Source organism: Lutra lutra, chromosome 2 (genome assembly GCF_902655055.1).
Source record: "Lutra lutra chromosome 2, mLutLut1.2, whole genome shotgun sequence".
NCBI lineage: Eukaryota > Metazoa > Chordata > Mammalia > Carnivora > Mustelidae > Lutra > Lutra lutra.
Window position 1 is genome coordinate 61,150,941 of NC_062279.1, and position 144,179 is coordinate 61,295,119.

At 38.3% G+C, this 144,179-nt stretch overlaps 1 protein-coding gene, 1 long non-coding RNA gene and 1 pseudogene across 2 annotated transcripts; 1 reads left to right on the top strand and 2 right to left on the bottom strand.

Moving 5' to 3' along the window:
- Window positions 1-19,748: 19,748 nt before the first annotated feature.
- On the bottom strand, window positions 19,749-23,236 carry LOC125092998 (homeobox protein Hox-D11-like; annotated as a pseudogene).
- On the top strand, window positions 23,140-117,387 carry HHIP (hedgehog interacting protein). Its single transcript, XM_047717553.1, has 13 exons — window positions 23,140-23,993; window positions 29,733-29,925; window positions 36,013-36,169; window positions 36,852-37,053; window positions 81,677-81,828; window positions 82,197-82,370; window positions 83,047-83,190; window positions 86,651-86,772; window positions 89,092-89,215; window positions 90,186-90,316; window positions 93,674-93,755; window positions 109,680-109,828; window positions 112,984-117,387. The coding sequence occupies exons 1-13, from the start codon at window positions 23,715-23,717 to the stop codon at window positions 113,175-113,177; spliced, it is 2,103 nt and encodes a 700-aa protein (XP_047573509.1). The 5' UTR covers window positions 23,140-23,714; the 3' UTR covers window positions 113,178-117,387.
- A 17,870-nt stretch (window positions 117,388-135,257) lies between these two features.
- Window positions 135,258-143,837, bottom strand: LOC125092999 (uncharacterized). Its single transcript, XR_007125127.1, has 4 exons — window positions 141,501-143,837; window positions 141,284-141,382; window positions 138,621-138,839; window positions 135,258-135,904 (listed from the first exon to the last, which is right to left on the bottom strand). It is a non-coding gene; the product is annotated as an uncharacterized LOC125092999 (long non-coding RNA).
- Window positions 143,838-144,179: the final 342 nt, after the last annotated feature.

Below are 144,179 nucleotides of genomic sequence, written 5' to 3' on the forward strand. Positions count from 1 at the left end.
TATAAGTATGGGTTTTTTCTGGGCTCTCTATCCTAGTTTATCAACCTAAATGTCTATTTTTTGTACCAATAGCATTCCATTTTGATTATAACAGTTTGTAATATAACATGATGTCTATAATTATGATACCCCCAGTTTTGTTTTTGTTCTTCAAGATAGCTTTGTCTATCCAAGTTCTTTGGTGTTTCCATACAAATTTGGGGATTATTTGTTCTGGTTCTGTGAAATTGCTGTTGGTATTTTGATAGGGAATGCATTAAATCTGTAGACTGCTTTGGGTAATACAAACATTTTAAGAATATTTGTTCTTCCAATCCATGAGCATGCAATGTCTTTCCATTTCTGTGTCATCTTCAATTTTCATCAATGTTTTATAGTTTTCAGAGTGCAGGTGTTTCACCTCTTTGGTTAAGTTTATGCTCAAGTATTTTATTATTTTTGGTATAATTGTAAATATAATCGTTTTCTTAATTTCTCTTTCTGCTACTTCATTATTAGTGTATAGAAATGCAATGGATTTCTGTATACAGATTTTGTATCCTGTGACTTTACTGAATTCATTTATGAGTTCTAATAGTTTTTTGGTGGAGCCTTTAGGGTTTTCTATATAGAGAATAACGTCATCTGCAAATAATGCAAGTTTTATTTCTTCCTTACCAATTTGGATGCCTTTTATTTCTTTTTGTTGTCTGATTGCTGTGGCTAGGACTTCCAATACCGTGTTGAATAAAAGTGATGAGAGTGGATATCCTTGTCTTATTCCTGAACTTATGAGAAAAGTTCTCAGTTTTATTCCCATTGAGTATGATGTTCGCTGTGGGTTCTTCATATAAGCTTTCAATATGTTGAGGTATGTTCCTTCCTTTTTTTTAAATTTTTTTATTTTTTTATTTTTTTATAAGTATATAATGTATTATTAGCCCCAGGGGCACAGGTCTGTGAATCGCCAGGTTTACACACTCACAATAGCACATACCCTCTCCAATGTCTTTAACCCCACCACCCCCCCTCCCCTGGGCAACCCTCAGTTTGTTTTGTGAGATTAAGAGTCTCTTATGGCTTGTCACCCTCCTGATCCCATCTCGTTTCATTTATTCTTTTCCTATCCCCCAAACCCCCCACATTGCATCTCTACTTCCTCATATCAAGGAGATCATATGATAGTTGTCTTTCTCTGATTGACTTATTTTGCTAAGCATAATACCCTCTAGTTCCATCCACATTGTTGCAAATGGCAAGATTTCATTTCTTTTGATGGCTACATAGTATTCCATTATATATATGTGTGTGTGTGTGTGTGTGTGTGTGTATATATATATATATATTCCACATTTTCTTTATCCATTCATCTGTTGATGGACATCTAGGTTCTTCCCATAGTTTGGCTATTGTGGACATTGCTGCTATAAACATTCAGGTGCATGTGTCCCTTCGGATCACTACGTTTGTATCTTTAGGGTAAGAGGTATGTTCCTTCTAAACCTACTTTGTTGGGGGTTTTATCATGAATAGATGTTGTACTTTGTCAAATGCTTTTTCTGCGTCTATTGAAATGATCATATTATTTTTATCCTTTCTCTTATTGATGTGATGTATCACATTGATTGATTACTGAATATTGAACCATCCTTTCATCGCAAGAATAAACCCCACTTTGATCATAGTGTATGACTTTTTTAATGTATGGTTGGATTCAGTTTGTTAATATTTTGTTGAGGATTTTTGCATCTATATCCATCAGAGGAATTGGCTTGTAGTTTTTCTGGTGTCTTCATCTGGTTTTGATATCAAGGTAATGCTGGATTCATAGAATGAATTTGGATGTTTGTTGGGAGTTTTCTGATTACTGATTCCATTTCACTGCTGGTAATTGGTCTGTTCAAATTTTCTATTTCTTCCTTCTTCAGTTTTGGTAGTTTATATGTTTCAGCATCATTTTTTTGAGAGGGAGAGACAGAGGGGGAGTGGGCAGGGGGAAGGGGAAAGAGAGAATCTTAAACAGGCTCCATGCCCAGTGCAGAGCCTGATGCAGAGCTCAGTCTCTCAACTCTGAGATCATGAACTGAGCTGAATCAATAGTCCCATGTTTAACTGACTGAGCCATACAGGCACCCCTGTTTCAGCATTTTAAAATATTGTAGAAATTTATAATTAAATGAGTGGTACAATAATCATTTTATTGAGAATATCTACAATGTTAAGAATTCACTTTTATTTGTTACATTATGAAATTGCTTCCAAAAGATGTACAGACTTATTTTGCAGTTTAGAGGTTATCTCTACTTCATACATTTTATGAAAATTGTTTGAAAATGTTTTGTTTTGTTTTGTTTTGTTTTTGTCAAACTGTGGTCAAAGCTATTCTGTCCAAGGAAGTCCCATCTCCAAGAACTGCATTTAAGAGAGAAAGTGTGTGCTTGTCATTGGTGCATTGGCGTGGGGGGTCGGGGAACAGGGGTGAGGAAGGGAGGGACAGAGAGAGAGGGAGAGAGAGAATCTTAAGCAGTCTTCATGCCCAGGATGGAGCCCAAAGCAGGGTTCCATTTCACAACCCTGAGATCATGACCTGAGCCAAAATCAAGAGTCAGAACTGGATGCTTAGCTGACTGAGCCACTCAGACTCACCCTCCTAGAATTGCTTTTAATTATACCTAATTAGGGTGGTGCACCAATTACTTGCAAAAACTTCTTACTTGCTGTTAACCAAATCTTGATTTTTAGTCCATGTTTTAATGTTATTTTCAGTTCATTTAAATTTCAGAAATTAATGTGGACAATAAAATAAAAGCAACCAGCTTTCCTTTCTCTTAGAACTGTTTGTAATTGATTTGACCCTGGCCACAATTATTCTACAACCAGTATCCATCAATTGCCTACAAGGTGCCAAACACATTGTCGGTATTAAGTAAATAATGGTAGATCTAAGAAGAATATTATCTCTAGTCTGCCTATAATCTAACAGGAATAACTGCTACTCAACCAATAATAACCAAAAAACAAACAAACAAAGCAGATTCTATGAAAAAGTGCAAAATACTATGGACTCCCATTAAGGGAGAGTTAATATTGACTAGGGTTTTAAAAAGTTCCCCTGGAGGAAATTATATTTAAGCTGAGATCTAATGGTAGGTGTCTCCCAATATTTGTTTTTTTTTTCCTTATTCAACTGAAATAGGGCATTACTTGGATACGTAGAGATTCAGAATAAAGATCCCTTACTTTCTTTGCAGCTAAATGAGTCAAACGACTAATTTCTGGCAAAGGAAATATGAATAGAAACAAGGTATGGAACTTTTGTTTTCTACCCTAAGAGGGAAAGTGTATGATCTTACTTCTCTTTTGCTCACATTCTTCTGTCTAGAATATGACAATGGGGGCATGGCATTCTGGAGAATGTAAGTGAAATTCAATGGGGTTAGGGAAACAATAAGAAAAGAGTATGGGCCTCTGATGATATTCAGAGTATAGCAGCCATAACAACTTAGAAATAAACTTTAGTTTTATTTAAACCACTGTTATTTTTGTTCTCTGTTATACACAGTGGGACATAATATTTTAATACTGTCTTGAAGGAACAGGCTAAGTAAACTAGAAGAAGAAGACTGCATTCTAGACAAATGGATAATTATGCAGAACCCATTCAAGAAACTAAACTTATGTTCAATATGTCTGATGTAGAAATAAAAAGGGGTAGATTTATCAAGATGAAGCTGTGAAAGTGCTGTAGCAGATTGTTGTCGAAATGACCACCAATTTATTCATTCCTCCAGGTATTCACCTAAGCCTGACCATGTGATTTGCCTTGGCTAACTGGACAGCATCAAAGGATATTAGGAAAACCTTGAAAAGTGCTTAGGCATGAAGTTTTTTCTCTCGTTGCTCTTTTGAACTGAGACCACAACCTGTGAACAAGCCTGGGCTAACCTGCTAGAAGATGAGAGATCATGTGGAGCAGGAATGTATGGCCCATTAGATGAACCAACCTGTAATGGCCAGACATATAAATGAGGCTGTATCTAACCTGCAGCAAAGCTGCAGGATGACCTCAGAGATCTGCCAAAATAGCCCAGATGAGAAATGCCTAGTTGATCTACAGAATTATGAGCAAAATTATTGTTTTTAGCTGCTATGTCTAGGGGTGGTTTATTACCCAACAAAAGCTAACTGATACAAGTAGAGCACAGAATATATGGTCTCTTAAGAGTATTATTCACTTTTCCCATATTCATTAAGTGCTATGTATCAGGCAGCATGCTAAGTAGGTATTGGAGATGCACCAGTGTACAAGACACAGGGTCTCTGCCTTCATGGAGCTTACATTCTTATAGACCATACTAAGGAATTGGATTTGTCATAAGGAAATTAAAAAAAAAACTATTAAAAGTCTCTAAAGCAAAGTTTAATTAATTCAATTTGCATTTTTAAAAGATTGTTCTAGTTACAGTGTGGAGAACGGATTGGAAAGGGTAAGTATATACACTGAAAGATGAGTTAGGAGGTTGACACAATAGTCCAGGTGAGGGATACTTGTGACTTAGACTGAGATGATACCAGTAGACATAAAGAAGATAGGTCAGTTAATTAAGATCTAGAAAGGACAGTATTTGGTAACTGATTAAAACTATGGAGTGAGGAGAGAGATGATCTGGGATAACTCACAGTTTTCTAACTTGAGCAAATCATCAGTAAATAATAGTGCATATACTGGAGTAAAAACATGAAAAGTAGGGGAGGCCTATGTAACAAAGATTGTGAATTTGGATTTGAAATGCTTATGAAATATTAAAGTAGAGACATTAAAAAGGCAGATATGTAATTCTGGAGCTACATGAAATACCTAATCTACATGTATGAATTTGGAATTATTTGGCACAGTGATGGAATTAACCCATGAGAGTAAATGAGATTGCTTAGAGAGTGGACAGTGAAAAGGAGAGGAATAGAAGACTTTGGACAGAATGTGGAGGAATGAGAATATTTAATGGTTTAATAGAGAAGGAGAATATAGCTAAAAACACTGAGAAGTAATAGCCAGAATAGGAACCTGGAATGTGTCTTCATGTGAAAAAAAAAAGGGGGGGGGAAGGGAAAGAATATTTTAAGGAAAAAAAGGTCAACTCTATTGAGTGTGGTTGAGTGGCTAAATAAACTGAAAGCTGAAATATCTTACTTGGATATAGTAACTGGGAGGCCATGAATGAAATTAGCAAAAATCACTAAAGAGGTGGACTGATGTTGGCAACTGAAATGGAATGGAGTGAAAAGCTAGTAGAAAATAAGGTAAAAGAGACAGTGTACACAACTCTGTCAAGAAGTCAGGCTGTGAAGGGGTGCCTGGGTGACTCAGTTGGTTAGACCTCCAACTCTTGATTTCAGCTCAGATCATGATCGAGGTCATGGGATCGAGCCCTACAACTGGCTCTGTCCTCAGCATGGAATCTGCTTGGGATTATCTCTCTCCCTCTCCCCCTGCCCCTCCCTTTGCTCACACTCTCTCTAAATAAATGAATACATAAAATCTTTAAAAAACAAAAGGCCGCCAGCCTGTGAAGAGAAGAAAGATGATAACGTGGCTGCATAGGGAAACATGGGTTTCAAGCAATGGCTTAAATATTTACATATTTAAATATTGATCAGAAGAAGCCAATAAGATGAAGAAGTTGAAACTGTATATTAAAATAGGGGTGAGATTCAGGTGAAGGATATGACTTTTTTTTTTAATTATTGTTATTAACATATAATGTATTATAAGCCCCAGGGGTACAGGTCTGTGAATCATCAGGCTTACACATTTCACAGCACTCCCCATAGCACCTACCCTCCTCCATAACCCAACCACAGAAGTCTGTCCAGGGAGAGTGGGGGAAAAGGAAGAGACAGCGGCAGATGCAGGAAGATTTGTAAATTTCATGGCAGGAAGTCAAGGGAAATCCCATATGATGGTCTCTCTTTTTATGGGCATAATACAGGAGGTAACTTTTATGCTGATAATGACAGGGTAGGGTGAGTGGTTTTTGGAGATTTGAGGAGACTGAAGGAAGTTTGGAATAGTTAAAGAAAATGGGAAAGCAAACCGAGTTGGGAGACCTGGTAGAATTGCTGAGCACTGCTGTGAACTGAGTTGAATTTGTGAGCATGTATATATAGTAGTGCCATTTGAGTTTAGACTCAGGGGAGAGAGATTATTGGGATCACCTAGAGTTAAAGGCTTTTCAGGTGAATGTGGCCAACAGACAGCGTCAGGGGAGTCATTAGCAAGACAGTCGTTGAACTACTCCTACAGGAGCAAGGATTTTAATCTAAGGAGGATAATGAGAGGTAAAAATAGGAGGAAACTATTTCTCTTCATCAAGAGAAAGAAGAGAGAGCAATGGGCTCGAGCAATAAATGAGGTAGAACAAGCAGGGCAGAAGTAGTTAAGCAGAAAGGCTTGAAGACAGGAGGACAAGCAGACATTAGGGTGACCCCCAGGGTGTCCACGTCCCACTGCTCACACTTTTGTGTGATTCTCTTCTCTTGAGAGTAAGCAGGCCCTATGCCTTGTTTCTAACCAATAGAATATGGCAAACGTAAGAAGATGTACATGATTACATGTACATGATTACATTACACAAGAAGAGGACACCCTCTCTTCTTTGTTAGCTTTGAAGAAGCAAGCTGCCGTGTTGTGAGCTGAACCATGTACCCATGCCAAGGGCCATGCGATAACTGAAAATGTCCTCTGGCCAGCAGTTGACAAGAAATTAAGGCTTTCGGTCCAATGGCCTGTAAGAAACTGAAATCTGACAACAACCGCATGAACTTGAAAACAAGTCCTTCCCCAGTCTTGCCTCAGCTGAGTCTCTATATCAGCACTGGGAGGCCCTAAAGCTGAGCCTGTACTCCTAACACATAAAAACTATGAGATACTAAACATCTTTTTTTAAGCTGCCAAGGTTGCAATGATATTGTTACAAAGCATATATAATTAATAGAGAGGATGTAGTGAAATGGAGAAATATCAAACCAGAGGTGATGACAAAGCACAGACTGTTATCTCCAGGGGAGGTAGAGGAGATGAAGTGACTGAAAAGGGTCAGTGGAAATAAGGAGAATTAGAGAGAGAAGTTGTGTAATTTGTTTCACAATAACCAAGAACTTACATATGCTACAAGCTTCAGACTTTAAAAACCCATGATGAAAGCAAGTCCCGAGAACTCTTGGCAGTGCACGTACAGAAAGATGTTCTCACATTAATAATGAGAAGATAAGCCCCATACTGGAACCTCTGTGTTTGGTATAAAATCATCATCACAGGGGCCAGCTCTTTTGGAAGCACCATAGTGAACTGACTGAATATGGTCTTTGGACATGTCCATTTGTACCATAGCTCTGTGATTTACCAGCTACATGGCATGGGAAATCTTCCTCAGCTCACTGGGTTTTTGTTTCTTTTATGTAAAATGTATCTCAGTGTAGAGATGCTACAATGATTAAATGAGGTGATAGATGCAAAACACACTCTGCACCTGGCATAAGTACTGCTCAAGGACAGCTCTTCCATTCAAGAAACTTTCATTTCACAAGAGCAATTGATCAAACAGATTCAAAGACTAGACAACAATGTCATATAGGTGGTTAAATAGAGAAAGCTCTTAGAAGAACCAGTATCTGTAATAACCACTCATCTGTATAAATAGAATAGCACAAAAGAAATGGAAAATTCCATTATATCCCACCAGAGGTGAGGAAAGAGGAAAATCCTAGGTTTTAAAGAAATGAGATAAGCCTGGATTAAAAATGTACAGAATGCAACACTGAACTTCAGAAATAGGATTTAAGTTTTTCCTAAAGAGACACTAAATTAATATCTGTACTTTACAAGATCAACACACCTTTATTTTTTTTATTTATTTATTTTTTCAACACACCTTTAAACGTTTCTTTACCTGTGAACAAAGACTTCATTTTAGGACTATTTCCATGTGTAGTGCTAGCCTTTGGGTTTCACAAGCAGAGCCACTCACTTTTTCAGGATGAAAATAAAATTATTCTTCCTCAGGTACATATAAATCATGTTAAGCTATTCTTTAAAATCAATAAAAATGTACATTTGGTAATTAAAATAGGATTATTTTTCATTGGAAAATAAGGGCTAGCTCAGTATGTTTTAAACTCATGCTCCCAAGAATAAACCCACAATTCTCCATTCCTTTACCAAAAAAGGAAAAAAAAAATCATCCATTTTAAAGGATATGAAATCCTGACATTTGGGTTAATTTACACTTAAAATATCCAAACATATTTCAAAAACTAGTTGATATTTGAGAGTATATAGTTCAGATATTTTAAATAGAAAAATCACATTTTATGTAAGATAAACAAACCAAAACACCAAAAGATTGAATCTTGTGGAACCTATGGTCTTATGAAATACAAATAGATTTTAAAGTTAGAAAGCTTTCTTTCTTATCCAACATTTATTCTAAATTTGTGCATGTAAAAATATCTGTAATGTCTACAAAATGCCCAGGTGTTTATAATTATTAAGAAATGAAAATTTTGCAGAACTTTATGCCCTTGGCCAGGACATAAAATTTAGACATATTTCCAACAAGGAACTGAAGAATTTCTTTGATGAGTAAGCCACTCATTTTGAAAATAAAAGGATATGTGCAACTCATGAATTTTAGAATAAGGCCAAATTTGTGGTCTCAAACCACCCCACACAAATAATTTTTTAACTATATCACATTCTATCAAATTTTGATATATTCTTGCCTTAGATGTAATGATTTCTTTGGCCCTAAAATTTAAATGCTAACTTTTCATTTTAGTCAGAACATTCTTTTACAGATGTATCTGTCCCCATCCAGACCAATAACCACAAGACAACTGCAAATCCACATTTTAAACTACACAATAAAAGTTTCTGTAACATAAATTTTCTCCAGGACAATTATTTGTAAGATAAATAATGCTTTAAATGGTTTTTTTGAAAATGTTTAAATGATCATATATTTAAGTTTGATTTAATTAGATTCATATTGGACCTATATTTCATATTTCCAAAGAAATGTTTTGCCAGATTGTCAAACTGACAAAATTGTACACAGCTTGATATCTTTGAAGATTAGTTCTTCATCTTGATTGAGTTAGCCAGTTTTGAATAAGTAAGTCTGAGTATTTTTATATTACTCTTCAATTAAACATATCTAGAAATAGAGCATGTTTTCATTCAATCATTAGCAAACATTCATTTGCATATGTTGTTTTGGTGGCTTAGTTGCCAAACATTTAGCTAAATGATAAATACATACTCATTGAGGAATTAAATTTTGCTACAGGGTGGTCTTGATATGAATCAAAGCCAGAAAATTAATGCTTAGTTTCCAAAATACCTAATACACACAAAAATAATTAATTCTATAGCTGTGTGGGCTTTCAATTCTGTGAATTTATAATGTCTTCCATATTTTATTAATTGTCTACATAGTTAAGGTATTATATATTTTCTCACATCATTTACGTAGGGCTAAGATACAAATGAGTTAATTTCCTTGATGTAATCATTAATTACTGAATCATCTCAGTTGTAATCATTCTGTTTATGAGGTAATTTCATGATGTAGACTATTTTCCATTATTTTATAATTAAGTACCATTTCTGAACACCCTCTGGTCCCATTAGCTCACCCTTCCAATTCCATAGAAGTAAAACGTATTAGCAAATTGTACCACTGCGGCTGATTCAGGTATTATAAGAAACTGACATTTACTAAAGAAAAACCCTAGCATATACCTGTAAAAATAACAGTTTAAAGTCACTGCTGTTAAATAAAGCTACTTTTTAAAAATAAGTTTGAATCGATAACACTTGATTCCAAGGGACACAACTGCTAGCCATCATGAGAAATCTACACAAAAAAAAACCCTCCTGTTTCTACACAAGAACTCCCTCAGGCTCCCAGGGATCTCCACTCTAATTTAGTCCTTCTCTCTGAGACCTACTCCAGTCAATGAGCAGAGAGCAAATCAGTGAATGGAGGCTTTTCAAAGGCACATCAGCAAAGTCACCAGAGACTCAGAAGCACATTTTAGATGTGGAGCTGGCTACATGGAAGAGGTTAGGTGATAATGGCAGATCACGGTCCCTGTAGCTGTGGCTAAGTGCAGTGAATGCTGCAGATGGCATCCATCTGATCCAGACACGATTCCATCATTCCATCAGTGACTCAGGCATGATTAAGGACCAATTGTACATTTTTAGTAAAGGTCAACTATTTGTAAAGAAACTCATGGAAATATCATCTGCCAATTAGTGTTCCTGCTCTTATGGAATTTACATAGAGCAATAAAATTTTATTCGGTTGAATTGAATAAGGAAATATAATATGTAATGTATAAGCAGGAAGGCCTAATTAATATGTGGTTTTTGAAAGTTGTTTTACAATGAATTATATATAACAAAATAACTACAATGAATTATGAATAAATTAAATAAATGGAATATAAGTGGAACAGGGACCAGAGGTAAAGGCTTTTGTATATCTTACTACAGATTTTAGATTCTATTCTGAATTCACTAAAAATCTACTGAAGACTTTTATCCAGGGGGGCGCCTGGGTGGCTCAGTTGGTTAAACTCAGGTCATGATCCTGGAGTCCTCCGTTCAAGTCCCACATCGGGCTCCCTGCTCAGCAGGGAGTCTGCTTCTCCCTCTGACCCTCTCCCTTCTCATGCTCTCTCTCTCAAGTAAATAAATAAAATCTTTAAAAAAAATTTTTATCCAGGGAATCATATGAAATTATTTGCAATGTACAAAAATCCATTTAGTGGCAATGGATATAATGAGGTCAAGTTAGGGAAAGAAATTATAGGTGTGGAAACCTTAAGAAATTGTTGCAATAAATCTGGTAAGAAATGATAGGCTCTTGGGGCACCTGGGTGGCTCAGTGGGTTAAAGCCTCTGCCTTCAGCTCAAGTCATGATCTCAGGGTCCTGGGATTGAGCCCCGCATAGGGCTCTCTGCTCAGCGGGGAGCCTGCTTCCTCTCTCTTTCTGCCTGCCTCTCTGCCTACTTGTGATCTCTGTCTGCCAAACAAATAAAAATAAAATCTTTTAAAAGAAATGATAGGATCTTGATAAATAATGGACCTAGGCAATACTCATCAATAGCTATTAAAACCACTAGATGAAAGGTTATAGGTTTTTTTTTTTTAATGGCTGGATTAGTATAACACACTAAGCCACCAGAAATTTGTATATTATATGCCCCCTGAGATGATGAAATAGGAACCATCTATAGAGCATTCTCACAAAAATTCTAATCAAGCTTCTAGATCTAAATATGAGTTTATAGAAAATACAGTGATAGAGAAGGAGCTTTAAAGAAACCATGAGGATACAATCAGAAAAATCCGCAATGTGGGAAATTCTATAGGATAATGACCTGATTCATTCAGCAAACAAATGGAAAGTAAAAACAAAAAGTTGGAAGAACCTCTAAACTAAATGAGACTCAATTAAGAAAAATCAACCAAATGCAATGTGTGGTTCTTGCTTAGTTCCAGATTTGAGCCAATCTACTGTAAAAACAAGAAATTATGAGATAACCAAGAAAATATAAACATTTACTGGATATATAAATATATTATTAAGGAATTGCAATTATTTTATGATTATAAAGTTGTGCCCATGTTTTAAAACTATTTTCCTCTTACAAATGAATACTGAAGTTTTTACTGATGAATGATATGACACCTGGAACTTTTTTCAAAATAATCCAGTGAAAGGACAAAATAAGAAGGGAATAGAGATAAAACAAGATTAGACAAATGTCGGTAATTGTTGAAACTGAGTGATAGGTACATTTTACTATGTTTAAATTTTCCTATAATAAAAATTAAGAATAAGAGAAATAAAAGAAGGAGAAGGTGAGAGGATAGAAATAAGTGAATACTTTGGAGATGTTACAGGCAGGACATGACAGCCAATTATATCTGAAAGGGGGAGGCTTCTAAATTTCTGGCTTGGTGATTAGAAGTATGGAAGTACCGTTCATCAAGGCAGAAGGTATAAGTGAGGAGCAGATTTAGAAGGGACATTGACAAGTTTGTTTTGGGGTATGCTAAGTTTGAAATACCAGGAGATATCAAAGTACGAGTGTTCAATAGGAACACTAAGCGGAGAAGAAGGTCAAGAATATAAGTCTAGGGTATAAAAACATGTAAAGAGATGTAGAAAGGAAGTGAAGACTAAGGATTAGTATCCAGATAAATAGGAGAAAAATCAGTTGAGACTAGAGTTACTAAAATAAGGAAAGTCCAGCTTCAGGGAAAGGAATTGGTCAGTAGTGTCAATTAAAGAATTAAATGTAAGTTCCAGAAATTAATTCTTAGCTTTAGTAACTAAATAGCAATCCATGCAGATTCAAGATTACAAACTGAGCATAGGAATTAATTTCCCCTCGTTCTTCAGATCCCATTAAAATCAGAATATATCAGTTTAAAAGGGAAGGGGTAAACAGAGCAGGGAGAAGGACATGAGGGAGTTTATCAATGGAGGATCTATTTCAACAGAGTTCTGTGAGGTGGAAAGTGAGAGAGGTGAAGCAGGCTAGGAAAAGACACAGCCCAGAATAAATACAAAGAGTTTGCAGCCAAGGACAGAGGCATTCTGCCTGTCAGAGCTTAGGAGGGGTTATTGACTCAGGGACACCAGGGTGATGAGCAGCAGAGTACAACAGAGGGCTAAAAACAGGAGCATGTATTGAAAGTCTGCTTCTATTTCCCCATCCTTATATTCAGAATACAGAGCAGCCAGGTGTTACCCTCTAGGCCAAAAAAATAAAAGTAGAAGAAGGTTTTTTTGGGGGGGTATTTTCTAAATAAATTTAATACACTGTTTAGCATAAACAAAATAAGTAACTGTTACTGTTGGAGCATGAGGGAAAAACATTCTGAGAGTCAGGTTTCCCCAGGGTAATAGCAAAGCCAGGAAGAAGGTCTGACATGGGTCTGAAAACAAAAGGATGTGAAGAAGGGGAAATGTAGTTAGGATCATTACCTAAATGAAGAATGAAAATGGAAAAAGACTAAAATAAACTCTTGCCAACTACTTCATGAAGGTATAGATTATACGAAGCTATTGGTCTAAGGAGGCAGGAAGACATGAACATAGGCTGGCAATAAGAAACTGAAATGAATACCCCCACTGGCTTGGTTACTATTGTTTCCTGAATCCTTAAAGAAATCGAATTCATCATCAAAAACTTAGTCACCAAAAAAAAAAAAAAAAAAAAAAAAAAAAGATACTGTAGGATGCCTGCTTTGGCCAAGATAGAGTAACAGGGAGCAGATTTACCACACCATCTGAAACAACTAAACAGTTAATATTATAATGTTATAACCATGAAAACTAAAACACTGGACAAGATATTCAGGCACTGTATATCAGCTAAGTAAGTAGAGAATGTTGACCCCGAGAGAGGGAGATCAAGCAAGGTAAGCCCAAGACTGTCCCAGCATACAGTCCAGACAGATTTTCCAGGCTGCGGTGCAGGGAGGGGAATCCAAACAGAACCAGGCAGTAACCTTGAGTTGACAGAAGAGACACATGGAGTCTAGAGAGGCTGAGCAGTGGAGTTCAAAAAGCCAAGTCCCAGAGAGGAGACAGCTGCACAGAAAGAGAGCTATGGAGATCCACGGAGAACACCCCTCAAGTTTTCAGTTGAGTTTTTAGTAGCATATGACTATGGACAACTTGCCTAAGAAAGGGACAGAACCACTTGAAAGGAGCAAATACACAGAAATCAGACACATCCAAGAATAGTTCATGTTCCAAACAGCCACAGAGGAAAACCTCATAATGAAAGGAAAATCAGGAAGAGCATTTACAATGATATCACTTCAGTAGTGGAGAAAATTAGCCTTAGATTAAAGATAATTCTGATTTTACATTACAATGTTTAAAAGCAAGTTTAAAAAAAAAATCAAACGATTGTCAAGTCATTTAACTGCACTTCACAGCAAAGCTCAGGAATATTTATAGGAATATTAAGCATCTAACAAGTTAAAAATCACAATGTTTGGAATTAAATAAAAAATTATCAGGCATGCAAAGAAGTTGGGTAATATAAACTGTAATAAAGACAAAAATCAGTAAATAAACACAGTCCCAGAACTGGCATAGATGATAGAATTGTCAAACAAGGACATCAAAACAGTTACTGTGACTATATTTCATATGTTCAAGAATGTAGAGGAAGGACTGAGTAGGTAAAATAAAAACTTGAAAGATTTTTAAAAGGCCCAAACTGAACTTTTGGAGATGAAAAATATAATGCTTGAAATAAAAAAATACCTGAGATAGGATAAACAGCAATTTAGACATTGTAGAATTAAAGACTCGCAAACTTAAATATATAGCATCTATCTAAAATAAGGTACAGAGAGAATAAAGACTATAAAATAAAATAAAGAGAGCTTCAGTAACCTGTAGAACACAACTGGCCTAATAGACATGTATTTAAGATCCTCGAAGGGGGGTGGATATTGGAAGACATAATGGACAAAATTTTTTCCAAATTTGATGAGAACTATAGATCCATAAATCCAAGAATCTCAACAAATTCCAAACACAAGAACCATGAAGAAAACCTCACCAAGGTATGTTAAAATTAAAGGACTTAAATCCACTAAAAAGGGGGAAATGTGACAAGGAACCAGAGGGGGAAAAAAGACAAAACAACACTAACAACAATAAAAACAAAAATGAAATAAGAACGAGAACAAGTTCTTATTGGAAAAATATAATTAAGGTAATAGAGCAACATCTTTAAAGTATTGGCAGTGGGAGGTGGAACTGTCAACCTAAAATTCTATACCCAGCAAAAATATCTCTCAAAAACCAAGGCACAAGAAAGACTTTTGCAGACATCCCAAAAATAAAAATAAAATCACAATCAGGCCCTTATTACAAAAACTGTTAACACATGTTGTTTAGGCAGAAGGAAAATCATAGCAGATACAAATCTGGATCTATGCTAAGGAATGAAGAACATCGGAAATGGTATGTGTATGGAAATAAAAAACTTTTATTCTTATTTTCAAATCTCCCTAATAAAATAGGCATCTGTCTAACAAAAATACTAATATATACCATGAATGATAACATATATAGAGATTCTGTACTAAGGCTGAGGAGAGGAAATTAATGTATACTGTTAAGGTTCTTATATTATACATAAAGTGGTATAATATTAACTTGAGATAAACTATGTAAACTAAAGATATTCCAAACACTATAGTAAACACATACAAAAAATAAAAAGTTATAGCTACTCAGCCATTAACAGAGAGTAGAATAAAAATAATCTAAAAAAGGAGAAAAAGAATAACAAGCAAATAAAGAAAAGACAGAACAAATAAAAGAACAAATAGTAAGGTAAAGGACTTTAAACCAAAATGGATCAGTACTTACACCAAATGTAAAGGGCCTGAATACTTCAGTTAAAAGTCATAGCTTGTCATATTGGCAAAAATAAACAAAACCCAACTAACTATATGCTACCTACAATAAATGCACTTTAAATATAAAGACAGAAATAAATTAAAAATAGCATGGACAAAAATCTGTTAACACTAATCAAAAGGAAAAAAGAGTGTTTATATTAGTAACAAAATAGATATTAGAGCAAAGATCATTCCTAAGGGTGAAGAAGAACATTTCATAATGACAAAATAGACAATTTATCAGGAAGACATAACCATCTTTAATGTTTACATAGCCAATTAACAGAACTTGAAAACACATGAAACAAAGACTGATAGGACTGTAAAAAGAAACAGAAAAGTCCTTACCATAGTCAAAGATGTCATTATTTCTGTCTCTCAATAACTGACAGAACAAGTAGAAAGAAAACTAGTGAAGAGATGAAGACTGAACAACACTACCTACCAAATCAACCTGATCAACGCTTATGGAACACCCCACGCAAAATATACATTGTTTCAATTTCACATGGAATGTTTACCCAAATGGACCATTTCCTACCTATAAAAAGTATCAGAGTTTTTTTTTAAAGAAGGAGTTCATTTACCTTATACTGTCTGGCTACAATGTAATTGAATTAGAATCAATGAGAGAAAGGCCTCAAAAATATCCTCAAGTATTTGAAAACTAAATAAAACACTTCAAATAAACGTCTGAATCAAATAAGTCAAAGGAAAAATTAGAAAGTATTTTGAATTGATTGAAACTGAAAATATAGCATTTCAAAATTTGTAGAATGTGGCTAAAGCAGTACAAAAGGGAAAATGTATAGTGCTAAGTGCCTACATTAGAGAAAAAGAAAGGTCCCAAATTAATGACCTCAGCTTCCATCTTAAGCAACTAGCAAAATCAGAGCAAATGAAACCCAAAGTAAGCAAAACAGAGTAAACAATAAAGATCAAAGGGGAAGTCAGCTAAATAAAAAACAAAAAACAAAAGAGAAAATCAATGAACCCCAAATCTGGTTCTTTGAGAAAACCAATAAAATTGATAAACTTTGAGCCACATGGATCAAGAAGCAAGGCAGAAGACACAAATTATCAATGTCAGAAATGAGAGAGATGACATTACTACAGATTCTATAGAATAAAAGGGTAACAATGCAATGCAGTTGACCCTTGAACAACATGGGTTGAAACTGTGCAGGTCCACTTATATGCAGATTTTCTTCAATAAAAGCAGTACAGTGTTATCTGTTCTCTTGTTCATGATCTTCTCCATAACATTTTCTTTTCTCTAGTATAGCATTTAATACATATAACATACAAAATATGTGCTAATTGAATGTTTATGTTTTAGGTCAGGTTTCCAGTCAATAATAGGCTGTATCAGTAGCTAAGTTTGGGGGGAGTGAGAAGTGACACACTGCTATTCGACTGCATGTGAGGACAGGAAGCAAAAGGATAGCAGAAGGGACTTGTTCCTTCTTTTTATCTTGCTGTTCTTGTCTGCATCACCCTAGCAATGACTCCTTACCTTGTGTTATGCATTAAATAGTGCCCCCCAAAAGAAATTAAAGTCCAATTGGGGAGGGTATGTGCTATGGTGAGTGCTGTGAAGTGTGTAAACCTGGAGATTCACGGACCTATGTCCCTGGGGCAAATAATACAGTATACTTTTATGAAAAAATTTTAAAATTAAAAAAAAAAAATTAAAGTCCTAATCCTCGGTATCTATGAATGTGACCTTATTTGAAAATGAAGTCTTTGCAGATGATCAAGATGAGGTGGACCTTAATCCAAGAATTGGTGTCTTTATATAAAGGGGAAATATGGACACATAGACAGATATGGACATAGGGGTATGATATGAAGACATAAAGGGAAGTCCATCTACAAACCAAGGAAAGGAACTCCTGAGACTACCAGAACTAGGAGACAAACAGAAAAGATCCTCCCTCATACCCCTCAGAAGGAACCAACCCTGCTGACACTTTGATTTCAGACTCATAGCCTCCGGAGCTTGTGAGGGAGTACATTTCTGTTGTTTTAAACCGCCTTGTTTATGGTACTTTGTAATGGCAGCCTTAGAAAACAAATACATCCTATCAGTGGCACGTGGTTCCGGTCTCCAGCTTTCTTCTAGCATTCCCATAATCAACTTCATTTCCTCATGCTGGAGAGTACCCACCCTAAGCTAGGCTGCACCCCTCTCTGAGGTGCCTCGAGGCTCTCAGTCAGCTTCTAGTTTTGATAACACCAATTCCTCTTCTGTTCCTCAGTCCCAACGGATGGGAGCAGCTCCCTGCCATTACTGCTTTCCTTGTGTTCCCTTTTTGCTTTTTTCAGTTTCCTGACACCCATTTAACCAATGCTTTATATTTAATTCACTCTGTGGATATAGGAAATAACTGGTAGTTTCTTTACTTTTGGCAAGAACCCCCAGTGATAATCATTCATTCAGAGTGAAAGCCAAAATCTGAAACAGAGCTTACAAAATCCTATGCAATCTGTGCCCTGCCCCTGGCTACTTCTCTGCCAGCGTTTCTCTTCATTTCCTCTGTCACCCACTCTGTTCCAGCCACACTGGTCTCTTTGCTAATCCTAAGACATACCAAGCATGCTTGCTTCATGGCCTCTGACTTGCTGTTCCCTATGCTTATAGACAACTGCATGCATGCGGCTTACTACTTCAAGTCTCTGCCCATACCTCTGGAGACATCTTTGCTCACAATGTATACAAAAGTATTATTTCTCACAACTCCTGCCTTCTCTTGCCCCATGATCCTTTCCTTCATAGCAGGCATCACCTCCTGGCATACTTTGTATCCGTTTGTTATTTACAGCCTCCTCCAGAAGCATGCAAGCTCCATGAGAGGATCATTGTTCACTACTGTGTCCCCAGTGCCCAGAGCAGGGTCTGGCACATAAGTGCCAACTTTTGAAAGGAAGACTGAATAACTGTAGCAAAACCCTTACCAGCAGCCCTACCCTTGAACTATAAAGAGTCTTCATTTTAAAGATGTGTGATTCTTCTTTGGCTTTGTTGGCTGCCTTTCCTCAGTGGAGCCACACTTTGTAGCAACATCTCCAGAAATTCTTTCACCATGGGCACCTTAAGTTGTGTGTTCCCTTCTGTTTAACAATTGAAATTTTTTTATAATGCAAATATTTTCTCCATTTTAAACTTTAAAAGTATTAAGTCAAGCCAGACTGGGCTGTCAGCAGAATTTATGGACAGACTGGTCATTGCGTGATGAGGCTGGTGTAGGGTACATTATGCGTAGAATGGTGAATTGTGCATATTTATATATGCATGTATATATTGCTATGGATATAAAATATGTTTGTATGTATTTATATCTATATATAGTTATGTGGATACACATTTTTATGTATCAGAAATTAGCACAACTTAAACTTAGTAAATGTTGAAATTAAAACTATTTTGGGTATCGGAGTCAGTTTTATATATGAATTTCTGGTCTTTAAGAGTCTTTGCTGGGAGAGCCAAACAAGAAGGAAATGTAATTCCTGCCCTCGTAGAGCTTAAAACCTCATGGATATTTAACTCCGATGAATGAAAGACAGTTACCAACAATGCACAAATGAAAACAAAAACATCACACCTAAGTGCTGGTTAGGTAAGATGCAATGGCCATTATCATGTCCATTCAAACTACAATAAGCCCTAGAAGTTGAGTAAAAACCAAGGATTTAAAGAGAGAGACAAAGATCAATGAGGATTAGGTATTTGCAAAAGGACAGGACAAATACATGAATATAACTTCATTAGTTACCTAGTTTATAAACTACACTATTATTTAACCTCTCTCCTTATTTACCTCTTTATTCTGTGCCTTCCCTTAAATGTCTCATATTCTAGTCTGAATTCAAATGCTTCTCTACTTTAAACGTTATGGAGTTACACCATAAACTCGTTCCAACTGAGCTCAAGTCTCAACTAAAATGTCATTTTCACAGACAGACTTTTTCCAGTCACTTAATCTGAAATAAGTGTGCCTTGTTATTCTCTGTCTTGGCATGTGTTTCACAGTCCTTAGCACAATTTATAAAATTATAAGTTATTCTGTGACCTTATCATTTGTCCTCCTTGCTAGATAATAAACTACCTAGAAGCAGATGTATTATTTGTCATTACTGTATACATACTGCTCACCACAGTGCCTAGCACTTAATATATATTTGTTGAAATATAACAATATATATTTCTGTGATGAGACCAGAAATTCATATATAAAACTGACTCCGATACCCAAAATAGTTTTAATTTCAACATTTACTAAGTTTAAGTTGTGCTAATTTCTGATACATAAAAATGTGTATCCACATAACTATATATAGATATAAATACATACAAACATATTTTATATCCATAGCAATATATACATGCATATATAAATATGCACAAACATAATTCACATCCATAGTAATATTTTGAGCTTTATCTATGAAATTAATTTCAATTTGGTTCAAAAATTTCATCTTTTACAACAAACCTAATCTGTTCATGAGAATCTTCATTCCATCTGAGGTAAGGAATCCTAGGTAGAACTGGGATATGGTATGGGGATGGTCAGAATTGCCCCTCACCCATACAGGGTGCATTGGTACAACTTAGGAAAGGAGCCACATCGTCTGAGTAGACACAACCACGGACCCAAAAACCTGGCTTGGTGATTGGAGCCTGGCAGGACTTCAGCTCTGGATTGGCTGTCCCAGCCAGGTGCCCTGGTACAAGGCACAACCTGCTTGTAGGTGGCCATCCTGGAGGGGGCTGCTCAGTGGTGATGCAAGCAGAAAGGGATGATCAGGCCACCCTTGTACACCTTTACTCTTTGCTCAAAAACACTGATTAAATTTGTCTGGCTGAGTTTGGTCAGATAGGGGGTCTCTTCTTCTTGGAACCACTTCTCTGAAGAGAGAGATCTCCTTGAGGGAAGATCATTTCCATGTTCAAGTGTGTACATGATGTGCCACGATCAAGTGGACTCTCAAGGCTTAATCTTAAATAAATCAATGCTGATTCTTGAGTCCTAAAAATTATGCTGTCAAGCTGGCTCTAGGTGAGCTGTGCAATTTCCCTCTGGAAAAAAAAAAAGAAGAAGAAGAAGAAGTTAGTTCCCTTTTATAGCACTGCTTAGTGACTTTTTGGAAATTATATCAGTGGCACTGAGAATAAACTCTGCTATTTCATCAGTGATCTGATTTATTGACTGTCATGACTAACAACATACGGGATCAATTCTAGCTCCCATGTATCAAGAAAGAACATGTTTATCTTATTTCAGTAATCTTTTATAAATCTATTTCTTAAAACATAGGGTCACAGATTTTTAGAGCCACATTATTTTTTAAAACTAAAATTAACTTTTCAATGTCCTTGTCTCGGAGTACAAACCATAAGGAAGGAAGGCCTGTTCCAAAACTACTAAGATGAATTCATCATTTGGAGTGGGAGCTCAAACCACCGAAATATAATTTTTTTTTAATGATTTTTATTTTGGAAATTGAACATAAAACTGGTTATTTGTGAATAAAGGATTGGATAGTGGAAAACAGCGTAGATGGGATCCCTGAGTCCTGGTTGTAGGGCTACCTAATTACTTGAGATTGTGCAAGTGACTTAATCTGGATGGAATCTGTCTTCTCCTGTTTATTAAATGAGAGTTTAAAGTCTTAAGTCCTTATAGCTCTATAATTTTTTTTAAGATTTTATTTATTTATTTGACAAAGAGATCACAAGTAGACAGAGAAGCAGGCAGAGAGAGAGAGAGGGAAGCAGGCTCCCTGCTGAGCAGAGAGCCCAATGCGGGACTCGATCCCAGGACCCTGAGATCATGACCTGAGCCCAAGGCAGCGGCTTAACCCACTGAGCCACCCAGGCGCCCCTCTATGATTTATTTTATATTAAAAGTCCTCAATGCAGGAAGAACGTCAGATAAAGCAGTCTGTGGGATCAGAAGTAGCATCTGCGATCACACACATTAAAAAGTCATGCGTATACAAGAGCCCCTGAGAGAAATGGTAAGCATGCCATCCCCGACCTACACTGAGCTCAGTACTGGACCAAATATCGCAGCAGATTTTTTTCAGTTATTCTAATCGGTCACCTCTTTGGGGAAAATCCTCACTCCACTAGTAAATTAGGGTCCAGAAATCGAAAGGGGCAAGGAGAAGCCTTATCTAGCCACTGCGGCCACTTTAATAACAGTAATTCGTTTAATCCGCTGTCCACCTCCACCAACTTTCACGTTAGCTTGGAGAAGTTTATGTCCGAGAAGTGAAGCAAATCCAAATATGGGGAACATTCTTCCATTGCCAAAATGGGAAATCTGCCTTATCTCCTCTTCAAAATCCTAACAGAAAATCTGCTCCCCTGTTAAAGATACTCAAACGGGCAGAAAGCACGTTCTGTGTGCAGTCCCTTACAGGCTCCTTCTCACCCCAACTTGCGGGGATCCCGCAAATGTCAAGTCACCACTCTTAACGTACAGATCTTTTTAGAAACATTTTTACACAGACTTTGTCTACCTGGGGGAAAGGTTAATATCTAGGTACACGGGATACAGTGGGCATCCCGCTTCTGCACGCCCGAAACCCTGCTACTAATTCTTCCTCCAGAACTAACGCCTCTGTAGCCTCTGTATTTACCACCCCACCCCCCCCGGGGAAATCTCCCCAGGATCCTCCCCCACCCCCCTTGAAAATGAACGCTGATTTCTCGGCCAGTTTCCTTCACCTGGCGGGGAGGAACCTGCGCTCCTGAGTCCCGGGGAGGTGCGGGCCGGGCCCAGATGATTTCCAGGGCACAGGTGGGTCCCTAGAAAGGGGAGTCCGGGGCCCGCCCGCCAGGCTGGGGGACCCGACACCCCACCTCACGCACGCACACGCGCTTGTGCCACTTCGGAAGCGCGCAGCACCTTCAGCAAGGACGGGTACTTCTCCAATAGTCTTCAAACCGTCTTAACCTACTCAGCGGCTCTCAGCGTTTGAGTTGTCCCCCCGCCTCTAAATCAGACCCCAGGGAAGAGCTTTACCGACTCGAGTTTCACGTTGGAAATCACCGGGGAGCAGGGGAATCCGTGCGGCGGGGAGACGGGAAAGGGACCGAAAAACTACCTACCGCCAACTCCAGCCCACTCCGTGCATCCTCCCCCGCCCGGGGCGAGGGGCGGGCCGAGGGTTGGGGCGGGGGGGCCTGGAAGAGGCCCCTCCCTTCTCACCCCCCGCGGCCCACTTTTACTCACTTGCTCTTCGAGCCTGGGCTTGGCCTCCTTTACCCAGGGGTAGTGCGGAGGGGCTGAGGGGAGGAGAGAGGAGCCAGCGAGCGATCTCAGTCTCTCCCGGCCCGCGGGCCAAAGGACCAGGGCCATGGATGCCCCCAGCCGGGCACCTCGGCGAGGCGGGCGCGCTCGGTCCCGCGCCCTCGAGGCTGGCTCCGAGGGCTCCACCGGGCCCTCCCCCTCCGTCCGCCGCCTCGGGCTGCGGCCCCTCCCCGCCGCAGCCGCGAGGCCGTCGGGCCGGGGAGACGCGCTCTCGCTGGGGCCGCCCCCTCCCCTCCCCACCCCCCCGCCCCCGGCCCGGCTCGGGCGGGGGCGCGCAAGGAGCGGTGACGTCAAGGGGCGCGCGGTGGCAGCACCTCCCCGCGCGCTAGTTAAAAAGAAGAAGAAAAGAGGGAGCGAAACATGAGAGGCTGTGTGAGAAGCTGCAGGCGCCGGCAGAGGAGACCTCAGCATCATCTCGAGCCCAGCGCTGGCCCTGCCCGCGCCTGCCCCGCCGCTGCCGCCGCCGCCGTTTCTGTTCCTGCTACTGTCTCACCTAAACAACTCCCGTTACACGGACAAGTGAACCTCTGTGGCCGTCTTCTCTTCCTCTTCTTCTTCCTTCTTTTCCAACTCCTTCTCCTCCCACTTCCCAGCCGCAGCAGGAAGCCCCTAACCCAACTGACACTCGCGCAACTGCAAACGGTGTCATCCGGACAACTTTATCTCGCTCCTCGGACTCCCCTAAGGCATTGGACCCATCGCCTTATCTTTTTATTTTTTGCAAAGTTGCATCGCTCCACATATTTTCGCCCCCGCCACCACTCTCTGCCTCTCGAGTGTCCCCCGCAGCCTCCTCCTGGAGCTGCGCCCTAGTGCCCCTGCTGGGCAGTGGCGTTTCCCCCCCCCCACCCCCCATCCTCCTGCGCCGAGCCCCTGCCGCTCCGGGCAGACGATGCTGAAGATGCTCTCCTTTAAGCTGCTGCTTCTGGCCGTGGCTCTGGGCTTCTTTGAAGGAGATGCTAAGTTTGGGGACAGAAGTGAAGGGAGCGGAGCGAGGAGGAGAAGGTGCCTAAATGGGAACCCCCCGAAGCGCCTGAAAAGGAGAGATAGGCGGATGATGTCCCAGTTGGAGCTGCTGAGTGGGGGAGAGATGCTGTGCGGTGGCTTCTACCCTCGTCTGTCCTGCTGCCTGCGGAGTGACAGCCCAGGGTTGGGGCGCCTGGATAACAAGGTAAGCACGCACCCGCCTCACAGATGCGAGACTGACGTCCTGGCTAGGTGGGGGTTCCCCGCGGCTCCAGAAATGCTGGTGGCTGTGAGGAGGGCGAAACTTGTTCGGAGAGTTCTTTCCGGTAACTTTTCTGAAGTGCTAGTGTGATTTGGTCGTGCGTTTCTCTGGGGTGTGCAGATAGCTCTCCCGCCCCCAAGAGTCCGCGGTCGGGATGCTGTGCAAAACTGCCGGTCTCAGAAAAGAGAAGCTTCTGTGGTACCCGCATTCTGGGCTGGGTAAATATTTTAAAAGAATCGCGATTAGCAGTGTGTTTTGGATCGAATCGGGCATTGGTTGCGGTGAAACTGTAAATTAAGGTGGCTGTGGTTTCCGGTTTATTTTTCTAGGGTAACAAGATTTGTGCAGTTTTCTCCACGTGCTCGGTCAGGGAGAGGATTGAATCGTAAAGGATGTTGAAGCATGGTTGGTTTATGAGCCCCAGCCCCGTCAGAGGGGGTTGTCTTGCATTACAATAGTTAAGCTGCGAAAAGGAACTCCTGGTACTCCCGTTGAGAACCCGAAAGACTGGCGAAAGATTTTGCTGGGGCATATTTGTCTCCGAAAACTGAGACTATTCTCTCCACCTCGGTTTGTAATGTTTTGAAACATTGTAAATTCGGGCTTTGCATGGCAGTGAGTTGTCTAGGAACATCTTCTCTAGAAATTGGTTTTAGGAGTAATGGCATTTACACTTTCCTTGTGTTCTTAAGTCTAAACAAATATGGAAGAATGTTGGTTGAGTGTAAAGGCAAGCTTATTTTTGAGTTTGCAACATCTTTCTTGTCATGGGATGCAGCAACGTGTGCTCTCTACTGTACTGCAAGGCAGGCGGGGGGTCACGTCATTAACAATCCCTGCACGTGAAATAAACAATCAGGTGTCTTTGCTCCCCCTCCCTTTCTCCATTTTAGGTTTAATTAAGAATTCCTCTGTTACAACACTGCAGTTGTCAAGGTCTGAGAGACTCTTGGAAAACTTGTGCTTCAGTCTTGCTGGCCCAGGCATTAAAAAAAAAAAAAAAAAAATACCCAGGCTGAATCTAATTTTTATGCTCAGTTCACGGTAGATTTCACTCTATTCTCATGTAAACAGCTCCTACGAATCAACATATGTGTCTGGGTGGTATCTCTCACTTTGTTTTGTAACAAAAAGCCATATTGCATCATTTAATTTGCTCAAGTCATGCAAATAGGAAAAAATCAATAGGACAAAAAGGGGTCGACTTATCCTCCTCCCCACTAAACTGTTGCCCACACACAGAGTCCTGTTGCTTATGGCAAAAGAATAACAACAACACCATTGTGTTTGTTAGTTGGTTCACTAATGGGTGAAACTAGAGAACATCATTCTCTTTCAGTCCCCAGCTCTGTCCAAATGTTCATGCCTTTTGAGGGAGCATTTGTCCAACTCCCTCTATTCCCAGATGAGTGAGAACTGTCTTGCTGCAGGTTTTCAGCTGCAACTCTCTCTTTATTCTTACCATATGCAGCAGTAGTCTGAGATTCAGGGAACAGATATTCCAGCATTTTATTCAAAACAATGTCATTAAGCTCCTGTATGGTAATTGAATTAAATTAAAAAAAAAAAAAAAAGCTACATTCACATTATCTGCAGGGTTTTACCAGGAGACCAGAAGAACCAGGAAATTCATAGAAGGGCTTAGAAATATTTGCCATTAAGTCTCCCTGTGTGTAATGTGCACTATGAATATCCCAGTGATCTGCAGACCCCTGCAATACTGAACTCATCCAGGAGCATGAGAAATGAAAATTTTGTTAACTAAATAGAGTGGGGAGTTGGAGGAGTGGGGGGAGGAACTGAGGGGAGTCATAACCCTTAAGAGGTGTTATATAAATTTTTTTTAAGAAATCATTCTTTAGGAAGAAATCTGCCATGTTAGCTATCCACATTCCTTTCCGTTTTACGTGCTTCCAATCTCCAACAAACCCCTACTCATTTGGAAAATGTGTCTGAATTAAATTTGGTACACTAGACTTTGCTGGTTCCATTACAAGGGCTTTATAAACCAACAATACTCAAATTGTTCAAAACAGAGTAGTGATATAGCTGTGCATGTGCATTCTTGACCTATGTTAGTTCTCAAGTTTTAATAGTTTTTAAAACATGTTATTTTATAATAAACTTCAGTGTTTCCCTGTTTTCCCCTAAGCCTTTCTGGCTTATAATATATGTTAGGGTCTTATTTCATAATGTGTGTACAGGAGAGATGATGGCTATTTGAACGGACCCATTTTTGTTTATGAAAAAAAAAAAAATCCCAAGAAGGATTTGTGCAACTTTTCAAGAAACTACAAGCATAGCTTCCTCCTACAGGAAGAAACTTCATAGATAGTAGCAAACAAGGTAGGAATATTAAGCATGCTCATCTGTGCAATTAAATCAAATTTACAAACTAACACATTTTCTTTAATGTAATGAACTAAGATTGAGTTCAGTCCTTTGGCCATGGTATTATGCTTTTGTATTCTAATTTTTTAGTACAGTTTAGTAATCTCGTATATTGTAACGAGATTATTAACTACCATTATAAATAAATACTGCCAAAATTTAGGAAGTTACATTGTCTTGGCAATATTTTTTTGCAGCTCCTAAATACAACATGCTAAAAGGATCTAATTCCCATTAGCCAGATTGAATCCGCAGCCAACTGAAATACCCCCATTTCTAAAACTTAACTTGTAGCCACAGAGGCTTAGACGCTCTCTCTACCTTGGGTGGTTTCACAGCCAAAGCTGTCAAGGAATGGGTGAAAAGTAATTGTTTTCAAGTGTGCCCTTTTACAATCATTTGTTTGCTCTGGCTCTTTCAGGGACAAAGGCTATTGTTGAACACATCCAACTAAACAAATAACTCATCCTGGGGTCCCTTTAACAGCTGCCTTAGTACAATGATCTATTTACATATTAGCCTAAAATTGAAACTGAACTCTTTAATGACATAATCCAGCACTATAGTCCAGAGACGCATGTGTTCTAGCCAACAGCTGAACAACCTTGTAGGCATATGATTTTTAGAAATAACTTTTTGTGTACCAAGTGATCTTGAGGCGACATCTTAATATACTGTCATGTATTTTCTCCTTTTGTCTGCTCATCGAACCCATGTGGGTGCCTTTTTATCCTCTTTGTTCAGTTACTTGATAAATAAAGAGAAATACAGAAGGTCTCTGTCACCCATTTTACCATTTGTTGATAAGCTATAGTTGTAGGCCACGCTCCACTGTGTGTATTCCAGTATTTATCTTACCTTTCTTCTATGGATTTTCCTTTCTTGTGGCTCAAGATTAAAGGATGACCTGCCAGATGTTATAAATTAGTCAGCAACAGCCACAATCATTACTAGGCATGCTGTAATAATGTTTCGAAGTTTTACATGACTTTCAAAGTATATTTAGTTTAAACCACTATAATTTGATGGTTTCATAGATGGCTTTTAAAAATCGAAACAGGAAATTAGCTTAAATTTCTTCTTAAGATTGATGACCTTGTCAGACATAAAGTTAAGGACCTATATGGACACAAGCACATAGGCAAAAAAAAAGAAGAAAAACTACCGTACACACACCAGGACTCATCTGTCTAAAACAGTGTTGCAGCTTGGACTGAGTCCGTTTAATTGACTTCAGTAAGACTATTGGTTCATTGAAACCAAAGCCAGAATGATGGCTCTATCTATCTTCAAATAGGTATTTACACTGCAGACCTCACACAGAGCAAAATGTTACCATCCTGCTGGGCCGGAACAGCATGAAACTTTACAGAGAATAACATTATACTCGATTTCAGATAATTTATTGAATCCTATTTCTGAAACTTTTGATGAGAGATCTTGTGGCCAGAACACATTCCAAAAATTGTAAAAGACAAAATTCTTCAGGCACTAAAATCAAGCTCTTCCTGGACAGCAGCTGGGAGGGTGTATGAGGATCATTTTGTTTCAGCTATAAAAAAATGGAAGCATGCATATTCTCCATAAAACTAAAGATAATTATATTCCAGTTTTTCAGCCAGCAAAAAAGGTGACTTCAGCATCCTGAAGTTGTTTTGTTCTTAGTGCCCTGCTGTACGATAAGCAAACAGAACAAAGTTGAACAGTATTAATATTGAATAGATCTGGTGAGGTCTGCCAGAATATGGACAATAAAAGACATTTAAAACATTCTTGGAATGCAAATTCTAAGTGTCTGGCGTATGTTTCCTTTCAGAAAACTTTAACCATTTAAGCAATTGTCATTTAAATAAATTGATAAAAATCAAAATGTAAATATAATTGTGATTAATAATAACTTTTCTGAATGTTGTAGATAGTTACAACACATTGCAAAATATAGTTTTTTTGAAATAGGGTAACTTCTATGGAACTTTTAATTACTGCATGCTAAAGTTTTATCATGCTTGTATTCAGTGATACTTTTTAGTCACTTTGTTCTCTCAGGTCCAAATTTCGTGATCATCTAGAATATCTTTATCATAAAAAACAGAAGCCATGCCATTTACTCAAATTAGAACTTCCTTGTGAATGAAGTATTTGCTTTAAACAATGACCTGAAGTTTCAGATGTTAATTTCAGTTCATAGTTCTAAAGAAATAATTAGGCATAAATGTAGTTATATAAACAGAAAAGGTATGAAATTTATTCCCATTATGAAAAATCAATACTTAATTTAGACAGCACTACATTTCAAGTCTCAAATATTGTGCTGGTATTGTCTTCCATGTCTATTGGAGGAGCTCCTGAAGTCGTTTTTTTTTTAAGTTAGTACTAGACACCAAGACCAACTTCATTGACAAATTACTAACCTCAGTGAATCAGTAACTCCTGAATTAGTCTTACTGAAATAAAAGATGTAATACTGTATAAATAAAGATAAAAGTCTGAAATAAAAGATATAATACTGTATAAATAAAGTATTCCTTTTTTTTTTTTACTAAAACTCACTAAATCCTATGCAAAAGCACTTTTATTAAACCCCTGTGTTTATTCATGCATATAACATACCTGAGGAGCTAGTTAGAAAGTTTTTCCTGGCTAAGATAAAATGAATAATAAAAATTGGTCTTAAACCAGTTCAGCTTCAGATATTTTTTTTATACAACATGAAAAGAAGGTATTTCCCCCACTGTAGGAAACTTTCCGTATGCAATCTGTAGATTGAAAACTATCTGAAATTAGAGAAATGTAATTCCAGTAATATCCCTGAGAATATCATATTAGGAATATCAGGAGTGAACTACATTTTTACCTGAGACACAAATAACCATGTCTTTGAAAATTCTGCTTTACATACAGTTGGATAAAGGTATTTAGAGGATTTAGAGGATAAAGGTATTTAGAGTAAATATCAGTCACTGTACACTTTGACACAGAGTAAAATGATAAAGGGTTAAAGGGTCTCAGTACTATTGTCATTTAGTTTTTCATACCTGAAAGATAAACAGACTTTGACCTGCAAGGGTAAGAAGCACTTTTATGCATCCTTACCCTCTGCTCCCCCATCTCAGGCCAAGAGACTCCACTTATATCCTTATTAAAAGCATTCTGTATTTGTGACATAGTAATTCTTTTCAGACAACCGCTGTGGCTAAGTTACATGAGTCTACTTATAGGATTACAAAAAACATAACTAAACCTAACTTCACGTGACTAAAGAGAAGTTTGTTTCTGATTTATGGCTTTCAGATATTTTCTGTTACCAACAACACAGAATGTGGGAAGTTACTGGAGGAAATCAAATGTGCACTTTGCTCTCCACATTCCCAGAGCCTGTTCCACTCACCTGAAAGAGAAGCCTTGGAAAGAGACCTTGCACTTCCCCTGCTCTGCAAAGACTATTGCAAAGAATTCTTTTATACTTGCCGAGGCCATATTCCAGGTAAAAAAAAAAAAAAAAAAAAAAAAGGACAAATTAAATAAATTACTGCAGAATATCCTTATAAGATACCTGTTCTTAAATGCTCACTTCTGAGGTGGTAAAATTTATCTCACCTACCCAAAAACCTATTTTTACCTCACAGTTAACCTTGACAAATTTGTAAACTTTCAGAATTGCTGCTAAAAAGCTTACTGTCATTCCGGTCTACAAACAGTATGTTGGTTTTGTTGAGATGTTTTACATTTGCTAAATCGATAATACAGTTGGTGGTCTTTATAGGCATTGGATTATCCGTACAGATTTCTTGATGTCTTTTTCATCCGCCAGCATCAATATCAAGACAGCTTCCTTTTCTACCTAGCTGATACCAAAGTGCAGATTGCTCACAGACTCTTAAGGTCTTACTTCCTTAGATAAAGAATTATTAGAAATCCAAAGTAACACCTTATACAGCACCTTCACATATAATGCGAATTTGCTCCTCAAAAACTCTGTGCTGCAGGAAAGAAAAGTGGAGTCATCCCCATTTGACCAATGAGGATGACTGAGCCTCAAGAGAGGTTAAATGCCTTAACCGAAGTTGTGTGGCGAGGAAGTGATAGGACAGATATAGAAGTTCATAGGCTGACAGTGTCACAAATATATCTGCTTACTACCTTATTTTGGACCTAAAAAACAAATAGATTCTTGGACCTTGGTTACTTTTACCATCCAAAGTTTGTAAACTTTGGCTGTTGTTGCTTCAGTCGGAAGAATCAACATAGAGATACAAAAGAATTTAACGAGACAGATTCTGTTTAGTTAGGCAGAGTCACACACAAACAAATCTACTGAAGCTAACAGTTTATAAAACTAAAGGGCATTGAAGGAAAAGACAAGTTTTAAGAACTGTAGGATGCGCTTAGAGACCTTTTTTAACTGCTATGCATATTTTACATTTTTCTCTGACCCAGAAAAGTGTACATTCTTTATTATTATTTTTTTTAATAGAGCTCTCTTACTAACCTAAGAAAACATTTTGACTAGGATTGCTTGCTTCCTTTGGTGTACCATACATGTATCTAAACCCATTCGTGAGAAAATATTATTATTGTCTTTGTAAACTACCACCATGTCTGAAAGGCTTTTCTTGAACCAGCTGTTTCTGCCCCTTTATCACATTCCCCAAGGCAGAGTAGAACAGGTCACGGTTGCCTAGATGTCCCGCAAAGAAGCGATAACAGATTAGGTACCATGAAGGTTTGCTGCAAATCTCAAGTCTTGAAGGTTCGCCTTTACCAATATAAATTGAAAAGTAATATGGGCACTTACCATTTTCGTCCACCTTTATCTACCTGAGATAAATACAACAGTGCTGGATTTAAGGACTCACCCCTAAGGTCTCTACAGATGTGAGTTATTTTAGCTTCCAAAACAAACAACAGAGAGCAACATCCAGCAAAAGAGAGAGAGTGCCACAAATAGCTCAGGAGCTAGACCTGCAAGCACCTCGCTCCCCAGATCAACATATGTGGTGACGAATGACAAATTTATGTTTCTACAAAGTTTGTGTATATGTAAAACTGCCGAAGAGCATCAAGATGTCAAGTGCTTTTGGGGGCCACCCAGGCTGCCTTGAAAGACAACCAGATGAAAGCTCCACTCCAGTGGTGGGTAGAGAAGCAAGGGTGCTTTCCAGGGACAGGCTCCAGGCTCCAGCAGCAGGCAGAGGGGGACTTCCCCTGCATCTGTCAGAAGCTAATAATCATTCTAAAGACTGGTCCCAAAAGTGAGTTGTAATAACACACTCTTTGTGTTAATTTATGTTAACCAATTTGTTTCCAGACTTATCCAGGGCACAGAGCTGACCATTTTCTAAAGTATGATAGATAAGAAGGGACTCTCCCCACTCAGCCCTTGCCCCAACGCAGAAGACTCTTTACGGTTCCGGAACACTTATTTTTCAGAAATTGCCCTCAAAACAAATTTTTAACATTTTCACCTTCTTAAGTCTACAGAATGACATGGTTTACTATCCTCTAGAGTTCATAACTGCAGGAAAGAGATACTTTGTGATTCTTTCTTATAAGAAGTCAATATATTTGACTTTCCTCATTAATAGCTTCATCTTCCTGCACATGAAAAACTTGAAAATCCACCACTAGGGCACTTGCCGAAAGGGGTTGAGAGAGGGGGAAAGAAAAAATCTCAAAGGCATCTTCATTTTCCCCCCATTGCCCAGTAGGTCAAGAAATAAACAGAAATGCTCTATCCCTTTGCTTCACCTTCATGAGTTTAAGAAAGCACCAGTCACCTTGGAATCCAAGAACATCCAGAAGATAACTGTGCTTTAGAAACTGTAATTCAGAAATATTCATGGTCTGCCTCTATTCAAAACATGAAAAAAGTTAAAAGACGGTAGTGGAGATACACTAGTGTTTTATTAATCATAATATTCTCCAGTTGTGAATTGACTTAAGGAAGTAAATTCTTAAAACTCATAAAAGAGCAAAATTGCATTTGAAAATAAAAGAAAAACAAACACCCACACAGGCACACAGGCGCTGCCTGCTCAGACCATATGGAGCAAGGCAATGCTTTGCTGTTCCCGCAGCAAACATAGCACACTCTGAGGAAAGGGTGGAAACGCACATTCAGTGGCCTTGCTTCCTCCTTTATACTTGTTACCACGAGTATCATGATATACTTTTTCTCACTCTCAGGCCGTCCTCTCTTCAGCTGTAGGTTATTTAGTGCGAAATGTCTGTATACAATTAGTTCAATTGGTTTAATCCTGTTGCTAATGAGGCCAAGGTCAAGGGTTTGATTCCACTGAGTCTCTGTAGTCCATAGCCAGTCCTGACCCCAGTCAGATACCTTACACATGTGGCTTATTAGTCCCCGGGAGAACAAACCAGACGGAATGGATGGATACATCAAAATCCACTACCTCTATTAGAAAATGCTGTCAAGGGCAGGCCTCACTGACAGTGGGTTTTCTTGTGTTTTTGTTTTTTTCCTTATCACGGTGAACAGCATACATAATGAAGAAAAGTAACTTTTCTCTAGCATACATGGCCAAGAGGAAAGCTAGAGCTTAGAACATTCCACAGAGAATATTTATTTACATCAGTATGTTGTGCATTGCTTTGTGGTATAGTAGGACTGGATTCATCATGATCCAGGAGAATAGTTACAGGTCCAGGGTATTTGATAAGTTATCAGGAATTTTAAAGATGCCGCTGGCTGGAAAAATCCACGTTATTTCCATCATCAGTAGACTTGATCATACTATGATGATCCAAAGTGAACTAAACACCCACCTTCGGTAAAATGCCTCTCGGGGTATTGTCCCAGATAGAAGGGTACCATTTGGTAAATTATATCTTCCCTGACAATAAACAAATGTAAACCTAGTGTCCTGAAACCAGGTTCCTTTTAGCTATTCACAGGAAAATATATCCTAGTCATCACTGTCCACAAAATCAGATCACTTAAGGTAAACTATTAACAAAAGTATAAGATGTTGCGATTCAAATATCATAATTAGGAGGAAAATGTCCATATTTTTATGTGTCTTTTGAGTTGGCTCCCTCCTTTACCCTTACTCAGTTTGCGTAGATTCTGTAGAAAGCTAGGAGTAATTCACTGTTAATTCCATTTTTGTTTTAATTTGGTAAGAGAACACCTTTGGAGCCATAGGGCTTATGAATCTATGCTCTTTAATCTTCAGGTGTTAACATTTGAAAATGATTTGTCACTTCCACGTTTGTCCCCAGCCAATAACCTTGTCGAATGGAATCAGCCATCAGCATTGTTTGTTAATTTTCTCTTAAGATGGTATTGCTTTGCAGACAGTAATCCTGGATGGAGATATTTCTTTTTTTTTTTTTTTAAAGATTTTATTTATTTATTTGACAGAGAGATCACAAGCAGGCAGAGAGGCAGGCAGAGAGAGGAGGAAGCAGGCTCCCTGCTGAGCAGAGAGCCCGATGCGGGGCTCGATCCCAGGACTCTGAGATCATGACCTGAGCCGAAGGCAGCGGCTTAACCCACTGAGCCACCCAGGCGCCCCGTGGATGGAGATATTTCTTAAAAAGCCAACTTGAAATTTCTTATCAATTTCACTTTGAAATTTTTATGTGATCTTGCAGGCAAAGATCATATTAAAGTGAAATTTCTCATTTACACATTCAGTTATAAATATATCCATACTATGACAGTATTCCTGCATGCATAATATTGGCATGGAGATCTTGATGCCTGATGGAGGCTGTGTGTGTGTGTGTGTGTGTGTGTGTGTGTGTGTGTGTGTGTGTGTGTCTCCAGAAAAAGATCGAGTCCAAAACTGCAAAAAGTTTGCTTTAGCAACGCCGTTTTCCTTCTCTTTTTACATCAAACAGTCTTGTTCAACACTACTGAGCAGTTTTCATCTATGTGCTTAGCCAGGAAAGAACGGAGGAGAAAAGTTATCTTTTGTAAACAGTGAATCACTGAAGAAGAGTAAATGCTGCCTTCTTCATTCCTCTCCCCAATTTCTAATCCCTGAATTTTTTTCAAAGAAGGATAACCTCCTTCCAGCTGCCTTGCCCCTCCCATGAAGCACCCCTCCCAGCTGCCGTGCCTCCTTTCAGTCTCACCCTTACCCCACCCCTACACACACACACATACACACACACACACACACACACACTCTCCCAAGGATATCTGCTCTCACTTGCCTGATTTCCAAGGAGAAGATGTTTCCTCACAGTCTAGTCCCGTACTGGTCTTGAAGAGTCTGTCTCAGAAATTTAGGGATGATACATTTTACCCAAAAGTTAGGTCAAAATGTACATCAGGACTCTCAGAATTCTCAGATTAGTTTTAAATTTGAGGGGGCCCAAGTCAAGCTCCTAGAAAATAGACTTTTAATCTTTCACGTTCCACGGATAAGTCTCACTTGGTTGTGCCCAGTTCTTTTTCTTAGAAATCCTTGCAAACCTGAATCCATTACACAGCTTCTAAACGTCAGCCAAGGGACAAGGTACCTTCATCACAAAGCTGTTATGTGTACAATAATCTAAATTGTTAGGTAGAAATCAAAGTGTTATGTGTAGTTAAAGATATGAGACCTGCAGCAGGAAGTTAGGACATCATATAAGGTTGACTCTGGTAACAACATCATATTCTGAAAGCAGAAGTAATCAGAATATGGAAGGAATCTTAGTAATGTGCCCCCCCAAAATACCTTATTTACTTAAATTGTGAAAATAATGTCAAAATTCTTTTTTTTGTCATAAAGTCCTCCTCCCCTTTAGTAAATATAGTTGTTTTATTTGATAAAAAAAAAAAATTCTCAATCGGTAAAAGAAGAGAAAACATCTTTCAGATCCCTTTAAGTAAGTCTGTTTTGCATTTCTGTTTTGACTTGTCATAGTTTTTTTCAGTTAGGGTGGCATACCAGCTTTCTGATTGAGAAGACTGAAGGGATAGTTTAAATATAGTTCTTATATTACAAGATAAGCATTATTTTCTGTAAGCGATGCGTAGGAAAAAGGCACATAAGTATTTGAAGATGGAGGCTCTGTTCTTAACACCGTCACAGTGATTTATTACGACATATAAGGACCTTGTGATATTCAGTAGATTTATTATTCAATCACATGTGAGTGACAGAGAAAAAGATTGTAAAATGACCCAAATAGGCACCTGATGGTCTATTTCTTTCTTGACTCTAGTGTGTTCTTCTTAGGATGTTATTTGTTATGGTAGGGGGGAAAAGTGCTGACCAGTGATGGGATAAACTTACAAGTACAACATATGGTAAATGAGGAAGCTTGCAAAGGGTCAGTGCAATAAGATTAACGCTGGATTTGGATTCTGTGTATTCCGTATGAGTCTTTTAAGATATCCCATGCCATATTATTTCACTTTAACAGAAATTCTTAAATTTTGGTTAAAAAAAAATGGAAATCCCAAGCCAAAAAGTGGTCCTTTCTTTTTATTATTTTCCTAGAATATTCATATACTTTCTAAAACATGTTTCCCATATTTTATCTTTCAAATAGGGCATTTTTACTGTCATGCTAACTATTTCTAATGAGTCTTTCTGCATTTTTTTTAAAGGTTTCCTTCAAACTACTGCTGAAGAGTTTTGTTTTTACTATGCAAGAAAAGATGGTGGGTTGTGCTTTCCAGATTTTCCAAGAAAACAAATCAGAGGACCAGCATCTAACTACTTGGACCAGATGGAAGAATATGACAAAGTGGAAGAGATCAGCAGGTTCATAAAGATAAATGCTCTTTAATCTTAAAAAACAAAAACAAAAACAAAAAACCAACTGACCAGTTTTGTGGCTTTGTTAGTGAATCAACTGTCTGTGTTTGATTCCAGCAGCTATCTCCTCCAGACGCTTTTTTTTTTTCTTTTTGGTAGTTTGCTTCTCTAACATCACATTTGCTTAAATGCCTTTAATGCTTAGACTACTAATCTTTTATTATGAGTTTGGCCTCTCTGTGATTCACGTGAATTTCATGATTATAGTTTTAAACTTGACCTTTATGGCTGTTGTTGGCATATGGAAATAGCGCAATTCTTATTAGCAAATCAGAGTTTTATAAATAGATCTCAAAACTTTCTCTCTGAGGGCCTTTCTGTAAGGCTTAATTATTGTGAGTAAACTAATTTTAATTAGAGTCACTGAAAGAGAAGATGATTAGCTCATGAAATTTTAAAATCTGTAAAATTATTATTTGGATTCTCTCTTTGACTTTTTTTGGTAGAAGGCTATTTGTTCCACTGAAAAGAACTTAAAAGAATCATATGGTGACTTTTGGGCTAACAGCACGTCATGATTCTCAAAACCATTGATTCCTAGAGGAAATAGATTTTGAAAAGGATGCAAGTACATCCTTTACCTCCTTCACCTCAAGAAAAGCTTACTGGTTTTCTTTAATTTGTTTAGAAAGCACAAACACAACTGCTTCTGTATTCAGGAGGTTGTGAGTGGGCTGCGCCAGCCTGTCGGCGCCCTGCATAGTGGGGATGGCTCGCACCGTCTCTTCATTCTGGAAAAAGAAGGTTACGTGAAGATACTTACCCCTGAAGGAGAAATTTTCAAGGAGCCTTATTTGGACATTCACAAACTTGTTCAAAGTGGAATAAAGGTTGGCTTTTTAAATTTTATTTCTCTTTGCTCTGGCTATGTTGATTTTATTTTAGTGTTCTCGCTCTCGCTGAAAGTATTTGTAATAAAAAGAATGTTTAAGGAGAACGTAAGGAGACAACCTAAGGGGACAGTAATTTACGACAACTGATTGGGGACAGTGACATGACATTTTTAATATTCTTTGGTGACTCTTAAGCAGTGCCATCAGGTTGATATCTTGACATGCTTTCCTTGTGTAAATTACAGATTGAAAATAATACCTAGTATTATAAAGTATGTGTTTAAATGTTGTTTACTAGGCATAATACTTAGAACTGTGTATCAGCACTTGCTGGTAGAAACAAAGAGGTCTTTCGGTTATTTTGGCAAGAGCAAAGCATTCGTTTACTGCATCTGTTTTTGCGTCTGTCATAAAAAATGCTACCTTTACTGTGTCTTCCTTGTACAATGTTTTTACAGGTAAGTCAAATGTTTTCATCGATAATTGGCCATTTTTATATTACATATGCATGTGCTGCCTTCTCTCACTTCTCCAGTTTGAATTCTCATGTTAGATAATGTCCTAGTATATACATAAAATTACTGTCAAGTTTGACAAGAGCATAATATGTTATATTATTAGCAGTACGGAGCTGTAAAGTAAACTGACATTTTAAAATTGAGGCACATTCAATAGCTCATGACTAATTTAGAATGAAACAAAGTAGCAGTGCGATTTGAGAAGAACTGGTTGTCTTTTGTATTTCTTACCTGGGAAGAAAAGTCAAAGGAGGATGTATATTCTTCTACTCATATAGAAATGAACTCCTCCTTGCTTTGTTGAGCTCTATTCAAAGACACGGACATCAAAACCAGAAGAAATAAGTCAGGAAAAAAATAGGTACATTTCCTGATGTAGATTCATTACCTGCCATCTAAAATAATTAGGATGATTCAGTTAGAATACAGAGATTATATATTCCATGTTGTTGGTAGCACCCAGATTCAGGTGTGTGTTGTGACTCTGTCACCAAGAAATCCTGTGTAAGAGAAGTACTTTATGGTACGTATGATCATTTATGGAAAAGGGCTTCAGTACCAACACACAGATCATTTGGAAAATCTGTTAAACTCAGTAGTCTCAACTTTCTCCCAATAAAAGTTTTCATTAGAATTCACAGCAAAATCACCAAAAGTCTCTTAAAATGAAGCATTAGTGTTTTGCACATAAGACTTTAATAAGTACATTTTGAAATGTGTTCTGATAATTCACCGCCAGTGGAGCAAAGAATTAAGATGCAGCAGCACGTATATGACTCACTAGCGGTGTATTTCTTTTCAAAGATTTTATTTATTTATTTGACAGACAGAGATCACAAGTAGGCAGAGAGGCAGGCAGAGAGAGAGGAGGAAGCAGGCTCCCTGCTGAGCAGAGAGCCCGACGCAGGGCTCCATCCCAGGACTCTGGGATCATGACGTGAGCCGAAGGCAGAGGCTTAACCCACTGAGCTACCCAGGTGCCGTGCAGTGTATTTTTCTTGCTATGAAAGTTATATGTACTCTTTATGAAAGAAAAAAATTGGGGAATGTATTTTAAAAATCATCACCTATAATCTCATCAGTTAAAGAATACCACTACTAACATTTTGATATACTTCCAGCTTTTATAATAAAATTAGATTAATTTATCCTGACTGCAAAGGTAATATAGGTCCATATTAATAAATGTGGAAACATACAAGAACATGTTTTCTTTTTGCTTTTCTCCCAAGCAGCTTTAAAATAAAATTGAAATCCAATCGTATACACATCTTTTTAGCTTTCTTTTTTTTTTTTTTAAAGATTTTATTTATTTATTTGAGAGAGAGACAGTGAGAGAGAGCATGAGCGAGGAGAAGGTCAGAGGGAGAAGCAGACTCCCCATGGAGCTGGGAGCCCGATGCGGGACTCGATCCCGGGATTCCGGGATCATGACCTGAGCCGAAGGCAGTCGTCCAACCAACTGAGCCACCCAGGCGTCCCAAGCTTTCTTTTTTTGACATAAGAGTATGTCATGAGTATGTTACCAGATTTGAAAACTTCTCTCAAAAACTTAGTTTTTGTCTCTTCTGGGTATTCCATTTCCTAATTATGAGACATTTAGAGTGACTCCGGTATTTTCTTTTTATCAGTGCAAGTAATGTGATTTATCATTCTCCTGTGTATTATTTAACTGATCATGCATGACTTCCTTAATGTCCCTTCACAGAAAGAGCATTACTGAGATGAAGGACATAAACCCCGATACTCATTGCCAATGGCTTTAGAATATATTTTCAAGTATTTGAAAGAATAACATACAGCTTTTAAATATTTGAATAAAAATATTGGTATTAAAAAGATAAGGCATGATAAAATACAGGTGTAAGAAATGGGCTCAGTTTCATTGTAAGAAGTGAAGAACTGATGTTCTCATTTCTACTTCAGTTTACCTGCCTAAGTAATGACAGCCTTTTCTTGGGGTTCCTTCAGAGTGTGTCTGTTTCATCTTACGCCCATTCATTGGGATAGTGAACGAAAGTTTATCTTCTCCGACCTGGAGATATTTCATCACGCAATAAAATTGTAGAAGCCAGATTATGACAGTACAATGATTCTGCAGTAGGTATGTTCTGCAAGCCTCTGGAAAATTCTGTAGAACCCTCATTGTCCCTTATTTCCTACGACAGTTCCAGGCCTTATAGGGCTTAAAATAAACTTCAAAAATCCTTGATTCTACTTTTGTAGAATACATAATAGAACATATTTTTTAAAGTGCAATATTTGAATTCTCTTGGAGTTTGGGACTAGTGATGTCAATAAGATAGGAACCTATCATGGCAGAGTCGAGTGTATACTGTATAGCCAGTAATGAGACCACAGCCTTGTTACCTCAGGTAGGTGATGCTACAACTGTCCTTTATCTTAGACTCTATGGAACTTCCCTCGCAAGTCATGAATTGGAAGTGTTAGAAGAGGCCGCTGTTGGTATGATGGGGCGGATGCCAACACGTTCATGAGTTGATCATACCATTGATCTTTGTGATATGCCCCTTAGAGACTTTTGAAGTAAAAAAATTTTCACACCTATTTCACAATAATTTTTTCAGGCTTCTTGATATATGAACAGTTAGTGCGTTCATGGTAGAATTCTGTGTTCGTCAACAATCATTTTATGTAAAAAATACAAATAGCAATTTCATAAATTATTATGTATATCACTTTCTATGCTTTCAGTTTTAAAATTCTAAGAGAAGGCATAAAGCTTTATTAACTGACTAAAGTATTGCTTGCAATACTCAGATCACAGAAATTAATAATGTATACTCAACCTAACCTTCAAATGTTTGAAATGAAAACAAGACAAACCACAGTGAAGATCCCCCCATGATATTAATTAATGATCATCTGAGTATCTTAAAACAAACATAAAGAGGAATTCCTGATTACAAGAGTTTCTGAAAGCTAGTGCTTGCTGTAAGGGAATCTGGAATTCCGTTTCTGCTAATTGTCAATTAAGAATCAACAGGAATTTCTGTCACCTGGTAAAGGACTGACATTTTTGTGGCAAGAAGCAGAACATGGTTGGTGTCCTCAAAGCTTTAGTAGCCCTGATTCTTAAAGCTACTTCAGAGAAGTGCCATCAACACAGCCAGTCATCCAGGGAACTTAGACAACTCTTCCCTAAGTGGTCCTGTCTGAAGCTAAAAATAGGGTGTCTTATTTTTAAACACCTATATTGTGCTGCCTAATATTGTGGGAGATTTCAGTACGTGTAATTGTCTATGTCTGTCCAACCCAAGTTATATGCAAAAATGCAAAACACAAGCTAAAGAAATGGCTTGTCTTTGCTATAGGAAATACATTGTTGAGTTGGATGAATGGAATAAATCCTCATGCCCTGTGAATTTAAACTGTCATTTGTTTGGGAAGAGATGATTCCATTCACAACAGCTCAAATCCTACAAGACTAAGCTTTGTGAAATTGCCAAGTGAACAGTGAGTCAGAAAACTGTTTTAAAAGTATGTAGTGATTTCATAGATTTTTGATTGTAGTGCACTGTTTAAGCTAACCACTAATACACCAAAGAATGATTCAAGTGTTCAACTGGTGAGCAGTCTTTAAAATCTTCATTTGCGGGTGTGCATGTGTGTGTATGAGTGTGTACATGCTTTGTTTGTTATTGTTGTTGTTGTTTTATCCCAAAGGGAGAAATTTTAAAAATCATACTATCTATGTCCCTGAGTAGTTTGAGGGGTGCCTGGGTGGCTCAGTGGGTTAAAGCCTCTGCCTTCAGCTCAGGTCATGATCTCAGGGTCCTGGGATCGAGACCCACATCAGGCTCCCAGCTCAGCAGAGGGCCTGCTTCCCCCTCTCTCTCTGCCTGCCTCTCTGTCTACTTGTGATCTCTCTCTCTGTGTCAAATAAATAAATAAAATATTTTTTTAAAAAAAGATACTGGAAGTTTGAAATCTTTAAATTGAGCTTATAGCTGAATTCTGAGTCAGACCTTCTGGCAAGTGCTCGAATCAGCTTCATCTATCTGAAGTCCTTGGGAATGACAAGCCAGTGGTTCTCAGGAATGGCTGCACAGTATAATTGCCTGAAACCTTTAAAAAATTCTGCTGCCCAAATTAAGTTGCACTATCTGGGATTGAAACCTAGGTATTGGTATGATTTTAAAGCTTTCCCAAGCAATTTCAACGTGTAGCCAATTTGAGAGCCCCTGATCTAGACCAAACTAAACACCTGAGCCAGTTTCACATTGAATGAGACACATTTCCCTGCCCAGACTATGCCCAGGTGCTACTACTAAAATGTCCACGGGGAGCAAATGGTTGAATATTAGCTGTCATTTGTCACTTCCTTGGCCTATATGTATTACTTGTCCACTTTGAGGGAGAAGATGAGTTCATTCTTGCACCATGTAAGATTCTTGATATGAAGTTTTGAAAAAGAATGTTGTAAAATCTCAACAATTCTAATTGGACAATTTCTTTGCCTATAAATTTTTCCCATTTTTGTTCCTTTTGGAATCTGGTATTCAGCTAGTTGGCAAACTGTCATCCCTGTTCCTAAAATATGTAGTTTGTGTTTATATTATAGACCCCTGTAAAAATGACAAGGACACCAAAAGTTATTCTAGTGTAATTTTAACAAACTTCTGACTACCAAGGATCTGAAAGTCAGCCTTAGCTTTGTGTGTGTGCAGGAAGCACAAGCCTGCACCTGTTACCCACAGGGTGGCCTCTTGAGGAAACCAACACACAGCTTTCTCTGCCACTCAGTTCTCATGAGCGGTCAGAAGACGGAGAGGCCCAGAGCCCTCTGGGCTAGCAGCATGCAGCAGACAAAGCCGAAAGACTTGTCTATCATTGGAACAAGTGTGACTGGACTCCTGTCCCTTTCTATCTACTTGGATCCTCATTTCAAAAGATGCTTTTCGAAGCAATCCTTTTACCAGGGGAGGAGAGGACATAAGGCTGAAAGCTGCTGATTGTCCGGGTGACTGAGCCCATTGAGGTGGGACTCTTGAGAGACAGTGGCCCGGGCGCCCGGGAGCCAAGGGAGTATGAGGAGGAGGACGCAGGGTGTGCCGGGGCAAGCCCCAGTGGGGCAGCCTCTGATTTCACATGCTTGTAAATCACAGGCATAATTATGAGCATCGAAAGTTTAATGAAATCCAAGGGCTCATCAACCCATTGGGGTGGATGTCCTACTTCTCTGAAGTTTGTCAGAGACCTAACCTTTTCCTCTGCCTTCAGCTTGCTGTCTTATGGCAGCCCATGAAATGCTAGTATATTTTTGCTCTAGTGAAATAAGTCAGAGCAGAAGAAAAAGCAATTTGCTTATCAAAAGTAGTAGTGGGTATATAGCATGCACGCAAATGCGTATGTCGATGATTCAACCGTGTGTCAAATACTTTCTCAGAAAATCATTAGAAGTCAGCTCTTAAGCATACTTTAGGTTGGAAGAAAGCCTGTGTTACCTTGAAAGAAAGCTGTAAAATATCTTTGGTAAATATTGCAATAGAAGAATCACCATCCTAAAACACCCAAGTGTATATGTGGCATTTTTGAAGTTTTGGGCCAATCAAATTACTGCATTCGAAGAGAATTGCTATGAGTGGTGGGAATAACTATTAGACAACTTCATTCTGAAAGTGGTTAGAAAGTTAATTAAATAGTCTGCCCCCAAATAAAAACTTTTTAATGCCTTCCCTTTCTTTGTGGTTTAACATTCTGGTTCCAAACTATTAAGATAAAATGTAAGCAAAGGCACAGCTGAAAGTAAAATTTGGGCCACACTTATTTTTTCATATCAAGGTAGTAATGACATGGTATTAAGCCCAACTATTTTTCTTTAATTGAGTGTCACAGACACTTTACATCAAAATGCCCTATACTCTCTGAATCATGTAGTTTTAATTTTTAAATAAGTTGAATCTCATTTCAAATCTAGTCCACGGAATGTCCACGGAGTAATTATCTTAATGTAAAGCAAAAAGTCCCTTGGTGATGAGAAATAATCGGTGTCGTTTTTTGTTTGGTTTAAGTTTGTTTTCATTTCTGGTGTTCTTATGTGTTTATTTTGGCATTTGCAATCCCATTGATAAAATATTTGAATAATTATAGATGTGTATATATGTGGTGTATGCCAGTATAAGCCAGTTTAATCTATAAATTATTTTCCATCATGCATCATGTTTTTTACTGAGACAGAAACTGAAGAGGCAGATGTAATGTCCCTCCAGCTGAGCAGAAAAAGGCCTGCCTTCTCCTCCATTTTAGGTCCCATAAGTCATAGTGGAGGTGAGGAAAGTTCTTACATTAATGCCTTTGTATTTATCTAAGACTTGAAGGGCAGAGGAAATAGAGCCTATAAATCTCAGAAGTCTATGGTAATCATTAAAACAAGGGGGAAACTAAGAAGTCTGGACCCTAGAGAAAGACTCTGCCACTTGTAAAAATCATCTGTCTGAACGTGGCTGCCACCACTTCAGCGTATCTGACTAGAGAGAGAAGAGAGAAGAGCGACTGTTGATACCACCTGTCATTGCTTCCCAGGAGCTGTCTTATCTAAAGAAAAGAAAATAGCAGGCATCACAAAACTACCTGTAAATGGTAGAAGGGAGCATAGCGCTCCCTTTTAGAGCCATTGAATAGCTTTTCTTTCTCAAAACTACAGACCTCAAGCAAGCTGTGTTGTTAGCAAGTATCCTGCAGTCTTCATTCTTACTAATCATAGCCGCCATTTTTTTAAGCTCTTACTTTGTTAAGCCACAACATAGATGACCCTTGTAATTCTGAAGTAACCCTGTGAGGCATGTATTAATATCCCATTTCACAGATGAAGAGACTGAGGCCCAAAGTTAGGCAAACTGCCCAGGCTAACACAACTAACAAGCACCAGAGCCAGATTTCCAAGACAGTTATCTGATGCCATGCTCTGAAACCCCCGTGTTCTGCTGCTCTCTGCCTTTAGTCAGCTAACTGCTCAGGAGGAAAGACAGAAGTATGTTCAAGAAGCTGAGATTGGGGGTGCCTGGGTGGCTCAGTGGGTTAAAGCCTCTGCCTTCAGCTCAGGTCATGATCCCAGGGTCCTGGGATCGAGCCCCGCATTGGGCTTTCTGCTCAGCAGGGAGCCTGCTTCTCTGCCTGCCTCTCTGCCTACTTGTGATCTCTCTCTCTGCCAAATAAATTAATTAAAAAAAAAAAAACCTAAACTCTTAAAAAAAAAAAAAACTAAACTAAACTAAAAAAAGAAGTTGAGATTGGTGATGAGCGATGTTCATCCCAGCAGGACAGTGAGCAAGCTGAGGGCCTAGATCTGGCGTCAAGCATACAAACTTGGGTTCCCGTCACTGCATCCATACCATGAGCTGGTGATTTGGCCTTAGACAAGTGAGGTAGTCTCTCTAGTCTTAGTCTCTTCATCTGCAGAACAGAGATAATAAAAGGTTGCACCTCACACTTCACATGTACAATTTCACATGAATCTGAAATGCTTTGAAAGTTTTAGCTCTTATCATCTATCATTCTAACATGAAAAGGGTGGGGGGAGGAGGGAAGACAAGACCAGCCCCCAGAATGACTCACAAGCTCCAGGGTCCACTGTTAACTAGATGCCCTGGTGTATAACAGCCCCCTTAATCTGGGATTGAATGGTAACTTAGGGAAATCGTGGGATAGTGTTAGCCTTTGCACCAAAATTACATGGCAGACCCAGGGAAACAAAGTTATATTGATGTATGTGTGTGAGTTTTCTTTAATTCAAAAAGAAAAAGCTAGAACATACTTTCATTTCAGTGTGTAACTAGAGAAAGACACAACCTTCACTTTTGCAACATCAGCTCTTGACAGTAGTGGATGGCGTTGGTACCTGCCTTGTAATGCAAAAGTCCCATCCTGGGGGTTCTCAGAGCACATGCCTAAGGATGACAAAGCATGGTACAGCGACCCCCCACCCCAGCACGGCCACAGCCTCTCACTAGAATTTCTTTGCTGCCATAGTAGTTTCTCTCAACCTGGATATTATAGTAATGAAGGTCTTTCTGTGTGTTTATTTTGGAACATGGTTTGTGTCAATCTGCCGTAGAGTTAATAAATTGTAGGATTTGCAAAGGAAATATACTGGGACTGAAAACTAAGAAGGTTCATATTTTTGCCAGCTTGCAACTATTGCTCAAAGCATAGATGTAGATTCTCCGGATTTGGGAGAGGGAAGTACTTGAGCAGAGTTGCTACGAAGTTACCAGGTAATGTCATGACATAGCGTACTGCTCCACAATTTTTTTTGTTTGTTTTTTAATAGCAGATCAGTAAAACGTACCATGAAGTCAGGGAAGAGAGAACTTTAAAGGAAAACACCAAAGTTAAACAAGAGCAACCACAGACATCAGTGAAATGTGTTGGGGATCAGGTGCGATAATATACAAATGGAATGACCTCAACTATCTCCCCCTTGTTTACGTAGCATTCTGCTTTTAACAGACTTCTTGAATTTTTACATTTATATAATATATATAGATTTATTTATACAATATAATAATCCTATAGAATAAATATATAGTCAATTAGTGCAATACATTTTAACTTAGTTCTTGGTAGTATTCATCAATTGACTTTTAGTTATTTTTAAGTCTGTAAAGTCTGCGATTACGTTGAACTATCATAATGTCGAAGTGACAAGAACAGAGGACATATATTTATTATTTTTTTTTAAGAGGGGGTGGGGTGGAGGGGCAGAGGGAAAGGGAGAGAGTCAGTCTTAAGCAGTCTCCATGCCCAGTCCAGAGCCCGATGCGGGGCTCAATCTCATGACCCTGAGATCATGACCTGAGCCGTAATCAAGAGTGGGATGCACAACTGACTGAGCTACCCAGGTGCCCCTTTAAAGTGTTTTTAAAAACTGAGTCACTACCTTGATATTAAATCAGCTTTGGACTTTGCTTGTCAAAATATCCTTTGAAAAATTAAAAAAGTGCTATTTATTGAGGCCATTCTATAATATATCATAATGAGAAAAGCTTGAGAAAATCTTTTTCTAAACCATCTAATTTTCTATCTCAGCATGACTTTGTGATACCAGGTGACACGTGGTCACAATGGGTCTCAGGAATTACCATCAAAAGGGAGGTAAAATTTGAATCCTTTAGTCAATGAATTTCTGTTTTACTCTATCTGGGCATGACATGTATAATTTAATTTTAAGGTCATCCATTCACTCATTTTAAAATAATGTGTAATTCCACATGCCTAAATTTCAAAGCACAGAAAATCTGTAAAAAATAGTTATTTAAGATAAAATATGTGCCAATTATTCTATCATACACATTGTAGTAGAACAGGAACAGAAAAAGAGATCAATGAATTTAATTCCATCATGGCTAGAAATTACAATCATTTAATCTGATTGTGAACTGAACCCAATAAACTGAAGCTCATATAAAAATAAAACATTATGACAAAATGATCTTAAAAATTTACATATTGTTAAAAAATTCTTCAGAAAAGATGATTCCTTTCAAACATCTAAATATCAAATATTCTGGGGCGCCTGGGTGGCTCAGTGGGTTAAGCCTCTGCCTTCAGCTCAGGTCATGATCTCAGGATCCTGGGATCGAGCCCTGCATCAGGCTCTCTGCTCAGCAGGGAGCCTGCTTCCCCCTCTCTCTCTGCCTGCCTCTCCGTCTACTTGTGATCTCTCACTCTGTCAAATAAATAAATAAAATCTTTTAAAAAAAATCAAATATTCTGGCTTTCTCTTTAAGAGTAGTTAAATTCTTTACTTTAAAAAAAAATTTTTAATAAGGTATTTCTAAACCAGCCTCCTATCCTAAAACACCTTTGTTCCAAGTGTATCACAAACTTAAATAAAATTACATCTGACCTCAGGCTCTTTCTAGATAGGGAAAACACATCTGTTCTAAGAACCATTAGCCAAAAGTTTGAAACTGTTCAAAAAAACACGTAAAAGAAAAAAAAAACAAAAACAGTGTACACAGTGACCATGGAAGACTCTTGAGGATAGAAAAAATTAGGAAAACATTACTCTAAAAAGGATAAAAAGATAACCAAATTTAATTCCCATTAAATCTTGGGCATTCTCTGAAAGAATTGATGATGAGGCTCTCACAGTTCAAACATCTTTGTTGGATGGACGTGAACACACCTGTTCAGAAAAGGTGAAACAAAGCTTGAACTGACTTCCCTCTCACATACAGGTCACCAAACATCTGTCATAAGTTATCAGTTCCTAACCTTAGACTGGACTCAAGCCTATGACCTGAGGTTGAAAAAACCATGTAGCTCATTCTCTTATCCAGTCTGCTGTGAGGTTTTTCTTTTTTTCCCCTTTTAACCACTATTTAAACTTCTGTCTAAATCTCCAGGGGTTTGGAAGATCTGATTAACCCCATGACATTAATAATGTATTTACACCCAGGGTCTCTGTGCGTGTCACCTGGGGCTGATCTTAGGATTTTGTGACTCGCAGTAATGTGGCTAGCTTGAAAAAGATTTATCCAATAGCTGGCATAGCTCCTTAATTGCAACCTAAAGACAATATCTCCTTGTCCAAGGAAGCTTGTGTATAAGTGTGTGTGGGTGGGAGGGTGTAGGTGTGTGGGTGTGTGTCTATTTTAAGTTTTTGGCTTTGATTTAAAGTCAATTCATATAAAACTTCTGCACAGAAACAAACAAAAACAAAACACAACTTTTGGATATGACCGACTCAGTGAGTTTCTTCCCTTGTAAATAATTATTACCAATACTACTAAGGAAAACCTCTGGTGACCGCATCAATTTTCAACACCTTTGATCCCTACTGTGTTATATTCCTGTCATATCCCACCTCACTGTGTGGCAATAGCACTCATCCACTGCCAAGACCAGGGTACCAGTTTTGCCAGTTCTGGGACTTGGAGCAGTCTGCCTTAACCTTCTGGGCTCTTTGCATCCTCATCTTTGAAGTCGGGGGACTTGGCTCAGTGGGTCCTCTTTAGCCCCAAATTTTGTGAAATTGAAAGCAGTGCAAGTCTCCAGCTGTTTCCATGGGAATGATAGGAAAGAGAAGCCATCGGTGTGACTCAGGCACTAGAGTCTTTTTCCTTGCCCAGGCTTGGAGAGTGTGGGGCTTACTTTGCTTTATTCTGATTTTTTTTTTTTTTTTTTTTTTTTTTGTTCACCTTTGTCCTGATGCAGAAACCCCATCAGCGTCTGCTAGTGCACAGCTTACTGGGCATCCTACCACACTGGCCAGTAAGTGCCCTCACCTTTCTGTGTGGTCATCGTTACTCTGGTTAAACTTTTTTTTTTTTTTTTAAGATTTTATTCATTTATCTGACAGAGCTCACAAGTAGGCAGAGAGGCAGGCAGAGAGAGAGGAGGAAGCAGGCTCCCTGCTGAGCAGAGAGCCCCATGCGGGGCTCCATCCCAGGACCCTGAGATCATGACCTGAGCCAAGGGCAGGCACTTAACTGACTGAGCCACCCAGGCGCGCCTACTCTGGTTCAACTTTTAAAAGTTATGTAACTCAGCACAAAGTGAGACTTCAGGTTTCAGTTTATAATGGCAGGAGAATGTCTTTAGGGTGTAGGGATAATAGGGTGGTAAGTTTTCAAACCAACAAGTCTGTAGGTGAAGACAGATTATAACCTTAAAGTGGGCTGAGGAGAAGACCAGTCCGGAGATGAGGGAAGGAAGAGAAAATTAGTCCTAGGAGGTCAGGTCACGGAGTTGCACATCTGTGTGTCGGTGGGGATGGGAAGCATGTGTTGTTTAATGTAGGGACTTAACATGTTTGAAGGTCTTTGGCTTTTACTTCAAGTGGAATGGGGAATCACTGGAGGATTTTGAACAGAAGAGTGACATGATCTGATGAACTATTCAAACAAGATCAGCAGCAGCCTCCTTGAGAGTAGACCAGGAGGGACAAGGGAGGGTGCAGGGATATAAGGGTATAGGTAAAGCAGAGATATAGAGTACTGACTTCTAGCTCCAGCTCTGCTGCAAATGTGCTTTGTGCCCATAGGTCAGTCATTGACTTCTCAAGCTTTAAGTTCTTACCTGTAAATGAGGGAATCAATGATAGGTAAGGTTCCTTTCAATTCCAACTTTTGGTGCGTCAATACTTGGAGGAATGCTTAAAATTTACCCTATTAGGGCACCTGGATGGCTCAGTTGGTTAACCCTCTGACTCTTGATTTCAGCTCAGATCATGACCTCAAGGTTGTTAGATCGAGCCCTACATCAGGCTCCATACTGTGTGTGCAACCTGTTTAAGATTCTCCCTCTCCCTACCCCTGCCCCCCACCACTCATGCTCACTCTCTCTCTCTATAAAAATAAATTAAAAATCTTGAAAAAAAATTACCCTATTAAATATAAACATTTTTACATATGCTGTTTACTGAATTTATACCTCCCTTCCTATAGGTTTAAAGAGCAGATTTTCAAACTTGGTACATTAACAGCACAGGACATTAATGGGTTCCAGCAAAAGGCTGTAAATGACAGGAAAATATCTATCGTGGTAATATAAAGAAGAGGGCTTAGTCTACGCCAGTTGTAAATGATAATCCTGAAAATAGTAACCACAGTCAAATACTGTATGTGTGCACACGCACAGGCACACATACCTCCTTGGGAAATGCAAATTTAAGTGGATAAAGGGGTCAGAGGATTATTTTTTTTTAAGTATTATTATAGTCGGATTTAGCATACAAGAAGACAATTCCAGGTATCTTGAAGTCGAGAGGATTTAAGCGATGACAGAATACATCATAGAAAACTAGAAACACATAGAAAACTACGGACCTCTAATAAGAGGGACATGCAAATGTTGCTGCAGGGAATTTTTAACTATTTAAATTATAAAATAATGACTTGACTCATAAAGTACCCATAATTTACTCTCTGAAGTAGAGTATTCCCAGATAGACTCAGTGAGTTTCTTCATTGTTGTTGGCAACCGAACCTCCTTTAACTAACCAGTCCTTCAGGCTATAAATTCAGCTGGCAAAACATTATCTCCTTTTCTACCTGCCTGGGAATCTACAAAAGTTACTTTTGGTTGTGGATAGAATAAACTAGATGTGAAAAATTGAAAAGGGAAAAAGGGTAATGCTTGATCATTTTACTTGCACTTGTAAGGATTTCAGCGCTCAGTGTTTCTTTGAGAGAAATCCCATGGTGCCAATTAACCTAACTTTTTCCAAAACAATTCTCTGTTTGGAAAGACTAATTTTCATTGTGGGTGTTCCTTGAAATTGTATGCCTCATCCCCTGTTATTACTGAGATGTGTGCTGTGCAATTCAAAGTACCAGCTTTGCTTCCGTGCACTGTAGAGATCAGGGCTGTATCCCACACACAGTGTCAGATAATCTGCTTTAATTTTGTCCAATGCACACTTTTAACCTTTAGTGATTTTTTTTTAAATGTGAAAAGCCATCTCAACCTAATATTAAACCAAATAGTTCATGTCAACACTATCAAAAACACGAAAAGCTGGAGATTTGTTTTAATCAGGAAATCGATTTTCTTGCAAAAATTTTAAAGTAAGTCAACTTTCTTGGCTCGGTTTAAATGACATTTTCATTTTTCTTTGAAATAATGTGAATGCTTTTTTTTCCTCCAGCGTAAGACAAAACTGGACTAGAAAAGATTGAAAAGGATTTAACTAGCTTGGTAAATCCATTCTCCACTTTATTAGGCTGTGTTGTCTGTTTGGATTTCTGGAGTATTTTTTTAAAACCTAACAAATCAATTAACCAATATTCATTCTAAGATTTAATTTGGTGAATAGAATATATGTGCTTTTCATCAGGCCACACATCTTTTTTTAAGTCTGAAACCACCACACACAAAGAATTTAATTCTGACACACATTTGTTCTCAGCATAAATACTTTAGGGCCAGTAGTTGTCCCCACTTAATCATGCTTCTTAAAAGTGAATTCCAGAAGACTTGAGACCCCCAGTGACCCCTGGTAAGGTGAGTTGTCAGTAAATTACTTTTATGATGTGCCCTAGGGAAGCAGGTCTGCTGGAAACTTGGTAGGGAGCTGGCCCCCTCTTGCCTGTAGGGGGATGACCTTTAACTTTATCTAACCTTTGCATTTCTAATTCTAAATTTCTGGGAGGCACTTACTCACATTGTTGGATATCATATGAAAAGTGAGACCTTTCCTGTACCCATGAGTTAGTCTTAGCCACACATTTGCTGTTAAACTTCCAGATGAGGCATGCCAGTAAGCTTTTTGTTTCTACAATTTAATTTTTTCCCTTTCTATAATTCGTTACACTTAATTTTAAATACCAGACATTTAATGGGTTGAAATATAAATGAGTTCAAAACAGACCCATAGTTAAATTATGACTGCCTTGGGTGACAGTTGGAAAACACTGTAGAAAATTTAATCCCATAATTGTGCTAATTTGAATTTATTGTGGCACTTGAAAATTTATAAGTTATTAAAGATGAATGATGATATTGCATCAGAATACATTTAATTTTTCACAAAATATTTAGTAATTGAAAATAAGTCTTGTTAAATTTTTTGTTGTCTCCATCATGAGAAAGTTTTTACTGTGTTTTTTGGGATAATTATGTACATTGACATTATCTAACAGGAATTTAGATTCAGTTTTGGATGAAGAAATATACCCTTATTTGGCTATATGAGACTGAAAACATTGGGAAATAATGCCTTTTTATAAGTTATAAAATACAAAGTGATCATTAATTTTTCCTTAATGACCAGGGCACATCTTGGTTGACCCAGACGTTCATGTTTCAGTTGCATGAATGTCTAATTTCTCTTCTTTTCCCATTAGTTTTGGATGACATTTAATGGGCCAGTATTTTTAATTCTTCCCTCAAGAAAAGTATTTCACTGCTCAGTTTTATTGTCTATAACTGTACTACATGCTTTAAAAATATGTAATACTTACATGTTTACATGTATGCATATGTATAACAGAATCTGGTGTGGCTGAATGAAATATTGCTAAAGATAAGCTTTTCCCCAAAATGATATACCTAATCAGACAGTGTTTAGGTATATAAGTGTAAATGCATAGACTAAATGTAGAATATAACCTTTTTGACTTTTATTTTGGATGAAAGCAGAAGCAAAGCCAAGCTATCTAAGCTTTGCATTTGGTATCAACCCTTTGAAGAGATCAACAATGACAATAGTAGATGCAATTACTGTAACATCAGTAATTTTTTAGTGGGGAAGGAAAGAGATCAGCAAATTCCTTCCTGTAAATCAAAGGTTCTGGCTCAAGAGCATATATAAACAAGATGTAAGTTTTAAATATAGCTTAAATGCCACCCAGGCGAGAAACTCAATGGCAAAAGAGTTGTCAACAGACAGAAAGGAATCTTTGAATGATGGAGACTATATTAAATTGGTGACACTAATGTTAGGGCTACATGGGCATGTGCTTCTAAAAATCTCAGCACAGGGCACCTGGGTGGCTCAGTGGGTTGAGCCGCTGCCTTCGGCTCAGGTCATGATCCCAGGTCCTGGGTTCGAGCCCCACATCGGGCTTTCTGCTTAGCAGGGAGCCTGCTTCCTCCTCTCTCTCTGCCTGCCTCTCTGCCTGCTTGTGATTTCTCTCTGTCAAATAAATAAATAAAATCTTAAAAAAAAAAAAATATTTAAAAATCTCAGCACAGAATGTCTTCCCTGCACCCCACTCCCAGTTGTTTATATTTGAATCTGGGAAACATACTACTAGTAAAGTAGAACGTCGATGTAACTTGTTGATAACCCTAAGAAGATTTTACTTGAGAAAATGGCAAACTCACAATTTTGAATCGAATTTGGAAATAAGAGTTAGAACAAAATAGATGATATGTGTGAAGACACTAATATTCAGACTGTCTTAGGCTGTTTGCTTATGTTAATCCTACCAAAAGTATTTGTTTGGCATCACGTCTACCCCTTCTGATATATGGCTAGGTGGTTTTTATTTGTTTGTGTATTTGTTTTTGTTTTGCTTCATCAAAAATTATATGCTTAAGTATCTTGATGATTTTAACCAGTACAGCCTGCTCCACACTATCACTCTTGGAGACTTGCTATTAAATTATCATTAAACATGGACCAGGAGACAATTTGTAACATGTGTTAGGTACTGAACAGGATCCATCTATGGAACCCAACCCAAAACACAGGACCTGGAGGGTGGAAGGTAGTTCCCCGCAGGAAAGTCAGAGTGCTCTGACCACAAGGAATGGATGGTGAGCAGGAAATGCAATAGGGATATGAGAAAAATATAATGAGGGAGGGGAAACAATAAATTACCTGGTACACGGGTAACGAATCTAAAGGGCATTGGCAGAAAAGAGACAAGAGCTTTTTAGGTAGGAAACAGCATGGGGATTGAGATAAGGCTGGACATATAAACCAGGGCGAGGGACAGTACTCATAAAGGGTTGTGTGTACTCAGCGAAGGATTCAGAGTTTCTTTCTATGGTAGACAACAGGGACAATGATGGCCAGGCCCCCGCCATATGGTGCTTCTTTGTAACCAGTTGGCTTCTTCAGGAGCCGTGACTGCTCTGCTTCCCCTTGCAGGGGATTTGGGAGCTTTTCCTCATCCAGAGGGCAAGGCAACTTCAGAATTGAATCTAGAAAGAATTGAAAAATGCATGCAAGGGGAGAAGATCCTAGGAAAAACAGAAACTCGGTTCAAACGGGCTTAATCCAAAAACAAAACAAAACAACTCTCAGCTTTGCTTTCCCCTGTTTTGCCTTGGGGCTTTCCCTTGTGCTAGCTACGTTCTTGGGCAGACTTTCTTCTCTGGCGCAGACCATAGCAGCTCCAGGCTCACCCCCAAATCAGGGTGAGTAGGAGCTGCTCTTTCCTAAGAGTTCCAACAGAAGTCCAGTAACCGAGGCCACTCATGGATTTCAGAACATGTGCTGCCATGATTGGCCAGGCATGGGTCACCCGCCCTTCTCTGGAGCTAGGGGCAGAGATCGGCGTAGGCCAAAGCACTGAAGCCAAGCGTGGAAGGGGTAGTGCCGTGGAGGAAAGCTGAAGTGTTCTTCCTGGAGGAAGAGGGCGTGGATGCCAGGCTATTCAGGCACACAACGGACATTCACTGCTCATGGGGCAGCTAAACCTGCTCGGAATGACTCCAGGTTCTTAGTACTTAATTCGGTCTGCCCTCCTCCCCATGTTTTTTATTACTGAGCTTTCATCTGTGTCATATCGTAGGGACATTCAAGAGTTGCAAAGGAACCTCACTAAAGCTTTCTGTAGGTACAATATTACCTAATTTTGTGGTGCTCTGTTAATGTTCACTTTATACTAGTTTTTCGCTTATGTCCACTTTCATTTGTAAGACATAGAGACCAAGATACCTAAAAATGATGGACTAGTAAAATATGCATCAGGAAACATTGCTGAATCACCAGAAACAATGGAGTCTAAGAGATTGGCTTAATACCAATCTTAATAATACCAATACCAATACCTTAATAGAGTTTGCATCCAAATTTACAAGGACACCAGATGTATATAGGTAACTGCCTCCAACATGCTCAGAGAATATGAAATATTTAATGATAAAGTTTTGTATTTTTATAACATATAGTTTGAGAATATTTTGCACCCTATGGCTGTAAAATCCACATTCCCTTTCCATTGAAGCTCCATTATGTGCAATTTAATTAACTTTGGTAAATAAGAATGACATGTTTTTAATTTGTCTTTAGTCATAATAGCATGATTAATGTGCTGTAAATGACTTAAAGAGTAATATTGTCACCGTTTTTATACTTTGAATATTTACATGAGTCTCTTAGGTAGCCTTTGCTAGGTATTTAATATGCATATTAAAATCTGTTCTTACGTATTCACCTAAATGAAAGCAAGAAAAAGTTCAAAAAGTGCAGATCCTGACTCCCCCCAAGAATGTGTATACTTTTATCTCTAACAGGAAAATCTTTAAAGTAGTTGTTTGTTTTCTCGCTGAAGTCTTTTCACATGTAAACATGTTCTTCATATTAGTGCTAACTACATGTAATAAGCACTCAAAAATAAAAAGTAGTTTCTTTTTAATGAAAAAAATAGTTTCTCTCTTATATGTCTGAGTTTTAAATAAGAGTAGTAGTACATAAGTGTATGACAGACTTTCCCTTTTGTTCTCTCTGCCTAAAATCATGCCTAAGGACTCGCTAGCCTTCACTGAAAAACTTTACTTGTTTTCCGTAACACATATTATACCATTCTCAGTCACATATATTCCTTCTAAAAGCAATGTTTGATTTGCTCATGTAGAAAGTTGAAATGACTTGCCCCTTCTGCTTTATTTCACTACCCTGACCCCTCGTCAGTCTGGTCATTCTGCCACTAGGTTATGTCATATGATGGGAAAGCATTTTTCTTTGAAACTGGCCTTTCACTCTTAGAAGGTCCAGATGGGATCCAGCCAGAGGATTATTAACCAGAAGATAGGTGGTAATAAAGGTACTTTTGGTTTGTTCGAAAAGCAGGGCTATGGAATTCAGCTCAGAGGAATAGCCTATTTTCCGAAGGGTTTTTGTGTAGGAACTTATTGAACTTATTTGTAGATCTGCAAAAGTAATAGGGCTCAGCTCCAAATGGGGGAGATGACTTTAGGTGTGTCATTCATTCACTGATGGATTCATTCATCAAGCTAATGTTTATTGCCCCTCTTCGGATTAAGCCAGAGGAACTGGGGAAAGTCCAGAAATGTTCTTTTTGTATGTTGATGGATTATGATGAATTAATTATAAATGTTCAAATAGAGGTTGGTAGTATTAGAAAGAAAGAAAGATGGAGGGAATGAAGGCTTTTGGATTTGTGTGCCTGGATTACTTTCTAAGCAGGTTCAAATATCTCCCCATTTATTTATTCATTTATTTGGTATGAGGCTGTCTGATTGTTCCCAACGTTGGCCTGCAAAATTCTAAGATGCATAACATTTCCATTTAGCAGTAACAGGGAATGGGGACTTCTTATTAGCTGGATATTTTGATTAGCTAATAACTTAAAAGATGCATGGTGAGAATTATCAAGGAATATATATGAAAGTGTCATGAAAATAATACCAAGCATCATTTATTCTTAGATGCAAAATTTGAAACATTCAGGTCATCCTTGGAAACGTATCGGGTTTGCTTTCCCTCACCATCCTTTACATGACAAGATAAGCTTTCAGAATTCTAGGATTTTCTGATTTATACTGAATCAATATGGTTCACTTATTACGTATTACCTGACAACCGTGGTGGGGCCCGGGATAGCACCTTGTCATAAATTTACAAAAAAAATCTGAATATGCAAACTGAGTGGAAGCCATAAAGACCATAAAAGGCTTCTCAGCAGTTCAGATCTATATTATTTGCTGGCAGCACTAAACTTAAAAGAAAGCTTTTGCCTTTCAAAGTTTTTTTGGATTGTGAAAACACCTAGAAAAGATCTCGGACCTCTCAGATCATAGCGCTGTGCTTTAGCGTCTCCGTTGCCTGGCAGTCGGTTCAACGTCAACTTTTAGGGACAGAGCCCAGAAAGCAAAATTAAGCAGAAATGGCTTCTGAGCTTCAAAGAGAATAGCTGTCACTAAGCACCATGTGCTTTAGTCATAAAATCATAAAACTTTTAGAAGTCGAAGGGACCTTTGGAAGCACTTAACCTACTCTTTCATCCTACAGTTGGGGATACTAGAGCCTGGAGAAACGAAATAATTTGTTTGAGGTTGGTTAGCCACACAGAGTCATACTGACATGGAATTATATGTAAAATTAATCTTCATTATTTAACAAGGCTGATGTTTTGCTGTTAGTTTTCCCAGAATGTTCATGTTTCTGAGTGATGGTGAAGAGTGGATTAGAAATGTGGAGAACATAGAAGGCACTCTAGGGGCTGACTTACCAAGAAGTGGAAACGGATAGCGGGGTAGGAAACGGCAGATTTGTAGGGCAGAAAGAACATACCATAACCTACCCTGAAGTCTAGACAGCACGACTGACTGATTCATGTCAGGATGGCAATACCTGTTCAAGTGCTCTTCATAAGTGGAAGTAGTATTTATCCATGAACACAAAGTAAGGGGCTACATGGCACTATTTGCCAACCTAGTCACCCTGGGTTAGATTTTTCTTTCAAAACATCCTCAAATGTTGGGACACCTGGGTGGCTCAGTTGCTTAAGCATCTGCCTTCGGCTCAGGTCATGATCCCAGGATACTGGGATCGAGTCCTACTTTGGGCTCCCTGCTCAGTGGGGAACCTGTTTCTTCCTCAGCCTGCATCTACCCCTGCTTGTACTTTCTCTCTCTGACAAATAAATTAAAATCTTTTAAAAAAAGAAAGGAAAAAACCCTCAAATGCCAAAATAGAAAGAGAATTGCATTCACTTTCCAATGATATTTCAATTAAATGGAATTTCTCTATGGGAGAGAGACATGAAACAGCACTATTAATGCTGTTGATGATTAATGCTGTTCTATTTACAAAAGCAAGAATGTATGAAATATATTTTTCAAAGTTCAACAGAAAAATGTTTATTAGTCTGATCTCTTAAAATGCCAGTGTCCCTGAGAAAACTGACTTTTAACCTTACCAGTCTTTTTAGTTTAGTGAGATTTCAGCTCTTTTCTCAAATGCAGATTTTGATGGTAAGAAAGTTTGAGAATCTTTGGGTTCAAAGAGGAAGAAAAGGAAAGAAATGTGAAACCTGAGGGGGTTTGAGCACTGGAAATAAATCTCTAGTTTTGTAATCTAGTACACATTAAAGTAGTAACTTCTAGAATTAAGCTCCATTGTTCAGATCTCAGGATTGCACTGTCTTTTTTGTTGTTGTTTTGTTTTTAAGATTTCATTTTCATTTATTTGTTTGAAAGAAAGAGAGCATGGAGGTAGGAAGTAACAGAGGGAGAGGGAGGAGCAGGCTCCCCGCCGAGCAGAGAGCCCGATGCGGGACTCGATCCCAGGACCCTGAGATCATGACCTGAGCCGAAGGCAGATGCTTAACTGACTGAGCCACCCAGACACTCCCTGAATGTGTCTTTAGATGTGTTTCCACACCCTTTTGTGTGTGGAGAAGGATTTTACATCCTTGCACAAAAATTTTGAGCCCATATTAATTTGCTTAGATTATTCATATGCAATGTGATGGTCTTTTAAAATAAAGAATCTTAGGATGCCTGGGTGGCTCAGTTGGTTGGATGACTGCTTTCGGCTCAGGTCATGATCCCGGAGTCCTCCCAGCTCCACGGGGAGTCTGCTTCTCCCTCTGACCTTCTCCTCGCTCATGCTCTCTCTCACTGCCTCTCTCTCAAACAAATAAATAAAATCTTTTAAAAAATAAAATAAAATAAAGAGTCTTTTTAAATAAAGAATCTTGGATTAGATTGAACAGAGATAAAATATTTTTTCAATCTCGATCCTCACTTAGGATATATGTCCAAAGCAAATGCTTGTACTTTATTCTTCATTTTTATAGAAGAAATAAAGAATTAAGTATGATATATTTATGAGTTTCTGAATATAAAAGGTGACCCATTGTTAAAAACCTGGAGGTAATTACATCATTTCTTTTTGTTTTAGTAATGTTAAAATATTAACAAAAGATCATTGTGGTTACAATGATTGGTTCTTGGAAAATAAATTTAAGATTATAGTTAAATAATTGAATTTAAAGCATGTAATAAATTATACCTACTACTTCAACATATGTAGATATTATGTAACTTGTAGGCCAGAGTCAAGTATACTTAAGACATACTATTTGGTGGGTGCCTGTGTGGCTCAGTGGGTTAAGCCTCTGCCTTCAGCTCAGGTCATGATCTCAGGGTCCTGGGATTGAGTCCTGCATCCGGCTCTCTGCTCGGCAGGGAGCTTGCTTCCTCCTTTTTCTCTCTCTCTCTCTCTGCTTGCCTCTCTGCCTACTTGTGATCTCTCTCTGTCAAATAAATAAATAAAATCTTTAAAAAAAAAAAGACATACTATGTGGTAATAATCACTTAGATTAGGGATTGGCAAACTACAGACCAAATCTGGCCTGCTGCCTATTTTTATAAATAAAGTTTTATTGGAACACAGCCATACCATTTGTTTATGTATGATCTGTGGCTCCTTTTGTGCTACAATAGTAGAATTGAGTACTTGCCAGAGAAAGCCTATATGACCCACAAAACCTTAAATATTTGTTATTTGATCCATTAAGAAAAAGTTGGTTGACCCCAAATTTAGATGATGATCAGTTATTCTCAGTACACTCCTCTTGGAGAAGTTATATTGCTTTAAGTCTTTGAAGACCACTAGAATATCATTTGTACAATATTTTAACAAAATTAGGGGAATCTTTAAAAAGTTAATGTATTTATCTAAATGCACATTTTAATACTATCTAAATGGTTTATATTTCTTAGAGTTCTGCATTTTAAGGACACCATTATCAAGAACTGTTTCTGAGAGTTCTGTGTATGGGACTAGTAAAAAGAAAATATAGGTGCTTTTGATTACATTCTGCAACTTCCTTCTCTAAGGAAGTTGTTGGACTTATGTTGGATTTCCATCAGTCATTGGCACACCTGTGGCTTTTATACATATCTCAAATCCCAAATGCCTTATTTTGACCCCCTGGATATACTGCTGCTTTCTACCATTAACAGTGCAACGTTGTCTATATATAACTCCATCTTTCTGCTCTATACAAAATAGCCCAAGAACATTCTTTGAGCTGCATCCTTTACTGTATCACAAACCATTTTATACTGCCATTATCTCTCCAAGTAGACCATAACCTCCAAGAAAACAGGGACCATACTGGTGTCATCTTCCTATATGCCAGGCTTTGGAATCATATACTAAACAAAACTTATATTTTTGTCTAAAAATGTACTTTTAGGGGCACCTGGGTGGCTCAGTGCGTTAAGCCTCTGTCTTCAGCTCAGGTCAAGGTCTCAGGGTCCCAGGATCGAGCCCCACGTCAGGCTCTCTGCTCTGCGGGGAGCCTGCTTTCCCCTCTCTCTCTGCCTGCTTGTGATCTCTGTCTGTCAAATAAATAAATAAAAATCTTTTTTAAGAAAATGTACTTTTAGGGGCGCCTGGGTGGCTCAGTGGGTTAAGCCGCTGCCTTCGGCTCGGGTCATGATCTCAGGGTCCTGGGATCGAGTCCCACATCGGGCTCTCTGCTCAGCAGGGAGCCTGCTTCTCTCTCTCTCTGCCTGCCTCTCTGTCTACTCGTGATCTCTCTCTGTCAAATAAATAAACAAAATCTTTAAAAAAAAATAAAAAAAAATAAAATGTACTTTTAGAATTTCCTCCTTTGCCTGTTCTTAGCAGATGAAATACGTATGACAGTAAGGATGACGATTTGTCATCCAAACTGATATACTTTTGACAGTGAAATGAGGGTCTCTTGATTTTATAAGAACATAGACCAGGGGGTGCCTGGCTGGCTCAGTGGGTTAAAGCCTCTGCCTTCAGCTCAGGTCATGGTCTCAAGGTCCTGGGTTTGGGCCCCATTTCGGGCTCTCTGCTCAGCAGGGAGTCTGCTTCCCCTACACTCTCTGCCCGCCTCTCTGCCTACTTGTGATCTCTGTCTGTCAAAATAAATAAATAAAATTCAAAAAGAAAAAAAAAAAAAAAGAACATAGACCAGAACTATATTCAAGCAAACTAGGACAAATGGTCACCCTAAAGTTTTATTTTTTTTTTTAAGATTTTTTATTTATTTATTTGACAGAGAGAGATCACAAGCAGGCAGAGAGGCAGGCAGAGAGAGAGGAGGAAGCAGGCTCTCCACCGAGCAGAGAGCCCGATGCGGGGCTCGATCCCAGGACCCTGAGATCATGACCTGAGCCGAAGGCAGCGGCTTAACCCGCTGAGCCACCCAGGCGCCCCAAGTTTTATATTTTTAAAGTTACAAAATGTCCTTAACTATACCACACCTGATTCTTAACTCTATCATAAAATAGGTATAAAAATGACCTTGATGATGGTAACAAAATTACTAAAAACAAAAATGTTCTAAAAACTGAGAGAATGTCAGTTGACTTTAACTGAGTATATTTTGCACCTGATACAAGCAACACAATGACCAAGGCTCCTGCTCTTGCTCTCCTACTTCCCTCGTCTCTTCTCCTCCTTTCCGTCATCATGAAAAGCAGGAAAAGCAGGTGGCTGCCACTACAGACAATTGACAATAAAAGAAAAAGAAAAAATCAGAAACAAGACAGGAGTGAGAAGGAGGCTGATCTAGGCTTGTGTCCAGATTAGGAAGCAGCATCTTGCACAAGCTATCTTGCTTCATTTTTTTTTTTTTTAATCACTGTTTCATAAAGAAAAAACGTCATGAAGCATGCATCAATGTTGCAAGGAGCCTCACTTACATGGTAAAACCTGAGCACATGTTAAATTATGCAGTTCACTATATTCAGCCAGGACTTTCCAATCCACCCAAAGTTTCCCGTAAAGTTCTGTTTGACCTTTGTATAAAAGACCACCTTTACTAGGTGACTTATTTTTGCTGCCCTCTTGGGTGGTCGAATGAGGCAGATTTCCGTGTTGAACAACATACAACCTTCTTTTTGCCAACTGAACATTACACTGCGATGTGGCTTGGAGGAACAGTTTCTCAATACTATAAACAACGGCTTTCTTGGAACAGCTTGCTGCTGAAGCATAAAGAGAGGTTACTCTTGGTTTAGCCTTGAGTAGCATATGAATTGGTTAAGGAAGTAAGTGTGGCTGACCCACCAAATTACAGTGGCCGTAATATAATTAAGCTCAGTATTCTCCCTGGAGGCTCTGAGAAGTATTATTATGACACCAAACTTGAAGAAAAGGAATTTTTTAAGAGCCAGGAAATTAGTAAGAAGCAGTCTTTGGGGAAATGTTGCAAAGTTTCAAAAAAAAAAAAACAGTAGAAACAGCATAAAAGTTGTTCAAGGAAAAAGACTGGTTAAAATGCAACATTTTGTTATCTGTGATCCTGAGTGCATTAAGTGTATCTTTCCAAAGGGTAGGATGTCTTGGGATTAAAGATGCTACTGGAGTTAGAATGGGGGAGCGGGGGAGTGGGGGATGAAATCCTAGGATGAAAGATGTGTTCAAATATTGAAAACAAAATAAAAATAGGAAATGTTCTTAAAAGAGATTATTGGGAAGACATTTGCTCTCTGCCTATCCAAATTAAATTAAAGATGAAATTTCCGGTAACAACTTGGACTAGTAAATTGTAGACTTTATCTAGACTATTAAAATGTTATTAAAGATGTAAACGACTCTGAGTGCAGAGAAGGTAGCAAAGGAATGAGACTGTAGAACTATTTACTGGCTTGTCATAAGGCCACAGCGTTCTCGGCAAAGCAGCTCCCAGTAGACGTTAGTCTGGCCTCAACAGTCACAGGGACAAAAATTTCTCAGAATACAGATGAAAGCGTAAACACTGAAAAGAAAGACGCTTACCTGGATTTCTTTCCAAATCGTGGTTGTTCAAGGCATTACTCTTTATTTCTCAGGCCCCATGACAGATTGGCTTAAAATAGACGATCAAGTCTTCAGGGCAAGGGTGATTTATTCCTTGGTAATATACTGCAGCTTTGTCATTCTATGTGATTGTGGTACTTAGCCAGTCCTCTTATCATTTACTGGTTACAACTGAATAATACAGCACGTCATCCTACTTATGTCTCCTTCAATATCCTGATAATATTCTCTTCCTGTGTCCTGTCTCGTGACATTGCGATAAACATTGCTTTCAAAAAAGTAGAGTACTTTGGGGTAAAGAAGAAGGACAGCTACTCAGTGTAAAGTAAGACCCTTCAGATGACACTGGCTGAACACAAAGGGGTTGAATGTAGTCTCTGGCAAATTCACCTCTGATACAGCCGGTCTTCTACATACCTTTGGTTTAGAGATGGGGTTGCACCTTTGGTAAGTCCACGAACTTTCAGAGATGTTACAAAACACGCGTGCATTTAGTCCTTGCCATAGTCTTATAATCTGGGAATTATTGTCCTATTTCATAGATAAGAGAACTCATTTTCAGAAAAGTTAAGTAATCTTCCAAAAGATATAGATCTGGTAACTGGCAGAGCTAGGGTTCCAATTCATGGTGTCTGACTCGAGTAATTGTGCAAAATTCATCCAATAACTATCTAAGATCCAATCTGTGAACCTTTGAAAAAAACTGTGTTCCAGAATTGGCACTGATTGCCAATGGGGCTGTCTTCTATGAGCTTTACATGATAAACTAATAGAGTTACACTCAAGTTCCTGCTCTAGGCAGCCTGTTTTCAAATAGGGGTCAACCGTGGACTAACTTGTTGAAGCAGAAAAGGTAGCTATGTTTGATTTGAACTTCGGCAGTATAAATTGTAAAGGAAGCTAAGTGGGCTTGCTAGAAGAGCCCCAGTTTGATGCTGGTTGACAGAGGGCCCTTCTGTAGAATTAATGATAGATTCTTTTTTGACGTCGTAAGTGGCCAGCAGGTGAAAATGTTCATGCAGGTCTTAGGGAAAAGTTTCACCTGTGGTGAGATAAGCCTTCCCCTATCCTGGGTCAGTGGGAAGTTTGATTTTTCTGCCAAAATAAATTAAGAGTCTAAATATTAGAACTTATGCAGAAGGGTTATACCCTTCTAATGTATTTGAAGAAACCCGAGATTCTTTTGTTCTTTTGTTTTCCTAAGTCCATTTTCCACTCCAAAAGGCACACGTCATGGGGAGCGTGTTCAATGTCCAAGAGACTATGTAAAGTGGTAGATACTCATTAACTCTGCCCGATGAAACACCTGTAGAATGGGACGTGGGGAAATGCATCATCCAAGAAAGTATATGCGAGAATGGAAGGGTTGAGGATTTATTCTCATACACACAAAACTTCTCAGTACTCCTGTGTCTCCCATTCTGTGCAAGACGTAATTACTCGTAAATCAAACCTGGGTAAAGGGCATGACATTTTATGGATTTAAAGTGGGAGCATCAAAAACTCTGACTATAAATGTCATTGGAGCACTCGTTTCTCCCAAAAGTTTGGTGTGTTATTGATGTCATCTAGGGCCCATGCCATACCAGTAGGCAGATAATATTTGCGAGCTGGTTTTAGATACTGAGAGCATTTCAGTGACAGATAAATACCTTCCAAAGAGTTTGAGTTGCAAAAATGAAAAAAAACTTTTCCTAATATGCCGGATTAGGTCATACAGTTGTCTCGGGCCATAGTGTTTAAGTACACCTGCACATATGCAATTTGAAAAGATAGTTTGACTTCAGAAAGCTTTTATTAATGTATTTTATTTCACCCAGAAGGTGTTCTTTATAACAAACAGGAAACCTCACTAAATATAACCCAAAGTTTAAGCAATGGAAAGGCACATAGATGATGTCGTACATTATAAATATTTTTTGTACTTGGTAGTTTATTTCTAAGGAAATTGTGAGAATGACATCATAATGATGACTGACTTTTATTAGTGTTTGTGCTCTGTAGCTCTAGACAAGTAGTTATAAGGAAAAACAAATTGTCTAGTGTTGCTCCCTACTACTTTGCCTTATGTTTTCTAATGACATTAATCCTAGGAAGTGATTCTAGGACTACTATATTATCATTAGTTGTCTTTTACACACTTATCCCAAAAAACAACATGGTAGTAAAGCACAAATTTATTAAAACTCGTAATGGGAAATAATTACCTTTTATTTTTGTCTGAACTACTGCTTCACTTAGTCTACAACTCGAAAAACAATTTTAAACTCATATTTTATAGCCTATGTTAGCAACATACTCTTTTGTTCTACTAATTCCAAGTGGAAGTCAGACCTTTTCTAGATAAATCCTTTGAAATGACTTATTTGATAAAATCAAATCTTAAGGATAAACAAAATACATGAGATAGAGCTATAGGTCCTACAATCTTTTATTCATACACTCAACAAATGGCCGTGTGCCTTTTAGATATCAGTCATTGGGCTGAATGCTGGAGTCCAGTTAAAAAAAAAAAATAAAAGACTTGACTTCCATTGAAGAATTCTGCTTTATCCTGTAGGGAGACTGGTAGTGTGTTATACAAAATGAAATGATAGTGTTGTGGTGTTCTAGCAATATGTAGAAAGTACCAGAGAGAAAAGAGAGAAGCATGTTGAATTCTGGAGTCAGAGAATACTTTGCAGAAGAGCTGATCTGGGTCTTAAAGATCGACAGGTTCCTCCCAAGCAAGTAGATGGGGATGGTATTCCAAGCAGAGCGAGTACCCGAGAGCCACGGCAGCAGGATGTGAGAGCCTAGGGAAGATGGAAGTTGACTGGCTCGAATGGGAAGAACATGAGATAGAGCAGGAAGTTGAGGCTGGAGAAGAAGATAAGGGCGGCCTTGTGATGGGTTTTTGTTCCCTGTTAAATAATTTGGACTAATTCTTCAGGTGGTGAGAGTCAGAAAGTTTTGTTATTGTTTTAAGGAGGCAAGGTCAAACGATTGAATTTATTTGTCACAAATCTGTGTGAAAGAAGTGGGGAAAGGCTGTTCGAATCATCTTACACAGGCAATAGAAACAAAAAACTTCCATAGCCAAAGAAGAAAAATGAGTCGTCCTTTATCCTGTCCATGCTTTTCTTAACTCCATTTTGATTTGTCTCAGAAAATTACTTAGTTCAAAGGAAACTTAGCTTTATCTATGTTTTAACCAGCTCAGTGGATGGATGCCAAAGTTACTCCAGCATTGATAAGGGCAGTTCTGTCTTGGGCCATTTCCTGCTTCTAGACTGTTCTGGAATGATGTGTGGTATTATACAAAATAATATTCACTATATATTGGAGATTTCTCTATACAATCTCACATATATCTGTGATAGTCCGCTGTTTATAACATGATGGAAAGATTGCCGGTTTTCCAATAAAAGAAATTACTTTATCATTATATAAAAGTGTGGGCTTCCAGATACCTGGATTTCTAATATTCACATCAACATGGCCTTACGTTTTGGTTGTAAGAAGAAAATCCTTTAAAAGTTTTAAATCATGCATATTAATTCTGATAAATAATTTCACATTTCCTGAGTCCCTGATTCTCACAATCCAGGCTTATAGGTGGAACATAAAAGGCAATATGTTTTGTGTCTGGAAATATTTTAAAAAGAGAAGAACAAAGTACTTTGTTAATATTGCTGATATTTGTGTCCATAATTTGGCTGATGAACTGCTGTTTCAAGAATTTTACTTTTTTTAACTGTATGATGATTCTTGAAGTATCTATATAGTTTTTGTTAACGTGTTTATGTTTATATTTTCTTCTTTCATATTCAAACATCATGTATTAATACAAACATAAGTATCTTTATTGATATAACTGAATGAGCCTGTGTAAATTTAGATTCCATATATAACAAGGCCTTTATAAATTGGTTCCTTTATTTGATTTCAAATGATACAAACATACAGACAAACAAGCAGCTTTACTACCAATGCAATATATGAGAAACCACGTGTATCATGCCTCTTTCAAGGTTCTCACCCCCAAAGTCACTTGTCGCACACACCGTCCAATGAGGAAAAAAATCAAACCTTTTATCTAACTACAGCTTTCCACTTGAAGCCATCAAAATGGAAAAAAATAGTTTTTCCTATTGAAATGAAAAAATTGTAAGTGCTTAGGAGGTATAATTGAATTAGCCTTTTTTAGTTTTTAAAGATTTTATTTATATATGAGAGAAAGAAAGAAAGAGAGAGAACAGTGGGAGGAACAGAGGGAGAAGGAGAAGCAGACTCCATGCTGAGCACCCAGCCTGACATTGGGCTTGATCCCGGGACCCTGAGATCATGACCTGAACTGAAAGCAAGAGTTGGATGCTTAACCAAATGAGCCACCCACGTGCCCTATCCTTTCTTTTGAAGTTGACCTTTTACTTTTCAAGAGTGACATCTTAGTTTGGGGTTATAGTTCTGACAGGATAGTCAGTGAATGAATGAATGAATGAATGATGATTCATCCCTGATGATCATCTCAAACTCTCAATCCTCCCTTACCTTTAAGAAGAGTATACCTGTTGCCTTCTGTCTCATACATGAACTACAAGCCCACCTCTCTGCCGTCTCACAGGAGGAAGAAAAGAGCTGATTGTGAGCACCAAATGTGCACCCACTGAGTGCTAGTAATGATGAAATTTCATTTTGTGGATTTGTCATTTAAAAAAAAATCTTGTGGAATAGAAGTTATAATTCAGTTACGGTAGAAAAAACCCTGACGCTCAAGGGTGTTCTATTACTTTCCCAGAGTCAAACAGCCTGTCAAGTCAGAAGGCAAGGATTCAAGCCCAGCTCTCATAGTGAAGAACCCAAATTTGTTCCACTCCATTAATGTGTGCCCTCAGATCCCTAACACTCCCATGGTCAGAAAGCAAATATGGGAGAGTCTCCACACTCTTGTGCTCTTCTTTCGCATTTCTCTTTTCCCAAAGAATTATACTCAATAAAACTCTCTGGGAGATGCTATTTTTCTTTCCTCTGACTTTTCTCCCCTTTCCTTCTCTGCCCCCCACCGACCCAAAGTCTTGGCTTGAATGTATATCTTCACAGAGGTCTTCCCTGACCCCCCTCTCTAAATTAGATTTCCCCTGATAGGATCTCCCCTAACTCCCTATTCTTTTAGAGTCCTTTTCAAAATTTAATTATGTATTTATTTGAGGGCTCACTTGTTGGAAATCTCTTTCACCAACTAAAACACAATAGCCGTGGCCATGGCATAGAGTAACAGTGGCTCACATGTACTGAGTACCAACAGCGTGGGGGACCCAATCTATACTTTCTCCCTTAACTACTCCTGGACAACCTAGGAGACAGGAAATGTCCCTGTTTCGAAGGTGATTAAACTGAGACACAGAGAGGCTAAGTCAAAAAGCTAGCAAGTGAAGGAACCAAGTTCCAAACCCAGGCAACCTGAACCCGTGAGCCCATGCTCTTCAACACGAATGGATAGGAATTTGATGCACCATGACACGGAAGCAACTGGCTTACCATATTTACCCCTGATGACTGAGTGGAGTGCTGGGAATCTGAGAGCAAGGGCTGTGCCATCAGAGAGGATAAATGGTAATGACATTACAGGTGTTGCAGAGGGTGGGTGCTGCCCATCAGGAAAGTGGAACCTTTATAAACACTTCATTTGATTTACAACCAGGAACTGTGCATTCAAATGGGAAGCATTCACATGCCATCAGTTTTGTCCAAATTGCTACGGATGTTGAATTATAGACCTTAGGAAACTCTACTTTGTCTTTCTCTCTTTGGCGCTTCCCTCAGTCATCTAAGAACACAGTCTTGGGCCACCTGGGTGGCTCAGTGGGTTAAAGCCTCTGCCTTCAGCTCAGGTCATGATCCCAGGGTCCTGGGATCGAGCCCCGCATAGGGCTCTCTGCTCAGCAGGGAGCCTGCTTCCTCCTCTCTCTCTGCCTGCCTCTCTGCCTACTTGTGCTCTCTGTCTGTCAAATAAACAGATAAAATCTTTAAAAAAAAAAAAAAAGAACACAATCTCATGCAATTTGAATATCAGAAATTTCCCCAAATTCTCCCTTTTGGCCCCCAGTTTTATTATCCCTAAATATTTAAAGAAAATGTGGCATTATATTAAGAATTGTAGGGAACAGATCTTCCTGTGCATTGAAAATTGTCCTTTTGTGACACTTCCATGGAAAAGGTGAATAACCAGACATTGTCCTCCTTAAAATTCATCCTCATGTATTTGAGGCAAGGTACGTGTTCTCAGATTTTTTTTTTCTTTTTTGAACTTAAGAAATTCAAGCCTTCCTTTTAGTCTTTCTTTACATTTTTATAATTAGTTTCCTATCTTTAATGTGGATTTTTTCAGGTACCTGAAAAACCATGTAATAACATATGGTTCCCACACTTACTCCATCCTAATGGAAGAGTATCATACTTTCCTGATTACAGAAAACACGGAACTGCAAAAATTTATATTTTAAGTTTTTATATAATTTAACACCCAGGATAGATTTTTCAGAAAAATGTATTAATTGTTTTTGTTCAGAATTAGTATAAATATATAATATGTTAAATATCAAAAAGAGTTGCTGAATTTGAATATCTGACACATAGCAAAAGCCGTTTTCTAAATGTTGATTTATAGCTATTGTTACTTTGGAATAGGGGTGGTTTTTCAATGCAAAAATGTTTTAATTGATCATTTTTTAGTTTTTTCGTGTTGCCAAAATCCTGTGTTTTTATCATTTTGCTAGATAGTGATTAATGAACGTATCAAAGATTCAAAGAATTTGATTTTGCTATTTTGATAAATTGTCAGTTTAATTGACATACAAATTACATATATACAAACCCTACTCAGAAAATAATTTTCGAAGTACCATAATTCTTATATGACCTTGAAGTTTCAGTAATCTATTGTATAACTTTGAAGAGAAGTCACATAGAGGAAATCTCATATTTTCTTAAATTTATTAGTGCTCGTTGGTGGTCTAAATTGTGAAGGCTTTTTTTTTTTCAAGGTTTCTTTTCAAAGTAATAATCTTACTTAATTGTTTAATGTTTGGTCTCATATAAGTCAGTTGAGTTCTTAGAGTAACAATAGGAAATATTTAATGGCAAAAAGCAGTGAAACATGGCTATGAAACTCAAGTGTCCTAGTGTTATATTTCCATATAATGAATTGAAGATAATGCTTTTAGCTGCATGACCACCATATTAGCCACACATCGTAAACAATAAATTTGATAAAAGGAAGAGGTCAAATTTATTAAAAACAATTTTGTACCCTTTGTTGTAGTTAAGCATTTATTTTTAATATTGTGATTCTTTCTTTGAAAGCACCCTGAATCTTCCATTTTCAGACAGGACAAAAAAGACTTCTCAAGCCACAGAGGTATAGACCAGGTGAAACTATCAAAGGAACATGCTTTATATTTCTAGGTTTAATGTTTAAAACAAAATGGTCAGACTAAAATTTGTACCTCAAAGATGTTAGTTTTAAGGATAGTAAATGAAATTATATTAGTCCATTTTATTTCATTAGTTTTCCAATTAATGATTCAATATTCCTAATAACTCCATAAAAATTTACTTTTATTCTTACAAACATAAGAACAATTAACTTTCTTAAGATCTTTATTAATAAACAATGAAAAATTATTTTTCCTTATTATAGACCAAGTCATTCTAAGAAAGATATTTCTAAGCTGTAAAACAATAGAAGGACATCTTTTTCCTACTCATCAAGTAAAATTAATTTGGGGACTTTGCAGAAATTTCTAGAAAGTTTTGCCCAAAGTTTATCAATTTAACAATTTTTTGAAAATAATATACTTTAAGAATGATCCTAGGAAGGAATCCCTGAGACAGTATAAGATGGGAAAAAATGAAAGTCCCCCAAATACAAATATTTCCTTTATTCTTTGGGTATATGTATATTTTTGAGTGGATGTGCATTATCTTATACACTTTTTGAATAATCTTAAATTCTTCCTTAGTTTATAACTGGATATACAAATTTGAATCTAAATTCAGCATCTTTTCTTCATATAAGTGCATTGTACTACTCAATATTGTTCTGACTCATTGTCACAGCTTTGTCAGTATCAAGAATGCATATGTTTTATCATAATCTTGGATGTGTGTTTTTAGATAAAGTTTGTTTTTGGTAGGGAGGAAAGGTCATCGTAATCTGCATCAGTATCATTAGAGAACATTCAAATGTTGGGGTTAATTTCTAAAGAAATCACTTCATGTTTAACTTTAGAGTGTATGAACACTATATGTATTTGTTTAACTAAGAAAAAAAGAATAATCCCACAGTGGCCAATTGAAACATATGTTTCAACTCAAAGATAAAATCTGATTACCTCCAGTCTTGCAAATCATTTATTAATAAGTCATTGGTAATAGATATCATCTAAATCTTTTGAAGAGATATGGAGTGTTCTTTATCAAAGCTATGTGGTAGTCTAGTGGTAAATATAGGTATAAATATGCTTTTCCATAAATATAGTATAAGTATAAATATGTATAAATTCCATAAGTATAAATATGCTTATAGTTTTCTGAAGTCTAAAATTTCTTTGAATGGTAGACAGCAGATAATACTTTCCATACATAATTTAAATGTATTCCTCATCCAATTAAAATGTAGGACTGCACATTCTCTATTTCAAAATAACATTCCCTTCCAAAATCTTACTATTTTATAGGTCAGTTGAATTTGAGGATGACTCTTACCTCTCTATCCATTGTAATAGTTAACTTTTATTCAAATACCATGTGGAATTTACAAAGTGATTTTACATTCTTTGATTATCTAAGCAACATTATGAGTGGGAGGAAAGATTCTGAGAAGTTTTCACCTGCCCCATGAAATAACCAAATAAACCCGCTGAAAGGATTCTTGAGTGTTCTGTTCTATTTTTAGGTGGTATTTTAGTTTTTATATATGTTTCACTTAAAAATCCAGTAAGAAAAGCAACAACAATAATAATGAATAAAGTAAATAAAAATCCAGTAAGAAATTCCTCCTCCCTCATATTTAAATAATGATTTATTTAATTATTTTAAACCCCTGCTTAACTCACAAAAATATTTGGGTGTTTCACATTGAAAGGGACAGGTAAATTAAAATTTTAAAGCAGGAGAAAAAAGAAAGGAGCACGATATTAAAGGAGGGAAAGAACGAAAGAGGTTCGAAGGAGAATAGAAGTATTCTACAATGGTGGTCATGGGCTTGCTAGAGCTAAATGTGCTCATCTCTTCACATACCAGTCAGTGACATCAACTTGCTGCTTTGAAATTGGCCATGGTAAAAGTACTTACACCATGGAAATATACACAAATCAGGATTTTTTTTTTTTTCCAGATAGTCAGGTATCAGCTGACTGATATACATTGTAAAATGTATACTGATATTCATTGCCCTAAAACTAATTTAACCTTTGTGTTAAAATAACTGGAGTTATAACCTTCATTTTATTCCTCATAAAGCTTTGGAAATTTAGTAAGATGGTTTCAGAAATGCCTCAAGCCATGAACAATGGATACTGATGAGGAAATACAATCTATCCATTGTTTGTTCATTTCTTCATTTAGGAAATAGTTGGTGGGGCAGTGTCACATAATAGTTTACATTATTTGTCCTTCAGTCACAATCTCTGCTTTGCCACTTGTGGTTGTACATTTTGGACAAGTTATTTAAATCCTCTATGCCTCTGTGTCCTTATCCAGAACATAAAGATAATGACAAAATAGTATTAAACTCTAGAGTTGTTATAAAATTTAAGCAAGATAATGCTTGTAAATTACTTAGCATGGTCTCTGGCACATAGGAAGAATTCACTGTTACCTTTATAATGAGGCTTCCAATGTAGGTAAGATTCTTCCCAAGACACCAAAAAGACCAGAGATCCCTGCCTTCCAGCAGCTTGCAGTCTAGTGGAGAATTGGTCTAGTTCCTAATTTACATATCTGACATTTTGCTGTGTCTAACAAGGTCGCTGCCCAATATTTTATCCATTTACAGTTCAGTCTAGAAGTGTGTACTTTTTCAAATCTAAGGTCCAAAACTATTAAACCGCTAGGTTGTCATATCAAAGTTTAGTATAGCTACAAAACTCTTTTTGATTATCATCTTTATTCATTTTTAATTTCTCATGAATATTCTTGTAGTTTTTGTCAAACTCTTGTTAATTTATTTTCATGTAGCCTAAACACACAGCATAAAAGCTTGGCTTTCTCTAAATGCTTCCAACATCTCTATGAAATTTCCTTCTTCGAAAGAGTGTTTAGAGTCAAGATTTTGCTTTGGAAAATTGATACTTTTTGTAGTTTTATTATTTTGTTATTTCAAATAGATGTTTCACACAGTTTAATTTTATTGAGGCATTTTTTTTTCTTTTAGAGAAGGTGTTTTAAAGAACTGAACTTTGGAATACCACAGATACTATTATCCTGTGACACATATTGAGACAAAAAGAGCCCAGTGTTCAAGCCGTTCCCTGGTATCATAGTGGATTCCTTGGGTAACACCTATTACAGGTTTTATGGCAACTCACCACAGCCTGGACAAGATAAAAGGTCCAAGTCAATCCACCATCTAATATGCCATACTATATCAAATATCATAGTTCAAATAGGTGAAAAGCTTAAGGGAAAATAGAAATATGAAATTTCATTCCATCTGACAAATATAAAGTTTATGTAAAATAAATCTTATACATAAAATATTCAGGCCATAATAGTTTTTAAGTACATAATTGAGTATGTTTATATGTTTTTTCCCCCATAGGTGTGAGATATCAAGAAAACATTAATATTTGGAATAAGAAGCAACTAGGAAGCTGGATTTCTAGAAAGAACCACTTCTAGTATCTTTCCTCGGTGTAGGTCGTAACTTAAACCCAGCAAGACTGATTTATTTTGTTTATGTTTGAAAAGAGTGGGGAAGAGAATTGTTGAGGAAAGCTAGTGGTCTAGCGGTTTCTATCCAGAATAGCTCTCATTTGTACTTTTTAAGTCTGTTTTCACATTGGCTTCAGGAGACAAAACGTATAGTCCTGAACACAGATTTGGCATGGACCAATTGCTACATAACAGAAATCGTATACTTCATGAGAAACTTCCTAAAAACTCCGAATTGCCGGGTGTCCTCCCACAGCTTTCCAACCTCATATGAAACAGGTCAGATTTCTTTGTCAGGGAAGTGTGGTAGAGGCGAGCTTGGGTCCTGCAAGCATTTGAAAATTGTGTATACTTCTTGGAGAACTAGAACAGTGGGTGAATACGATGAAACAAAAATACAGCCTTGAAGAGACAAGACAGTGCCTTGAAAAGAATTCAGTTTTCAGGAAACCAAGAGAATAATTAGAGTAAGTTAAAAACATATCTAAAAGAAAAGCCAAATCTGAAAAAATAGGGGACGTTTTAAAAGAAAAGAAGAAAACTATGACTATTATAATAGGTCTGCAGTATATTATGGCTGCTTTCATTCTCAGAGAATTAGGTGGAAAAAAAAAAACAACAAAGAGTGAATAATAAAATGACACAAGACATTTTATGGAAATGTTAATCTCTAAGAAAGATTTATATGACAGGAAAACTACCAAATTTTTCCCAAGTACTCTTTAACTTCAATTTCTTCAACAGAGTAGATCATGCTCTCTTTCTCCCTGGCAAGGCGGATGGGCTAATGAACCTCTCAGATTTTCTCTGGAGTGCTTTCTGACACCAAATGAGAGTTTTTGCTCACACCAACCAATTATTCAGCACCAGCTGGGTGTCCAGTAATTTCAATTCTGATGCTAACTATCCAGAGTTAGCCCAGACACTACCAATTGAAATCTCAGTCCCACAAGACTGCCTCCACTTCCGGGACCAGTTGCAAATAGTGTGCCTAGGCTCTCCACATTTCTGCCCAACTGACTACAAATTCAGGGGTTCCCATAAACCTCTCCTCAGGCTTACTAACTCACAGAACTCAGGAAATTGCTTTATTAACTTTTACTGGTTTATTATAAAGTCTACAACTCATGAACAGCCCGATGGAATTGATGCATCGGGCAAGGTATGGGGGAGGGAGCACAGGGCCCTTCATGCCACCATCCCAGCACCTCATTATGTTAACCAACCGGGAGGCTATCCAAACCCTGTTGCATAGGGGGTTTATGGAGGCTTTATCATTTAATCATTAGATGTGACTGATTAAATCATGTGAGCTGGTGACTGAACTCAACTTTCAGTCTCTTTTCCCCCCCTGGAGGTTGGAGGGGTTGCTGAAAGTTCCAATCTGCTAATGCTAATCACATTTTTGGCTCCTCTGGCCACCAGCCCTCATCCTAAAGCTATCCAGGGGCCCACCAAGAGTGACTTCATTAGCATAGACTCAGGTAAGGTTGACAGGGGTTTATTGTGAATAACAAAAGACACCCCTGTCATTCAGGAAATTCCAGCTGTTTTAGGAGCTCTGGACCAGGAACCCAGGACAAAGACCAAATATATTTTTCATTATACCATAACTATATTATAAGCTGACTCAGGATCCTTAGGGAACTGACTCCTTCTGAGACCAAGTTATACTTTTGGAATTAGTGAAAAGCATTTCTTCTCATCTTTTCCAGGATTTGTGAAGAAACTAATACTCTACAGTATGTTTCAAAACTTATGAACAAAACAAAATAATACAGTTTTAGTGAGCTTGAAATCCTCTAGTTTGTAGAAATGGTTTGTCTACTGCATTTACTTTTTACCTTCTTTGCATCCTGTGATTAACACAGCAGTTCTGCTTGTGACAATTCATATGTGTCCACATGTTAACTAATGGTCTTCTACTTCTCCTCCTCCTCAATTCTGAAAGGTGTTATTATGTCATCTAGAGGGCGGTGGTTGTTCTTTCATAACTGACAGCCAAGAGAGGGTGCTTGCTGTGACAAAGCTTCCCTGAAATATCTCTGTGAATTCATAGATGAGGTCCACTTGTGCTGAGCTCCACATTTCAGGATGCTCACAGTAGGATGTGGCTAGGATGGCTCAGGTCGTAAGTAACTTTGGATCCTTTTTGAAAAACAGATTAAAATATCCATGTAGTAGGCAGAATAATGCCTCCTCCCAGAAGATGTCCTCATCCTAATCTCTGGAATATGTTACTTCACATGGCAAAGGGGAATTACGGTTGCAATGGAACTGAGTTGCTGGACAGCACATAGGGAGATTATTCTGGATTATCTGGGTGGGCTCAGTGGCATCACAAATTTCTAAAAGTGGAAGAGGCAGCAGAGGAGGTCTGAGTGGTGCCCAGGAGGCAGATTCATCCCTGTTACAGGCTTTGAGGATGGAGGGAGGAGGAAAAAAACCAAGGAGTGCCAGATGGCTTCTAGAAGCTGGAAAGGAAGAGGAAATGGATTCTCCCATAGAGCCTCCAGAAAGAAACACAGCCCTACTGACACATTTATCTTAGCCCAGGGAGACCCATGTTGGACGCTAACCTACAGATTTTAAGATAATAGATTTGTGTTGTTTCAAGCCACTAAGTGATAATTTTTATATAGCAGCAATGAAAAATGAATACATCTGGTATTGTATTTGAACCAACAATTCTCAAATAAACCTACTTCTCATTTCGGAATAGCAAAAGTTTCCAGCCTAAGAGAAGCAAAGGTTTTTGCATGAGGAGGAGCCCATGTTGGTGTCCAAGTTCTCTTGTTCCTTTCCTGGTGTGTAGGAACACAAAATATAGATACGTGAATAACAATAAGGGAGACATGCCTCCTAATAAAAGTATATATTTTATAAACAGTTTAAAAAATACCACCTCACTATTCTTATATTAATTCTCAGAAAGTCCTTTATTATTAAGAGACCACCAATTCTACTAGAGGTCTTCATTCACATCTGTGTCATATGCATAAAATAAATTGGAAGATGGTCTTATTGTTTGCAGAAACCCAACCTAACATTCTTCATGTAATTTAGATTTCATAAAACCAAGCTTTTTTTTCTTTTCCTTACAAAGTTTTAGAGTGGAGAAACCTTGGGTGCTAATATACTAGTTAGCCTGTGTGTCCAAAGTTACCCAGAATATGTATTTACTCCCTTTAATACTTGTTTTTCAGGCTGTGTGCATTTCTAATAGTGTAGCCATGTTTAACTCTCCCCCTCCCCCACACCCAAAAATCAACATCATGAAGAAGTTTGGTGAGAATGAAACAACAAAAAACTTACTTTGTTATCTGACTTTGTTATCTGTTTTCATGTATACTCTTATCTTTTGAGGGACAGAGAATTGTTCTTATCCCTGGTGCCAAGTACAATGCCTAACATATAGTAGGTATTTGATAAATACCTGTTCAACGAATATCAAATACAAACTTCTTTTTTTACAAAGACTATATATAACAAGGCATATCATGAACTTAACACTGCATTATTTCATTTAATTTACATTTCATTGCTTTCTCAATACCATAAGGCCGTTCTTCTGTAAACTACCAAACTTGAAGCTAGTCCCTTGCTAAAGGGTTACTAAGAAAAAGTAAGAAGAAGTGAGAAATGGTGCTTATAGTTCAGTGCTGCCCGGTCTTGTTTCCTAAAATATATAAGCTAGCGTTCCCTGAAAAGATTAAGGCAAATTTTAAAGATAGAGCTCAGAAAAAATTGACCTTAGCCACATTGAAAGTATGAAGGGAATGTTTTCCTTAAAAATCATAATGAAAAACCATGCCCACAATGTCTCTTAAAAAAAGAATCTTTATATATATAATATTTATCTTACATATTATATATATTATATAATCATTTTATCATTACCTCTCTTATTCTAATAGATATTTCCATTTTCTTCAAAGAAGAGGAATATTCTTGGTCAATCGGTGAGGAGAACTTTGATGTGTTCATCAGGGAAGAGTTTGTCCCAAAACTATAGGACTACATCTGATCTTGTACTCACATTAAATTCATCAATACTCTCTGGGGTTTTTTACTCTTTTCTGTTGAGCCTGCGAAATTGCTCCTGAAAGCTGAATGATAACTAGAATGGCAATTAATTACTTATTTAAGGTCTCTTAAGAGAGTTTTACGATTTACTCTGAAACATGGGTCAATTCAAAGTATGCAAGGACATTATTTTCAAATCATTCAACTATCTGATTTTGATAAGTCATTTGTGCTTGGTGTGGTGCTGCCCAGAAGTTGATGCAGTTTGAGAATGCTAAGCAGAGGTAAAGGAAGTGTCCTGTGGCAGGTAGCCTATGATGGTTGGGTGAAGTTTCAGTCAGTAAACTTTAAAAAAAAAAAAGAAAAAGAAAGGCATTAGCCCCTAACTAAGAGAACCCTAAAGTGTTATTTGTAAATTACTTGCCAATTTCTAGCACTGATGTACATTCCCAGAAAGACAAGGTGCACATCAAGCATTCAGTATAAATAATAGAGTACAGAGTATAATGGGCACGTTTTGATAAATTACAGCTTTTCACATGAGTCAGGATAAGCATTTTGGACATTGGTTAATGTTTCCAAAAGTATAATGTTAGAAGTCAATGTCCCTGAACCATGACTCTCCCGTTTGCCATTCTGTTAATTGTCTTTCTCCCTTTTCAGCCAGCTTGACTGAACTAATCACTAGAGGTTCATTCTCCCTGATGCTCACTAGAAACAATTTGATAATTTGACATTTCTGGAAGCAGTGCATGATTTTCATTCCATAAAGCTACACATAATTGAGGTAAAAGGGAAGGAAGAAGAGTCAATAACGTTAGTAACATTAGCCCAAGGGCTTTCTCCTGAGAGCTGGTCTGGCTGGTTTGCCCTGCTTTCTGGCACCAATGCTCAGGGTCTCAGGCTGGGCACTTCCCTGGTGAAGACCATAGTTGAAGCAACCAGAGAGCCCTGGAGGCCTCAAATGTCTGCATTGTAGACTCTAGCAGACCTTGCTCCAAAATTAAACCTTTAATGCCCAATCAACCTGTTTCTCCATATAAATCTTGAAAAATGGCCCCTACCTCAAATGTACGTTTGCATTTGAGAGGTAAATCATGATTCGTCAGTCACATACTTTAAATCGAAGATGTAACTCTGAAGGCCAATTCAAGCTAAACGTGAGCCTATAGATACTTTAATCTCCTGACAGTGGTGATATATCCCCCCTTCTCAATCTCTGAACATTTAGGAGTCATGTTACACTACAGAGTTTACAAAGCTAATTTCGGGAGACATTCTAGTATATTTACTTACTTAATACATTAAACTTTTCATCAATATAGTTATGAAAGTGAGTATTTCTCTGAAATAACTTAGGAATCAGTCATGTTTCTAAGCCAACCAGATCACTACTTTGTGCCTCAAAGCTGACTTTAAAAATACGAAATCATTTGTCATAATCAAACAAAGGTAAATCCTACGAAAAATTCAGAATTATGGACTTTCTAAGATTCCATTTTAAATTTATTTTCTGGTCATTTACATGTCTCATTCTTTTTCTGTATTTGGCACTTCAACAAATGCCAGTGATGCCCCCAAATTCATTCATGTGATAGGTGACTCTCTAAAGTGAACCGTTGTCTTCTGTCACTTGTGGATTTGTTTAAATCTCTTTCCCTATCTTTTTACAGTACCTGAATTCTACATTCCTAATTCCCGAAAAGCAACTAGCAAATTCTAAGCCATGCTGCTTTCCAACTCAAAATGTATCTCAAATGATTTGATTAAAAACTACAAAAGAACTACTTTCAGCAAAAGCTTCTTATAGTTGGAGCACAAATATTTGTGAAGTGGGCACAAAGTCCTTATCCTGCACTCACAGCTGTAAAGTGAAATACACTCGGAAGAGGAATTAATCACAAACTAAATCCCATCCCTCAGCTTTTTTATCCGTCAAAGAGGCTTAAATGTGCTTTTCTACAATCAGTCTTAGTTATGCATCCCAGCTTTCAATGTCTCATAAGAGGAAATATTTGTTTAATGAAAATATTAAAAAACAGCAACATCCAATCAATATTAAAATCACTATAAGATAATCTGAAAAACAAAGGTTCATTTCCATTAATCATATCATTAGGTCCTAGATCCATACCGTTCAGGGAGATTGTCTTCATTGAAATTCCTACCAAGCGTACTGTGACATGCAAATGAAGAGGTTGACTTTTTTGACACTCGAATAATGCTTTGGTAGTGTTCTGGCTATTTGTATCCATTTTAGTATTTACACGCTCTTAAAGTTTGGATGTCTCCACTTTGGATGGCATATATCTGAAGCAGTTTTTCTCTAATCCAGGAGATAAATCAAGCAAAGTTTACTTTAAGTGAGCTTTGATGCCTAAACCTTTAAACTCTTCAATCCATGTAGAATCCAAACCACACCCACTCTTAGTTTTGGTAGCAACACATGCTCTTTTTGGGGACAAGAGCATGAGGGTGCTTCCATTACTGAGCATGACCTTTGAAGAAGTCACAGTGCTGGAGATCATCTCCCTCCTGTAAGACGCCTATGGGGTCACTTCCAGCTGTTGGCCACAGGAGACGTGGTCTGTAATGCAGTCGTGTGGGTAAGGTGATGTCCTAGCCACAATTGCTTCATAGTTTCCATGACACGCCGTGCGCCGGTTTGGATAATTCCTCAGACTACAGAGAAAGAGCTCCCTGGCTTTTTAGACTTTGAACTTTAAAACTCTGATCTAGATAATTTCAGATACTTTAATTTCATTATAGAAACCCCTAGACTACTTGTGGGATAAAACAAATGCTCAGACCATATTGAGTTTCATCAAGCTGAATTAGCAGAAAATAAAGATAAAATGCCTTTCTATTTAAGAACATGATGATGTTTTAATTGTTACAGCATTTGGCATGCCTAACGTATACAAACCTTGACATTCATATAATAACAAAGAAAGTTGTTTGGGATCTTTCTTTTATTTCCTAGTGTCCCCTTTCCTCTCTAGTATTTCTCCCACCCCCAAGCCAGCCCTGGTTTTTAGCCTCCTCTGGTTTCTCCATCCTTCTATAAAGAAAAGCTCTATGCTGTGAAAGATACATGTAAAAATACCTCATTCCTATGTAGATAGGCCAAGGCTGCTTATTACCTAGTTATGATGAACAGACCACCATCGTTGTGACAACTGATGTAGATGCCTCCAGGGTAAAACAAAGGTTTACATATTACACAAGCAATTTAACTGTTTTCTAAACATATTGCCAAGACAGTGGGAGTTGGCAGGCCACACTGTGTTTTAGGTCTAGGAGACTTGGATTAGAAGTGACTGCTGATTATGAACCTTTTTATTTGTCTTCTATGAACTACAAGCAACCTAGTAACCCGGCAAAGAATTCTGCATAGCACTTAAACTTGTCTCCCTAGCTTCCCGAGATTGCACACACAAATCACTTGACAAAAGTGGGGTAAGGGTCTTGTGCCTAGATAACCACACAAGACAATTGTCTTGTTCTAACCCTTAAAGAGTTCCGCAAAGTGAAATGTTTTATAATCCTTTTTTGTGCAGTAGGCAAGGAAGAAAAGAAAAGAGTTTGGGCAAAGATTATCCAGAAGAAAGAAAGAGACTCTTTTGGGGTTCCAGTTGAAACACAATAAAGAACATAATTAACTTCACAATTCTTTGTGTTTTTCATTTGACTGCAGGGAGGAGATGAAAGAGGTCTGCTAAGCCTTGCATTCCATCCCAATTACAAGAAAAATGGAAAGCTGTATGTGTCTTATACCACCAACCAAGAACGATGGGCTATCGGGCCTCATGACCACATTCTTCGAGTTGTGGAATACACAGTATCCAGGTATCACAAAAATGCCCCGTGACATATTTTTCAGTTTTATTTTCTCTTCCTAATTATTTTAGAAGTTAAGGTGACAGTAATTAAGCCACAATCTCCACCTTGCTGAAACCCGCATATGTGTCCTTAAGGAGAACTGAGAGAAATGGTAGCTTTGACACTTTTCCTCAGTTATCTTTCAGCTTACATGCTCCTTCTAAAACATAGAAAATAATGTCACTTATCGGAAATTTTTATTAGATCCATTTCAAGCATATGTTTCCTTATTTGCATACTAAGTGCCTCCTCCCCTATTTGTGTACGGTTTACTTTCCGGTGAATTCACCTTACAGCTTTAACAATTACGGTGTTGCTTCCTCCCTCCAATGTAGAAAAAATCCCCATCAAGTTGATTTGAGAACAGCCAGAGTATTTCTTGAAGTCGCAGAACTCCACAGAAAGCATCTAGGAGGGCAGCTGCTCTTTGGCCCTGACGGCTTTTTATACGTCATTCTCGGTGATGGGATGATCACACTGGATGATATGGAAGAAATGGATGGTTTAAGGTAAAAAAGAAAAAAAGTTCCCCTTGACATTAAAATGTTTTTAAATCCCATTCCAGGGCAAAAGGCGTGAGGGCCAGTGAGTTAAGAACTGTCTTTGGGAAGAAAAATAAATAAATAAATAAAAAGACTTGTCTTTGAATTATGTCGCCTTGGTTAACTATTTAACTTCTGTTATGGATGTCTGCATTTATTAAATGATAAGGAAGTCTGTCTTTCACTGGTGGTGTATTTGGAAGTCGCTGTTCCCAGATGTTGGAAAGTGCATTAGTGCCGCGTGGGTTGCGGGATACACAGCCCGGGGAACGTGCAGCTCCCTGCGCATGCTCTGCGCTGCAGCTCGTGCCACCTGCTTGGCTGGACTCCCAGGCTCCAGGGGCGCTTGGGCGGGCGCGGGAAAGGCATGGACCGGCAAAAGAGAAAGAACAGCTGCAAAATGCGGCACGCGGTGGATGCTGCAGTCCTCGGCCACCATTGAGCTGCGTGGCGTGCTGACGCTTGTCTGAAACCAACCTGCCCCTGGTTTCGTTGCCCATGATTCGGAATTTTGTAACTTTAATATTTTCGTCTCAAAGGAGGGAATGATTCTTTGGACTGTAGAGCAACCTCCCCACATTTGGTTTAGGTGAAATATGTAACAAAGGCAGAAAACACTGAACCTTGTCCTCCAATTTCGCAGTGATTTCACAGGGTCGGTGCTCCGGCTGGACGTGGACACGGATATGTGCAGCGTGCCTTATTCCATACCGAGGAGCAACCCGCACTTCAACAGCACCAACCAGCCCCCAGAAGTGTTTGCACACGGCCTGCACGATCCAGGCAGGTGAGAACACAGTCTGTACCGCTCCCCCCCTCCGCCCCCACCCGCCTGCTCTAAAGCCGGGCTGGGATTCGGGAACTGGGAGAAGAAAGAGGGGTCCACACACAGAGCATCCACGGGTGATGTCCAAGGTTTAGCCTCCAGAAATCACACCAGCCCATTATCTGAGCACTCTTTTCTTCTATTACTGCATGAAGCAGATAGAGAAGGCAGATTGGACATACCGAAAAGAACAAATTCATGGAGAAAAATTCCTTTAAGGTTCTGGAGTGTTATTAGAAAAACGCTGTTGGACCAGTGTAATGATTAAGACTTCAGTTCAAATTTAGAGAGATAATAAACTTTCTAAATTATCTCCTTAAACCCCTCTAAATGAAATTTTCCGTACACATTAATTTTTTAAAATTTATTTCTATTTATTTTAAGATTCATTTATTTGAGAGAGGAGAGGAGGGGCAGAGGCTGAGGGAGAGTCTTAAGCAGATTCTGTGCTGAACTCCGAGCCCCACACGGTTTGCCATCTCACAATCCTGGAATCAATACACTGGGATCATGATCCTGAGATCATGACTTGAGCTGAAACCAAGAGGTGTTCCATTTCCATACACATTAAATGGGGGTGGTAATAGCAACCTTGCAAGAAGGCTATAATGATTTATTACAAATCTAGAAGTAAAGCACAAAGTAGAGTGCCTGACACACATGGTAGGTTTTAAATAAATTACAGGTCTTATCATAGCTTTACTTAACATACAATGGTACAGTATCAGTTTGTAAGGACTTGAGCTCAATGTTAACATTTTTTCCCTTGAAAAAAAATTATAATCTAAAGGAATTCATATTGATTGTTTACTATAATGAACTATAAAGAAAGGAGTACTAAGATGTAGAGTGAGAAATTTGGGGTATACTTTTAAAATGCTATGAAGTATATTATAGCAATTCTATGATGAAGGCTTCATCCAATCTGTGGTCCCTTATTCATACTATGGGATATTTGGCCACATTCATTCATTTACTAGCTAAGTTATTATTGCTATTTAATGTTTATTGAGTGTTCACTATGTGCAAGGTGAGTATTTCTTGAACTTTTTATTTTTATAATCCCTCATGCCCTTCATCTCCCCTCCATCAAAGTCCAAGTCTACAGTTCATTTCCTTTTTGGCATCTCAGCAGATCTTAAAATCTGTGCGACAGGGAATACTTAAGGTGGGTTCAGGATGTGGAGGAAACTGTCACATTCCATTCCTATAGCTCAGAACTCTCAGATACCACCGCAAAGCAGCACTTTGAAGTCCTGCACCCTGAGTCACGGCAGTCTCACTGGAGCTTTCGTGCAACCTTCCTGGGGGTCCTGGGCCCTCCGTGCAAAAACGCAGGGTGAGGCGCTTTACAGATCTTGCATATGGCAGGACGCCTAAGCCGTGGAGTCTTACCTCCTCGGGCAGCAGGGGGCTAAAGGGAACTTGTGCCTCCCTCTAAGAGCACTTCAAGCAGAGAAAGATTTAATAAAGCAGAAAGGAAATTCAGATAATTAGTGGCTAAAAGTAAAGCTGACTTGTGTTAAGCACCTTGGGTGCAGAGTACTGAACTAAGTATCTCAACCACTTTAATTCATTTATGCCTCTCAGCAGTACTCGGTGGTAGCTGGCCTGGAGCATAGATATTTCCCATATACCCCCCGACCACCACACCTGGCATAGCCTCCCCAGTAGCAACATCCACCACCAGAGTGGGATATTGTTACAATGCATGAACCTACCTTGACACATCCTTATCACCCAAAGTCTAGAGTTTCCATTAGGGTTCACTGGGGGTTGTACATTCTATGGATTTGGACAGGTGTATAATGACGTGTATCCACCATAGGGTATCCTACAGAGTTTCACTGTCCAACTTCTTTTTTTCCATAAGAAACTAAAGGTTAGAAGGGTCAAGCGGTTCTCAGTGGCCTTAGTATTCAGCCAGAGCTAGGCCTGATGGCATCTCCACCTTTGGGAAGCCTGGGCTTTCCTTCCAGATCTGCTTCTTTCTTGATAAGAAGAGGTCAAACTTTTTGTCGTCGTTTCTTCTTCTTTAAAAGGAAGACAATACAGGAAAGCTCTCTCTGCCTATATGGATTTAGTTCCACCTTAAGTCATATCACGTCTGTGTCCTGTTCCCTGCCAGGCATTGTACTCTGAAACACTGAATTAAAGAGGACAATAAAGGGACTGTTGCCACAGAACAGCTAACTCTTCTTTGGCAGCTCAGACTTGTAGTTTCCCTATGATGAATGGGATCATTTGGATGCACCAGTTTTTGTTCCACAGTTGTTGATACTGCTGACATGATCGCTGCATATGACTCTTAGCGTTTCTCAAGACCCAGAACTTACTCTTAGGTTGTTTTGCTTTCTAGTTTATTTAATGGTTTGGTTCGGTTGTCAAGTCATTACTGCATTTTGTTGACCTAAAACAGTGATTCCTTGTGGGATGATTTTGCCTCCTGTGAACATTTGGCAACGTCTAGGAACATTTTTGGAAAGGTTCATGCTACTGACATCTAGTGGCTGGAGGCCAGAGATCCTCCTAAACATCCTATGTGCTCAGTACAGAGCCTCCTTCTCCTCCCCTCTGCTAGTCTCCTATTCAAAGAATTCTCTGGCTCAAAATGTCAATAATGTCAAAGTTGAGAAACCTAAAAACAAGGCAACACTGTTTTCCACATTTGTGAGAACTTCAAAAATTATATTATACAGCTTCATTCTTTTCCCAACCCAAACTCCACATGCCCAGTCCCTCGTGGACTTAAACATTCAACAAATATTGAGCCCCTTTTATAACCCTGGGTTTGAATAGGGTAACAGAAATACAGGGATAAAGAAGCTGGAAGTGGTCCCTGTGCTCGTAGAATTTACAGTCAATGGCTTAGGTCATGGAAATATTCTAGTTCCAGACTGGGGGTGACATGAAGACACAGTTAAGGTAAAAGACTTCAGTGGTTGTGGTAACCGGCTTTCTTTTATTTTATTTATATTATTATAGCGTACACTTTCTTTCCTTTGTTAGAGCAGCTTGAGCTTTAGACTATAACAATTCCATGTACAAAACACAAAACTAATACCAAAACTAATTCTATTTTGTGTGTTGCTGATGTGAGTTGATGATACCACTGGCTTGCATACCTTACCAGTGCATTATATATGTGACAGTCCTTAATAACACACTAACAAATGTTTTAAGTCTCTATGCACATTCATACTAGAGAGAGATACCAAGAAAAATTAGGAAATATTCTCCAGAGGTTGTTTAGCTTGAGCAGAGTAAACAAACAAATCTGAATGTTTCTGTTGAGGATCCCAAGGAAATAGCCAGCGGGTTCTTGCCAGCCCACAGAGGGGTTCCTATGTCGGGAATCCCCAGTCAGAGTTTAGAAAAGATCCTGGCAAGAAATCATGGATGTCCCTCTTTCGTTATGCAGATGTGCTGTGGATCGCCATCCCACTGATATAAACATCAATTTAACAATACTTTGTTCAGACTCCAATGGAAAGAACAGATCATCTGCCAGAATCCTACAGATAACAAAGGGGAAAGATTATGGTAAGTAGTGCATAATTTGTTGATTTGGCTTTAGTTTGGGCCTTGTTTTATTTTAATACATTAATTGAAGAGAAATGGATTTCTACAAAAGGAGCATTTGGGAAAGCATAAAAACACTGACCTAACAGTGGTAAGGGAGTAAATTGCACAAGTTTTTAAAGGTCCAGTGATGCTTACAAGCCCTAGGAATTCCATTTGGGTAATTACCTTTCCCATGGACTGAAGTGTGCTCTGTAGGTCCAAAAATTTAATGGACCTTCAAAAATTAGCTGTTTATATTTTGCTCATCTGAGAGTCAAAAATGAATAACTGCTATTTATTTAATATATAAAGGAGAACTTGTCTTAACATCTTACATACAGCAGAAAAAAACAAGTTCAAGGTAAGAAATTTCTCAATACCCTATATGCTAGTCTCAGCAATTAGAAAAATAGTAAGTGTTTCAAATAAGAATGCAATTTTTTAAGTGCCTATTTTAGAGAAAACAACATAATAGACTTGTAAAAACACGTTATTTACGCAAGTCATGAAAATGGGGTGTTTAGACATTATTTTTAATAACATGATTACTGGAGTGTTTTAGAGATGCATATAAAAATTAAGTTGGATAATAATGAAGGCCAGAAAACTTAACACTTTTTAGTGTTTTAGTATTTACTCCTTTTGGAGGAAGCAATATATCAAAATTATTATGATTCAGGGAACACAGTAGATTAAGATTATTAAATTGATCACTCCTTCTATTTACTCATTCAATACAGATATTTATTTAGCACCAGGAATGAAACAGCTGTGTTAGTTCATGTGGTATTCAGTTATTTCACTTTATTTTTTTTTTCAGGTATTCATTCGTGTGTGTGTGTGTGTGTGTGTGTGTGTAACTTATAAAAGCCAAACCAAAGAATGACACGGTTTGAAAAAAAATCTTATATGAGTCACTGGTTTGATGGAATTTGGTTATATTTGTGCAGATTAAATTAAATTCTCCAATCACATTAATTGGGGTTCAGCTGCAACTGGCTACAATATTGATAGCCTTACATTTTTGTTTTCAAAACACATCCCCAGAGTCCTCTCACTGCATATGTATAGAGCAAATCCCCATGGTGTACACTTTAAATGCTTTACAACTTTGTCATTTTTACTGCAATAAAGCAGATAACAAAAATAAAACCCAGATAACCACATCCACTGTACTTACTACATGCCAGCCCCTGTAGTAACTGTACCAACCTGACTCCTTGCATTCCCCGAACAACTGTGTGGTAGGCACCGTTATTGGCCACATTGTACAGATGAGGCAACTGAGACGCAGAGAGGTTAATGATCATACAACATACAGTGGCAAGGTCTGGATTGAAGCCAGCCCCACTGATTCCAGAGTTCATGACCTTAATCATTCAGTTATGCTGCCTCTCACTGAACTGGTTAAAACTTAATCTTTTCTACTTTTTCTAATACAGTCACCATAACTACATGGGAAGGGAGAATTACTTTAAAATTACCATCTTCCCACAAAGGCTTTTGCTTAAAATACTGCCTGTTGATAATGACTTATTTGACATTAAGCACATAATAAGTAATTTTCAGATTAATTTGCAACTGGCTTTAGATCTTTTCCATTGCAATTAGCGTATGTATAGTCAAGTATATAATGACATGCATGGAAAGTCTGAGATATGTAACTATACACTTGTAATTAGGGAGAATGGCTGCATTAGACATTGTTAGCCATAGAACTCCATAAACAAAACTATTAAACTAGTTTAAATGAAGATATCACTTGAGTGACAATGTTTTTAAATATACAAATGTGGTTTTAAAGTCCTTTTATGTACTATACTTTCCTTTTCATTAAAATATGATTTTTCAAACATTTTATATAACTTGACAGTGGTCTGGCTTAATTTACTCAATATATGCAGAAGCATTTCTACAAAAAAAAATCCATTTTAAAACAATTATTTTGTGTAAGTCTTTTGATTCTTAAGTAAATAACCATGGTTTCCAAAATATCCAGATTCTAATTTCATTGAAAATTTGGTATCTGTGGCAATTATAACAGCAAGCATTTGCGGAGCATTTCCATTTCAGCAAGCTTTGCATGGAAGCTTTTTGTATTTTATACTATTTAAGCAACAGGACTTAATTATTTTTACTAAATATCTAGAACAAGGATTCATCTTGTGTATCATGGAACATATTTTAGATTTAACGTAAATTACCGTAATAATATTATGATAATATTACTTGGCCTCTGTTACTTTTATTTCATAAAAATGTTTCATTTGATCTAATGTTATGTTTCTTTCTTTCCAGAAAGTGAGCCATCACTTTTGGAATTCAAGCCATTCAGTAATGGTCCTTTGGTTGGTGGATTTGTTTACCGGGGCTGCCAGTCGGAAAGACTGTACGGAAGCTATGTGTTTGGAGACCGTAATGGGTAGGTTCCCTGATACCACAATTTGATGTATCAGATGACATATCCATTGATTAGGGGGCAAACTGCCATAAAATATTCAAATGATTGTCTCTCTTTGGGGATCAGGTCTGGGACACACATGAACATTATTATTTTCTTTTTTGTTTCATTATGTATGATGGTTTAATTAAAGAACTTCCGAAGACATGCTTTTTAAACAAATTTGATTAAGTTCATGAAATAATTTTTAAGAACCGAGAAGTCTTCAGATGGACTTTTCATATTATGTAAGCTTTTCCCTTCATCCTTAACATAAATTTACCATGACAATGAGTAATTTGAAAACTATTGTTATACATGACTTGTGTAAATATTTTCCAAATTATTTGGAAATTGGAAGGCTAAGGAATTTTGTTTTTGCCAGACTTTTAGAACTTTTAACAACAGAACTTAATTTGTCTCTATCAGTAAGAATACTACATAATTAAATTTTAGCCTCCTTTTTATAGGTCACTGTGTGGATAATTCTCAGGAACTCTTAGTGATGAAACCCAGATTATGAATCTTGTTTCCCAAATCACTGGCATTCAGGCATATGGCAGAGCTTCTATGCTTGGTCACTAAAAGGAACTAGAAAAGTTTACTGACCCCATGATCTTCCCCCTGTCCCTCTCTCTGATTAATAGCACAGCATGGAGTCTAGTCCTGGAGAGGAAGTATCATTCTCTGGATGAAGGGGAGGGCTTTTCTCATACTCAGGTACTTTTAGTGCCCCCCTCCAAACAAAATACTATCTTTAAGTACTTTCTCCCCACATGAGAATTTCACAGTATTCACACACATTATGGGCTATAATATTTTTCCTTTAGAAGACAGGTGTATCTTACAACACTTATACATTGTGAACTTTATTCCAAGCATTTGATTAACTTATTTAGTTTTAAGCAAAAGCATATTTTCATTGTAAGTTTACGGTATCTTTTTGTTGTAGGAATTTCTTAACCCTCCAGCAAAGTCCCGTGAGCAAGCAATGGCAAGAAAAACCACTCTGTCTGGGCAACAGTGGTTCCTGTAGAGGTTACTTTTCAGGTCACATATTGGGATTTGGAGAAGATGAATTAGGTACTGTACAAACTATTTCTGTGAAGTTTCATTCTCACTCCCTTACCCAAGAGGCTTTGTTTTGCTCTGAAGAATAAGTGTAACAATCTCGCCCTCCATTTGCTGGCGATATAACCCGCAGCAAGGGTGACCTACCGTGGAGATTAGAGACGGCCCAGCTACGTATTCTCTCCCAGTGACCTTTCTCTGGGGGTCTTTACATCTATTTCCACTCCAAAAATATAAAAGTAACAGAGCAGGAAAATGGAAGGCATGAACAAAAGAGAATTTTGGGGTCCTTAAAGAGAGAAAGTCTTAAATGTCTACTGATATTTCAGATAAATCTGAGTCATTTGTTTCTATTCTCTATCTGAAAACTTCCCACTTATCCATGCCTCGTGGAATAAATAAAAAAATCTGTTGTAATCTCAGCCTCACCTTATCCTCTATTTCTGAATTTTTCATTTAATTTTTGTTTTTTTGGGGGGTCCGTTGAGGCATGCAGTTTGTACACGATAAGCTGAATTTGTAGCTCTGCTTTCCAACAGAATAAAAATTATCTTCTGGACTATACCATATTTGTTAGTATGTTATCAAAATGTGCACAGCTTACAAGCAAAAAGAAGTTGAAATTGGAATACCATCGAAGAGTGAAAATGCTCCTAATTTTAAATTATAGAGATAAATGTAGCTTTCATAATGACCCTATTTAAAGAACAGCATCCAAATAAACCATGGCCACTATGCTCCTTTAGCCTCCAAGATGAATTTTAGGTCTTAAGAAAGAAGTGTGTTTCCCATCTAAATCAGAATATTTTCTTTTCTTCTCTTTTTTATTTATTTGTCAGAAAGAGAGACAGAGAGAGAGAGAGAGAGTGCACAGGCAGAGAGAACCATAGGCAGAGCGAGACAGAGAAGAAGACACCCCACTGAGGAGGGAACCCGATGCGGGGCTCAATCCCAGGACCCCGGAATCACGACCTAAGCCGAAGATAGGCACTTAACTGACTGAGCCCCCCAGGTGCCCCTAAATCAGAATATTTTCCCTAGAAGTCCAGCTTTGGTTTCAATACATCAAATGCAGAATTTATCAGGAATAGTTCCATGCCATTCACTTAAGTTAACAAGGGGACTTAACACATATTTCAGAGCTACAGAAATGTAAAGATTTAAAGAAGAGTCCTCAAATCCCTTCTTTTCTTATTCCAGAATTGAAAACATTTACAGTTAATTTTCCCTGGATATCTCCTAGCTCACTCAAAAGAACCAAAGAAATAACACTTTCTCACTGAAATCCTCTGCTATATAATCTAAGTTTCACTGGCAAACTCTGGTTTTAAAATATAAATGAGGATTAAATGGTTTGTGGCAGAATTAGAGATGAATATTTAGATGCTGTGACTGAATCATTCTGTTTTCCCCAGATCTGACTGCACATGACTCACCATCAATCACCTGTTAGTGTCACCACCATTGGTTAAAATACCCAGACATCTATCTGCCCTTAATACCATGTTGGGAGCAGAACTAACAAAGGAAGCATATACAATCCTTAGGGTCTGGAAGCTATAGCATCGTATATACTATATAATTATAATTAAACATGCTTTCACTGAATTATGCTTTAATGTGAAACTCTTTGGCTTTAATTAAGAGCCACATTGTGGGGGTTGTCTGGCTAGCTAGGTCAGTAGAGCAACCCAACTTCTGATCTCGGGGTTGTGAGTCTGAACCCTATGTGGGGTATAGGGATTCCTTTTTTTAAAAAGCGGGTGCTTGGCTGGCTCAACGGGAGGAGTGTGCTACTCTTGATCTTGGGGCTGTGGGTTCAAGCTCCGTGCTGGGTGTAGAGATTACCTAAATAGATAAGACTTCAAAAAATTTTAAGAAGATTAAAAAAACCAAAGAGCGGCGACTTCCCCGACTCACTATCCCCCTCTCTCTCTTTCTGTGCATCGTGGAACCTCGCCAGAGGGTGCTTGCAATAAAGTTCATCTCTCGGAAAAAAAAAAAAAAAAAAAAAAAACCAAAGAGCCATATAAGAAAATGAGTAGGTTTTTGCACTTTTTGAAACAAAAAGTATTGAGAGTCTGTTTTCTGTGTGTGTGTGTGTGTGTGTGTGTTTAGCTATAAATCCAGGAGGTTCGTTGTAAGGATTAAATGAAATAAAATACATAAAGTACTTGACAAAATAAATATTAATTTTTTTTGCTTACATTCCTATGCCTCTTAACTTCATTTTTTCCTATTGTGTCTGTATTTTTAGTATAAGCCCCAAAACATCCTTTCCAGAAGTAAGAAAGTAGTAGAGTGTGCTTAAAAAAAAAAAAAGCCATTGTATCGTAGAATACAAAAATAGAGACTAAATCAAGGACTATTTTATGAATGAGAACCAAATATGAATTTTAAAGCCAGAGACAACTTGGGACCAATGCTGAGACCGGTAGAGCCTAGAACAGAAGCTGAGGAAGTCGGGAGCCTGGGGCAGGAAAAGCCTGAAACAGCAGTGACCTTAGGTAGGAGACAGGGACAGATCCCTCCTGTGTGCAAAGCCAAAAGACCAGCGAGACTAGGGAGGAGGGAACAAGAGGGTGACACACTGCAGATAGAAGGTCAGACAGAGCAATAAGGGGGGACGTCACAGGTCAATGTCAGGACTTACTTTTGCTCTAGGAAAGATTAGAAGCCAATGGAGGTATTGAAATAAAGGAGTATGATCCAACTTAAATGATGTAACTTGCTTTAAAAACATTTCTGGGGTTGGTATGTTGAAATTAAATATTGAAGAGCGAGGGTAGAAGTGGGGGGATCAGTTAGGGGGCTGCTGTCCTAATCCAGGAGAAACGGATATCCGCTTGCTCTGGGATAGTAGTAGGATGTGGGGAGACGTGATTGGATTCTGAATGCACTGTGAAGGTAGACTTGCAAAACTCTCACCATCTTTAGACGAGTGATCTTCCTGAGGATACATGGAGATAATACAGATAGATACAGATACACACAAATACACATACACCCACACATGCATATACACATAGAACTACAAATAGATATAAAAAATAAATATAAGGGGCGCCTGGGTGGCTCAGTGGTTTAAGCTGCTGCCTTTGGTTCAGGTCATGATCTCAGGGTCCTGGGATTGAGCCCCATTTCAGGCTCTTTGCTCAGCAGGGAGCCTGCTTCCCCCCCCTCCCCCGCCTGCCTCTCTGCTTGCTTGTGATCTCTCTTTCTGTCAAATAAATAAATAAAACCTTTTTTAAAATAAATAAATAAATATAAAATATCCACTTACCGATTTCTATCAAGTATCTGCTTAGGCAATAGGCAGTAAGGCCTTGTGATACTATAAATTAACTTACTGTATTTCTATCTTCACAGGTGAAGTTTATATCCTATCAAGTAGTAAAAGTATGACCCAGACTCACAATGGAAAACTCTACAAAATCATAGATCCCAAAAGGTGAGATCTCTTCATATACCTTTAAGGCAAATAATGTTTCTCCAAGTTGTTTTACTGTGTTCAAATTGGTGATGATGAGTGGCAGTTACCAGTCCACAAAGATGAACACTTTGGCCTAGCATATAGGTAGGCCAGGTGCTGTCCTGGGAGGACCCTCAGCTCCGGTCTGTGAGGGCTGGACTTGACTCTGCTGGACTTTAGAGCCTTACTGTGTCCACACAGTCATGTCATTCTTGTTGCCATCAGAATGCAGCCTTCTGTTTGTGGAATCAGCTTCCTCCGTTATGCGCAGAGGAGGACCCGAGGTAGGGCTGTGGCTTTAGCTTTCATGTTGGAAGCAATAAACTCTCCGGTTATTTCTAGAAAATGAACCATACTGGCAGACATTACAGCTGTTCAGTATGATTTTTTCATCAGGTAATCAAGATAAGCCAAATGGCAGTTCAGCATCCGAGCCTCATTTCCAAACTATCTGGCAGCTCACAGCTCTCATGCAGGCTTCTGTGACGAAACAAATGGAAACTGAAGAAATGTTGTCATTTATCCCAGCAAGAGGAAGACTCAAATGTTGAATCTTTTAAAAAATATACTTATCCCCCCTACTCCTTTCTAGCCACCCATCACAGCAGCATTATCTTGAATCATAATAAGTCAGTTGTTCTTTTCATGGGTAACGTCGGAACTATCAACAGCTGCTAAAATTATATACTATCAAAAAGATATTAGTCATCAGCTTAGAAATAACTGTTCATAGAACCTAGGGTGTCCTCAGATAGCACTACTGTTGAACACACAGTTGTCAGACTCTAGCTATACCATGCTGTGAATTTCAGATTCTCTCTGTAATAACTTATCTTCATGAGCCCATATGCATATTTAAATCCCCACATTTCAAGTCTCTTTAAGAAGAAGGAATTCTAATAACCTTAAAAGTTTGCTAAAAGCATGAATTTAGTTACAATTTAAACATTCTACTTGTAAGTTATGATGTAGGTTTTTTCCCAAAAATCACAGACTAACTAGAGATCTTCCTCCTTTTCCCATACCACAAAACACTGTCTTTCTTGAGAAAAGTTTAAGCTGACAATTGTACTACAGAACATGAAGAGGAGTAATCAATTCTAAATGGTCTGTCGGCATATCACATGTATTCATCTGTCACACCCCGTCACGTTCCTCCTCTATGTAACAATACACATTTTCTTCCCCAGTAAGAGAAGCACCCATCCATGTATTGTAGGAGATCTTTTCCTCTTCAGCTGTGAAACAAATGCCCTCTTTGTGAAAAGCAAAGTAATGAGTGGAAAAAATATCAGACATTTCGATGACGGTTGAAGTTGACAATGTTAAGAACAAAAATCAAACAAAGTAGCAGCATTCTCCTGATTCATAATAATGTCTAGGGATTTCACTCAGATCTCATGCCCTTCGATTCCAAATAGTCATTATTCCACTATGTTTGTCAAAGTTGATAAGCTTTTACAAGCTTTTACAAGCTTCCTGGTAGTATTATAATGAATTCTCCCTCCTCCTCACAAAATCTTTCTCTCTTCATCTGGATTGTTTAGTCTGCTGGTGGTGAGTTGAGGTCAATTTTACACCTTCCATCCATTATTAGTGTCTAATTACCAGGGTTTCCATAAGGGACCTTGGCTTTGTGATCTTGGGGCCTCCTCTAGTAGGGTGGTCTCAGAGTGACATACCTGAAAGGCCTGACTTCTCATTACGGTGCCTGTTTCTGGTGAGTCCTGTCACGTGTGGGGCCAGGGTTAAGATGTGTGTTTGGTTTTCAGAAGGTGGTGGGAGTAACAGAGTCCCAAACACACCGTCCTTGTACACAGACATAGACATAAATTTCAAAATGAAGCTGACTGTAAGAAAACAAATGTTTTCATAAACATTTGTTGGGAGGCTCATGCTGTTTCAATTTGGATGCCAACGTTTATTATTATAGTATTTCTCCCTAGATGAGTTGAAGTTCTGTATAAGCAGATACTTTAGTGTATGTGAACGGGATTATTTTAGAAACACAAACTAATTACTAGTGTGACAGTGTTCAGAGTGTCTGCTGCAGAGCCAAATTGTTTCTCTAAAACTTTTGAGGGAGAATTTGAAGCCAGGGCCTCATCAACTGGAAAACATTTCTTGTGATAGACATTTCTTGTTATATCAAAAATCTAACTCAAATTAAATTCTTAGGTTAATTGTATCTTGTGGAGGAGTCTCCAGACTCATTAGAATAATGTTTTTAGAGTCACTATTTTCACACAGCACTTCACTCAAGGTCCTGGAAGAGAATAACAACAAATTATAAAATTTTTATGTTTGGGGTGCCTGGGTAGCTTAGTTGGTTAAGTATCAAGCTCTTGGTCTCAGCTCGGGTCTTGATCTCAGGGTTGTGAGCTCATGCCCAGCATGAACTTTAAAAAAAAAAAAAAAAGTTCTGTATTACATGTCATAGAAGTTACATTCTTATCATAGGTGTGTGGGGTTTTTTTCTGTTTTTCCCTACACACACACACACACACACACACACACTCACATATAAAGAAGACAAGGGATTTAAAAATCATCTTTGGGGATGCCTGAGTGGCTCAGTGGGTTAAAGCCTCTGCCTTTGGCTCAGGTCATGATCCCAGGGTCCTAGGATCGAGCCCCCCATGGGGCTCTCTGCTCAACAGAGAGCCTGTTTCCTCCTCTCTCTGCCTGCCTCTCTGCCTACTTGTGATCTCTGTCTGTCAGATAAATAAATAAAATCTTTAAAAATAAAAAAATAAAAACCATCTTCGATATTCTGAAGCCATTTTGGCAAAGGCGGGTGAGGTTACAGCGTTACTGACTGCCTCAGTCTATAAGGACAGTCTGGTCTAAGGCTTATGTTACGTAATCATTTACATAAGTTCAAAATCATTTTACAGTGGGCATCCACCTCAGAAAAGGATGGCAAGATAATCTGTTGTAAAAGCCGAATACCTTTATTCATAATTTAAAAAAATGAAAATTCAATAAGACTACAACTCTGCTTTCCTTAAGTAGATCTTAGGAGTCATTTAAAGAAAAAGTAGGGAAGGAGTGAATTTCCCTCCACGTTAGAACACTGAGCACACTTCAGGAGTATTGTCAAAAGCAAAACAGTTGCATCTTGTCAGAGAGTGGAATTAGGTTCGAGTTAATCCCAGTCACCCAGCTTGCTGAATCAACTCACTGGGTCCCAAAAAGTCTTCAGCACGGGGTTCTGCCTGCCCTGGTTGGGGGAGCTCCCTTGGCCAGCAGTTCCAGAAAACAGATTGAATACACTGGACACAAGAGAGAAGGGCAATAATTGTAATTTCACTTAGTCACGCCGCCCAAGATGGATCAACTGTTAGGAACAAGTCATCCCGGCAGGACAGGGAGGCAACTGGTCTTGTCTTGGAATCTTCCTTATTGGGGGTGCCTGCATCAAGTTCCTTCACACTTCTCTCCCCCTTTGCCCATCAATGGAGTTCATCAGTATTTCTGCTCTTCCTCATTTCTGCGGAGTGCTCTTAAAGTGTTCTTAAAAATGATTAAATCATACATTTAAAACACAGTAAATGCCTTAATATGTTTAATATGGTTGGTATTCATTCTCTGCATTCAAGAATTATTTTCAGGTGATCGCTCAACTTTGAAGGTTGTCTTTCCAACCTTGGAGTAAAGGTGTCTATGGAGCTCTCAAGAGCTCTTGATGCTGAGTTTCCAGATGTCCAAATCATGCCCTAGATGCTTACTCTTAATTCAGTCTTTTCAGAATCAAATAAATGCACCTGAGGGGTGGAAATTAAACAATTCTAATAGTTTACGTACCTTCTAAGCTTTGTGTTTATCGAACGCAATTTTTTTCACACTGCTGCCCAAGATCTTTAATTTTTGCATCAGATGAGACCAAATGACTTTTTTTTAAATTATTTTGAAATGTTTTCAGGGTTATTTCTCCAGGAATTTATAAAACAAAATTATTCTTAATCGTACTGATTCAATTACTACGTACCCAGTCATTCTATATTTTAACATACTGCTTATCTGTGATCCAACCAAGTCACGCAGACCCTTCCCCAGAGAGGTCTATAAATTAACAATGCAAATTCAGGCTTGGGAGGTCATTTCACAGAAATGTTCCATCATCAAACTCCTGTGACCAATATCAAAGACTGCTCCCCACAACCTCCCATCCCCGTGCCTCCTCCACACGCCTCCCCTCCATGGCCCTATTTACTGCCTTTTGCTTATTTTCTTCTTAATATCTTCACCCTACTCCTAATTATACTAGATGCTGAAGAGTGGGTTTGTCTTTTGGGTTTTGTTGTTGTTATTGTTGTTTTCTTTTCCCCCCAAAAAACTCACTTCCTAAGAGGACATCCGTTCTGTTTATCCTTCACATATGTCTCAGGGAGCCAGGAGGCAGCTCTGCCATCCTAAAGAAGGTCACACATAATAGAGAGGCTGTAGCCCAATAAGCCAGTCGAGTCCCAATTCATCAGTCAAAGTTTTATGCAAGTGGCCCCCCTAGGTTGAGAAATCCCCACAGTGCCTGTTGACCCAGCTGCCAAGTCCTCTTGCCGCAGGCCGTGTTTTCATGGCCACCCGGACAGTAATACAAACTGTTTAGCAGCTCCATTGACCTTTCAGCTATTAACAGGGATACGGGCTCCACCAGGGACTAGTTTTCAAACATGACAGAATTTCTGAACACTAGAGGTCATGAGCAAGTATATGCCCTATAAAAATCCATGCAGCATGGTGGATTTGACGTCTCAAAGACAGGGAAGCATGTTCTATGTTTCACTGTTATTATTTCTTGACATATCCGAGAATGGAAGACAGAGATATTTTCTTATCTGCCCCCTTATATTTAATCTTAATGCATGGTACTTTACGTGCGGTACATTTGTGGCTAAGCGGTCCTCCCTAAGCTGCCCCATAGCATTTGAAATTTTGAAGATCTGTTATCAAAGAATGGGATAAGATCAAAGTAGGAGCTTCCAATGAATGAATGAGCATGCATACATAATGTATGGTAATGACCTACAGATACACTGGAATTTTAGTCCTACTTTGCCAGGATTTGCATGTGTATATATTCACACACATTTAAACAAACTCAGCTCAGGCACACCCTGCTGTGTAGAGCCATCACCCATTTCAAAATAAATAGAAAATATTAAATAACAAGTTATGAAAAAAATTTTATCCAAGTGACCATGTCATTTTAAAGGCTCATATATATAGATATATAGATATGTATCTATAGATACATATCTATATATCTCCTAGTCCCTGGATATGTGACATATGACCATAGCATTCAAAGGAATGTTCTGCTGAAGGCTAATTAAAGTCTCTCTTAAACTATCAATTTTGAATGTTAGAATATCACTGCCTACAGATTGCAATGAAGACTTGGTTGAATTACCACTTTCCAATGGCGCTTGTTAAAAAAATATAAAGTGTAAAATAATGAAGAACATATTTTTCAAAATGAGACTCAGGTGTTAAGTGTTGAAAACTCCTAAAAGCATTTCTTTTCGTTGCCATGTTTCTCCCCTGCCTGGGACAATGGGAAAAGTCGGATATTATCAGATCTTCTGAATTTTCTGTACTTCCATTGTAAGGCAATGTATCAGATATTGCAGTATTTGAGATAAAGGCAAATCTAACCTTGCATGAAACAGCTACATATATTTGTAATAAGATGTTTTCTAGAGGAAGGTGTACTTTTAATTATTTTTATTGTTTTTTTAAGATTTTTATTTTTAAGTAATCTCTACACCTAACACAGGCTTACAACCCTGAGATCAAGAGTCACATGCTCTACGAATGGAACCACCCAGGTACCCTGAATAAGGTGTATTTTTTTTTTTTTAAACTAATTCATTGTGCTCAAGTTAAAAGTTCACATGACTTGCTTTTGTCAACATTGACAAATGAATCAAAAAGTGTAACATCAAAATTTGGGAATTTGTCACCCTAATAGTCTTAAAAGAGAATTTAAACTGACATTCTTGTGTTCTTTTTTTTTTTTTTTTTCTTTAAAGGAGTTGTAAGCTTTTATTTTTTTAAGGTTTTTTTTAAGATTTCATTTATTTATTTGACAGGGAGATCACAAATAGGCAGAAAGGCAGGCAGAGAGAGAGGGGGAAGCAGGCTCCCAGCTAAGCAGAAAGCCTGATGCAGGGCTTGATCCCAGGACCCCAAGACCATGGCCTGAGCAGAGGCAGAGGCTTAACCCACTGTGCCAACCAGTCACCCCTCTTGCGTTCTGTTAAAGGACAGAAGCTTGTGTCCAATTTTTGCTTCCCATTTAAAGTATTCAGTGATCTTTAAAATTTCTGCCTTCCTCTGATATAAAATTAAAACACTGGTACTTCTACAGCTTTAAGTGGGAAAAATATTTATTATTATTATTATTATTATTATTATTATTTAGTGATTTATAAATAAAAAAACACTGTAGGTCTTTAAGTCTTTTGAATTATAATGTAATCAAAGTAATTTTTGAAATGTCTATTTTCCCAATTACAAACATTTCTTATTTCATGTCTCATATTTTTTACCTAAAGTTATGGTTTATGAATTAAGTTTTTAAGATCAAACTTGCTTTTGGACAATAATTCTGAACAGAATATATTCCTTCTTTTTTTTTTTTAAGATTTTAATTTATTTATTTGACAGAGAGAGTGAGAGAACACAAACAGGGAGCACAGTAGAGGAAGAGGGAGAGGCAGGCTCCCCGCTGAGCAGGGAGCCCAATGCAAGGCTCCATCCCAGGACCCCAGGATCATGACCTGGGCCGAAGGCAGACACTTAACCATCTGAGCCACCAAGGTGCCCCATCTTTCCTTCTTTATATTAGGAAGCAGTGGCTTTTTTTTTTCAGTTTTTATTTTTATCATATCAAAGTAAGTACAGTTATACTCCAAGATTAGATCAGGAGATTTAATAGTCTACAAGTATCTTGTACCTGTCCCTGTATTCAAGATCATGTATTATGTGCTATAGAGGGAGAATATAGGGGGGAACTTAGTACCATCCTCTAAGGAGCTTATTTTTATTTTAATTGGGGATCACATGCATTATCAAAAATGTAAATATTATTTGAGATAACACTTAGGGACAAAAACAATTATGTGAGAACATTATACACTATAAATTGCCAAATTAATGGCCCAGAGAGCTATGGATACTGAGAGAGGTAAAATTGACCGTGATTTGGCTCCCTGGCCCAGTCCGTTCTGCTCCACTGTGCTTTTCTTCAACACTAATTAGCTCACATATAAAAGAGAATGATGACTACATAACATGGAAATTATGTAGCTTTCCAAGCAAGTATGGCCAGAATTCTAAGAAAAAGAACAAACCCTCAGTCAGGCTGTTGCAAAGCAGAGGAGGTTTCTGAGCTGAGAGGTAAAATAAACAAGCATCCGTACTGGGTTCCCCTCCCCAGTGAGGTGTTCTTTCAGCGTGGGCTCTCTGCAGGTGGCACGTTCCCCCAGGAGTTCATGGCCCACCTCCAGCACCATTTTGGTTTTAGGTATTCCTGAATTCAACTGAGGCAGCCTCCATCTCCTGCCCACTCTCACAGGGCTGCCCAAACTCTCCCCCTAGGTACCAGATTTTGCTGTTTTAGTGTTTTACTTAATAAGTTGCACTGATCTTAAGTGGTCTGCCCCAAACCTATTTTTCCCATAAGCCTTATTATTTTTAGTATGCAATTTTGTAGCATACAAGATATTTCAGGAACGTGTACGTTGAATTAAAGTGGAAAGGCCTGTTTTTCTGTATTCACCACTAATAAGTGGGGGTAGACCGGTTTCTGAATTTAGGACATTAAAAACATAATGCAACAGACACTGAAGGCAATTTAGTAAAATTGGCCATTTTGGGTTTGTAAAAGCAGATGACATTACCATCTAGTCTCATTAATTATTTTTCCTAGGTTTTCCCTTTAAGGAAATACATAACTTTTCATTTCCTAATTTCCCCATGGAAATGTATATACATTGAGTTAACCTGAAAAGCTGAATGAAGGAGATCCATACATCCTCTCAGATACTTGTGTATTGTGGTGGTGGTGTTTGGATGGTGAGATTAGCAGGGCCTGAAATATGGGTGCCTTACTCGCTTTTTCCTAAAGAGGGCTTGTTGAGTCGAAAGAACACTGGTCCAGAAGATAGTTCCAGACTACGTGTAACTAGCTTTTATTGTGGTTGCATCTTCAGATGTAGAACAAAATTAAGCGAGATTTGTGGAAGTTCGAGAATCTTGTCAGCACTAGATAGCCAAATCTGTAGCTCCCCTCATTAAATCATCACTGCCTCTTCCCGCTTTGAGTTCAGTGCTCACTCAATCCCAAACTGCTCAGGTATTAGAGTCCATCAGCACTATTTCTTAAGTAAGCATATACTCAGCATTTAAACTGCAGACTTCAAAATGAAGACGACATTGGTCTCAGAAAAAACGGCCGAGGCCCAGGCCCATATTTTCAGCATATTGTAGAGTAGAGAAATGTAGTAGTTCAAAGCAATGTCTGGAAATAAGGCTTTCTCCATCCTAAATTGGAATTCTAGAAATATACAGTACAAATTAAAAATTTTAACATGATACAAACTGTATATAACTTCAGAGCTATCCTTGAATTTAAATTATGTTTCCCTTTTCTCCAATATCAAGGTTGCTTAGGACATATACAAAAAGATATTTCTGGGGCGCCTGGGTGGCTCAGTCAGTTAAGCGTCTGTCTGACTCTTGGTTTCAGCTCAGGTCATGATCTCATGGGTTGTGAAATCAAGCCCCTCATGGGGCTCCATGCTCAGTGGGGAGTCGGCTGGGAAATTCTCTTCCTCTGCCTGTCCCCCACTTGCTTGCTTACGCTCCCTCTCCCTCTTTCTCAAATGAATAAATAGATATTTTTTAAAAAGGATATTTCTGCAGCCTACCTGTGATATAATGTCAAGAACAGTATTCCTTTAGCTACCTCAAATAGGGGGCGCTTGCCTGGCTCAGTCCAAAGAGTATGCGACTCTTGATCTTGGGGTCGTGGGTTCAAGCCCCACTTTGGGTATAGAGATTACTTAAATAAAAAAATAATTTTTAAAAGAGTACTTCAAATGGTACTTGAAAAATCCTGTTAGAAAATGAGTATTGCCATCTATACTGCCACAAAGTCCCAATGAGACCAATATTGCATGGTTATGCAGAAATGATTCCATTTTCTCTGTTCTCTTACCTGGATATGATTGCATTATATCCTTGAATGAATGTATAAGATTCCTTGCAGCCAAATGGAATTTGTATCCTGTATTGTTTCACTAGTTGGCACAAAATGGCTATGTATGGTCCCAAAATAGGCTGTAAATCCAGTAATATCGCAACTTCTACTCCTTGTGGATAAACCGACTCTGAAAAGTTAAATGTTAATGTGAACAAGAAGAATTTAGTGAACATTCAGACTAAAGAAAAAAATCAATTTATGTATTGACCTTGGAGAAAAGCACTGAAATGAGTAAGTGAGAGATGACCAGGCCATTCTACGAAGATAGGGCTACGCCTATGCCCCAGGCTAGACAAGTGGGACAGAAAAATCTATCCCATCAGGAGAAGTCTCCACTCCCTTACCGCTTTCTAGGTAAAAGAGCACGCTGAGTACTGGTGAAAGGAGGAGTGGTTACGGATTATCGCTACATATCAAAATGCTCACAGTAAGGAAACCCATTAAACCAGAGAATCCATGGTGGCTTCCAAAGCCAGCCTGCCTGCCTGTGCGGGAGTGAAGACTTCATCTAAGCATACAGTTTTAAAGCATTCTTTCCCTGGAAGCCCCTGGCCACACTAATTCATGGCCATATCGATTCCTACTGGCTGGGAAGTGGCCCTGACTTAGAATAGTGCTTCTCAAACTTGAATATATATGGGAATCACGTGACAAACTGGGGAGAGTGTAGACTCAGTAAGTCTAGGGAGGGGCCTGAGCCTCTATATTTCTAGGATATTCCTGTGTGATGCTGGTTCTTCCGGTCTGGTACCATGCTTTGGATAATAAGGATTTAGACTTATCACTTTTCCCTTTCACATGAGAATAGGAAAAAGCATTCAAGAAAACTAGTTTTGCAAAGGTTGCAGTAGCAAAGGAACATTTTTCCAGGTGTCTCAATGTGAATATGGATTAAAGAATAAGACAGTTTGGGTTCTTTTTTTAAGCTTTTTAAAATTTTTTCATTTGAAAAAAAAATTTATTCATTTGAGAGACAGAGAGAGAGCATGTACAGGCATAGCGGCAGGGTGGGGCGGGGGAGGTGGGTAGGGAGAAGCAGACTCCCAGCTGAGCAGGGAGCCCAACCTGGTGCTTGACCCCAGAATCCTGGGATCATGACCTGAGCTGACAGCAGATGCTTAACTAACTGAGACACCCAGGTGCCCAAGAATGAGACAGTTCTTACATCACCTTCCTCCCTTAAGCAGATGGCTGACTAAGAGAAGCTTTAGAATGATTACTTCTTCTGAAACCTCTAATGAGTCAGGATTTTATAAGTGAGTATTAGTACAATTTATTACCTGGTTTGACAATGACATGAATTTAAAATCTAGGCCCCTAACAAAAATTTCAGAATGAGTCCCTTCACTTTTTGTGGAAAACTCAATAGACAGATTTCTAACGTACTCAATCTGAAAAGCAGGCCTACTCAGACTCAGGATTATCCCTGTGCTGCCATCCAGGTACACAGAGGACTTCTCACTTATTGATTTGTTTATTCATTTGTCAAATTAAATATCATAAAATTAAAACCATCTATAATCTCACTACCTGGAGACGTTCATTGTTGGCTTTAGCTAGTCACAAGTCATCATGTAGGATATGTTACAAATCACTTATGCTTCTCAACTTCTCCTTTATTTCGAGAAAGTATTTCAACCTTTATGCTTCTACTCAAACCCAGACAGAGTGGGTTTCTATTTCCAGAAACAATGCTTTATGCATTAAAGAATATTGGACAATTTCTTGGTACTAGTCCTTATTGTTTCATTGTCAAGTGTCAAGATTGTAAAGTGTATTTTTCTGATTTAAATTAGGTTTGAAGACTATAGAGATAATTATCAACAAATGGGTTTGATATATTACTTATTACTTATTATTTGATATATTACTTATTACAAACATCAATAACCTTTTAGCTAAATTTTCTACTTTAAAAGATATCTTCGACTTTATTCAGTAGAGATAAGAATCCGAAAGTTAAGAAAGTGATTGTTTAAAAGAAGAACAAAACTATTTAAGCAATTTTAGTACACCTACATTAAAACACCCAACTTTCCAGTCCAATAAAAATAAGAATGAAGAATGAGGTAACCTATCACTATATGCGTATATGTATATTATATGTACATATGTATACATAAATACATACTCTAGATTTTTTTTTTAAGATTTTATTTATTTATTTGACAGAGACAGAGATCACAAGCAGGCAGAGAGACAGGCAGAGAGAGGAAGGAAAGCAGGCTCCTGCTGAGCAGAGAGCCCGATGTGGGGCTCGATCCCAGGACCCTGGGATCATGACCTGAGCTGAAGGCAGAGGCTTTAACCCACTGAGCCACCCAGGCGCCCCATACTCTAGATTTTTGCTTTGATGCCGTGTAGTTGTGTATATGTAGTAATTATGTACACATATGATGGTCTATTTCAAGGTGAGACTGTAAAAGTTCACATTTACTTCTTTTATTCCCTTTTCTGTTCTCCTCATTGCAATTTTCTGTTCTTTTCAGTGGAAGGAAGAAATGTCACTAGAACAGAGAGTGAGTAGAGGAGGATGGTTGGGATAACCAAAACTCTTTGTTAGACCTTATCAAATACATAACCAGAAAAATGAATTTTAATACATTGGCGTGATTCCCAGTTGGAGGAGAAGACAATCCTATCTTCATATCATGCTTACTTCTTTGTTGGTTGTTTATTTACTATGACTATGATTAATGTAAAAATGTTTCACTGAAAATGAATTTAACTATGCCTTAGAAAAATTTTGTAAGACTTAATTTAGGCGACAGAAATATAGCAAGTGTTTTTAGTTTTAAGTTTATGATATAGAAGTATAACAGCTAGATTTTAATGATCTCGTTCCCCTAAATAGTCCATGTATTCCTAATATCTTTACTCAGTAGCACAGAAAAGAAACAAGCACTCTCTTAAAATTCCATATCCTTATGTATTCATTCATTCAATAGCCTTTTAAGTATCTTCCATATTCTACATATTTTCTTAGGGCCTGGAGGGACACAGGAGAAGAGAGGGAAACATAGTCCTACTATATGCATTCAATTAACATTGAATGCTTCTGTAGTGTTTTCTAGCTCTTCTGAATATAAGTAGTTGAAGAGATAAAATACTTCGGTGGTTTAAATGTCATCTTGTAAAACATCTTTCAATCCTAAACTAATTGCTTCCTTGTCTGCATTCTTGTGTTACTTCACATGCACCTACATCGTAACAAAGGCTACACTGCGTTAGACTTTTGTGTTCGAATGTCTGTCTGCTCCCTGGTGTCTCCATGAGGGTCGGAACCCTGTTTTGTTAGTCTTGCCCCATAAAGATCATAGTACTTGCCTGAGTGAGTGACTGACTAGTCTTCAGGAGGATTGAATATGTCCCTTTTGCCTTCAGAAAGCTTTCATTTCAATGGCAATGGGAAAGGAGAAAGGGAAATACAATCATTAAGAAAAGTGACAATTCTATGAGAGATGGGTTGTCCTTGGAGCACCTGTCTGGCTCAGTCAATAAAGTGTGGGCCTCTTGATTTCAGGGTAATGAATTCAAGCCCCATGATAAAAATAAAAACCTACTTGGGGGCGCCTTAGTGGCTCAGTGGGTTAAGCCTCTGCCTTTGGCTCAGGTTGTGATCTCAGGGTCCTGGGATCAAGCCCCACATCAGGCTCTCTGCAGAGCAGGGAGCTCCGCCGCGGCCCACCGCCCCCCCACCACCACTGCCTGCCTCTCTGCCTACTTGTGATCTCTGTCAAATAAATAAATAAAATCTTTTAAAAAAATAAATAAATAAAACCTACTTTAAAAAAGGGGGACGGGACTGTCCTTCATGAAAATTTTCCATTAATGGATTCCCAGTAGAATAAGTTTAAAGAGAGGGAGAGGATTTCTTTAACATGCTAAGTGAGGAATGGTAGTTGGCCACTTCATTAAAGAAAAAAAAGATTATTTTCTGGGTATTTAAATAAAATCTTAAGGGAATCACGTTCTTATATGATAGCTACATAGTTTTATATAAACTAAACAGACCCAAGTATGAAATAATTATATCCACAGCTAGATAAGCATTTACTAAATCTTAGGCAAAAAACAACTTAACCCCCCGCACCCCCCGCCATCTGAGTTTCCACATATTTGAATGTTTGGTGAAAAACAGTCAAAGCATCAAACTAGAGGATCAGCAGGAAAACAAGAGGCAGTTGCCCTCTCCTGAAGAACTTTACTTCACTATTGGGTCCTGATTTGTCACATCCTCATTCCTTTCCCTGGTGCACACAAATCAGTGTCCCTACACTTTGCCTCAGATGGGCAACATCTTCTGGTGGTGGTTGTTTAACGGGTAATTTACATTCTTGCCCTAAATGATGTCCTCTCCTCTTTAAACTCATCCGCTCAGACATAAACGATATTGTCAAGTAGTGTATGAGCTGCGTGCCTGCATATTTTGCATCATATATAGCATGATATGATATATATAAAAATACGTATCATGTATATCATATGTAATATATATAAATATACATATTTTATATATAAGCATATATATTTTAAAGATTTATTTATTTTAGAGAGGGAGAGAGCAAGCATGTGGGGTTGTATAGAGGGAGAGGAAATCTCCAGCAGATTACCTGCTGAGTATGGACCTCTGATGCGGGGCTCAATCCCATGACCCCAAGATCGTGACCTGAGCTGAAACCAAGAGTTGGACGCTTAACCAACTGAGCCACTCAGGTACCCCAAAATGTAATGTATTTTTGACACACCCTAGTTTAGAATCTCCTTTTGAACGAGTCAGAAAGACAGTGAATGAGGGAGTAATCAGTAGAAACTGCATAAACAGAATTTCAGTTACCAGTAAAATACCTGTTTACTGAATGCCACAGCCTCGGAGGATAAATGTCATCGACTCAAAGAAACTTCATAGCTATTGAAAAACAGCTCTTCTGGTGATCAAAAATGACATCATGGTTTCACAAAGTAAGAATTTTATTGAGAAAGAATTAGAGCCAACAACACAGAGCAACAAAACAGGAAGGCGAAGTTAATGCCTCCACTTTCCTTGGCATACCCATTTCACTATTTTTCCACCTTAACCCTCTGCATTACCCCCAAAAAGACTCTCTTGGGGAACACATGGGAATTATTCATTAGTGTTGTCTGAGTGAAAATACGCGCAGTCCATAGAATGCCTTGACAACCTTTCACATAAATTGACCACTTCTAGATTTTCAAAAGAGGTTGAATAGATTTAAGGGAGTTTTCTGAATTGTCACATTAGTTGCAAACACAGTACTTTCAACACAGAGTTAGACGTTTATTGGAGAGAGGACCTAAAGAAGTCACTATATATTTTGAATACGATTTTGAGTCATTGTAGGAACAGCCTGAAGTCAGGCCCCAAAGTATTATCACTTTATATTGCCAGAAAGACATAACAAGATAACCTATCTCAAGAAAACTGGAGTCTACAGGGCCCAATTATTGGCTTATCTCCGAAGGCTATATCATTTACTTCTTTTAGTGGCTTTGACCTATAATTATCACCTTCTTTGTTAACGGTGCTTAAGGAGTCCAACTGCCTTGGCCATCTTAATGGTGGTGAGTTGAGCGGTGATGAGCGTTTGTTTACATTCCTGTACTGAAAAGAATCTTCTCACCACACTGCGGCACAGGCACAGTGACTGATAGCGGAGTACCACTGCCTGTTGTTTCTCCAAGATTAGGTAATGAGTGGTTGTGACCATGCTTCCAGCCTCACTCAGCTTGAAAGACAACCTCTTGTGTTGGAAACAGTAAGAAGCATAAAAATCTCCTGAAGACATCTCTAAAGTCCTAGAGCAGTTAAAGTCTATGACTTTTTCCTAGGCAGATACGATGTTTGTTTCTGTTTGTTGATAGCATTCTTTTTATTCATAGATTACAAAACATATCTGTGTGTGTGTGTGTGTGTGTGTGTGTGTGTGTATATATAAATATATATATATAAATTCATATGTATATATAAAAATGTATATATATGTGGATTATTTTTTGCATAAAGGGTTGAAATTTTGAGTCAATAGTACACACACACACACACACACACGCACACACACACACAGATACCACTTCAAGAAAAATCAATCTGAGACAGGTATTTCAAGAGAAATGTAAAATGAAACAAAAATGGATTCCCAAGCTTTTTTAGGCTGCAAGTGCTCATTTAGATGAATGCCTTCAGCTCTGTGATATTTCCAAATATGCCAATAACAAGCAAAACTATCTCAGATACTATTCTAATAATTTTTATAGATCTGGGAAAAATGTTTTAAAATATCGATATATCTTTTTTAAGAATTTTAACTGCTAGAAATGTTTAGCTACTGAATGGAAAATATCGATAGAATTACAGTTTTAATGAATTTTGATCACGATAAAGTTCCTTTTAATATTTAATATATTCTCTGGTTCAAAACTGGTCAGTTAGATTTTGCTTCGCTGGGGTGGATTTTCAACTCTCAGAAAGTTGTTGATCTTTCTGAGCCGCTTAAAAGAAAGGTCTCCTTAGAAAGCAAAAGAAATTCTTTGCAAGCTACGAAATCACTGGGTTTCATCCTAATACTGATTTTCAACCAACATACACATGGAAATGTTGTCTTTTGATGCAGACCTCTAATGCCTGAGGAATGCAAAGCCACGGTACAACCTGCGCAGACACTGACTTCAGAGTGTTCCCGGCTCTGTCGGAACGGCTACTGTACCCCAACGGGCAAGTGCTGCTGCACCCCAGGATGGGAAGGGGACTTCTGCAGAATTGGTGAGTGTTTCTGCTGTCCCTAGGAAAGACCGGGCATTGGACAGTCCTTGGGAACTCAAGAACCTAACATCAGCTATTTCTTCTAGAATGATCAACGGTTCAAAACTTATCCATTTATCATAATAACGCTTAGTCTGCTTCTGAACTTGCAAATGAAATCTTTCCCGTGTTCCTATTATAAACAATTCACTTTAAGTTAATCATAAACGTAAAAGACTTCTAAATAATTGAGTCCTTTCAAAAGGTACAGAATGAACACAGCACAACTCAATCATCTGTACAGGCTCTCAGTCCTAGGTTTGAGATTTCACACCAGCCAATGACCTAGTGTTTGCAAAGCCCCTCTCCAAGTGCCAGCATTTTCCAGACACCCCATAAATGCCCTCCCTAACTTCACTGCTTGCTTTCTTGCTACAATGCACTAAAAACAGGGTTTTTCAGTGGGTGTTATTAAATAAAAGGGGAAAACGCAATTATCTAGAGGCACATTATGAGATTTTTTTAATTCTTTTTCCCACTCCCTTGTGACCCATCAACTAGGTGTGCAGCTGCTCAAAGACAGCCAAAGAGATTTATCCCAGGGTTACTCTATCCTTTAACCAGGGATTTCCTCAATTACATGCAACGATGTTTAAATTCTGCTTGATGTGAAGAAAATTAGATAAATTCAGACACCTAGTTTAAGATGTATATGTTGAAAGTGCATTTTCAGGAGAAATTTTCATTTATTTTATCTATGAGATGATGGGTGTTAGCTGAATCTGTTGTGGGAATCATTTCACAGTATATGTAAACCAAACCATCATGCTGTGTACCTGAAACTTACACAGCAATGCCTGCCATTTATTTCTCAGTAAAACTGGAAAAAGTTTCCCATAAGGATAAGTGCCTTTTTAAATGCATATGCATTTTCTTACAAAAGAACTTGATCTCTGCTATCTCAGATGTTTAAGTATCTCTTGCCAATGAAAATGTGTTCAAATTCATATTTTTTTTAAAGATTTTATTTATTTATTTGACAGAGAGAGATCACAAGTATACAGAGAGGCAGGCAGAGAGAGAGAGGGAAGCAGGCTTCCTGCTGAGAGAGCCCGATGCGGGACTCGATCCCAGGACCTGAGATCATGACCTGAGCCGAAGGCAGCGGCTTAACCCACTGAGCCACCCAGGCGCCCCTCAAATTCATATTTTATATTATCTTTAATGCCTAAATGTTGTCTTTTCTTTATTCTAAACATACGCTTGTTTCAAAAATTATAACCACAACTTGTCTATATATTGTCTAACAAAATGTAGCCAACATTTAAAGTCACACATACAGTATACATTTTAAGCTTAAATTGCTTCAGCAGGGATAACCCTACCGGGTTGATTAATACTAGGGTTATATGTCTAGGAGAGAGCTATCATAATTAAAGCTCTAAGTAATTACATCAGTTAAAACAAATATTTATTTTTATTGACCCATTCTGTCTTCTTTTTTCCATAGTTGACCCAAAAATGAGAATCACTGTTCAAATGCACAAATATTCTAATTCTTGATACTATATCTTTCTTCTACTCCCTTTAATGCCTGACGATACCTATTCTCTCTGCTTCTTTTATACAGTGTTCATTCTGTTGTACTTCTTATTTTGTATTTTGCCTAATCTCTTAAGTCACCTCAAGTTAGCAGATAACAAAAATTTACTGAGTGCCTTCTGGTAATAGTATGTTTAACTAAGGGTAAGCAAATTATTTTGAATATAGGTGGCATTATACATACCATTATAGATAATAATAATAATAGGTGTTGTAGATGAAAACAGACATTCTTTGAGATAACATAAAGTTTGTTTTCAGTACTTTCATCTTTCTACTAGTTGGTTTAAATAGTTTGAATATATGATAAACCAGAACCATTTTATAAAAGTACTCTATTCATGATGTTTTTGACCCAAGCAAGAGCTTTATTCATACACTAACATAGTTCATCTCCTACAAATTAAAAAAAAAAAAAATCTCTAATTATTCTCTTGCTTTTTCCTTTTCATTTGTCAGCCACGGACCACTGGGTTCTTAACCCACTGAGCCACCCAGGCACCTCAGACCCCTGGGTTTTGATTAATGCATTTGAAAAGGTTAAAATAAGCTTGTCCCCTAAAAGTATAAAGAAACATGTTCAAGGAATTCAATTCTGTCTACAGTTGCTGCACATCCCAGATTTAGCCATCAGTAAAACACAGTTAACATACACAACCAACTTCATCTCTGCATCTCATTTTAGCAGTAGATCTTTTTTTTTAAGAGAATTTATTTATTTATTTATTTATTTTAGAGAGAGAGTGTGCAAGCGGGGTGTGGGGGGGCGGGGGCAGAGAGAAAGGGAGAATCTCCAGCAGCCTCCGTACCTAGCATGGAGCCATGACCTGAGCCAAAACCAGGAGTCAGACATTTAGCTGACTGAGTCACTCAGGTGCGAAGTCTGCTGCATTTACCATTGTAGTGGTAAAAATCCTTATACGAAGAGATCCTGTGTATAGAGTAGCCCTGAAAAGGATTGCTATGAATATCCTTCCCTGGCTGACCACACTGTCCCAAGCAGGGGCTAGAAAGTGTAATCAGAGATGAAGCCATAGAATGCACTCCCCGGGAGCCAAGAGAAAGAAGAATCCAGGGCAGTCGATCCACATGGGAGAGATCCCATCTAACCTGAGAACTGACAGTTCCTTTATACTGCACCGAAGATGCTGAAGCCGCTAGGTCTCCCTTTCAGGCTTGGCCCTTCCCATTTTAAGGTCCTGCCCCGGAGGCATGGGAACATACAGTTACTTGGAAGGCCCTCTGTTGGAAATGCCCTAGTGGAACAGAGGTTTTAAAGAGCTGAAATCCTCGTTTTAAACAGAGTCAGTTCCTCAAGGGATTGAAATTGTTTCCCATGATCTCTGCTTTCCTGGAAATGTCTTCCATTCTCTACTGACTTCTAGCCCCCGCATAACCTGCTTTCCTTCTTGTATTCATTATCTTTTGGATCATTCTGTGACTGGCGACCTCCTCCGCTTCTTCCCTTCCCCTACTCATCAAATACTTGTTGGCCTCCTACTCGGTGCTGTTTCGGACATACAGAACGAAAGTGTGATTTTATTGCTTGTTGGTTTTTTTTTTCCCCCTCCCAGCAAAATGCGAGCCAGCATGTCGTCATGGAGGTGTCTGTGTTAGACCAAACAAGTGCCTCTGTAAAAAAGGATATCTTGGTCCTCAGTGTGAACAAGTGGACAGAAACTTCCGCCGAGTGACCCGGGCAGGTATTCTTGATCAGATCATTGACATGACATCTTATTTGCTGGATCTAACAAGTTACATTGTATAGTTTCTGGGACTGTTTGAATATTCCTTTCCAATGGGCATTTATTTTTTATCCTGTCATTAAAAAGAAAGACTGTTATCCCGCTACACACTTCCTGTGATTTCATTTTCTTTTATTAATTTAAAAATAATTTTCCAGAAATGGGCAGATCCTGTGTGTGTATGTTGGCACGTTTGTTCACCTAGGCGCACACACACACACACTCACAACCCCTATACGTGTGGTTGCCTAAGAGATGGGTTTTAAAAATATAGGTTTCCTTGTGTGGAGTAATTTACACAGAAATTCCATTGTAAATTGATAACGGAATTTTTATGTCACCAGAGGAGATTATTTGACTTCCCAGGAATTTTCTGTCTGTAATAACTAAAGTCAACTTAATGGAGTTTTGAAACATGACTGTGCAATCTGATGGATCTAATAAAAAAAAAGGCAATATTTTTATATTAAAGGATTATAATGTGAGAGAATGTTTCAGAACTCCCTGATGAATTTCCAAATGGGAGACTTGATATAAAATTGTAATCTTCATTTGTATCCGTGTATCCAGTTATAGAATGTTACTCACTTACCTTCTCATTGGCTGAGAAATCTGGTTACTCTAGTTTAATCTCAAGATTGTTTTCAAGTGTTTTATAATTAAATCATAACAGCATATTCTAAAACCAATCTTCCTAAAAGGTCTGCTTTTATTATATGTTGTATCTAACAATAGGCACTGGGTTTGTGTTACCTATTTATATTTTTTATTTTATTTTTATAATATAGACATCACCTAGATGAAACACCTTTGCCCTGTCCTGTAAAATACTAAAGTTACATTTTTCACCAACTTAATTGGAAAGAAGGGGAGTGAGCAAACAGTCTTTAATGTGCTGTGGATCTAATCTAGCCATGTATCCTTGTGCCAACATGTAATCATTAACGACGGATGAAAAAGCAAGAAAACAGCCAATCCTTATAAAATTCCAGCATTAAACTTATGTAAAGCGCTTTTCACCATAGCAAGACTGTCAGTGTATATGTGATTAGAATGTTGCAGATTTCCCACTGAACAAAACTCACTGGGGAAGTGCTCACTTGTTCTTAACAAATCTTGGCTATGTAAGCTGTCACTTGTACAAATTTTTTAAACAATAATTCTCTCCAAATATGAGTTTTAATGTATATGTTCCTTTAGAACCCGATGAAAATCCTCTTTGGTTAATGTATGAATAATTTTTTGTAAATGTTCTGTTCAGGTTTTTAAAGAGAGGCCATGTTCTAATTTAAAGCAGCGAAAGTCTGATAGACATTTTTCCTACTGGTTTTCGAGGCCAGCGCTCCACATTCAGATCATAACAAAATTATAAGGCCTCTTTGCACTACTGAGAAAACATCTCTCATGATGTGCACACCGGCTCTAAGTTGTCCTGTAAACATCTGTTCTTCCAGAATCTAAATTGTACGCTAGCGTAGATTATGCAGCACAGGCTGACTTTCCAAATCTGCTCCTTACCTATAGGAATGTGAGCCTCGATTAAAAAGAATAAAATCATGTAACTAGTATTTCTCTATTGTTTTAAGGTGAGAGATTTGCAATTAAAGCACACTGAGCATTTATGTAGAAAGGTTGTTTAAGTACACTGCTCTTGTCTTCCATATATGATTACTTAAGTTTCAAGTGACCTCATGCCGAATGGAAATGGGTTGAGAAACCTTGGTTCAGTGCTTAGTGAACAATAGCCTGCATTAAAAAGTGCATGCATAATTTTGCACAATTTAGATTCAATTGACAGTCTATTCAAAGAAGTCTCCGGATTAAATGAGCATGGAGACCAAATTGCCCTCTTACCCCAGAAAAGGGGTGGTCCCTTCTAGTCACACTAACACTTCATTGGCCCACGAGTGTGACAAATCTTGCCCTGAACCTGCAGTAGCCTGCATCTGGAGGTTAATAGCAGTCTTTTGTCTCCCTTGCTTTCTCTTCATAGCCCTTTTACTGAATTCCATCACAGAAAGTTTTACAATTAAAAAAAAAAAAATGTCCTGACAACCATTTTTGTAAATGGACCTTACCATCTAATCGTCCCTTATTCAGCGTGGGTGACATTAACAAAATGTGAACTTCTGGTAAGGGAGCCAGCTGTCTAAATCTGTCAAATCGTGCGGTTTTATTACACATTCTCCTGTTCATAGTTGCACCGAAAACAATAAGGACACTGCTATAGATTGAGCAAAATCTGAAAAATCCGAGGTTTTTTCTTACACACTTAATCTTTCCAGCTCTTCAAAAGAATCTCTCCAAAAGAAAAGGTGTTATATTGCCATTAATCCTCCTGTTTAAAAATATCTATATAAAACTGACCAGGCGCAGACTTTTTACACAGTCCTTTCCCAAGTGAAGGAGTTTCCGATGTCTTAGAAAAACATATGTACCCCAGGTGTCACTGCCTTCTCTATTGTGAGTCATTATCATAAAAGACCAAAATCTTCTAAAAGAGGAGATAGCAAGATCCATGGATATTAAATCTGAGCAAAGAAGTGAAGTCATTGGAGTCATTTCTTTCTCTTCCTGGGAGAGACGTAAAGAGCAGTGGCTAATTGACGGCTGCAAATCTGAAACTCTGTGATCATTTCAAAAACAATCTTTTGGCTTTTTTTTTTTCCAATAAGACTTTTAAACTATGTGACTGGAGAATTATCTTAAATGCTCTATGATAGGCAGGTAGGAATTGGATTCAAACATGAGTTAGGGAAAAGTGATTGTTTTATCTTGCGAATGGCAACATCTACTTGGTTCTTAAAGCACACAATCAAAATGGAGAAAAATGTCCTTGGCATGAGTGTAGATTCATGTGAGATGTGAGATAAAAATAAAATAAAGAGATAGAAAAATGTATATGATTATCCCTTTGTCCATTCTGGAGCTTACGCTTTGGCTGTTAATTTAATGTGAAGTGCTATTAGAGTAGTTATAAAGGTTTGGAGAAAAACTCTCTACCACTGCTCTTGCCAGACTCTTGTGCTGGTTCATAGAACCTTTTTTCTTACCAGTTAGTTAAGGTAATGAGAAGAAAACAGAATCGGCACATCATTAAATTGAAAAGAAGGGAAGAGTTAAAAAAACAAACAAACAAACAAAACCTTGTGTGTTGATAAAAAGTTCCACCCATACCTTTTCTTCTTAGAATTGTGGCTATTGTAAAATATTTTATCACAAAGATACTCAGAAGTCTTCTCAGATAATGGACTACATCATAAGGAACAGAGAAACCTACACATTCCAAAAATACAACCTAAATAGAAAACCATTCCCTTTTTCATTTCTATACTTCAGAGCAGGAAATCTCTATTGATTTCCTTGAAAATGATTACATACCGATTTATTAACAACTTTAATATGTTTCTTTTGATATTGCTTTTATCTCTCCATCTTAAACTGTATAACAAGCTTACCAGGTGAAAGACACAAGGTTAGATGCTGTATCTAGGGTCTTTTAAAGTATCATTAACTTAAACTTAATTATCACTCTAACATTCTTAACTTTGAAACAGAAAAGAGAAATCAAACCCAAAATTTTAAGTGGAAAATAAGGTATACCACAGGCAGATGTAGTTGGCTGATCGATAAATTACAGTTCTAACATCTCTAAAAAGTGTACCTATAGTATTTTTCTCTACCCCCACCCCTGCCTCTCTCTCTCTCTCTTCTCCCACCCACTTCCTATATGTTCTTCTTCCATTAACCTCTTCCTTCCCTCCCATTTCTTTTGGATTTGACCGAACAGATATGTCCTCAGTGCACCCATAATGAAGATGTCCTGGGGTAGGTTGCTATTGATTTTCCTGCCTATGACCTTTTTTCTATTTTCCTAAAAAAATACCCTCTCCCACTGTCACATTTGCTCAGACACTGTATCATGAACAGTAGACAAATATGAATATACTAGATTGATCTATTACAGTTAGGGAGAGAAATAACCAAACGCCTAAATGACTACCAGCCTGGATGCTCCAGTTCACCTTGTTTCCATCATTCACAAACAGGAAAACACAAATATCCCAGGCAAGAGCTTGAGCTAACAGTAGGAGAAGTTAGTAGCTATTTCCTATTCAGGCATGACCATATCTACAGAGTCTGTTTTGCGAAGGATTATTCCAGATCTCTTCTTTGCCCACCTCTGGGATGAGACTTGGACTGGCAGAGAAATCAGACCAAAGTCTCATGCCCCAAAAATGTACATATTTCTGTGTTACCCGTAGGAAGTTAGTGGGCCCCTTATTATGAATGCTGGCAATACTTTCAGGAAGTTCCTCTTTAGAATATCCTGAAGTGGGGCGCCTGGGTGGCTCAGTGGGTTAAAGCCTCTGCCTTTGGCTCAGGTCATGATCCCAGGGTCCTGGAATCGAGCCCCGCATCGGGCTCTCTGCTCAGCAGGGAGCCTGCTTCCCTTCCTCTCTCTGCCTGCCTCTCTGCCTACCTGTGATCTCTGTCAAATAAATAAATAAAATCTTTAAAAAAAAAAAGAATATCCTGAAGAAATGTTTACTATCTTACATTCTTTCTCTTCATCACACTAACCCAAATTAGTCCCGCCTCCAGTAATTAATGAAGTCAAAGAAGGTAGAAACCTAAGAACAGAAGCATTTCAATATTAAAAATACTAAGAACATGACCACAAGATCTGCCAAACACTAATCCTAGACAACTTCAACACTTCTTTCTCTTAAATATCTTCTCATAAGTTTTGGAAATTGCTTTAAAATAGCTGTATAGGAGAGTAAGCTGTATTCAAGAGAGCATGAGGGTTGTCGTGCTGTATTGTTCTCAGTCACAGCAGTAGTTTCCCTAGCTGTCATTAAGAGATGTATTCCTTTATCAAATCAGCACTTTCTTAAAATCTCCAGTTACATATGAGCCCAAGGGACACCCATCACTTACCTTGCTTTCTTTTGTGAAGGTCATATATAAGTAGGTTGCAAAAATAAAAAATAAATAATGGATTGCTCGCATTAACATAAAGCCTTAGGCCTAAAATTTGTTACTGCTTTTTTATTTCCTTGCAAGACTACACACTGACTTACCAAAAAAAAAAAAAAAAAAAAGATAACAATTCAATGTGAATTCTAAAGTTACATGCCATTATATATCACAAAGTCAGACATCAGGTTTCAGTTGGAATATTTTTTTGCATGTATATTACTTAAAATCAAAATAAATGTATACATATACATGCAAATTAACAATTGTTACCTCAATTGACTATAATATTTTAAGTTAAAAAAGCACATTTTAGCACATAGGATTGAAAAAGCAGAACATCAACAGTGATGGGAAATTCATAAGGGATAATTTAAAATAAGCTTTTCTTCACAGCTAGAAGCTAATTGCTATACATTTCCTTTTCACTAAAAAACAACTAGCCAACAGTTTCCATTCACACAAATAATGTGTTGTCAGGTTTGGTGTATCCTTTGTCTAATAAGTATGTTGGATCTCTCTTTACCTCATTCTTAAAATCTGAGACATGTCTTTCCTAGAATAAGTGAAGATTTCATGTATAGTAGAACCTAATACTACTAATACATTCTTTCCATAGCACTATTGAGAAAATGAATTGACAGCCTTATGGGAAGTCAAGTATTTTCCATCTCTCGTATTCACAGGACATTTTTGCACTAAGAACCATGTAGTAGCAAGGTAAATGATAAAAATGCTATGGAATTTGGGGGGCTTGATTCCCTAGAACATGTTAAAGAAGACTATTAATTTGAAAGAAACCCTTCTAATTCAAGTGAAAAAATTATCAAATTATTACCATCAATAAGCATAAAAGAAATCTGCAAAGAAACTCCTGTGTCTTTCCTGGCTTTACCTGGGATTAACTTTGTCCAGTTTTAAAGAATAGTTAACTTTATCATTCTTCCAACATGTTTTAGTTTTCCCAGCTGTTCATTTTCCTCTGGGTTGTGGACAAATGGGACAATTTGTCCATAACCTTATTCACAGAAGATACCAGAACAAACCCTTGTTTGAACTTCTGTTAAGAGGTAGAAAGCTGTAGGAACCAGTAGTGAAAGCAGGTACATGTTTGAGGGAGCACAGTTAATACACGTATTAGCTGGGATTTCTATAAATGTTCATCTGAAGAGAAACAACCAAAACCATGGACTCAAATAATCCTTCTAAATTTGATTTAATCTGATTTATTTAACCCAGTTATTATAACATGTGGTTTTCTTGGATCAATCTTCTATTATTTAGCTATCCTTCCATTTATTAATTCCACAAATATTTATTGAAGTGCCTAGCATGGTTATGTGCTACAGAAAAGGCAAGGATGTTAACTGTGGGGGATTGTGAACCCAGTGGGTATGATGAACTTCTTTGAAGCAAAAGACAATAATCAAACCCAACCAGCTCCAATTCAGCTCAACTTTAGAATCCAGCAAGAATAGTAAAGATGGCCTGAAGTACATCTGTGTGTATCTGTACGTGTGCACACACCCATGTATATATATTTATCTATCTGTACAAACACTACATATGTATACACACTATCTATGTAATATATAATATATATATAATGCATATAAATTCTAACAAGTGTATTTGTGTTATCTTTAAAATAGAACAATTGTATCTTGAAGTGGTAAATGCAGAGAATTGGTTTTTATTGTTGATCTGTGGATTTAATGATTTTTAGGTGAAAAGGATGTTTAAGTGTACAATTTCTTTTCTTAATTTAATATATTTATGTAAATGCATGCCTGAAAATTGGTTAGATTGGCTGTGTTTGTGTCCTTTAACATGATCAAATGTATTAAACTTTATCTTAAGACCTGATGTACATGTGCTATTCTAAAATTCTTTTTTTAGTATTTAAAAGTTTTTCCTAAATACTCATACTGATGATATAAATGCTTATTTTTAAATATTCTGTACCCAAACTACTTCCTCAAAATATCTTTGCCTTTTGCCATTTTTCATGTTCTAATTTTAAAACTTCATTCCCCAAAGTATATGCCAACATTAAGGATCGGTTATTGCATATATATATCCTGGAAGGCCATAGGATGTTATGGTGATTTAAATGTATCCTATGTTGTAAATGACTTAAATCTGATCCTTTTAGTCCAGTTAGACTCACTAAGGGAAAATGTACAAGAGCACCTGAAAGTGCTGAGTGCCCACATTGAAACGAAGAAGCATGTAGAAAGGGTGGGACATGAGAAAAGGTGATTGCAGATACCCCCAAAACTTTGTTGACCTTGCCATGTTGCTTTCAGTGGACCTTAGCAAGAGTCTTTGTATATGGTCAGATATGCTGTTTTGTGAACATAAATTTTAAATCTGCCAATATTCTTTAGAAGAGCAAAACGATTTCATCTGGGTCTCCTTTCTTCCTGAATAAATACATCTCTTTGACCCATTGAGAGGAAAAGCTCTTTCTCCATAAGACATGATTATTTCTAAGAGAATAAACAGTGTTATAAGGTACTTATTCAAAGATACTCCCTGAGGGTCTGATTAGTCTCTAAAAGTTTTAAGTTACATAAAAATCACCCCATGAAAAGTATTCTTTAGTTCATTTTGCAGTGAACTGGGAGGCCTCCGAGTTCTGTCTTCCTCAGGCACTGCCCTTCTGGTTCTTAGCATGCGTCCCCACCACTTAGCCCTCACTCACCCTGTGTTTCCCGTCCATGGCTGTCCTTCCAAACCAGATTAGAAGTCTCCTGAGAATATCTTCTACTCTCATAATCCCTAGAGAAGCTTCTGCGTAATTGCCATAAGGAAAATAATAATCATACATAGGTAACAGCCTAGAGACTCGAGTGTTTCTTGCTGTTGCTAATTTCTCTGGGTTCCTTCCCTTCCCCTTGATTGGCTTCTGAACTCTGCCATCACCAAGGTAATCAATAACCCCTGCATTAAATTCCCTTTGTTGTGAATACTTGAAATGGTTTCTGTCTTCCTTTTTTAGAACCTGATACATGTGTTCATAGGAGTGCTTCAGACACAGATGAGGAGAGATAACATAGTGGAATTACACAGCAACATGATGAGATCTCCTGTAGGAGAACACATTCAGAAATCATTGCCTTGAATCCCAATGTGATCACAGGAAGATGTAATCAGAGAAATCCTTCCTCTAAACCTGATACAAACCCTTAAATTATTCAAGCAGCTACCAATGGAAAAGGCCATTACTCTCACAGTTGTCATTAAGAATTGTCATACTTAAAAAAAAAAAAAGAATTGTCATACTTCACATATGTACTTGAGCTTCTAAAAAAAGGGGGAGGGTGAGACAAAACAAAACAAGTAACTATCAGCTTCAAGTTTTGTCCAGGAGTACTAACATAAAAGATAGTTCCTTGAACTTACTTCTTTTCACTCTTTTTTTTTTTTTAAAGATTTTTATTCATTTCATTTGACAGACAGAGATCACAAGTAGGCAGAGAGGCAGGCAGAGAGAGAGAGGAGGAAGCAGGCTCCCTGCCGAGCAGAGAGCCCGATGCGGGGCTCGATCCCAGGACCCTGGGATCATGACCTGAGCCGAAAGCAGAGGCTTTAACCCACTGAGCCACCCAGGTGCCCCTCTTTTTTTTTTTTTTAAGATTTTTGTAGACTTATGTACCATTTCCAAATGAAGTACAACTTAAAATAGCAGCTACACTTAGTATCTCATCAGAAAAAAACCTCAGTTTTTCCTATTTGGAGTCCCAAACAATTCTCTCTAGATATTAAATCCTACCATAATTTGAAGAAATTAGAAGATAAAAGGAAGAAAAACAACTTGGATGAAGTATTTCTTTTGCATTTCCATAATCTGATTTATGTTTGATTTCTATGCAATATTTTCAATGCTTAAAAAAAACAGAATTTAAAAAAGGAAAAGAGGGGGCAGGAAGAGGAAGGGAGAGGCCTAGGTAACTCCTGCCTATGAAATTCATTCTTCTTGGGAACATGCCCACATCAGAAACTACTTGAACTCACTCTTATAATTTAATAAGATGTTGTAAGATGCTTTTGACATATTTACAGCCTTATAATTAAAACTACTTGATGCAAAATCCATGTGCTTGATGTAAAGCAATTTATATTATCATAGACACTGTGTTCTATGATCTATAGCTACTAAAAATCATACATGCCAGGTGGATTGGCAGCAACTCTGGCTAGGGATGTGAGATGTGGATCCTGGGCTGTGTCTCTAATTATTTAGACAGGTAACACTGCATAAGTCTCTCACTGCACCGCAACTCAGTTTCTTTATGCATAAAATGAGAGACTTAGGTTCCATCCGGCTCTAACAGGTATTGCTACTAGATATTATTAAACCCAGGATTCATGTAGATTGCAGATCTGAAATTGGCAAATCTTAGAAGTCTGTTAACTACCCCATTTCATTAATTTCATTAACTAGAAAAGACACTCTTACTCATTTTCTTCTAGTCTCTCAGCCTCTTCTCCTACCTTCTGTGGGTCTTTGTTGTTTTCTCTGATGTATTCTTGGAATCAAAGTACTTGGTTCATTTTTTAGTCCTTTCATGCTTCCCACAGCTCTCTCTCTAAATTTCTACCACGCTATCTAATCTCTGGCCATCATTTGCTTTGTGTACAAGAAGTACACTGTTACAGGGAGGTTACCATTCCCTCCAGGATCCTTATTGTCTAATTTTGCTGTCAGAATCTGTCAGAAACATTATTCCCTCTTCACGAACTGTATTCTCAAGAAGACTGCTGTAGGCACCCTACCTGACAGATAGATACCATATTCTAGTGAGAGGCAGGGCATAAGTGCCTAATAGAGATCATCTAAAAAGTAAACAATTCATGATACAGAAGTGTCAGCCTTAAGAATAAAATAGCCAGTTACTTAACTAGTAAAAATTGGTTTATTTGAGAATAGCAGAGGAAATACAATTTGGGACATGCAAAATACGATGAACAAAGACAAGTCCAAAGAACAAAGGAGTGGGGCTTGTGGGAAAGAAGGGAGTAGGGAGGGATTATTTTGAACAAGTCTATTGGAGGACAGAAGAATTTGGGGTTATGGTGGCTTCTCATTGGCTGAGTTGTTGCTAGGCCAGAAGAAAATCTTCCTTCTTTCTGCTGGAGTATGTAAAGTAAGTTTCTTCTTGCTGGGGAATGTAAAGTTAAGCTGTAATAAGTGGTACATGAGTGAGAACTCTCTTCCTTGCTTCCTGACTTGCCTTTGAATTAGGTTTCCTTTATTTTCACATTTGCCCCTTTGGATCTAGGTCTTCCCTCAAATGCATCAGTGCTCAAGTATTTTGTTCTTTATTTATTAGATGTTTTTGTCTGTCTATGTATTTTGGTGCCAGGAAGGACCTTTCCTGAGAGTTATGTCCCACACTACAGAGAAAGCAGGTGGAGATGGAAAACATAGAAGCCACATGTGAACAACAATGAAGGTAGCAGGAGGGGCTCTTAGGTATTTTCCACTCTTAAGTTTATATCTTGTCTAGACTGTAAGCACTGGATATCATCTCAAAACACTGAGCTAACATCATTCTATTTTTAGTGTATCACTTCTGCAGAGATTTGACAGGCAACAGGTACAAAGTTTAAAAGTAATTATGCAAAACAGAATTAAAAGTAACATGACAGGGGTGCCTGGATGGCTCAGTGGGTTAAGCCTCTGCCTTTGGCTCAGGTCATGATCTCAGGGTCTGGGGATTGAGGCCCACATCAGGCTCTCTGCTTGGTGGGGAGCCTGCTTCCCTCTTTCTCTACCTGCTGCTCTGCCTGCTTGTGATCTCTGTCAAATAAATAAATAAAATCTTTAAAAAAAAAAAAGTAACATGACAAATCGAAGTTATATGATGGCTCTACACCATGACTATAAGACCTGAAAGTAGCCAACTGAACAAACCAAAGAATCATGGAGAGTTGGGTGAAATCTATTGTTATCAGTGCCCTTGTTCCCTGATCCCATATAATTGTGTTTCTACCACTACTGGCATTTATTCAGATATAACAAGTGGTATTAGCTATTGCACAAATGCCTCTTTCTTCAGCAAATAGGTAATCAAGGGCTATAAGATTGTCCAAAACTACCTTAGCCAATGAGTCAAGTGATCATTGTTGAGTATGCTACTGCCTTGGTTGTGAAATCAGCTGGCTCCCTTAACGTTGGGGAGAGGTTTTTAATCATACATGTTCATTGGCACTTAACTTACTCTGACCCAAGGGAGGAAGGCTGTCCCAACTGGGGCAAATCCAGAGTTATGTGTGACTCCTGGAAGTTTCTGTTTAAGATGGCCATAGAAGCTTAATGGGGTGGATTAATGGGAGGACCATAGGAGGTTTCTGAGTTGTTACAGATATTAGCAGATATTATTAGGACAGTTAAATGTCCTAATAAACATTGATCTCCAATTCACCAGCTATCTAAACATTCATATGCCCATGAAAATGCTATCTACCACAGACCAAAAGGAAGCCAGGTAGAGCACAGATGACCCAGCTAAGGTCTGGTCATTGAAAGATCCATTAGCTGAAATATACTGATCGACCTTCTAAGCAAGGGGTCAGAGGAATTGGGATGACATTCTGTGAGGTACCATCCACTCCTAAAGAGATCTTTTTAAAAACCCTTGTAAAAAGGAGTTAGGCCTCTGCACGGGTACAGGGGGATAGATCATATTTAAATAAGGAAAACAACATGGGGAACCAAATATCGTACAGTTTTCAAAAGTGGAGGTGTTTAGTGAGCTAGACAGTGATGACTAGGGAGAGGTTGAAACAAGGTATGGGAACACCTTGCTGTAATATCCTAAGGCAACAGTTAACACTCATAGTCTTGCAGGTATAATTGACGATGGCAAGAGGGTTAAAGAGAGATTGTTACAGGTAAGACCAAGAGGACTCTGACATCATGAGCAGACTGGAGTCTCTGGTGACAGATCCAGCAGCCAGAAAGTCCTTCCCCCTACCCCGTTTTTTCTTCTCTCTCTCTCTCTTTTTAAGTAGGCTCCACACCCAGCATGGAGCCCAACATGGGGCTTGAACTCACAACCCTGAGATCAAGACCTGAGTTGAGATCAAGAGTCAGACACCCAATCAACTGAGCCATCCAGGTGCCCCAAGGCTTTCCTCTTTTGTGATAGACTGGGAAATGTGAATAAAAGCATTGTCTTAAAGAAAGAGAAAATAAGGTCAGAAGCAACAGCAAGGAAAAGGTATAGAGGTCTGGGAAAAAAAAAAAAGCTAAATTTAAAAAAAAAAAAGGTACACAAGTTTGGTTCAGTCACCTTGGGAAAGCGGTCTGCCTCAGCTGTCATCTGCTTCAATTCCTGGTAAGGTCCCTTTTAGTGAGGTTGGAGGGAGTCTTTCTGCAGGTATCTTTTCCAATGATGAAATCTTCAGGGTGTAGATTTTGATGTCTGATGTTTTTGTCTCCTGGAAGTGTACTTCGGAAAGACTGCTTTACTGAAGTATGGTTATTTTCAACAGAAGCAATTGGTCTTTACGATATTAAAACTATACCTTTTTATCAGTTGTGGATTCAAGTAGGGTCCATTGGGTACCCTGTGGTTATCTCAAAAGAGGAGAACTTAGGGGTCGGAGTTCCAGAAGAAGTAGATCTGAGATTCAGAAGAACCAATGGTGTGCTTTTAGCCAGGGTATTTGAAGGGTTTCTACAGATTTGTGAATGACGTCTTAATCATGCCCTTGGCACGTTAGTACTGAAGGCTGAAGGTGGTGAGCATAGTGAAAATGCTGTACAACTGGCCAAACAACACAAACTTGCTGAAGTACCTGACCGGTAGAGTGGGTTCCCCAGTCACTGTGAATTTCAAAAGCTGGGGGTGGTTCTCCACATGGGAATGATCCTTTCTAATAGAATTTTAGCCATGGAAAAGGCAGCTGCCCATCTGCAGGAACAGGTTCTTATCAGACTGATGCAAATAGTTATATTACCATGAAAGTAAGAGTAGTCATTGAGTTTCTGAATACTTGAGGTATCCGATAGCTATGAATTGTGTAGGACTGATGATTCACACACCTGTACCCCTGAAGCAAATAATATATTATATCTTAAAATTTTTTTAAAAGTGCCAATGGTGGGAAAAAGTCATTGTTTCATATAGGCACACAAAGATATATTTTACCAAACTGCCATAAATCACAGAGAGTTTGAGAAAAGTTTCCTTAAATTCAATTCAGTGGTCTGAAATTATCAGAGAACTGTATTCTAAAGAACTTGTCAGGGTCCTTTCTAAGAATTTCTCTGAAAATGAAACACATTTTTTTTGTTTTTTAAGATTTATTTTATTTTAGAGAGAGAGGAAAAAAGAGAGTGTGAGGGGAGGGGAAGAGGGAGAGAATCCTCAAGCAGACTCCCCACTTAACTCAGAGTGGACCTGGGGCTCGATCCCACAACGCATAAGATCATGACCAAGAGTCAGACTCTCAACAAACTGAGCCACTCAAGCACTCCAAAAAGAAATACATTTGTAAATGCATCGATAAAATAGTAACAGCCTATAAAATGGTGAAAGACTTTCTTTTCTTATTTTTGTAACACACATTTTAAAATTATGACTGATAACATTATTTTAGGACATGCTGAGAATTTTAGAAATTGTATATAATTTAGGGGACACTTACATTAACAGACGTCTATAAAAACATAAGGTAAAGAAAGTTCAGCATTACTTCTTATTTGACAATTTTCCCATATAATTAAACATATCAAATAAGCCTAATTAGTTTAACATCTCCCTTTTTATAATGAAAGAGGATGAATCCTTTGAGATTCCAGGGATCCTCTGAAAAAAAGCCAAGTTAGTTCACAGTCTAAAAGACTTGGGATTTGCTTTGGGGAAGTTTAGGAAAACTATCAAAATGTGTTGCACAGTTGACAAAGTAGGATCACAAAAAATTATAAAATAATATTTTATTATTCATTTAACCGAAGTGCGCAAAAGATTTCAAAGACAAATGTAGAAGGTGACGTGACTGCAAAAAGACTTAGTTCTTTTTAATTTAAGTGTAATTAACATACAGTGCTATAGTAGTTTCAGGTGTACAATATAGCAACTCTGTGCATTACTCAGGCTCATCACAAGAAGTGTGTTCTTCATCCCCTTTACCTCTTCACCCATCTCTCTACTCCCCCCACCTACTCTCTGACAACCGCCAGTTCATTTTCTGTATTTAAGAATCTGGTGGGGGATTGTTTGTTTGCTCTTTTAATAGAGAAAATATAGCTTTTCCAAGTAATCAATGACCTGATAAAGACAAAACATAGAATCTCTGTTTCCTAGATAAATTATATTAAAGGTAAATAAACTTTGCTTACACTTTCTTATTAAGAGCAGACAAATGATTCAGAAAATGTCCTTTTAACAGAGAAAAAAAAATATAATTTTGCATGAGTGTATTTTTTTTTTAAAGATTTTATTTATTTATTTGACAGAGAGATCACAAGCAGGCAGAGAGGCAGGCAGAGAGAGAGGAGGAAGCAGGCTCCCCGCTGAGCAGAGAGCCCGATGCGGGGCTCGATCCCAGGACTCCGAGATCATGACCTGAGCCGAAGGCAGCGGCTTAACCCACTGAGCCACCCAGGCGCCCCAGCATGAGTGTATTTTGACATTAGAACTAATTTTTAAATAAATTCATTTTAATCTTAGCCAGCTTGACACGTTAAAATTCCTTTTCAAGGGGCGCCTGGGTGGCTCAGTGGGTTAAAGCCTCTGCCTTCGGCTCAGGTCATGATCCCAGGGTCCTGGGATCGAGCCCTACATCAGGCTTTCTGCTCAGCAGAGAGTCTGCTTCCTCCTATCTCTCTCTGCCTGCTTCTCTACCTACTTGTGATCTCTGTCAAATAAATAAATAAAATCTTTTAAAAAAAATTCCTTTTCAAAGATTTCTTTTCCACAAACTTTCTACAACTTACTATTCTCTTACTGACAATACGCACCCTACTTTCCTTGCCTCCTCCTCTTATACAGTCATTTTTTTCCCTCCTTATTGTTCCTATGAATTGACTTTTACATATATTAATTAGAATTATTAATTCTTAGAATCCTTAATTACTAGTGAAAACTAAGAAGTAAGCAATTGTGGGCCAACAGATTTATAAATATATTTTATGATATCTAGAAGTATATGCCCTTTAGAAAAGTACAATCTTTCAATGTGGCACAAGACATGGTTAACTCACAGTCCTGAATTTATCTTTAGTTTCTCTGCAACAGGAAGCCAAAAGTAGATAAACCTTTGTTCAGTGATTAATGTTTTAGTGTTTTATCTTCCTTGGAAAATGATCCAGATATTTAATGAAATTCCCATGTTTAATTTAACTTAGCAAAGCCTGACAGTTTTAAGTTACCAAAAAGATTTGTGGAAGCTACTTTTTCAAGTACACATACCATAAAACATAATTATGGCATCTAAAAAGTCTTATCCCATTTTTATCTATCTTAATCCTTTCTTCCCAACAATTATGTTTACATTACTCACAGAAACTTTACGAGACATTAGGCAAAGTTAGTCATCATCTCAAGTGGATTTTCTTGCTAACAAGTTTTGTAACAGAGAGACATGAATTTATTTGACTAATAAACCCAGGTGGAATCAGTTATTTATTGGCATTGTATTTAATGCTGATAACTTCGAAGACATGCCTATTTATATTAAACCAACAACTTAAAGGAACTTTTATTTATCAAAGATTATCTCTGATCATGTGAACTTGAAAAATATTTGGAGTTGTTTATTTAATTTACATAAGCACTTATATTTCTTTAAGCCAATCAAATAGAACTCTTCACAAATTAATATCACCAATATGATCCACAGGTAGAAAAATATCACATACCTATAACATACATAACATACAAATAAGCACAGAGATCTTGTATCTTTTGTTTAAAAAATTTTAGCCAGATAGAGAAATAGAAGATGGCGGAGAAGTAGCAGGCTGCAATGACATCAGGTAGCAGGAGATCAGCTAGATAGCTTATCTAACCATTGCGAACACCTACAAATCCAACGGGAAATTGAAGAGAAGAAGGGCAACAATTCTAGAAACAGAAAATCGATCACTTTCTGAAAGGTAGGACCTGCGGAGAAGTGACCCCAAAGTGATGGGAAGATAAACCGCGGGGGGAGGGGCCGGCTCCTGGCAAGCAGTGGAGCAATGGAGCATAAAATCAGGACTTTTAAAAGTCTGCTCCACTGTGCGACATCACTCCAGAGGCTAAACCGGGGGGAAGCCCACGCGGAGTCAGTGTAACCCCAGGTCCCGCGGGGTCACAGAAGGACCGGGGGTGTCTGAGTGTCACAGAGCTCGCAGGAATTAGAGCAGGGAAGCCGGCTACAGCAACGAAGCCGAGGAGTGAGCCTCTCAGCTCGGGTTTACCTTGAACCGGTTGCAGGCTGGGTGAGCTCGGAGCGCGGCCAGAGGCCACGGAGACGGAAGCGACTGGGCGCTTTTCTCCAAGTGAGAGCGATTGAGTGCTTTCCTCCAAGCACAACCAAAGGCTAGGGAGACGGGGGCGGTTGGGCACTTTTCTCTGAGGGCGCACTAAGGAGCAGGACCCCAAGCTCTCGGCTCCTCTGGGCTGGAGACTGGGAGGCCACAATTTTCATTCCCGTCCTCTAGAACTCTACGGAAAGCGCTCAGGGAACAAAAGCTTCCAAAAGCAAACCCGAGGGGATTACTTAGCCCGGCGCCGTAAAGGCGGTGCAATTCTGCCTGGGGCAAAGTGAGCATCACTACAACAGGCCCCTCCCACAGAAGATCAATAAGAAACCCAGCCAAGACCAACTTCACTCACCAAGGAGAATAGTGGAATTCCAGAGGAGGAGAAAGCAAATCTTATCTGGACAGAATGACAAGGCAGAAAAACTCACCACAACAAAAAAGAACAAGAGGCAGTACCGAAGGCTGGGGACCTAATCAATACAGACATTGGTAATATGACAGATCTAGAGTTCAGAATGACGAATCTCAAGGTTCTAGCCGGGCTCGAAAAAGGCATAGAAGATATTAGATAAACCCTCTCCAGAGAGATAAAAGCCCTTTCTGGAGAAATAAAAGAACTAAAAACTAACCAAGTTGAAATCAAAAAAGCTATTAATGAGGTGTAATCAAAAAATGGGAGCTCTTACTGCTAGGATAAATGAGGCAGAAGAAAGAATTAGTGACATAGAAGACCAAATGACAGAGAATAAAGAAGCTGAGCAAAAGAGAGACAAACAAATACTGGACCACGAGGAGAGAATTCGAGAGATAAGTGACACCATAAGATGGCACAATATTAGAATAATTGGGATTCCAGAAGAAGAAGAAAGAGAGAGGGGAGCAGAAGATATATTGGAGAGAATTATTGTAGAGAATTTCCCTAATATGGCAAAGGGAACAAACAACAAAATCCAGGAGATGCTAAAAACGCCCCTCAAAATCAATAAAAATAGGTCCATCCCTCGTCACCTGATAGTAAAATTTACAAGTCTTAGCAACAAAGAGAAAATCCTGAAAGCAGCCTGGGAAAAGAGGTCTGTAACATACAAGGGTAAAAACATTAGATTGGCAGCGGACCTATCCACAGAGACCTGGCAGGCCAGAAAGAACTGGCATGATATATTCAGAGCACTAAATGAGAAAAACATGCAGCCAAGAATACTATATCCAGCTAGGCTATCATTGAAAATAGAAGGAGAGATAAAAATCTTCCAGGGCAAACAAAAACTGAAAGAATTTGCAAACACCAAACCAGCTTTACAGGAAATATTGAAAGGGGTCCTCTAAGCAAAGAGAGAGCCTAAAAGTAGTAGATCAGAAAGAAACAGAGACAATATACAGTAACAGTCACCTTACAAACAATACAATGGCACTAAATTCATATCTCTCAATAGTTACCCTGAATGTTAATGGGCTAAATGCCCCAATCAAAAGACACAGGGTAACAGAATGGATAAAAAAACAAAACCCATCAATATGCTGCCTACAAGAAACTCATTTTAGATCTGAAGAGACCCCCAGATTTAAAGTGAGGGGGTGGAAAACAATTTACCATGCTAATGGACATCAGAAGAAAGCAGGGGTGGCAATCCTTACATCAGATCAATTAGATTTTAAGCCAAAGACTATAATAAGAGATGAGGAAGGACACTGTATCATACTCAAAGGGTCTGTCCAACAAGAAAATCTAACAATTTTAAGTATCTATGCCCCTAACGTGGGAGCAGCCAACTATATAAACCAATTAATAACAAAATCAAAGAAACACATCGACAATAGTACAATAATAGTAGGGGACTTTAACACTCCCCTCACTGAAATGGACAGATCATCCAAGCAAAAGATCAACAAGGAAATCAAGGCCTTAAATGACACACTGGACCAGATGGACATCACAGATATATTCAGAACATTTCATCCCAAAGCAACAGAATACACATTCTTCTCTAGTGCACATGGAACATTCTCCAGAATAGACCACATCCTGGGTCCTAAATCAGGTCTCAACTGGTATCAAAAGATTGGGATCATTCCCTGCATATTTTCAGACCACAATGCTCTGAAGCTAGAACTCAATCACAAGAGGAAATTTGGAAAGAACCCAAATACATGGAGACTAACAGCATCCTTCTAAAGAATGAATGGGTCAACCAGGAAATTAAAGAAGAATTGAAAAATTCATGGAAACAAATGATAATGAAAACATAACGGTTCAAAATCTGTGGGACACAGCAAAGGCAGTCCCGAGAGGAAAATATATAGCAATACAAGCCTTTCTCAAGAAACAAGAAAGGTCTCAAACCTAACCCTACACCTAAAGGAGCTGGAGAAAGAACAACAAAGAAAGCCTAAACTCAGCAGGAGAAGAGAAATCATAAAGATCAGAGCAGAAATCAATGAAATAGAAACTAAAAAAACAATAGAACAAATCAACAAAACTAGGAGCTGGTTCTTTGAAAGAATTAATAATATTGATAAACCCTTGGCCAGACTTATCAAAAAGAAAAGAGAAAGGACCCAAATAAATAAAATCATGAATGAAAGAGGAGAGATCACAACCAACACCAAAGAAATACAAACAATTATAAGAACATACTATGAGCAACTCTACGCCAACAATTTCGACAATCTGGAAGAAATGGATACATTTCTAGAGACATATAAACTACCACAACTGAACAAGGAAGAAATAGAAAACCTGAACAGACCCATAACCAGTAAGGAGATTGAAACAGTCATCAAAAATCTCCAAACAAACAAAAGTCCAGGGCCAGACGGCTTCCCACAGGAATTCTACCAAACATTTAAAGAAGAACTAATTCCTATTCTCCTGAAACTGTTCCAAAAAATAGAAATGGGAGGAAAACTTCCAAACTCATTTTATGAGGCCAGCATCACCTTGATCCCAAAACCAGACAAGGATCCCATCAAAAAAAAGAATTACAGACCAATATCCTTGATGAACACAGATGTGAAAATTCTCACCAAAATACTGGCCAGTAGGATCCAACAGTACATTAAAAGGATTATTCACCACGACCAAGTGGGATTTATTCCAGGGCTGCAAGGTTGGTTCAACATCTGCAAATCAATCAATGTGATACAACACATTAATAAAAGAAAGAACAAGAACCATATGATACTCTCCATAGATGCTGAAAAAGCATTTGACAAAGTGCAGCATCCCTTCCTGATTAAAACTCTTCAAAGTGTAGGGATAGAGAGCACATACCTCAATGTTATCAAAGCCATCTATGAAAAACTTGCTGCAAATATCATTCTCAATGGAGAAAAACTGAAAGCTTTTCCACTAAGGTCAGGAACACGGCAAGGATATCTGTTATCACCACTGCTATTCAACATAGTACTAGAAGTCCTAGCCTTAGCAATCAGACAACAAAAAGAAATTAAACGCATCCAAATCGACAAAGAAGAAGTCAAACTATCACTGTTTGCAGATGATACTATATGTGGAAAACCCAAAAGGCTCCACTCTGAAACTGCTAGAACTTGTAGAGGAATTCAGTAAAGTGTCAGGATATAAGTCAATGCACAGAAATCAGTTGCATTTCTTTACACTAACAACAAGCCAGAGGAAAGAGAAATTAAGGAGTCAGTAGCATTTACAATTGCACCCAAAACCATAAGATACCTAGGAATAAACCTAACCAAAGAGGCAAAGAATCTATACTCAGAAAACTACAAAGTAGTCATGAAAGAAATTGAGGAAGACACAAAGAAATGGAAAAATGTTTCATGCTCCTGGATTGGAAGAACAAATATTGTGAAAATGTTTATTCTACCTAAAGCAATCTACACATTTAATGCAATCCCTATCAAAATCCCATCCATTTTTTTCAAAGAAATAGAACAAACAATCCTAAAATTTATATGGAACCAGAAAAGACGTCGAATAGCCAAAGGAATATTGAAAAAGAAAGCCAAAGTTGGTGGCATCACAATTCCAGACTTCAAGCTCTATTACAAAGCTGTCATCATCAAGACAGTATGGTACTGGCACAAAAACAGACACATAGATCAATGGATAGAATAGATCATAGATCATAGATCAGTGGAACAGAATAGAGAGCCCAGAAATAGACCCTCAACTCTATGGTTCGACAAATCAGGAAAAATGGAAATTTTCCTGACAAATGGAAAAAAGCCTCTTCAACAAATGGTGCTGAGAAAATTGGACAGCCACATGCAGAAAAACGAAATTGGACTATTTCCTTACACCACACACAAAAATAGACTAAAAATGGATAAAGGACCTCAATGTGAGAAAGGAATCCATCAAAATCCTTGAGGAGAACACAGGCAGCAACCTCTTTGACCTCAACCGCAGCAACTTCTACCTAGGAACATCACCAAAGACAACAGAAGTGAGGGCAAAAATGAACTATTGGGATTTCATCAAGATCAAAAGCTTTTGCACAGCAAAGGAAACAGTTAACAAAACCAAAAGACAACTGACAGAATGGGACAAGATATTTGCAAACGACATATCAGATAAAGGGCTAGTGTCCAAAATCTATAAAGAGCTTAGCAAACTCAACACCCAAAGAACAAATAATCCAGTCAAGAAATGGGCAGAGGACATGAACAGACATTTCTGCAAAGAAGACATCCAGATGGCCAAGAGACACATGAAAAAATGCTCCACATCACTCGACATCAGGGAAATACAAATCAAAACCACAATGAGATACCACCTCACACCAGTCAGAATGGCTAAAATTAACAAGTCAAGAAATGACAGATGCTGGTGAGGATGCAGAGAGAGGGGAACCCTCCTATACTGTTCGTGGGAATGCAAGCTGGTGCAACCGCTCTGGAAAACAGTGTGGAGGTTCCTCAAAAAACTGAAAATAGAGCTACCCTATGACCCAGCAATTGCACTACTGGGTATATATCCTAAAGATACAAACGTGATGCTCCAAAGGGGCATGTGCACCCTAATGTTTATATCAGCAATGTCCACAATAGCCAAACTATGGAAAGAACCTAGATGTCCATCAACAGATGAATGGATAAAGAAGAAGTGGTATACATACACAATGGAATACTATGCAGCCATCAAGAGAAATGAAATCTTGCCATTTGCTACAATGTGGATGGAACTAGAGGGTATTATGCTTAGCGAAATAAGTCAATTGGAGAAAGACAACTATCATATGATCTCCCTGATATGAGGAAGTGGAGATGCAATGTGGGGGGGTTGGGGGTAGGAAAAGGAAAAATGAAAGAAGATGGGATTGGGTGGGAGACAAACCATAAAAGACTCAATCTTAAAAAACAGACTGAGGGTTGCTGGGGGGAGAAGGGACAGGAGAGGGTGGTAGGAATATGGACATTGGGGAGGGTATGTGCTATGATGAGTGCTGTGAAATGTGTAAACCTGGCGATTCACAGACCTGTACCCCTGGGGATAAAAATACATTATATGTTTATTTTAAAAAATTAATTAATTAATTTAAAAAAAAATTTCAGCCATGTCTCAGGTATATTGGATTTGGGCTCACCTTATGGCCTCATTTTCGCTTGATACTGCTGTAAAGACCTTACCTCCAAACAAAGTCACATTCTGAGGTACTGAGGTACTGAAGGTTAGAACACCAACATATGAATTTTGTGAGGGAAACACAATACAACCCATAATACCACGTTCCAGAAATGGCATCACACTTCCCAAGGTCTCATTTTTCATTGTCTTAAAGGGGTGCTTCTCAAAGTTTAGTGTGCCTTCGGTCACTTAGGGACTTTGCTGAAGTACAGATTCTGATTCAGTAGGTCCAGGGTGGGGCCTGAGATTCTAGATCTCTACTAAATTCCCAGTTCATGTTAGTGCTGCTGGTACATGGGCCACACTCTGAAGGGCAAGATCGAAAGCCCGGTTTATAGGCTGTTTTAACTACAAAGTCAGAATAGTATTACTGTCCCCAGTGGAAACATGGCTCTGCCTCCAAAAGGGAAAGAAGCGAACGTCCTGTATCTTAATTCCAGGCTTGTGCTTCATTGAGGAGAATGTACACAAGAGCACAGAGTAAATATTTGCGCATGGCAGTCAGTCATCCTCATGATGCAAAGCTGGGGCTGCCCGCTGTTCTTTCAACAGCTGTTGTGTTCAATTTCAGCAATAGCATCATAATCACACAAACAAGTACAATATTTTCACGTACGCTGGAATTCATCCATCTGTTCAAAATCAACTTAAACTGGGCTGCTAAGGCTGGGTGTCTGATAAATAAAATATATGTTAGTTTTAAGCTGTGGAAATTGTGCCAAGAGAGCATGTTGTAATAACAGAAAACTGTGAAAGACTCCTGTAAAGAGAAAACACTTTAAAAAGGAAAATATCACTGTCTATAAATATATTTAAATGAAGATATAGACTTGAAAAAAATAGAAAATCACTTCTGTGTTGTACTGAGTTTTCAGAAATAGAGTTTTATACCTTTATCTTAACACCAAGATACAATCATGTTACTTAGAGTTCTAAACATATCTAAAATGATGTCAAAATACCTCAGAAGCAACTTTTAATGCTGTTCACTAAAGGACAATACTCACTATCTGATTCAAATATTTATGTACTTTTTAGAGCAGGGCTGCCCACTAGAGCTTTCTGTGATGATAGGAAGGTATTAAATCTGCACTGTCTGATACAGTAGCCACTAGCCAGTCACATGGGGCTATCCAGCATTTGAAATGTGTCTGGTGTGCCTGAGGAACTGAATGTTTAATTTTATTAAATTTTAATTAAATGTAAATTTAAGTTACCAATATGAAATAGAGTGTCTTTTTTTTTAAGATTATTTATTTATTTATTTGAAAGACAGGGATCACAAGTAGGCAGAGAGAGAGGAAGGGAAGCAGGCTCCCCACTGAGCAGAGAGCCCGAAGCGGGGCTTGATCCCAAGACCCTGGGATCATGACCCAAGCCGAAGGCAGAGGCTTTAATCCACTGAGCCACCCAGGCGTCCCTAGAGTGTCTTTTTATATTGGTTACTTCAAAAGCCAGAACTAAAGGCAATTCAGACAGTTCAGTTTAAATGTTTTGTTGACATATTTGTTTGATAATCCCATATATATATATATAAGGTGAATTATATAATTCACACTGAAATGTTTCACATTTCCTGTAACTCTGTTCTGTTTTGATCCTGTAGCTTATTCTAAAGAGTATACTATACTATTGCAGTACTAAAGAGCACCGTATACTCTTTGCTCTGAAATTTTTTACATTGGCTTTTGACCTAAACCAATAAAATTTTAACTCTAGGTATAGTTTTACAGTACAGTGAAAATCCATTATGCATGTGTGGAAGCTATGCCACTGTAATGATGGGCATGCCCATCTCTGAGTATAAATAAGTGAAGAAGTAGCGCCATACACACAGAATGTTGGTGGACAGAAGTCATGGTGGCTGCCTCTTGTCATGTGCCAAACTTCCCAAAGTATAGACAGAGGAACCAGGGGCATGAGAGTGCCACTATGTGCTTTTGTTTTTAGTTGTACAAAATTCTCCTGGAAGAGAAGGATTTGGGAGCAATAACCAACAGCACTTAGTGAGAAAATCAAATCCATCAGTTGTCTATAAGATTCAGTTCTGATGATTTTACCACAGGCAACCTGAAGTAACTGTGAGGCAGGAGCAATGAGGTATAGCCAAGAAGAATGTCAGGGGCCCAAGGAAAAAGTGAAGAAAAGATCTTTTCCTAAATGAAAGTAGACACAAAAGGCATAAGACGGTAGCAATTCAGCTAAACCAAATAGAAATAAGTGGGGGTAAAAGTAATAATATCTAACCCTTACATAGTGCACCTATTCTAAGTACCATAAAGAACTATGAAGCTTCAGGTGCCTGGGTGGCTCAGTGGGTTAAAGCCTCTGTCCTCAGCTCAGGTCGTGATCCCAGGGTCCTGGGATGGAGCCCCACATCGGGCTTTCTGCTCCGTGGGCAGCCTGCTTCCTTCTCTCTCTCTGCCTGCCTCTCTGCCTACTTGGGATCTCTGTCTGTCAAATAAATAAATAAAATCTTAAAAAAAATTATGAAGCTTCTGAGAATTTCACTCTACTTAGAAGCTAACAGACTAGCCTGCCACAATTTCATGAATGCGGGCAGAAGATATGACACTCCTGGTTCAGAGACAAAGGATAGTTTATTACCCAAAACAATAGCCATAACCAGCACCTAGTTTTCCGAGCCCCAAGTTTCATAAAGTATCACAGAAAGGGCCAGGTGGGTACTTGCACACGCAGCGGGTTGAGCTGCAGAAAAGGAACTTTGACCATAGGAGCACCAACTCTTTTATAATGGACACTACACAAACCTATCTGATCTTTGAGTTAGAGGGAGAAGCTACTCTGTTTTCCAAGGCTGGTTCAAGGCATCCTTGAAAAGATAGTTCAGAACAAAGGCATTCAGGGCTTCTGCCTTACAAAATGTGCAGAAACACAAAAGACCCATGAAGAATTGTCACCCAGTGGGCACTTCACAAATACTAACTCACTTAACCTTCTCAACAACCATACAAAGCAGGTATCCTTATGCCGTTTCACAAATGAGGACATGGAGGGACACAGCATTCCTGTAGCTATTAAATGGTGCAGTGAGAATTTGAACCCAACAATTGGACTCCGGAGTTGCATTGTCCAACAGGAATAGGACATGAGCCCTGCGTGTTACTTAACACTTTCTAGTAGCCATGATAAAAAAGTAAAATAAGAAACAGGTGAAACTATTTTTAATAACATATTTTGTATAACTCCATGTACCCAGAATATGATTTCAACATGTAACCGATACATAAATTATTAAGGAAATATTTTGTATTCTTTTTTATACTTAGTCTTTGAAAACCCATGTGTATTCTACACTTTTGGGTACATTTTAATTCAGATATGAAATTTTTATCAAAACGACTTGACAGTTGAAAAAGATTCACATACCTAAGTTATTCCAAGCACACTTAAACGCTGCCAAACTGAATCAAGTCTCAGTTTTTAATGGCAACCTAGTCAGGATTAAGCACATTAGACATTCATTTCTTCAGTCACAGTAGCCGCATTTCAAGGGCTCATCAGCCAGGCATGGTTATTGAACAATTCGGTGGCTCCCACATTGATCAGAATAACTTCAGAGCCTGTAGATATAATCTCCGTGCTCTCCTGCGTCACAAAGAAAGTGCATTAAAAATGTACAGAATTTTAACTTAATTCTCTGTTCTTCTATTTTAATTATTTAACAAGAGTCGCAGTTGTTTATTTCATTATGCAGGCCCTGCGGGGCTGCTGAGAGAAGCAAAGAGAGGGGAGCCCACGTGGCGGATCAGAACCCAGGCTCACGGTCAGACAGACTCAGCCTGACCCAGCACTTCTCGACACTTCTCAGCTGTGTGACTATGAACGTACTTCCTGACCCCCTGAAGCCCAATTTGTCTTTAAGGTAGGGCAATAATAGCACCTGTGAGGATTAAATGACTCCATTCACATGAAGGGTCTGGCCCAGTGCTTGCCACATAGCTCATGTTAAATAAATGTCAGCCATTATTTGGTAACTAGAGAAAATTAACATGCGACCAACAATGTTTAATAGTACCTCATTTTAAGATACCCATTTGCTTCCTGGAGAGAGGCCTTGCTCCCTCTGCCTTGTGGCCCAATGTGACCCTCTAGTGCCAAAAACCTTGAACAGCAGGCATCACATACCAAACCTCCAGAACACCAAACCTCAGAAAGGATGTGCTCATTTCTTCAACTTCAGATGGTGTGTGAAGTGGAACCCAAGAGTCTACAATTCTAAGCAGACTTGGATTCCAACGTTGCTGCCCCATAGACTCCTCTTTGAGTAGCAACATTTCAGGAAATTCTGTTTAACATTCCAACTCTTTCAAAAGTAACCTCCGGGGGCACCTGGGTGGCTCAGTCATTAAGCATCTGCCTTCGGCTCAGGTCATGATCCCAGGGTCCTGGCATCGAGCCCTGCATCGGGCTCCCTGCTCTGCCAGTAGCCTGCTTCTCCCTCTCCCACTTCCCCTGCTTCTGTTCCCTCTCTCGCTATGTCTCTCTCTGTCAAATAAATAAATAAAATCTTTTAAAGAAAGTAACGTCCAAGTTGTTAGACTAAAAAAAACTACTGGATTAAAATATAAATGTTGCCTTCATTCTCTTGTAGATATGTGCAAATGAATACTGAAGCTGAAATACATGTGAATTTTAAGGATGGCTAAGAGAGCACTTCCAGGGAGAGTGTCTCAGCAAGAGAATATGGGGGTGGGTGGGCCCCTATGGCAATTCTTCTTGAATTCTTTTGACTTCAGAATATAATTCAGGATCATGTGCTATTCTAACTGGAAATCTATGAATTAACGATGACTGTATAGATTACTCTGTGTTCTTAGTTTGAGGCCCAGGGTAATTTAGAATAAATTATGACATGGTGGTGTGATTGTGGGACCAGCAGTGGACATTAGGTCAGACATCCCTGATCAGTGGTCTTTCTGATGTCATATTCAAGAGATACTGGAAGGTTAACATTTGGAAGACATTGTGACCTTATACTTATTTCATATCTGATAAAAAGATAAAATGATAATTGCTACATTTCTGCAACCATGGAACAAGGTAACATTGTGAAAATGCTTCAAAAATAGTGTTCCACCCATAAAAATACAATTCATTTGAAGTCTGACAGACAAAACTGTCCCAGTATCTCTTTGGCATAATAGACAATACTGTTTTGTTTTTCTTTCTGGTAAGGAGAAAAGAGGGAGGGGGACTGGAGTTTACTTAAATTTGTCTATCTATTTTACAAAAAAGTTATTAAGATTACAATGACTTAATTACTATAAATTTCTAGGTATTTGTATTGCCTCCACAATGTGACTGCCAAATTCATGATAATATTTATTCTTGCGTTGTTTTCAAACATTTATTTCTGATGATGAGTTTAATACACTACAATGCAGTCATACTTTGTTGGTAAGTTTGCTCATTATCTAGCCAGACTATGTTACCAACTTTGGTAAAAACAAAGTCCACAGGATTTTTCAAAGGCATGCGGAGTATCAAACATGGCAATTACGTGGGGGGTCTCTAGCATTTATCTCACAAAGTGCTGTGATATCATTCTGGACATGAACTTACATTTTTTACCTACTTTCAACCCCCACTCCCACCACAGGCATATGTGCAGACTAGCCTCTATACTTCCTTGTTTCATTGTAAGAAATGATTTGATCTGTTTCTGTTGGCTTCTTAGAAGCTTATTTTAAAGTATTTTGCTTCCACTTGTTTTGACTTAGGATCTCATATTAATGTGCTTCCCCTAATTGATCCCCTCTACAATACTAGATAACAACAACAACAACAACAACAAAATCAATGTATTATACTTACTACAATGTAAAAGGAGAAAAGGAAGTTTGATCACCAAAGTTTTAGAAAAACAAAAACAATATAACCCAGCCCCACATTTCTATGAGAGAAAATCAAAGAAGAAGGGTAGGAGAGAGGAAGGGACAGAAGAGAGAGAAAAAGAAAGGAAGGAGAGAGAGAGAGAGGAAGAAATTTGGAAGTTTCTTTGGTATACATTCTCTCTGATATGATACAACCTGAGATTCGGGCCAGGAAATGATGATTTCATCACAGGATGGTGTTAAGAACATTACAACCAGGCACCAATGGATAATTACCAAAGACTAGTCCAGGACCTGTTGGGAAGGCAAAGGTGAAAAGGCAAGTTTCTCTTCCTCAAAATGCTGAGAATGTGGGAGGAGAGACAATATCCAGACATAAAAGACAACATTATTTGTGTCTCAAAGTACTTACCTGGCAAAGAAATTTTTTGGCTTAAATCCAACCCACTTTGGTTATTTACCTAAGGCCTGTGTTTGGGACCTGGGTCAAGAGAGAAGGGTAAGATCTTGTGCCACAATTAAAATTCCAGATGAGATTTTTCACTTAGTCCATTAAATGAACCCATCATCATTTGTCACCCTGGGCATTGTTAAGGTTCCCTGCTATTCCCATTCCCATATCCAGACTGACCAGACTCCTGGGCCCGCCAAAACAATCTTGCCACCATTACCGTAAGTGTCATAAGCTCCTGCTTCCAGCCTCTTTGATCGGCTGTCTCTTTAAGTCCAGCTAGAGAAGGATACTCTTCCTTTCATTATTGTGTTTATGAGCGACCTGACTAGAAGCAGAGACAGCCACAACAATATACATACCCAGACTCAGAAAAGTTTATTTGCAGGCAGGTAACCTGGGCCAATAATACCATGGAATTGTCATATTGCTCCAAACATAATGTATTTAGTTAATGTTCTATGAAGTCAAATTTCCTAACAAAAAGATATGACCTGAATGCTCTATAGAAGGGAAACCAGATTATAGAACTTCTTGACATTAGAACTTCATACCGCCAGTCTTACTTCATTATCTAATTTGCTTCTTACCTCATCAGGGAAGGAAAACAGCAATGCTAATATTTACAAGGAATCCTCACCTGAAAATCACCATGTGAAGATACATCATTACTCTTCCTTTGGGAGACAAAGTGCATTTCGTACACGAAGAAAGCAGCCTATGAGATCCGCACCTGCCCCCCACCCCCACCGTCCCCGGCCAAATCTACTGGGAACACTTTGGTTGGACCTATTCAACCTCAATTCTACTTGTCTCCAAATTCTTTTCCAAGCAATTTAACAAAATACTTGCAGCATATATAGTGAGAGTTGAGTTGATTAAGGGGAAAAACTTCAAGGGAGCCCAAAAGGTTCAGCAAATAGTTCCTTACCCAGATATAAAACATTATATGGAAAGCCAGCCAATCGACAGCCAAATGTCTTACTAGCTGGCTGGGTAAAATGTAATCCAATGATCAGTCAATGAAGTATCCGTAGCAGAGAATCGCCTTGACATACCCACTGCACTGCCTCGGAAGACTTGGAGTGCTACCGGAAAGACTAGATAGGGTGGAAGGCTAAAGGGAAAGAAGGTACTTGATAGCAGAGCCTGCATCTAGCAGAGGGGCTAGGTCTTGGGCTTCTGAGACAGGAAGCCCAAGGAACCCAGGGGAGCCTCAGAATGTCTGTGTCTTCCAAATGGGAACTAAACTGCATTGGAGAAATGTCGACTTAAGAGGAAGAAGGGATAGTAGGGGCTTCTTACTGCTGCTGTGTAGTTATTGCTGTGTCCTTTAGAAATTGGGTGGGTCGAGAGGAAAGACATTGCACAAATAATGTGTTTTGTTTCATGAAAAAAAATTGAGTTAAAACATCAGTTTATCCTGACATTTGGGCATTCATTCAAAATTCAGCTCAACAACAATTGCAGCAAAGCCCACTTTGGGCATCTTACAGACAAGGATCCGGGCCTCGAAGATGCACATTCTAAGGAGGGAGACATAATAGAGAAATTAACAATAAGCAGTACAATTACATACTGTAACAAATGGTGTTATGGAAGATCATATTTTCCAAGGTTGCATGCAACAAGATCTCCCGTCCCACATGCTTTCCTAGAGTCATCTCTCCATCAAGACATGGAGACTTATTTTCCCGTCCTTGAACCTGGGCCAATAAAAAGTAGAAATGAGGCTGTAAGACTTTCAATATCACTACTAAAAGGTCATACAACTTCCACTTTGCTCACAGGAACACTTGCCTTTTGAAGCCTCAACCACTATGTAAGCAATTGGATTCCCCTGTGGCCACCATGCTATGAAGACGCTAAAACTAGCCTTCCTAGAGAGACCATGAGATTACATGAAGGGGAGTGATGACCTGCCAGGCCCACTGCTCTGGCCCCACACTGTTCCAGTTCCAGTTGCTTCCTTACTACTACTGGATGAGAGACCCTGAGCAGAAGCTACCCAGCCAAGCCTTTCCTTGATACCTGTCCCAAAGAAACTTAGAGATATAATAATAGAATGGTTGCTTTTGCAACCATTTGCAAGCCACTAAGTTTTGGAGTGATTTGTTGCACAGTTAATTGTAAACGGTTAAAAAGGAAATGAACAGGGTGATGGCAGAGAGTAATGGGGAGAGCTCCTTGATATAGTGAGGCAACAGAAATCCCATCTCTTTTTTTTTTTTTTAAAGATTTTATTTATTTATTTGACAGAGAGAAATCACAAGTAAGCAGAGAGGCAGGCAGAGAGAAAGGAGGAAGCAGGCTCCCTGCTGAGCAGAAAGCCCGATGTGGGGCTCGAACCCAGGACCTGGGATCATGACCTGAGCCGAAGGCAGCGGCTTAACCCACTGAGCCACCCAGGCGCCCCAAGAAATCCCATCTCAACAGAAGGTTGTGAAGAGTCTGGAAAAGGACACCCCAGACAGAAGCAAAACCCAAGACCTTGAAAGAGGAAAGGACTTGTCATAGTCATGGGTATCAGCCTGGCTGAAGTACTGGAAGTGAAGGGAAGAATGAGGTTGGATGTAGTTAGAGACAATTAGGATAGGTCTTGTAGGTACTTGATAAAGAGGATGGGTTAAAAAATTAAAA

Excerpts from the sequence above, each read along its gene's own strand:
- HHIP (XM_047717553.1), top strand. The coding sequence starts at position 23,715 with ATGCTGAAGATGCTCTCCTTTAAGCTGCTGCTTCTGGCCGTGGCTCTG. Across the intron at positions 90,317-93,673 it reads ATTTGGAGAAGATGAATTAG|GTGAAGTTTATATCCTATCA; the intron begins GTACTGTACAAA and ends CTATCTTCACAG. Across the intron at positions 93,756-109,679 it reads AAAATCATAGATCCCAAAAG|ACCTCTAATGCCTGAGGAAT; the intron begins GTGAGATCTCTT and ends CTTTTGATGCAG.